Source organism: Bos taurus, chromosome 25 (assembly GCF_002263795.3).
Source record: "Bos taurus isolate L1 Dominette 01449 registration number 42190680 breed Hereford chromosome 25, ARS-UCD2.0, whole genome shotgun sequence".
Lineage (NCBI taxonomy): Eukaryota > Metazoa > Chordata > Mammalia > Artiodactyla > Bovidae > Bos > Bos taurus.
Genome location: NC_037352.1, coordinates 36,450,641 through 36,576,663, shown reverse-complemented (window position 1 = coordinate 36,576,663; position 126,023 = coordinate 36,450,641). Strand labels below are relative to the sequence as shown.

Sequence of the window (126,023 nt, the reverse complement as noted above, 5' to 3'; positions counted from 1 at the left end):
TATACTGCAGCACGCCAGGCTTCCCTATCCCTCCCTGCCTTCCAAAGTCTGCTCAAACTCATGTCCATTGAGTCAATGATGCCATCCAACCATCTCATCCTCTGCTGCCCCCTTCTCCTTTTGCCTTCAATATTTCCCAGCATCAGGATCTTTTCCAGTGAGTTGGCTCTTTGTATCAGGTGGCCAAAGTACTGGAGCTTCAGCTTCAGCATCAGACCTTCCAATGAATATTCAGGGTTGATTTCCTTTAGGATTAGCTGGTTTGATCTCCTTGCTGCCCAAGGAATTAGAACATGACACTGCCTAAACTTCAGTCCTCAACAATAACTAGCCTGTTACCACTGGGATAGACTCCAACCAGCTGGACCAGGCCCTGAGGTAAACAGAGCAGCATATGGTCCTATTTGGGTTAGTGAGAAAAGTCATCGTAACTGAGAATGTGTTTTGGGGAAGATGAAGGCATATAGATTCCACAATGATTTTGTTTCCAGAAGAATAAGAAAGGCTTTTAGTTTAATTGAGTCAATTAAGTTGTCAGTACTTATCAGATGACACCCCAGCATGCCATGTTGAGTGTATTTTGTGTGCCTCTCAGTCGAGGACATGGAGAGGTGGATCCTCATGACCTGCACCTGTCCTGTCCCTGCTGCAATGAGATGGAGTCCCTGGTTCTCAAGACCCATTGGGGAGCACCTGGGCAGGGGTAGTCATGGAGGTAGGAGCCAGAATTTTAACCAGTTTCCATTGCAGCCTGGGGTCTCACTATTACACATCGTGACCCTCATCATGAGACAGCAAACCTTGAATATTGGCATTTTAGAGCAGCAGTAGACTTGCCAATCTTTCTCTACATTAGTTTCTTTACAACATATTTTGATTGAAAGTTTTGTGGAAACCACTTGCAGTCACTGGGCCTCAGTTTCTACATGTGTAAACTGGAGATTAAGTCTTGACCCTACTTAACAGACCCAAAAAAGGCAACAGAAGAAGGAAGTAATGTATCAGAATTCCTGGGACTTTTGACCCTACCTTTCCTGAGGATCATCTTCCAGCTTCCCATGACTATCCTTTGTTGGTACTAAGCTTGCATCCATTTCTCTCCTTTGCTACCTGTCTGTAGGGGTCCATTATCCCAGAGATTCCAAAGGTATGCCCCATACTGAGGTTGCTTGTGTGTCTCACTTCCTCCTCTGGGAGGCTTCCCCCAAGGGAGGGGACTATAAAGGTTTCTGGCCCACAGTCCAGCACAATATCTGCATCTGACATTCACACACTTGGCCTTGCATCAGTGAATGGATGAATAGATATATTCAGGTATTGTATTTCCAGTGGTAGCTACAGATTTTAACAGGGGCCTCCGGGAAAAAGTTGATAAGCTATGATGGTAGAAACATCATGCTGCATGACAAGGTCCCATGGAAATCCAAAGGGCAGGTACCATAGTTTGGACTTACTGCAATTTACCAGTGAGACATCCACCTACTCAGGCCAGTGTTGGGCAGCCTGGGGACTTTCAGGCCAGAAGGATGTAAAGTATTGGTGAGAGTTGAATATCACTTTCTCCAAAAGGACTGAAAATGAGAAAAGATGAAGGGAGAAAGAAGTGTACAAACACAGGTGAAATGTTCTTTGTTTCTATTGAATTTTAAGAACTTTTGAAGTTTTTTTTTTTTTAAACTTTACAATATTGTATTAGTTTTGCCAAATATCGAAATGAATCCACCACAGGTATACCTGTGTTCCCCATCCTGAACCCTCCTCCTTCCTCCCTCCCCATACCCTCCCTCTGGGTCGTCCCAGTGCACCAGCTCCAAGCATCCAGTATCGTGCATCGAACCTGGACTGGCGACTCGTTTCATACATGGTATTATACATGTTTCAATGTCATTCTCCCAAATCTCCCCACCCTCTCCCTCTCCCACAGAGTCCATAAGACTGATCTATACATCAGTGTCTCTTTTGCTGTCTTGTACACAGGGTTATTGTTACTATCTTTCTAAATTCCATATATATGCGTTAGTATACTGTATTGGTGTTTTTCTTTCAGGCTTACTTCACTCTGTATAATAGGTTCCAGTTTCATCCACCTCATTAGAACTGATTCAAATGTATTCTTTTTAATGGCTGAGTAATACTCCATTGTGTATATGTACCACAGCTTTCTTATCCATTCATCTACTGATGGGCATCTAGGTTGCTTCCATGTCCTGGCTATTATAAACAGTGCTGCGATGAACACTGGGGTACACGTGTCTCTTTCCCTTCTGGTTTCCTCAGTGTGTATGCCCAGCAGTGGGATTGCTGGATCATAAGGCAGTTCTATTTCCAGTTTTTTAAGGAATCTCCACACTGTTCTCCATAGTGGCTGTACTAGTTTGCATTCCCACCAACAGTGTAAGAGGGTTCCCTTTTCTCCACACCCTCTCCAGCATTTATTGCTTGTACTTTTGGATCGCAGCCATTCTGACTGGTGTGAAATGGTACCTCATAGTGGTTTTGATTTGCATTTCTCTGATAATGAGTGATGTTGAGCATCTTTTCATGTGTTTGTTAGCCATCTGTATGTCTTCTTTGGAGAAATGTCTATTTAGTTCTTTGGCCCATTTTTTGATTAGGTCATTTATTTTTCTGGAGTTGAGCTGGAGGAGTTGCTTGCATATTTTTGAGATTAGTTGTTTGTCAGTTGCTTCATTTGCTATTATTTTCTCCCATTCTGAAGGCTGCCTTTTCACCTTGCTAATAGTTTCCTTTGTTGTGCAGAAGCTTTTGAGTTTAATTAGGTCCCATTTGTTTATTTTTGCTTTTATTTCCAATATTCTGGGAGGTGGGTCATAGAGGATCCTGCTGTGATGTATGTCGGAGAGTGTTTTGCCTATGTTCTCCTCTAGGAGTTTTATTTTATTTTTTTTTTTAATTTATTTTTTTTTCCTCTAGGAGTTTTATAGTTTCTGGTCTTATGTTGAGATCTTTAATCCATTTTGAGTTTATTTTTGTGTATGGTGTTAGAAAGTGCTCTAGTTTCATTCTTTTACAAGTGGTTGACCAGTTTTCCCAGCACCACTTGTTAAAGAGATTGTCTTTAATCCATTGTATATTCTTGCCTCCTTTGTCAAAGATAAAGTGTCCATATGTGCATGGATTTATCTCTGGGCTTTCTATTTTGTTCCATTGATCTATATTTCTGTCTTTGTGCCAGTACCATACTGTCTTGATCACTGTGGCTTTGTAGTAGAGCCTGAAGTCAGGCAGGTTGATTCCTCCAGTTCCATTCTTCTTTCTCAAGATAGCTTTGGCTATTCGAGGTTTTTTGTATCTCCATACAAATTGTGAAATTGTTTGTTCTAGCTCTGTGAAGAATACCGTTGGTAGCTTGATAGGGATTGCATTGAATCTATAAATTGCTTTGGGTAGTATACTCATTTTCACTATATTGATTCTTCCAATCCATGAACATGGTATATTTCTCCATCTATTAGTGTCCTCTTTGATTTCTTTCACCAGTGTTTTATAGTTTTCTATATATAGGTCTTTAGTTTCTTTAGGTAGATATATTCCTAAGTATTTTATTCTTTCCGTTGCAATGGTGAATGGAATTGTTTCCTTAATTTCTCTTTCTGTTTTCTCATTATTAGTGTATAGGAATGCAAGGGATTTCTGTGTGTTGATTTTATATCCTGCAACTTTACTATATTCATTGATTAGTTCTAGTAATTTTCTGGTGGAGTCTTTAGGGTTTTCTATGTAGAGGATCCTGTCATCTGCAAACAGTGAGAGTTTTACTTCTTCTTTTCCAATTTGGATTCCTTTTATTTCTTTTTCTGCTCTGATTGCTGTGGCCAAAACTTCCAAAACTATGTTGAATAGTAATGGTGAAAGTGGTCACCCTTGTCTTGTTCCTGACTTTAGAGGAAATGCTTTCAATTTTTCACCATTGAGGATAATGTTTGCTGTGGGTTTGTCATATATAGCTTTTATTATGTTGAGGTATGTTCCTTCTATTCCTGCTTTCTGGAGAGTTTTTTATCATAAATGGATGTTGAATTTTGTCAAAGGCTTTCTCTGCATCTATTGAGATAATCATATGGTTTTTATTTTTCAATTTATTAATGTGGTGTATTACATTGATTGATTAGCAGATATTGAAGAATCCTTGCATCCCTGGGATAAAGTCCACTTGGTCATGGTGTATGATCTTTTTAATGTGTTGTTGGATTCTGATTGCTAAAATTTTGTTAAGGATTTTTGCATCTATGTTCATCAGTGATATTGGCCTGTAGTTTTCTTTTTTTGTGGCATCTTTGTCAGGTTTTGGTATTAGGGTGATGGTGGCCTCGTAGAATGAGTTTGGAAGTTTACCTTCCTCTGCAATTTTCTGGAAGAGTTTGAGTAGGATAGGTATTAGCTCTTCTCTAAATTTTTGGTAGAATTCAGCTGTGAAGCCATCTGGACCTGGGCTTTTGTTTGCTGGAAGATTTCTGATTACGGTTTCAATTTCCGTGCTTGTGATGGGTCTGTTAAGATTTTCTATTTCTTCCTGGTCCAGTTTTGGAAAGTTGTACTTCTCTAAGAATTTGTCCATTTCTTCCATGTTGTCCATTTTATTGGCATATAATTGCTGATAGTAGTCTCTTATGATCCTTTGTGTTTCTGTATTGTCTGTTGTGATCTCTCCATTTTCATTTCTAATTTTATGGATTTGATTTTTCTCCCTTTGTTTCTTGATGAGTCTGGCTAATGGTTTGTCAATTTTATTTATCCTTTCAAAGAACCAGCTTTTGGCTTTGTTGATTTTTGCTATGGTTTCTTTTGTTTCTTTTGCATTTATTTCTGCCCTAATTTTTAAGATTTCTTTCCTTCTACTAACCCTGGGGTTCTTCATTTCTTCCTTTTCTAGTTGCTTTAGGTGTAGGGTTAGGTTATTTATTTGACTTTTTTCTTGTTTCTTGAGGTATGCCTGTATTGCTATGAATTTTCCCCTTAGGACTGCTTTTAAAGTGTCCCATAGGTTTTGGGTTGTTGTGTTTTCATTTTCATTCTTTTCTATGCAAATTTTGATTTCTTTTTTTATTTCTTCTGTGATTTGTTGGTTATTCAGCAGCATGTTGTTCAGCCTCCATATGTTGGAATTTTGAATAGTTTTTCTCCTGTAATTGAGATCTAATCTTACTGCATTGTGGTCAGAAAAGATGCTTGGAATTATTTCTATTTTATTGAGTTTACCAAGGCTAGATTTATGGCCCAGGATGTGATCTATCCTGGAGAAGGTTCCGTGTGCGCTTGAGAAAAAGGTGAAATTCATTGTTTTGGGATGAAATGTCCTATAGATATCAATTAGGTCTAGCTGGTCTATTGTATCGTTTAAAGTTTGTGTTTCCTTGTTAATTTTCTGTTTAGTTGATCTATCCATAGGTGTGAGTGGGGTATTAAAGTCTCCCACCATTATTGTGTTATTGTTAATTTCTCCTTTCATACTTGTTAGCATTTGTCTTACGTATTGTGGCCCTCCCGTGTTGGGTGCATGTATATTTATAATTGTTATATCTTCTTCTTGGATTGATCCTTTGATCATTATGTAGTGACCTTCTTTGTCTCTTTTCACAGCCTTTGTTTTAAAGTCTATTTTATCTGATATGAGTATTGCTACTCCTGCTTTCTTTTGGTCCCTATTTACATGGAAAATCTTTTTCCAGCCCTTCACTTTCAGTCTGTATGTGTCCCCCGTTTTGAGGTGGGTCTCTTGTAGACAACATATGTAGGGGTCTTGTTTTTGTATCCATTCAGCCAGTCTTTGTCTTTTGTTTGGGGCATTCAACCCATTTATGTTTAAGGTAATTACTGATAAGTATGATCCCATTGCCATTTACTTTATCGTTTTGGGTTCGATTTTATACACCATTTTTGTGTTTCCTGTCTAGAGAATATCCTTTAGTATTTGTTGGAAAGCTGGTTTGGTGGTGCTGAATTCTCTCAGCTTTTGCTTGTCTGAAAAGCTTTTGATTTCTCCTTCATATTTGAATGAGATCCTTGCTGGGTAGAATAATCTGGGCTGTAGGTTATTTTCTTTCATCACTTTAAGTATGTCTTGCCATTCCCTCCTGGCTTGAAGAGTTTCTATTGAAAGATCAGCTGTTATCCTTATGGGAATTCCCTTGTGTGTTATTTGTTGTTTTTCCCTTGCTGTCTAATTCAGAGCTTCTCAGGCCAAAGGGATACAGGATTTGATCAGAGTGAAGACAATGGACCAGTGTATATTTCAGATCCCCAGTCCAATTGTTTCTCCCATTAGAATGGGTGGGGTCACAGATGCCACTGACATCTACTCTGGCCCTCCTCCTTACTAACTCTTTGCTTCCCATTAATAATTTTCAATCTAATCAATGAAAGGTAAGCAACTGCTCTGACCACCCCCTTTGCCCTGTAGAAAACCATCATGTCATCTTTATGGACTCCTATGTGTTTATATGCCACATCCCTAGTGGATAAGGAGGTTGGAGGTCCACTTGGTCATTGGCTGCTTTCTCCACTTCACTCTCCTCATACCCATTGATCTTGGACTTGTGGCCTTTCCAGGGAGAGGGGGTCATTCTTTGGTCAGGAATCTGTGTAACTGCTGTACACTGAAGACCCTGAATTGATGCCATCGGTGCAGCCATCACCATATGGTCCATGTCCTGCCTCTCCTCCTGGGGCCCTCTTGTCAACAGCATCCTGATGGATCCACTTGAATGTGCAGGGATGCTGGCCAAGGCCAGCCAGCTCCTCTTGTTGGGTTACTGATCCTGGGAGATGATGTGGTCACCAAACAGCCACAGAAAACAGATACACAGAGACCCAGGGTTCTTACTGCTGCTGCTGCTGCTGCTAAGTCACTTCAGTAGTGTCCGACTCTGTGCGACCCCATAAACGGCAGCCCACCAGGCTCCCCTGTCCCTGGGATTCTCCAGGCAAGAACACTGGAGTGGGTTGCCATTTCCTTCTCCAGTGCATGAAAGTGAAAAGTCAAAGTGAAGTCGCTCAGTCATGTCCGACTCTTAGCAACCCTATGGACTGCAGCCTACACCAACTCAAGTCCACCAATTTTCTGACTCTCACTCTGCAGGAAACACTCTGCTACCAACCAGGAACACATGGTGACATTTACTCAGGCTATAACCAAGGTTTCAGTACGTTAAGAGGAATAGATGTGGAAATCAACAGTGGTTCTGGAGAATATTAGAACCATAATAGAATTGTGTGCAGGGGATACAGTTGCCCAGAAGAGGAAGTGGTTATTCCTGTTTAAGGAGGTTAGTTAGCAGAGTCTCAAAACCACATTCTTTCTGAGCTGGAATTTGAAGGATGAGTCGATGCCTTATAGGGAAACAAGGATATCAAGTTTGAGGAAGGTGTTTGGGTAAAGATTTGTAGACATAGCTTGTTTGAATGATTTCAAGTATTAAAGTTCAGGCAGTTACAGAGATAAGGAGAGTTTAGAGGATATTTATCGCCAGTGGTTTTATTTGAGTTTTCCTAACCTTTGAACTTACTGATAGCACAGATTGAGTTGTTATTGAATTCCCAGAGAATATGAACACAAGGGAGGTCAAAGTGTAATGTCCATAATGCTTTCTCAACTATCAAGGCAGAAAGGGGCCTGCAGGTGGAGCCCAGGTATTCCTTCACTGGCTGAAGCTCCAGCTCCACCCACTTCCCAGCACATAAACATTTCATTGCTGCATTGAATCATCACAGAGTGTGAAAGGAAGCAAGTGAAGAGTAGCACACAGAGCTGACAAGAAACTCAGAGGAGGGAATCACAGCAGAAAGGGGCCATGGAACTGATCCCAAGCTTTTCCATGGAAACCTGGGTTCTCCTAGCTACCAGCCTGGTGCTCCTCTATATGTGAGTAACTGTAAAGTCTGATCTCCTCTGCAACCTTGGACTTGCATGGTAATGAGGTCCCACTTTCCCTTTAGTGTTTTGAGGATTAGTTTATGGAGCAAAAGTAGCTTAAGTATGGGTGCTACAGACACCAATGGGGTTATTATGGATCTTAACTCAGTCTGTGAAGGAGCAGGCAACCAACCCTCGGCCCCAGCCCTGGCAGTTACCGTTACAGTCTTTTCTATGACTACAAAGACTCAGCCACAATGGAGCAACTAAGCATTCATGCAGAGAGTTTAGTGATTTTATTTGTTCCCAGGGATGATAGACTACTAATTTTCATAGACCCAGACTAATCAACCAGAATCCACCAGGGGAAGATTTAAAGAAACTAGTCCCTGTGCATTGGGGTACTCTCCCCTTCTCTAGTTCTGGGGATCCTGGAGACATAAAGTAACTTGGGATTTGTCTATTTTCACCTTCTTGGTTCAGTATCTGCTGTAAAGAGTGTTGAAGGAATGGCCCCTGTGTCACTCAAGGAGTTCCTGCTCCCTTCCTTCCCTCCCCAGATGTCATTTACACAAGGCACGTGGTCACCCAGAGCTGGAGATTGATCACCCTTCAGATCAGCTCTTCCCCTTTTTATATGCCCTTCCTGTGGCACTCCCTGCCAAGACTCAATTCCCTCAACCTGTACTATGCAGAACTACCTACCCCCAAGTGAGAAATCTTTAGTGGAGAGGAGACTTGGCAGAAACCTTGAAATTATATTCATTTCTTTCAGCTCTTCCTCCCCTCTCTGAGAGCTTTAACATCAGCATAAATTTGAGAGTTTATGTAACACATTGAAAGTGCAGAAGGAAAATTGATTTGCTCTTGTTGTGATGGCAAAGGAAGGAACTGGGGTGGGAATAGCTCATCATCCCCATTTGGAGAGTAAGTGTCCGCACCTCCACCACCTGCCCTGGAGGACAGATCCAAACATCCAGGTGGGCTTGGCCAAGGCGCATCTGCTGCACCTTCAAGCACAGTTTCCTTCAGGCAATTTTGGGTTTACTTTATCACATTTATTACCACATTATCATATCAGATCTGGTGGATTTGAACAGAATATTTGGAACTGGTAAGCCCTTAAATGGTAAACTTCATAGAAGAAATTAAACATTCTGGAATATTTTCTGTTTATTTATTCTGTGTTGCACAATACCTCTTTTCTTCACTGCAGGAAAGTACCTGAAGTTTGGAAGGCCCACTTTTAGCTAAAAGTGCTTGGAGGGGAATGTTGAACCATTTATACACAGCACAATTTTCAGTCATACCTTTCTAATTTGCCTCTACAGAGTTAGCCTGGGAGGCCTAGCAAACTTGAACATTAAAACCATTTCAGCAACTTTTCCCCTCAACCCCTCTTGTCCTCCACTCTGCCAGTTCTCAGAAACACCAGATTGAGAAGACCTGCAAGATTTCACACCCCATGTTGTGAGATTCCACACAGGACACGTGAAGATGAGTTTCAGCTATACCAGCCATAGAAAGCGCCAGGCTTTATGGCTTTTTGAGAGTTGATGCACAGAGAAGGTAAACAAACCAATCTGTGATTGAGCATCTCAAAACAAAAGCCCCCCAGAAAAGAGTGTGCCTTGCACTGAAGTTTATAGGTGAGTGTCACAGGTTGGAGGGCCAGATACCATTTGAGTAAGAATGGTCTGGAAATGGATCCTTTATTCATTGTTTCACTTGTACAGTTCTATTCAGTGACAGTAAAGTCAGTCAGCCTTGTCTGTAGGGCATGTCCACCAAATTGCCTGACAATAGAGACTTGAGCACAGCTGAAAGTTGCTTATATTTCCATGATGCCAATGGAAGTCTTGACAAGTTTGTCCTTTTTTAAAAAATAAGACAGTAGGATTTGTTGATGGGTATGAATAAGGAGGGGACAGCACAAAGACTCTGATGAGTGCAGGGCCTGTCGTTTATCCAGAGGGCCAGGATTAGGGATGTGTTTGACCTCACAGCCATCTTGGATGAACTGCTTTTCTGCTACCATATTTTCATATTCATCTGTAGTTAACTTAGGGAAAAAAACCCACTTCTTGGAGATCTGGATCTTCTGGTGACCAGTGAACTTGAATTTGGCCCTGCGGAGGGCCTCAATCACATGCTCCTTGCCCTGCAGCTTGGTGTGTATGGGCACTATGACTCGGCCAATGTGAACCCTTGCCACCGTGCCCTGGGGCTTTCCAAGACACGATGCATACCTGTCTGGAGCTTAGACTGGGGCCAGCATGTCAGTCATGAAATGTCCACTGGAAAAGTCTGGCTCCAAGGTCCCTTAGGGCAACCAGGCTGGTACACTCCCAAGGAAGCCACTGTTTACAGCCATTGCACAGGCACAGTTTGTATTTTACAGAAATAAGAACACTGTTATTCTCTAAGACTTGATTGTGAAGATAGATTTAAGAAGAATTGAATCCTAAAATGTGGTCAGGACATAGGGGGAAAGAAAAGCATAAAAATCTCCATGCAAATTTTAAGAACGATGCCACAATGGGCTCACAGTAAGTGTGATGTTGTGGATGAATTTAAGCAAAATCTCATTATTGAAATGCATAAATTTCCACTTCCTACCTAGAATGAAACTCTGCAAATCATCTAAAAGTCAAGTTACTAAATTTATCAAGTATCCACTCTAGGATTAGAACCATGAAGACTTCAGCTGCTTTTAGCTAATCACCATTACCGTTTACAGGTTGTAAGAAGTGGTGGGCGAGGATAAGAGGAGTGAAAGTAATATCACTTTTGGAGTTGCTGATATTATTATCACCTACATGCTACCTCCCTATTTCGACGATTCCAGTTCTCAGTCAGTGACTGACCAGCTCCAGGACTTATTCCACAATTCCTGTGATCTGGTTTTCTTTTTCCCTTTATAGATATGGGACTTATTCATATGGACTTTTTAAGAAGCTGGGGATTCCTGGGCCAAGACCTGTGCCCTATTTTGGAAGTACTATGGCTTACCACAAGGTACGTGTTATTTAAACTCCCTCTTTTGACTCTCGTGGCTGCAAACTCAGCTGAGTTCCATAGTAACACTGTCCCTCCTCAGAAGGAAGTTTTGAGGCTTTATACTTTCCAGAAGTGATATCATGTGCCCCACCTAGCACATGGCCAAGTGTACCACACACCTCTCTTTTTAGCCATCAGGATCCTCATATTTTGTCTCAGTCAGATAGACAGGTTCTTCGGCTGATTCAGCAGAGGACCCTATGTTCCATCTTATGCAGACTGTGAAGAGTTTGCATCCTGCCAGGTGAGGTTTCCCATTAGGACGCAGGCTTCATTGTATCAGGAGGAGGGCTTGAACAAGGTGCCCAGGCATGACTCATTAGGCTGCATGCACTAGAGTCAGAACTTTCCTAGTGGTCGCAGAAGCTCTGGGTTGCATTTTTTTTCTTCCTCCTCGATTGTTTGGTAACTTCAGTTTTTCGGGCAACCTGTGTATTCAGTGGGGCTTCTCTGGTGGCTCTGATGGTAAAAAAAAAAAAAAAAAATTCATTAGCAGGTAATTTGCACATACTTGAATTATCTGGTAATTCCTGCAGTTATCTCCCTGGCTCTCCTCCACTTTTGCTAGCCCTGATGTCTTCTGCAGTTAGAGGAATGTAACAAGAGCTTTTTGCTTTACCTCTGTGTATCCAAAGGAAGCACTTTTGGGGTATATCTGAGCCATGAGTAGGTTTAACAGAGACAAGATGGTGGTTTTCTAGTTACTTCAGATATTTAACCACGAAATATATTATGGAGTTTTGTGGGTTTTTTTTTTTTTTTTGAAAAAAAAAAAAGACAGAATCACATATATAAAATCACTAGAAAGTATATGACTTGACAAAATTATTGAAATTTAGTTTAACTCAATGGAATATACTAGGTAGTACATGGATTGTGAATTCTAACTGAGCCTTGATATTAACTGAAGGTCGTGAGCTATGTACAGATGTCCAGGGGCAGAGCTCTGTTGCAGGCTATTCTCTGCCTCAGATTTACTTTCCTGCAGACAAGAGGCTTGTTTCTCAGATACTGATTCTCCAAACAGAGGCCTTCATTGTCTCATTACTGCCTAAGAAGTCTTGAACTTTTCTCCTTCTAAAAAAGCAATAATTTATATTCTTTCCCAATGACTCCTTAGTAGATGTACTCCATACCCAATGTTTCTGAAATCTTCATTTCCATAGTTAAACCATCAAACATCACAGCAGAAACTTAATGACAGAAAGGTGGCTTTTTTTTTAGTTGCAGAAGGGAAAATTCAGGGCAGGTTGTTTCGTTGGTGTTGTCATTTTTGTAACTGTGACCTCTCCCCATCTTTTCTGTGTTAGCTGGAAACTAGAAGGCAAGTCCACTTGTCATTTGTTCATTCGCACACTTATTTTCTCACTCAACACACATGCCTTAGAGTTATTTAAATGTGCTGCATGAAAAAGGTTACTGGTGTCTTTAACGTGTAATTCTGCCAAAACTCTAGAGAGGGCTCATGAGATAAATGAAAAGTATGCTTAACTAGGAGATGCAAGTGTGTACAGGCCACTCTAACTTTCCCTCAGCTTCAGTTTTCTCACTAAAGACAAGGAAGTACTTAGTATTCACAGGCAAGTTAAGCAATTAGTATCTATAGTAGTTAGAGAAGATGCAAGAGTTATTTTGATTTCTGTTTCCAATATCCACTCTATTTCCTCTGAGACATCTCTGAATAAGAACTTCCCTCCAACTACCCATGAAAACAGTAAGCCTTATTAAATGTTTCAAACATTTTTATCCCCTAAGAGGTAGGTTTCAGTACATTTAGATTAATAATCAAATTTTGTTTCTTTTTGCAGGGTATTCCAGAGTTTGACAATCAGTGTTTTAAAAAGTATGGGAAAATGTGGGGGTGAGTTTTCTGGAAGCTTCCATTGAATAAACTTGTTAAATGAGGCACCTCGTGTGGTGTGGGGGAGAGGCTCAGTCCCGAGCCTCTTGGGATAAATTCATTTATTTTAAAGCTTTTGGAGGTTTGTTCTACCAGGGATCCCAGATGTCACCAGGTCCAAAGGCTGAATCAGGTCTGGAGAATCACAGGTCATCACTTTTCTCCAGACTTTGAGGCCCAGAGACTCCTAGCAGCACTTTCTGTCCAGTATCTCACTCTTCTCCCCTTTTATATTTTCCTTTCTAATGTGACCTTTAATTGCATAATATGCATTATTCCAGAACATTCTAATATATGTCCATAGATGCATTTTATAACCCTTTTCTTTAGGATTCACTTTAAATTGAAATTCACTTTAAATTGAAAGACAGAATCTTTTTTTTTAATTTTGGATTTAATATGTTCGCTTGGGAAAAGAGCTGGAGGTTACAGGTAATAAGAACGGGAAGCCATTTCTGCTCGTCTTTTTCCTTTCTGTACAAGTATGGAGGGTATTTTTGTTTTGTTTTTAATTTTCAGCCAAGACGTTCCAATAGAATTGCAGTTATTGTTTTATCTAGTATTTTTCTCTGACTTTGAAGAGATGTGGGGTATATCTAAGCCAGAGTGTGTCACATGGGCTGACATACTTTAGGATCTGTTGGAGGTTTGGTGAGAGCAGCAGGAGAGGTGTCATTGGTGCTTCTCTGCCAAAAGCAAGTTGGAAGGCCCTCCCTCTCTGGACCTCTTCATCTTCTCTGATCAGGTCCTCAGAAACCATAGGGCCCTACTGAGTTGCCATGACGCCGAAGGGTAATGTGATTGAATGAGAAGAATACATAGCACTGGATCACCACAGTTGCCCCTTCAACATTTACTGCCTGTGAGCTCCGGGTGGAGTCACTTTTTCATGGTAGATCCCAGTTCTCTCTTTAGAAAAATTGTTCTCATGCTTGGATTTAAATGAGGACCACCTGGGAGAGCTTGTTATAAATACAGACTTTGACCCCCATCATCAGTACACCAAATCAATACGATCTGGGGTGGGGCCCAGGAATCTGAGCTGTAACTGGTAGTGAAAGAAATACTAAGGCTGGAGTGACAACATGAATATAAAGGGTCACCCAAAACACTAGCCCTTCTCCACCCAGGTGTTGTTTAAAAAGCATGATGGGAAGAAGGGAATCATCCAAGTAATATGGTCACTCAGGTGGAAGAGCTGATTAAGTGCCTCCTCAGTCCCTCCTGTCACTGCTTCAGCACTAAATGCTCTTAACACCCACTTAGACCCTCTGGGTTTTAGAATGGTTTTGGGAAATGGGCAGAAAAAAGTGCAGTGGTTCTCAGAGATTTTTACATGTGATCACAAAACCATTTGAAATTCATCTGTGAAGTCAAGGGAGGAATAGGAGACTTGTAGAAAATCTTCCAATTTGTTCTAGCCATTGCAAATGATTGATAGTGGGGGGAAAATGCCAGAAGATAGTGTAAATAACTCAGAGTAAACCTCATGCCAGTGGCCCATTCCCATGAACAGGCATCCTGACAGTCAGGAGATCAGGCCAAATTGGGACGTGTCATATCTGAGGAGTCAGCTTTGTGTGGTAGGTGGGTCAAACGTGGGCCTGCCGAGCTGCTGATAGGTATCACCTACATGGAGCCTGAGGCCCACGGGACCCATGCAGAAGAATAAATATAAGTACTGAGAAGAAAATTTTTTATTTTTTTAAATTAATTAAAAATTAATAATTTCCTTTAAAGTAAACTATAAAGTAGCAAATTTTAGAGAATAGAAAAATCTTTTACAATTCTATTATCACCTGTGGAGCATTCCAAATCTTTCTGTTTGCAGACAATTGTCACATATTTATGGTCAGTGTATCTACAAGTTTCATGTGCCTTTTTCATGCTTTTGATATATCTTCAAAAGTTAGTGGGTAGGCTCTCCCTAATTAATTGTTTTTTCATTCTTAGACAATTTTCTTGGCTTATTTACTAAGCTAACTTCCTCATTGATACTGAAATATTTTAAACCTAGAAAAGTTATGAGAAGAGTATAGGAAACACCCACGTACATAACACTTAGACCAAACAAATGTTCTAATGTTATTTCTAACCACAATTTCTAGGAGTAAGGACTATCTATAATAATATCAGAATGATAGTCTGGACTTACAGTGTGGCTCCAGTTGGGGAATCTGTATCAGTAAATTTAATTAGATCTCCTTTCCTTACACAGGTTTTATGAAGGTCGACAACCTATGTTGGCTATCACAGATCCTGATATAATCAAAACAGTACTAGTGAAAGAATGTTATTCTGTCTTCACAAACCGGAGGGTAAGCATCCATTTCTTTAAATTTTGTTTGCTTATTAAATGCTTATTCTGTAATAATTTTAAGTATACAAGATGCTGTCAAGAGAAAAAATACAGGAAGGTGCTATGCTCTATATCCTTCATCCTGTTTCCCTCGATGGTTAGTACTTGCATAATTAGAGTACATCAGAGCAGGAAGTTGACACTGATACTATCCACCGTGCTTATGCAGATTTCATCAGTTTTATGTGAATTCATTTGATGTGAGGGAGGGTGTCTGTGTGTGTGTTGCTCTATGGAAATTTATCATAGAGGCAGATTTGTGTAACCACCACCACAATAAATGTACAGAAGCCTTCCATCCCCATAAGCTCCCTCCGTGTGTATGTGTGTGCTCGGTTCTGTCCGACTCTTTGTGACCCCAGGGGCTGTGGGCCTCGGAATAGAATCTTCCCGGCAAAAGTACTGGAGTGAGCTGTCATTTCCTCCTGCAGGGGTTCTTCCTGACCCAGTAATTGAACCCTCGTCTCTTATGTCTCCTGCATTCTCAGGCAGATTCTATACTATGCCACGTGAGAATCCCCAGGTTCCCTCTTTAACTATTCATTTATAGCCACAGTGAGTGGCTTGTCTTTTTCCTCTTATCAGGGTCTTAGAAGAGCAAAAAATTTTATTTTCATGAGGTCAATGTATTCCTTTATTTATTTATTCTGTTTTTCTCTTTGTTTGAGTCTGCTGTTGTAACTGTTGCATTTTTTAGTTCATTTATCATTATATTCTAAAGTTTCAAATTTTCTACATTTTACATTTAATATCTCTTTGGTGAACATCTCATTTCATTTTTGTACTTGGAAAATGTGGGTATATAGTTATCCTTTGGGCTTCCCGGGTGGCGCTAGTGATACAGAACCTACCTGCCAATACAGAAGACATAAGAGGCAGGGGTTCGATCCCTGGTTCGGGAAGATTCTCTGGAAGAGAGCCTGGAAACCCACTCCAGTATTCTTGCCTAGAGAATCCCATGGACAGAGGAGCCTGGCAGGCTAAAGCCTATAGGGTCTCAAACAGTCAGACATGACCGAAGCGACTCAGCACACATAGCACACGTGTTGTGTTTCCTGTAACTCTGAATTTCTTTAGAACAATTATTTTGAATTCCTTTTCAGGCAATTCGTAGATGTTCATTTCTTTGGGATGACTTACTGGACAGTTATTATCTTCCTTTGGTTGTATCGTGTTTCCTTGATTCTTGGTGATCCCTTATCTTTCAATGGTGTCTATGTCTTTGGAGAAGCAGTTACTCTTTCTAGGCTTAATCAACTCAGTTTGATAAGGAAGACCTTTACTCTTGATGGGACACACTGAAGTGTGCTGAAGCCATCAGTCTAGTGGCTTTGGGTGCCAAGTGTGGGGGGTGGGGGGTGGTGGGTCCAATTCCAAGGGAAAATGATTGGCTCTGGCAGCTGGGTCCAGAACACCACCAACTACATGATATTTGACACCAATAACTGGAGAGTCCTAGGTGGCTCTGGGATGGTTGAGGTCTTCAGCAGCACACCCAAGTCCAATGTTAAGGCACCAGGGCAAGCAGAGTGGTAGCCAGAATTGGGGGGCATGCTCATCTGTGTGAGCTGACTACAGGCACATGCCCAGCATGAGGACTGGGGTCAGTGGCTGGGACTGGGTCAAGTGTGGGTACAGAAGCAGCTTCGAGTGCTGAGCAGTCAGTGTGCACTCATGTAGCCGCAGGGACGAGCTACACGCACATGTGGCTTTGTCGGCCAGTGACAGGAGTCAAGACTGGCTCCAGGCACCTGAGCAGCTATTCACTTGTTGGTGTGGGTCCTGGATCTCAGGACATCACTGGCTGGAGCAGCTCTGTTGGGGGCGGAGGGATAAGACAGGACTCAGGCCATTGGAGTCTGCTAATGTAGAACCTTGGGGAGCGATCAGCAGCAAAATTGTCAGTGGTCTTCAGTGACTGTGCTGGCAGTTGGTTTCCTCATAGTAAAGGTTCTGGGGTTTTTTTTGCAGAGCAGGATACAGAGAACCCCAGTCTCTCCTGCTGTGTGGTTGGCATTGACAGCCCCTACCCTTCTTTCTTTGCTCCTAGTTGTCTCTGGATATCTCAGCTTTGCTAGTCTCTGGGTGGGGTGAATCCAAAGCAGGTCATTTGTGCAGTGTTCTGAAAGGCTGAGGAAACTAATAACTCACCCTGCTGTCCTCTTTCCAGTAAGGAGAACTGTTTCAGGCTGGGGAGGTTCCTTTTGGCACTGAGCAGTCTGGCCTGGGGGACAGGATGATGCAGGCAAAATGAAGCAATTTTCTTTACCAGTTTGTGGGTTATTCTCAAGTTTTTTTCACTGCTATGTTGCTGAAGCTTCTGGACTCCTGAGGTCTCTTAGACCTGTTTTCATTTATTTAGCACTGTTATTTGTGGGGTGAGAGAAACTGGAGTCTCCTCTGCCATCTTGGTGACATCACTCCAGATTTCATCATTGATGTGCTTTTAGCTATAGGATTTTTGTGTGTGTGTAGAATGCTCTTTATCATGTTGTGTAAGTTTTCTTCTCTACCTAGTTTATGAATTTCTATCATGAATGGGTGTTGGAAGTGTCAATTTTAAAACAGAGTATTTGGAATACAGAAAAATGTCTCAAGCAATTTGGCTTGATAAGCTTGTCCCAAGCTGAGAAACAGAATTATATCTTTCCTTTTCCTTCTATTCCTGGGGGGAAAACAGAAGAAAAAAGTATTTTCGTACAATTGTAACATTTCTTCAGAATAGCAAATAAACTCCTTATTTTTGATGTATTCTATTTTTTTTTATTTTTTAACTTTACAATATTGTATTGGTTTTGCCATATATAAAAATGAATCCACCACAGGTATACATGTGTTCCCCATCCTGAACCCTCCTCCTTCCTCCCTCCCCCTACCATCCCTCTGGGTCGTCCCATTGCACCAGCCCCAACCATCCAGTATCGTGCATCGAACCTGGACTGGTGACTCATTTCATATATGATATTATACATGTTTCAATGCCATTCTCCCAAATCTCCCCACCCTCTCCCTCTCCCACAGAGTCCCAAAGACTTTTCTATATATCAGTGTCTCTTTTGCTGTCTCATATACAGGGTTATTTTTACTATCTTTCTAAATTCCATATATGTGCATTAGTATACTGTATTGGTGTTTTTCTTTCTGGCTTACTTCACTCTGTATAATAGGCTCCAGTTTCATCCACCTCGTTAGAACTGATTCAAATGTATTCTTTTTAATGGCTGAGTAATACTCTATTGTGTATATGTACCACAGCTTTCTTATCCATTCATCTGCTGATGGATATCTAGGTTGCTTCCACGTCCTGGCTATTATAAACAGTGCTGCGATGAACATTGGGGTACACATGTCTCTTTCAATTCTGGTTTCCTCCGTGTGTATGCCCAGCAGTGGGATTGCTGGATCATATGGCAGTTCTATTTCCAGTTTTTTAAGGAATCTCCACACTGTTCTCCATAGTGGCTGTACTAGTTTGCATTCCCACCAACAGTGTAAGAGGGTTCCCTTTTCTCCACATCCTCTCCAGCATTTATTGCTTGTACTTTTGGATCGCAGCCATTCTGACTGGTGTGAAATGGTACCTCATAGTGGTTTTGATTTGCATTTCTCTGATAATGAGTGATGTTGAGCATCTTTTCATGTGTTTGTTAGCCATCTGTATGTCTTCTTTGGAGAAATGTCTATTTAGTTCTTTGGCCCATTTTTTGATTGGGTCATTTATTTTTCTGGAATTGAGCTGTAGGAGTTGCTTGTATATTTTTGAGATTAGTTGTTTGTCAGTTTCTTCATTTGCTATTATTTTCTCCCATTCTGAAGTCTGTCTTTTCACCTCGCTTATAGTTTCCTTTGATGTGCAGAAGCTTTTAAGTTTAATTAGGTCCCATTTGTCTATTTTTGCTTTTACTTCCAATATTCTGGGAGGTGGGTCATAGAGGATCCTGCTGTGATGTATGTCGGAGAGTGTTTTGCCTATGTTCTCCTCTAGGAGTTTTATAGTTTCTGGTCTTACGTTTAGATCTTTAATCCATTTTGAGTTTATTTTTGTGTATGGTGTTAGAAAGTGTTCTAGTTTCATTCTTTTGCAAGTGGTTGACCAGTTTTCCCAGCACCACTTGTTAAAGAGATTGTCTTTAATCCATTGTATATTCTTGCCTCCTTTGTCAAAGATAAGGTGTCCATATGTGCGTGGATTTATCTCTGGGCTTTCTATTTTGTTCCATTGATCTATATTTCTGTCTTTGTGCCAGTACCATACTGTCTTGATGACTGTGGCTTTGTAGTAGAGCCTGAAGTCAGGCAGATTAATTCCTCCAGTTCCATTTTTCTTCCTCAAAATAGCTTTGGCTATTCGAGGTTTTTTGTATTTCCATACAAACTGTGAAATTATTTGTTCTAGCTCTGTGAAGAATACCATTGGTAGCTTGATAGGGATTGCATTGAATCTATAAATTGCTTTGGGTAGTATACTCATTTTCACTATATTGATTCTTCCAATCCATGAACATGCTATATTTCTCCATCTATTAGTGTCCTCTTTGATTTCTTTCACCAGTGTTTTATACTTTTCTATATATAGGTCTTTAGTTTCTTTAGGTAGATATATTCCTAAGTATTTTTTTCTTTCCGTTGCAATGGTGAATGGAATTGTTTCCTTAATTTCTCTTTCTGTTTTCTCATTATTAGTGTATAGGAATGCAAGAGATTTCTGTGTGTTGATTTTATATCCTGCAACTTTACTATATTCATTGATTAGTTCTAGTAATTTTCTGGTGAAGTCTTTAGGGTTTTGTATGTAGAGGATCCTGTCATCTGCGAACAGTGAGAGTTTTACTTCTTCTTTTCCAATTTGGATTCCTTTTATTTCTTTTTCTGCTCTGATTGCTGTGGCCAAAACTTCCAAAACTATGTTGAATAGTAATGGTGAAAGTGGTCACCCTTGTCTTGTTCCTGACTTTAGAGGAAATGCTTTCAATTTTTCACCATTGAGGATAATGTTTGCTGTGGGTTTGTCATATATAGCTTTTATTATGTTGAGGTATGTTCCTTCTATTCCTGCTTTCTGGAGAGTTTTTTTATCATAAATGGATATTGAATTTTGTCAAAGGCTTTCTCTGCATCTATAGAGATAATCATATGGTTTTTATTTTTCAATTTGTTAATATGGTGTATTACATTGATTGATTTGCAGATATTGAAGAATCCTTGCATCCCTGGGATAAAGCCCACTTGGTCAATGTGTATGATCTTTTTAATGTGTTGTTGGATTCTGATTGCTAAAATTTTGTTAAGGATTTTTGCATCTATGTTCATCAGTGATATTGGCCTGTAGTTTTCTTTTTTTGTGGCATCTTTGTCAGGTTTTGGTATTAGGGTGATGGTGGCCTCGTAGAATGAGTTTGGAAGTTTACCTTCCTCTGCAATTTTCTGGAAGAGTTTGAGTAGAATAGGTATTAGCTCTTCTCTAAATTTTTGGTAGAATTCAGCTGTGAAGCCGTCTGGACCTGGGCTTTTGTTTGCTGGAAGATTTTTGATTACAGTTTCAATTTCCGTGCTTGTGATGGGTCTGTTAAGATTTTCTATTTCTTCCTGGTCCAGTTTTGGAAAGTTGTACTTTTCTAAGAATTTGTCCATTTCTTCCACGTTGTCCATTTTATTGGCATATAATTGCTGATAGTAGTCTCTTATGATCCTTTGTATTTCTGTGTTGTCTGTTGTGATCTCTCCATTTTCATTTCTAATTTTATTGATTTGATTTTTCTCCCTTTGTTTCTTGATGAGTCTGGCTAATGGTTTGTCAGTTTTATTTATCCTTTCAAAGAACCAGCTTTTGGCTTTGTTGATTTTTGCTATGGTCTCTTTTGTTTCTTTTGCATTTATTTCTGCCCTAATTTTTAAGATTTCTTTCCTTCTACTAACCCTGGGATTCTTCATTTCTTCCTTTTCTAGTTGCTTTAGGTGTAGAGTTAGGTTATTTATTTGACTTTTTTCTTGTTTCTTGAGGTATGCCTGTATTGCTATGAACTTTCCCCTTAGGACTGCTTTTACAGTGTCCCATAGGTTTTGGGTTGTTGTGTTTTCATTTTCATTCGTTTCTATGCAAATTTTGATTTCTTTTTTGATTTCTTCTGTGATTTGTTGGTTATTCAGCAGCGTGTTGTTCAGCCTCCATATGTTGGCATTTTGAATAGTTTTTCTCCTGTAATTGAGATCTAATCTTACTGCATTGTGGTCAGAAAAGACGCTTGGAATGATTTCAATTTTTTTGAATTTACCAAGGCAAGATTTATGGCCCAGGATGTGATCTATCCTGGAGAAGGTTCCGTGTGCACTTGAGGAAAAGGTGAAATTCATTGTTTTTGGATGAAATGTGCTATAGATATCAATTAGGTCTAGCTGGTCTATTTTATCGTTTAAGGTTTGTGTTTCCTTGTTAATTTTCTGTTTAGTTGATCTATCCATAGGTGTGAGTGGGGTATTAAAGCCTCCCACTATTATTATGTTATTGTTAATTTCTCCTTTCATACTTGTTAGCATTTGTCTTATATATTGCGGTGCTCCTATGTTGGGTGCATATATATTTACAATTGTTATATCTTCTTCTTGGATTGATCCTTTGATCATTACGTAGTGACCTTCTTTGTCTCTTTTCACAGCCTTTGTTTTAAAGTCTATTTTATCTGATATGAGTATTGCTAATCCTGCTTTCTTTTGGTCTCTATTTGCATGGAAAATCTTTTTCCAGCCCTTCACTTTCAGTCTGTATGTGTCCCCCGTTTTGAGGTGGGTCTCTTGTAGACAACATATGTAGGGGTCTTGTTTTTGTATCCATTCAGCCAGTCTTTGTCTTTTGGCTGGGGCATTCAACCCATTTATGTTTAAGGTAATTATTGATAAGTATGATCCCGTTGCCATTTACGTTATTGTTTTGGGTTCGAATTTATACACCCTTTTTGTGTTTCCTGTCTAGAGAATATCCTTTAGTATTTGTTGGAGAGCTGGTTTGGTGGTACTGAATTCTCTCAGCTTTTGCTTGTCTGTAAAGCTTTTGATTTCTCCTTCATATTTGAATGAGATCTTTGCTGGGTAGAATAATCTGGGCTGTAGGTTATTTTCTTTCATCACTTTAAGTATGTCTTGCCATTCCCTCCTGGCTTGAAGAGTTTCTATTGAAAGATCAGCTGTTATCCTTATGGGAATTCCCTTGTGTGTTATTTGTTGTTTTTCCCTTGCTGCTTTTAATATTTGTTCTTTGTGTTTGATCTTTGTTAATTTGATTAATACGTGTCTTGGGGTGTTTTGCCTTAGGTTTATCCTGTTTGGGACTCTCTGGGTTTCTTGGACTTGAGTGATTATTTCCTTCCCCATTTTAGGGAAGTTTTCAACTATTATCTCCTCCAGTATTTTCTCATGGTCTTTCTTTTTGTCTTCTTCTTCTGGGACTCCTATGATTCGAATGTTGGGGTGTTTAATATTGTCCTGGAGGTCTCTGAGATTGTCCTCATTTCTTTTAATTCATTTTTCTTTTTTCCTCTCTGATTCATTTATTTCTGCCATTCTATCTTCTAATTCACTAATCCTATCTTCTGCCTCTGTTATTCTACTATTTGTTGCCTCCAGAGTATTTTTTATCTCATTTATTGCATTATTCATGATATATTGACTCTTTTTTTATTTCTTCTACGTCCTTGTTAGGGCTAGGGCACCCCACTACAGTACTCTTGTCTGGAAAATCCCATGGATGGAGGAGCCTCGTAGGCTGCAGTCCATGGGGTCGCTAAGAGTCGGATACGACTGAGCGACTTCACTTTCCCTTTTCACTTTCATGCATTGGAGAAGGAAATGGCAACCCACTCCAGTGTTCTTGCCTGGAGAATCCAAGGGACTGGGGAGCCTGGTGGGCTGCCGTCTACGGGGTCGCACAGAGTCGGACACGACTGAAGCGACTTAGCAGCAGCAGGTCCTTGTTAAACCTTTCTTGCATCTTCTCAATCCTTGTCTCCAGGCTATTTATCTGTGATTCCATTTTGATTTCAAGATTTTGGATCAATTTCACTATCATTATTCAGAATTCTTTATCAGGTAGATTCTCTATCTCTTCCTCTTTTGTTTGGTTTGGTGGGCATTTATCCTGTTCCTTTACCTGCTGGGTATTCCTCTGTCTCTTCATCTTGTTTATATTGCTGAGTTTGGGGTGTCCTTTCTGTATTCTGGCAGTTTGTGGAGTTCTTTTTATTGTGGAGCTTCCTCGCTGTGTATGGGTTTGTACAGGTGGCTTGTCTTGGTTAGTGAAACTTGTGTCGGTGTTCTGGTGGGTGGAGCTGGATTTCTTCTCTCTGGAGTGCAGTGAAGTGTCCAGTAATGAGTTATGAGATGTCTATGGTTTTGTAGTAACTTTGGGCAGCCTGTATATTGGAGCTCAAGGCTGTGTTCCTGTGTTGCTGGAGAATTTGCTTGGTATATCTTGACCTGGAACTTGTTGGCCCTTGGGTGTTTGGTTTCAGTGTAGGTATGGAGGCATTTGATAAGCTCCTGTCAATTAATGTTCCATGGAGTCAGGAGTTCCCTGGAGTCAGGGTTTGGACTTAAGCCTCCTGCTCCCAGTTATCAGTCTTATTTTTACAGTAGTCTCAAAACAGCACCATCGATAAAACATCTAGGTTAAAGGTGAAAAGTTTCTCCACCATGAGGGTCACCCAGAGAGGTTCACAGCGTTACATGGAGGAGAGAAGAGGGAGGAGGGAGTTAGAGGTGACCCGAATGAGATGAGGTGGAATCAATAGAGGAGAGAGCGGGCTAGCCAGTAATCACTTCCTTATGTGCACTCCACAATTGGACCGCTCAGAGATGTTCACGGAGCTATACAGAGAAGAGAAGAGGGAGGAAGGAGACAGAGGTGGCCAGGAGGATAAAAGGGGGGGATGAAAAGAAGAGAGACAGATCCAGCCAGTAATCAGTTCCCTAAGTGTTCTCCACCGTCTGGAACACACAGAAATTCACAGAGTTGGGTAGAGTAGAGAGGGGTTAGGGGGGAGACACAGGCGACCTGGTGGAGAAAAAGGAGACTCCAAAGGGGGAGACAGGAGGCAAGCCAGTAATCTCGCTCCCAAGTAAAAAATGGGTACTGAAAATTGGGTTCTTAAAGGTACAAAATTGGTAACAAATACCTAAAAGCAAAAATTAAAAATCTAGGGTAGAGTTTGGCATTTCAAAAATACATTGTTAAAGAAAAGAAGAAGGAAAAGAAAGAGAGAGAGAGAGAAAAAAAAAACAAAGTCACAAAAATTATAAAGAAAATATAGGTACAAAATTGATAACAAATACCAAAAAGCAAAAGTTAAAAATCTGGAGTAGAGTTTGGAATTTCAAAAATACAGTGTTAAAGAAAAGAAGAAGAAAAAGAAAGAGGAAAACAAACAAACAAACAAAAACAAAGTCACAAAAATTATAAAGAAAATATACGTACAAAATTGATAACAAATACCAAAAAGTATAAATTAAAAATCTAGAGTAGAGTTTGGAATTTCAGAAATACAATGTTAAAGAAAAGAAGAAGAGAAAGAGGGAAAAAAAAAGTCACAAAAATTATTAAAAAAATATATAGGTACAAAATTGATAACAAATACCAAAAAGCTAAAATTAAAAATCTAGAGTAGAGTTTGGAATTTCAAAAATACAATGTTAAAGAAAAGAAAAAAAGAAGAAAGAAGGGGGGAAAAAAGGTCACAAAAATTATAAAATATATATATATGAAGTTTGCTTTAAAAAAATAGGGTCTTTTTTTTTTTTTTGCAAAGTAATAGTAGGTTATAAAAGTGAAAATTAAAGGAGTAATAGAGGTCTTAAAATTTTTTTTAATTAAAAAGAAAGAAAGAATGATCGTAAAAATAGTAAAAATATATCTAGGACTTTCTCTGGTATTATTGTGGGTATTGTGGGGTCAGTTCATTTTCAGCTAGTTCCTTGGTCCGGCTTCTATTTCTCAAGATCTATAGGCCCCTTCCTATGTAGTCGGTACTAACAACAGGGTTTTAATCTATTGCCTGTCGCTTCCAAGGTGGTTCTCTCTGTTATAGCTTCTTCTGTTTGCTGGTCTCTTCAGTGTCTGATTTCCGCCCTGACACAAAGGGAGCGGTGGTGGACACTTTTTTTTTTTTAGGCTCACTTGTTCAGTCGCGCTGTGGGGAGGGAAGGACGCTGCAAATAACATTGGCGTGTGCTCGCAGTGCCTCAGCCACACTGGGCCTGCCCCCACTCACGGCGCGTGTAGCCTCCCTGCCCACGCTGCTCAGGCTCTAGGTTGCTCCGCTGGGATCCATCCGCAGTCAGCCCTGGGCTGCTTGCACCTCCCAGGTCTAAGCCGCTCAGGTTCAGGCACTCGGGTAGTCCTCAGAGGTCCGAGCAGCTCAGGTGATGAGGTGTTTGGCGAGTGCAGCTGCTGCGACTTACCGCCTCCCGGCCGGTCGGTTTTCTGGGTGTACAACTGGTGCACCTTCTCAGGCGGATGTTGACTGTCCAGAGCCCCAAGAAGTCTTAGTTAGCAAAGAAGCCTGCTTACAGTTTTGTAGTCTCTCTGGGGCTGCGATTGCCCCCTTCCGGCTCTGGCTGCCTGTCACCAGAGGGAGATGGTCTGCAGCCGGCTATCTCTGTCCAGTCCTTTGTTCTGTGCGCGGGCCTGGCGGTGTCTTAGGTTACGGCTGGCTTTCCGCATGGTAGCTATCCAACAGTCTGGTTTGCTAGCCCAAATTAGTTCGCTCAGATAGCGCTGGGGGCATTCAGGCCAGATCCTTACTCTAAGCGATGCAGCCCGCGCCTCCCTGCCCAGCCCCCGCTTGCTAGTGGCAGGTGCCAGTGTCTGCGCTGCTTCTCCACTGGGGGAGTTACCGTTGGGCTCGTAATCTGTGGGTTTTAATTGTTCATTTATTTTTCCTCCCTGTTATGTTGCCCTCTGTGCTTCCAAGGCTCGGCACAGACTCGGCAGTGAGAGTGTTTCTTGGAGTTTGGAAACTTCTCTCTTTTTAAGACTTCCTTCCCAGGACGGAGCTCCGTCCCTCCCTCTTTTGTCTCTTTTTTTGTCTTTTATATTTTTTCCTACCTCCTTTCAAAGACAACGGGTTGCTTTTCTGGGTGCCTGATGTCCTCTGCCGGCATTCAGAAGTTGTTTTGTGGAATTTACTCGGCGTAAACGTTCATCAAACATTCATCAAATGTTCTTTTGATGAATTTGTGGGGGAGAAAGTGGTCTCCCCGTCCTGTTCCTCCGCCATCTTAGCTCCTCCTCTATTTTTATTTTTAAAAAGTCTCATATCAAGAAATGTTTTGAATCCACATGCTGTAGACATGTAAAGAAAGAACTGGTCTGAGACAACATATGTTTGTCAAAGCTATCAGCTTTCTGTCACTAGTTAGTTCCCTTGTACTCTTCACAGACCAGGAGGATGACCTAGGTCTTATTCCTGCCTATTCCCTTGGGAAAACCCTTTCTATACTACATGGGTCATTTGCACTTAATAGGATACTGAAACATGAAATTTGGAAACCACATCAAGTGGCTGGGTGTCTCTCCTCCACACCCACAGAAACCTAGATATTTTGGATAAATATTCATTAAGCGTTTAGCATAGGGTCTGCTACTAAGTAGACAGTCACTAAATATTAGCTGAATAATTGGTCCTTATTTAAGAAATCTTAAACAACTGTTGAGACTTCTAAAACTTATACAGGATAAATATGTTTTGCTTTTGACTAGATTTTTGGTCCAATGGGAATTATGAAATATGCCATCTCTCTGGCTTGGGATGAACAATGGAAGAGAATACGGACATTGCTGTCTCCAGCCTTCACCAGCGGAAAGCTCAAGGAGGTAAGAAAAGAAGAGGACTTTCAATTAGACTTACGGAATGACTCTAGGGACAGGTAAAAACCGAGATCATAGTCTCTTTTCAAAGAGGAGTCTGCTGAGTTTGAGTTTTTTAACGTTGGTCTTTTGTCTTTACATCCTAGAGAGACATTTTTAAGATTTTTATAAAATGTCAGTTACTACTCCATGCTTAGGAAAGCCAGGTCCTTCTAGGACTTGAGTCTCCACATTTAACTTCATGTGATGATATATTTAATGTCCAGATGTTCCCCATCATTGGCCAGTATGGAGATATGTTGGTGAGGAACCTGAGGAAGGAAGCAGAGAAAGGCAATCCCGTCAACATGAAAGAGTAAGTAGGGGTGAAGCTGCTGGTGCTCTGAGCTCCACTGAGAGCTTCTCGCTGCCTACCATGGAGTCAAGTTCCAACTGCTGTGTCGATCTAGAGAACAGACAGAAGTAGGTCGTGTTACAAACCTGATGGGCCGCTCCAGAACGAGTGGCGTCGTCAAAGAAAGCCGGGCAGCCAGGAGAGAAGGTGTCTATTGTGTACATGAGCCATAAAGAGCTTATCTTCTTAACTATGACTTTATGGATATTCCAGAAGACTAAAATAAACAGTTTTGAAAGGAGAACATTATCATGCCAAAGTATTGAGTGTAGAGGGTGTGAAACAGTGGCAGAGGAAGGCTCTTGGTATATATTGGCAGGTAGCGCATTGGGCAGTAAAGTTACAGTATTGAACTTGAAACAACTTAAATCTCTTCACACTTTTCCTACAGAAAATACTAAATATTAATTATTAATCACTATTTGTTCTTCTTTCATCCTGAAAAGAGAGAATGCCCTGTCCAGGCTATGGGTGGCATAACCATGGTTTTGTTGTCTAAACTGGGTTTTTTTTAAAAAAACAACTATACTATAATAGCAGATATAAAGGAAGACTGTCCCAGGGAAGCTGAGGACATACGCTCACTGAGCCATGGGATTCCCTAAGTCAATTTGAAAGGATTTTTGTTAAACTCAGAACATTTTTAGTTCTTATAGTTCACAGAAATGACTCTTCCCTCAGAGCAACCACAGAACACTGGGGTTGAGGAAGACAGGTCTTCCAGGAGCCTTAGCAGTAGTGTAAACAAGGAGGGGTGATGTTCCTGGCAACTCAGAACAGGGCACTGCTGTTATGTAATGTGCTAAAGGGAAATCAGCTCTGAGTACAGGTTTTATGGTGAAGCAAGACCCAGGTCAATGTCCCTTCTCTTGACTCCCCAGGAAAAGTTAATTATTCCACACTTTGTCTTACTCAAACACAGTCCTTACACACTCTTTATTGTCCATAGTCAAAACACATTACTGTACTTCCTGTCTGATTGTGCGTGTCTTTCTCTATGACAAGATCCCTGAATTCAGGGGGTGGGGGTCTAGGTTGCCTTAATGTCCCCACCTCCCTAATGTAGGGCCAGTTGCATCACTCACATGTCATATACACCTCAGGAGTGAGTGATAGTAGCAGAGATTCTTCTATGATCCAGCAGGTGGTTCTGAGAGAAGGTGGCTCTTTTCCTGTCTGCCTGGGCATCGGATTTTATGTATATTTCTTGTTGCACATGTTGGACAAGGATAAAGAGGTGTTGATTTTAACTGAACATGTTTTTCTCTCTCTACTAAGCATGTTTGGAGCCTACAGCATGGATGTGATTACTGGCACAGCATTTGGAGTGAATATTGATTCCCTCAACAACCCACACGATCCCTTTGTGGAACATAGCAAGAACCTCTTAAGATTTAGACCCTTCGATCCATTCATTCTTTCAATAAGTATGTGAACTACTTTATTTCTTATTCTTTATTCTTCTTTCATCCCTCCTTTCCTCCCTCCCTCCCTTCCTTCTTTCAATCCTTCCTTCATCTATCTTTTTTAAAATAATAGGTGTAATAAGATGCAATTCACATACCACATAATACACCAGTGTGAAATGTATAATTCATTCATTTTTACATCCTACCTATCCATCAACAAATGAAATGGACATGGAAGTTATATACAACATTCAGTATACACATTGAATATTATATCTGTGTGTGTGTATTCACAGAATTTAATATTATTCAACCAGGAGAGGAAGAAAATCCTGCCATTTGCAACAGGGTGGAAGGACCTTGAGGGTATTATGTTATGTGAAATAAGTCAAACAGAGAAAGGTGAATACTTATATAGAATTAAATTAAAAAAAAAAAAAACCCTGGGTCTTCCCTGGTAGTCCAGTGGTGAAGAATCTGCTTCCAATTCAGGTAACAAGTTCAATCACTGGTCAGGGAACTAAGATCCCACATGCCACAGAGAAAACTGAGCCCACAGGCTGCAGCAAAAACCCAGTCAACCAAAATTTTTAAAAATAAATTAATTTTAAAAATCCAAAACTAAAAAACAACAAGAAGGAAACCAAACTCATATAAAAGCAAGATCAGATTTCTTTTGTTAGGAGAGGAGTGGCTTGGATTGGTGGGAAATTGAATAAAGGTATTCAAAAGATGTGATTTTTCAGCAACAGCATAAAAGTACTGGCAGAATAATGTACAATATGAGTCCACTTAACACTACTGTGATTTACTGTATTTGTGATTTACTAAGAAAGTAGATCCTAAAGGTCCTCATCACAAGGGAAAAAAAAAAAAAAAACTGTAACTATATCAGGTGAGGAATGTTAACTAAGCTAATGGGGCTAATTTTAAAATACATGTGTGTTAAGTCATTCATTAGTCATTGCGCTGTGCCCAAATTAATACAGTGCTGTATCTCAACTATAACACAGCACAACTGAAAAAGAAAGGTTTTTAGTGCTCTCAGAGATATATGCACAACCATCACCGCTGTCAATTTTTGTCAACTCTCACACCCTGTACCTATCACCTTCCACTCCCCCTTAGCTTTAAGCTATCCCTTGGGCTTCCCTGGTGGCTCAGCTGGTAAAGAATCTGCCTGCAATCCGGGAGACCTGGGTTCAATCCCTGGGTTGGGAAGATCCTCTGGAGAAGGGAGCGGCTACCTACTCCAGTAATCTGGCCTGGAGAATTCCATGGACAGTCCATGGGGTTGCAAAGAGTCGGACACAACTGAGCGACTTTCACTTTCTCAATCTATGTTCTGTCACTTCAAATTTGCTTATTGTAGACACTAGATATGAGGGAATCATATACTATGTGGTCTTTTGTGGCTGACTTCTTTCATTTATCACGAGTAGTCTAAAATTGTAGCACGTATCAGTACTTCATTTCTTTGTATGCCAAATAGTATTTCATTATATGGGCATTCCGCATTCTGTTTACCCATTCATCAGCTGATGAACATTTGGGTCATTCACCATTAAGTATGGTGTTAGCTTAGTTTTTCATAGACGACTTTCATCAAGTTGAGGAAATTCCCTTCTGTTCCGGTTTGTTGAGTGTTTTTATCACAAGGGAATGGTAGGTTTTGTCACATGCTTATTATGCAAGTGTTAGATGATCGCATTGTTTTTTTAATTCCTTTGGTATGGTTTATTGTGCAACTTGGCATTCCTGGGATAACCCCACTTGGTCATGGTGTGTATCACCTTTTATGTGTTGCTAGACTCAGTTTGCTAGTATTCTGTTGAGGATCTGTGCATCCATGGGATAAGGTGTGTTGGTCTGTGCCTTCTTGTGCTATTTTTGTCTGGTTCTAGTATCAAACGCAAACACATTGGAAGTGCTCCAATGCCTTCAATTTTTTTGGAAGAGTTTGTTTAAAAATGGGGCTAATCCTTTAAATATTTGGTAGTATTCACCATTGAAACCACCTCTACCTGAGCCTTTCTTTGCCAAGCTGTGGGCTGTTTCTTGATAACTAACTCAAACTTTGTCCATTTTAATAGGTATATCAGATTGTCTGTTTCTTTTTGGATCACTTTCTGCAGTTTGTGTCTTTCTGAGAATCTGTCCATTTTATCTAAATGATCTAATTTATTGTCATACTGTTGTTCATAGATTACTTTTTTATTGAAGTAAAGTTGATTTACAATGTTGCGTTAGATTACAGCAAAGTAATTCAGCTATGTACACACAAACACATATTCTTTTCCAAGTTCTTCCCCAGTATAGGTTATTATAAGATATTGAGTATATAAAGATTTCATTATAGTCCCTGTACTTTTTAAAATGTCATTTGTAATCTCCCTTCTTTTACTTTCAATGCTAGCAATTTGAGTATTTTCTTTTTTTTTTTTTTTGGCCAGTCTAGCTAAAAAAATCTTTCAAAGCATCAACTTTTAGTTTCACTGATTCTCTCCACTGTTTTTTAATCTCCTACTCATTATAGTTTCTTCACTTCTCTTTACCATTTTCTGCCTTCTACTCACTTTAAGTTTTGTTTGTGCCCCTCCTTTCAGAGTGTGAAGGTGGAAATTTAGGTTCTTGACTTAGGATCTTTGTTCTTTTAATATCTAAATGTACAGCCACAAATATCTCCCTGAACACTGCTTTTGCTACATCCCATCAGATTTGATATAGTGTGTCTTCATTTTTAGTCATTTAAAAGCAATTTTTGATTGCCCTTTTTATGTCTTCTACAACCCATTGGTTATTTAGAAGTGTGTTATTTAATTTCCACATATTTGTGTATCTCTTAATTGTCTTTCTGTTATTGATTTCTAATTCTATTCCATTGTAGTAGAAAGACACATACTGTATTATTTTGATCGTGACAATTTTTTTTTAACTGCACAATTAATTGAAGTAACAGATTTTGGTCTGGTTTATCCAAAGAGATGCTAGTCCAAGAATTAAAGGCCATGAGGTGCCAGAATGTAATCCTGTTCTTTGGTCAGTCCAAAGATGCAGAGGGAACCACTGATCTCACTACTATAGTGATGGGCCCCAGATGTGGACTTGGCTTCAATCAGTCATTGACTTGGAAGTCTGAGCAAAGGTCTAGAGGCAATGGGTCATGACTGAGTATCCTGGTGGTTTTACTCTTTTGATTGGTAGAGCAAATTAAATCTGCTAAAGGTAACTATATTTGCTAAATGCAAAGTAAAATTTGCATTTTCACCGAGCTTACTTTTATCTTTTTCTCTGCAGTATTATTTCCATTTCTCAACCCAGTTTTTGAAATATTAAACATTACTCTGTTTCCAAAAAGTACTGTGGACTTTTTCACAAAATCTGTAAAGAAGATTAAAGAAAGTCGCCTCACAGATAAACAAATGGTAAAGTCTGGTGGTGTTTACAAGTGGGTGTGCACTTTTTGATAATTTATTGAGCTGTGTACATATGACTTATATGCATCTTTGCATTTTTGAAACATAGGTAGAAAACTATAGAGTATAGAATATGATGGTTCTAAAATTTGGGGGGCAATGGAAGAGCATAAGAATGGGGAAGAAAATAAGATTATGAGCCAGAGAGTTCTTCTCTGGTTCTTTTACTGAACCAGAGAAGCATGCTAATTAGTATATGAGGGATAAGAGTTACTGATTAAAAATAATTTTACTGATATTTTACCAAATATTAACTTGGTAAAGAATTACTTCAATGCCAAGCCTCATATTTTATAGGTTGTCTGATGAAATACTCCATCGGATGCCTGATACATTGCAGTCTTTTAAAAAGTTGAGCCCTGTCATGGTCTGAAGTGAGCAGGCGTCTTCTCTGGCCAGTGAAGCCACAAGTGGGTTAACCCAGTTTGGCCTTCATGATGCCATGAGGCCAGCACAAGGTTGTCTGCAGGTTAGGAGAGATGGGCTGGTTACAGGATGTCACTAAAGAATGTGTAGAGTCCTGGGAGGGTCAAGAGTTTGTAGATGCTTCTGCAAAATCTGCTGGCGACCTATGCAATGTGAGGGAGTTGATTTGTGTGTCCATTCATTAAGAGTTAAAGTTGAAGGGGAAAAAAGGATTGAAGCCATGGACCTGTTCCTGAGCAAACAGGTGTGACAGGAGAGACAGCAGATAACTATCTGGTTAAGAAGCTGTTTCAAAAGTCAAAGAAACCAAAGATCAGAGAGAGTGAGGGCAAAAAACCAGTGGGACGTGATGGCTGGGTTTCTCTCAGGGAAGCATCATGGTCTCTAAGATTTGTAGGTGGGTGGTTTTGTTCACTGAGGACTCAGGCAATATTAGTTAGACTCTTGCTCTTTAAGGGGCCATATTTTCAGGAAAGAAGTTAAATATACACTCCTGATTTATTTCTATCTTCAGAAGTAATTTCTAAAATTGATTTCTCTTTCTGTTTCCAGAATCGAGTGGATTTACTTCAGCTAATGATTAATTCTCAGAATTCCAAAGAAATTGACAACCATAAAGGTAACCATGGAGAGCTTCGTGGGGGCCGCTATGGGAAGGCGCATAGGTAGGGTGCGGTTCTCAAAATGTGCAAGAAGTTTTCCAGGCATGTGAGAATTTCTGCCAAATGGAAGAAAGACACTTGTGCAGAAAGAGTAGACTATGGTACTTCCTGGAAGTTTCCAGGCACAGCTTTGTTCAGAGCTCAAAAGGGCAAGTGTGGCAAGGATGTCAGGCCCGGAAGTGAGTCATGGTCAGTGGATCACCTACAGCTGAACCTCTGGGGAGCTTTGTTCTAATATCAATTCTCAGGCTCCTCCAGATCCACAGTGTCCCACTGTTGGTGCCCTTAACTTGGAACTCTTGGATAAGGTTGTATTTACAAGCTTACTCTACTCTAGATATTATTTTTTCCCTTTTGTAATTAATAAATGACTTGTGAGAGAAGCCTGTGAGACTGGAAATACACTGTTTCTCTTCAAATTGTCACCTACTTATTTTATCATTCATGGGTGGTTTCTGACTGAAACCATCGTTACCATGATGGTTATAACACGATGACTTTCTGATCCCATCATTCTTCTGTATTTATGAGTTGATGTTCTTTTGTAGGGAAGCTCTCCATTCTCTCTTGTTGGCTTACTTGTTCATCTATATTTATATAGCATGATCTCATGTACTCTCTTACATCACTTTTCATTTTGATTCTCAAATTCTTTCTGGTTTGTCCACTGGAGCTTTTTCAAGTAGGACCTTACATTCTTTTTTCTTTTCTCCTTTCTTCACTTTAAATCTTTTTTTAATGGACTATTTTTAGAATAGTTAGTTTTATAAGAAAATTGAGTGCAAAGTATAGAGATTTCCAATATACATCCTGCCCCAACTACACACAGTCTTCCCCCCACTATCAAAAGACCACACCAGAGTTGTGCATTTGTTAGAATCAATGAACCTACATTAATGCATCATTATCATCCAAAGTGTATAGCTGACCTTAGGGTTCATTCTTAGTATTATACATTCCATGGGTTTTGGCAAATGTGTAAGGATGCACCATCAGTGCATACAGAGTTTCCATTGTCCTTTAAAGTATCTTTTTCTAAGAACTTCCTCACTTTCTGATGTAAGACAATCCAGGTTTCTCTTACCCCTGAGTAGCCCTGGAATCAGCTGTTTTTTCAAAGGAGCTCTGGTTCCCTTTATTGAAAAATGGTATTTATAAATCACAATCTAGGATCTTAGGAATGCTTATTGCCTCTAGGGATTCATTGCCTCTAGGGATTCTTTGCTTCTAGATCTTTCCAGTGGACAAAGCTAAGAACATAAAATATATTTACACAAGACAGTAAGCATAAGTAGTTCCATATCTGCCCTTACCATGATCACTCCCACATGTTAAATTTTAAGCTATCAGTCATTTGACGACCATGTCACAAAATTCTTGAATTTTAAAAATTTTATTCTGAAAAAAATAAAAAAATAAAAAATAAATAAAAATTTTATTCTGGAGCAACACCAGGGTCCAGCCCGGCTGATCCAGGGAGTTCGAAGCGGGGACGGCGTCAGTGAGGATCAGGATACAATAGCTTCAATTTGATATTAATTAGAGATGTAAAGAGTAATAGAATGAGGATAGCTCAGTAGGAAAATTCAGTGGAGAAAAGAGGCTGAGTAGCTTGGTTTACGCGGGAGACCAATAAAACTTCAAGACAAGAAGTTTGTACCACTTACATAGGCCTCAGGCGTCCTTCCATTCTCCCGAAGGAGAGGAGACACTGAGGCCTCCCTGGTCGGATCTTAGAAGCCCAGGCATAATTAGTAAGCATGGCGGGTTCCGCGCTCCAGATGGAGACTCAGCCAGAGTTTGAGAGGGAGAGAGACATGGGGAGACCAGTCTTTCGAGGAACTGATCCCAATTCTTTATTTTCCATGGTCTACTTTTATACACTGAGATGTTATGCAAAAGTCATGCGGGGTCAGCAGTCCTGACTTTTATCAAAGTCAGGTGCTTCATACAAATGTATACAGAGGTCTTAGGGGTGTTACATCATCTTCTGGCCAGGGGGCCTGCTGACAATTTATGACCCTCTCCTTGTGACAGCGGTCAGTCAACCAGGACACTTATTTCTCCAGGGGTGATTATTCTTAAAACAGACGCCACCTTCTGAAGGTACCAGATAAAGTTACATTCCTATAGGGTGAGGGTGTAGTGGGTTTTAATCAAGGAAAGAATTTACTTAGCCTAAGGTCCAACGTGATTAATATCAAAGGTTAATACTTATTTCTTCTATATATTCATTAACGTGTATAAAGGCAGGGGATGTGGAGACTTAGCAGTAAACATTGGCTCAAAAAATGAAAAACCCTTCACCAATACAATTTCTAATCAGCCCACTATACTTATACTAATAGTTTTCTAACTTCTCTAAAGAACCTGTTTTTAGAAGGTTTAAAGCAACTCGTGCCTCTCACGGTTGGGAGGCTGTGAGCAATCACATGTGGCCGGACAAGCCTGTCAGGCAGGCTAGAGAACCTTCAGAGGAGTTTGTAGGTTGAAACACTCTTGTCACACCCAGGAGTTTTTATTAACTGGAGCTCTAAGTTAACTCCTTCTCTGAAAGAGGTGGTGGGGGACAGCCCCCCATAAAGTCAGAGGTGTAGGTGAGAGCACAAAGTAGTAAAGTAGGCAGGCTCTGGTTATGGGGGTAGATGCTCGAGGATTTCCAGGGGGACTCCTGAGACTCGATCAAGCAAGAATGAGCTGACGCCAGCACACCACTATAAATATATCTAAAACTATGTTTAAATCTACTTCAATCTATAATATCTATCTAGATATGTAAGTACATGGTTCAATACATCTTTCTGTGAAGAAGGAGTATTCTATGTTCGCATTGTTTAATATAGTAACCACTTGACATATGTGGCTATTGAGCACTTAACATGTGGTTATTGCCATTGAAGTATAGCATTTAATTGTGATTAAAATTTAAATAGCCACGTATTAGTACAGCTTTAAACCTTCTGGAGTATCATGGGTTTATGCTCACTGGGGGAAAGAATTTGATAGTTGAATTTACCCACAATAGAATCGCAGAAATCATCATGGGGCAATCAGAACCTTGTCGATCTCTCTTCCACTCATTCTCTATTGTTTTTGTTGTCACTCGCTTGGCTGGGGCAGGTACTACATTGACTTGAGTGCTCTAAGTAACGAAGGTCCTACTTCAGTCCCATCAAATAGCTGAGAGACTGACCATGGTTGGTCTCTCAGGAGAAATTGAAAAGAGAGACATATTTATAATTACAAGGGTTTTTTTGCTGAGCATAAAGGAGAGTAAACAGTGGGCATGTACTGAGGAAGAAGACCTTCAGGCCAGGATTGAATCAGCATTGCTAATTCCCCTCCCTGGACCTCATTTTTCTATGGTGCACACTGACCAGTGTCCTTCCACAGACACATCCTTCCTTCTGGTATTTTAATGCCATTGATTAGACTAGGCTCACTCACAGCTCTTCTGGCTTTTAGTCCGTCTCTGTAGTTTTTGTGCCTATCTGAGATCACCCTGAGAAGACTTGTGCCTCAGGTCTTCTGTTGCCTGATGCCTGTCAATTGTATAATCCATGCTTCTTAGCCAAGTATTACACACTAATCACCACATCTTATGAAAAGCCAGACTCTGACTCCATTGTTCTAGTTTGGAATTGAGTCTCTGATATTCTAATAAGTTCCCAGATGTTGGTGATGCTGCTGGTCCATGAACACACTTTGACTAGAAAGAGCCTTCTATTGTTCTCTTCAGTTCAGTTCAGTTGAGTCACTCAGTCGTGTCCAACTCTTTTCGACCCCATGAATCGCAGCACGCCAGGCCTCCCTGTCCATCACCAACTCCCAGAGTTCACTCAGACTCACATCCATCAAGTCGGTGATGCCATCCAGCCATCTCATCCTCTGTCATCCCCTTCTCCTCCTGCCCCCAATCCCTCCCAGCATCAGAGTCTTTTCCAATGAGTCAACTCTTCACATGAGGTGACCTTGGAGTTTCAGCTTCAACATCAGTCCTTCCAAAGAACACCCAGGGCTGATCTCCTTCAGAATGGACTGGTTGGATCTCCTTGCAGTCCAAGGGACTCTCAAGAGTCTTCTCCAACACCACAGTTCAAAAGCATCAATTCTTTGGCGCTCAGCCTTCTTCACAGTCCAACTCTCACATCCACACATGACCACAGGAAAAACCATAGCCTTGACTAGACGCACCTTTGTTGGCAAAGTAATATCTCTGCTTTTGAATATGCTATCTAGGTTGGTCATAACTTTCCTTCCAAGGAGTAAGCGTCTTTTAATTTTACTGCTGCAATCACCATCTGCAGTGATTTTGGAGTTCCTACAAACATATTTAGATAAAAGATAGTTTAATTTCTCCCATAATGTGGCCTTACCCTTGTACAATTTATCCAAGAATCAAGTTATACTTTAACTAGAGTAATTTAAATTATTCTGGAAGAGAATATGGCCCCATATTACTTATAACTAAAGTGCTTTAAGGTTTCTCCAAGGGACACACTGATCACACTGTGTTTGTTAGACAAAAATGCTGTCTCTTGAAATTACCAAACTCTGTTGCTGGGGAGGCAGCATAGTCAGGAGCAGGGAGCCAAGAATAGTATTAGTCCAGTGCAGTGGCTCAGTTGTGTCTGACTCTTTGTGACCCCATGGACTGCAGCACACCAGGCTTCCCTGTCCATCACCAACTCCTGAAGCTTGCTCAAACTCATGTCCATTGAGTCAGTGATGCCATCCAACCATCTCATCCTCTGTCATCCCCTTCTCCTCCTGCCTTCAATCTTTCCCAGCATCAGGGTCTTTTCTAAAGAATCAGTTCTTTGCATCAGGTGGCTAGAGTATTGGAGCTTCAGCTTCAGCATCAGTCCTTCCAATGAATAATCAGGACTGGTTTCATTTAGGATTGACTGATTTGATCTCCTTGCAGTCCAAGGGACTCTCAAGAGTCTTCTCCAACACCACAGTTCAAAAGCATCAATTCTTTGGCTCTCAGCTTTCTTTATGGTCCAACTCTCACATCCACACATGACTATTGGAAAAACCAAGCTTTGAGTATTCGGACCTTTGTCGACAAAGTGATATCTCTGTTTTTAATATGTTGTCTAAGTTTGTCATAGCTTTTCTTCCGAGGAACAAATGTCTTTTAATTTCATGGCTGCAGTTACCATCTGCAGGGATTATGGACAGTGAGAAAACTGGATTAAAACAATTTCTGCCTTTTTCTTGTTTTTTTAATGTATTTATTTATTTTTAATTAGAGAATAATTTTTTTACAATATTGTTGGGTTCTGCCATACAACAACATGAATCAGCCAGAGGTATACATATTTCCCCTCCCTCAGAAGACTGAGAATACAAAACACTCCCAGTTTGACTCTAATTGCTTTTACATTTTCCCCATAGGGATTTGGCAGTTTCATTTGATTTCTCATCATCTAAACTGTGATGTTTAATATTGATGTGTTTCATATAATATAAAATGTCTCTTGTCTCCCTTTAGCTCTGTCTGACATAGAACTCGTGGCCCAAAGTACTATCTTTATTTTTGGTGGCTATGAGACCACTAGCAGTACTCTTTCCTTCATTATATATGAATTGACCACTCACCCTCATGTCCAGCAGAAGGTGCAGGAGGAAATTGATGCAACTTTCCCTAATAAGGTGAGTGATGATACCTGGAGAGAGAAGAGAAGTTGAAGCCTTAGCAAAAATGCCTTCTTGCTGCTTCTTGAACATATTTGCAGAAAGCATAAGCCTCAAATCTTTTACCTGTGCTATTTAAGAAGGATATACATATACAAAACAAAGGGGAAACATAGATAATGCCTTGCACACACAGGAATGTAGGTACTGTGGGAAAAAATGCTGGTCTTGGCATATCATATATTACCGTATGCCATGTTAAAAACTCACAAAATCTTGGTGGCATCTAACAGTCAACATCTATTACTCTAGTGTCTGCATGCATGCATGCTGCATGCTAAGTTGCTTCAGTCATGTCTAACTCTTTGCAACCCTGTGGACTGTAGCCTGCCAGGCTCCTCTCTCCATGGGATTCTCCAGGCAAGAACACTGGAGTGGGTTGCCAAGACCTCCTCCAGGGGATCTTCCCAACCCAGGAATTGACCCTGTGTCTCCTGCAGCTCCTGCATGGCAGGCAGATTCTTTACTACTACAGCTGGACTTGCTGTGGTCTGGGTGTTGGCTGATCTGGGCTAGCCATGGCTAACTAGCTGGCTGACTCAGCTCCTTACATGTTCTACACGTGTCTCGTATTCCACATGTCTGCAGCACAAGGCAATGGTAGGTGTCAGGATCAAGAAGCCCCATCTTGTGGGTGACTTTCACACAGGCTGCTCACAGCACAGTAGCCACCTTTCCACTAATTCAAGGTGAGCCACCTGAATGAGAATGGGAGGGAACCACAGAGTTAGCTACAAGATAAGGACAGACAGTAGTGCCCACCTAAATTACAGATGATGTGTCTTCTCTGGTAAATCTTATTTGGGGATTATTTTGGTGCAATAAGATGAAAAAGTCACTAAGAGACAGAGAGTAGTTAAAGCATTGTGTTCTCCTCTTTTTATAATAATACTTACAATAACAACACCACTATTGGCTAATATTTACTTCTTACTATCTATGTTTATCTAAACACTTTCCATTTATGAATGAATCTAACCTTCATAAAATTCAGTCTTAGTCAGGAGAGTCTAGGTTATGCCTCAGTAACAGATTAGCCTAAAAATCTCAGGGGCTTTCATAGCAAAGGTTTACTTTTAACCCACATCTACACATCCAACATGGATTGTTAGTGGAGGAATTAGTACACAGTTCTGCTCCACAGAGTCACTTGGGGATACAGGCTGAGGCTCCACCTTCTTGTAACTGCCTTATCTGAAACATTCTTGTTATCTGGGGAACAGGAACCTGAGAGTTGCTCACTGACTTTTCAAATATTTTGTCTCTGAACTGCCATAACCACCTCAGTTCACAGCCCATTGGCAAAGTTGGTTTCCCATAACTTCAGATGGCCTGGGAAATATGGGGACTACACGGGATGCTGGGTGAGCAGTGTGTCTCTGCCACACAACCCTATGGAGGGTCAGCTCCATCTGTCTCCATGTAACCTATGAGATACCTGAGTGACAGGGAGATGAAATACTTCCAGACACTAGTCGTGTACCTGGTGGTGATCAAGCCAAGCTGTGATCCAGGGTGTTGGCTCTTGAGCCACTCCTATCCTCCACAATGTTGCCCCTTAAATATAACCCCATGTGACAGCCACATACCACCCTCACTAGTCTCAGATATCTGCAAAAACTGGAGTTCTTTGTGGTATGAGGAGAGCTGGCCCCTGGGGCTGGAGTGGCTTATTTAGACCTTCAAACCTTCTGGTCACACCTGCAGGGACAATAGAGGACTCTTCCAGCAACAGAGGGTGGAGTTGAGGATTCTGATTCCCTTGTAATTTCCTCTAGAACTGAAACTGTTGCTAGTAGCACTCAGTCTTATTCTTTATTTGCGGATTTGGTTTAGAAAGGAATTCATTTCTCTCCAAATCATTTACAGAGTTTTCATTTAATGTAGTATTTCCAAACTGTATACATATAACGAAAAGAATGAGCAGTCAGGAGCCTTCAACTGAGAACCTTCATGTTGAATAGGGGATTTGCTCTTTTACACATTCTCTTTCCTTGGTACTTACATGTGGCCTCACTTTCAAAAAGAAACAGTGATTTTTGCCTATTTCACTTAAGAGTAAGGGTTTTAGCCTATTGCTCACATTTGTTCTCCTGAGAAAGAAATACACTGCATGATAATGTGCAGGATTTCAGACCCTGGTTAGGGCACTGTCCCAACATCTTCCAAGTCCTCACTATTCTACATCTCAATGGGCCCGTGAGAGATCAAAGGACATGATAGATACTAAAATGTCCATAAATGTCCTTGATCAATTTAAATTATTCCCTAGAGCACCTAACATTTCAATAGGACTGCATTGATGGAGTTGAAGGTTGATCCAAAATCTTAATTTATCAAAATCTGTTTTTCTTTTCCGAGGCCCCTCCCACCTACGATGCCCTGGTGCAGATGGAGTATCTTGACATGGTGGTGAATGAGACTCTGAGAATGTTTCCAATTGCTGGGAGACTTGAGAGGGTCTGTAAGAAGGATGTGGAAATCCACGGGGTGACCATTCCCAAAGGGACAACCGTGCTGGTGCCACTCTTCGTTCTTCACAACAACCCAGAGCTCTGGCCAGAGCCCGAGGAGTTCCGTCCCGAAAGGTACAAGACCCTGGAGAAGAGACGCCCACCTCATCCTTTTTGGTGCTTGCAAGTTCTGACAACTCTTATTATAGGTGTCAAACGGGTGACCGTGCAACCGTTTACCTGTATATCTTTTTATTGTTTAAAAGATTTTTCTCTTTAACTGGGTTCATTCTTTGAGTTGAATTATTCAAACTAGATTAGAAAAAATAAAATTATTAGCTGTCTTTATTCCTAATACAGTACGATAGGCCTCATTAATAATGTATGTCCTTGTGGACAGTTTTCTACGCATATATAGATTTTTGAAACTTTGAGTGGTATTCTTATATATTATTTAGTTCTAAATGGCTTGATTTATTTAACAATAAACTATAAACAATATTCTATGTGCATATGTTTGTATGCACATTCCATAAGTTACCTTACTACTGTCTTATTTCAGGTGTATAGGCTTTTTGTTTCCTTTAAGCCTTTCTCTCTATTCTCTCCTAGCTCTCTGAATTCACACATGTCCCACATTCCTTATTTTTAGACACGGCTGCTGTTTGCTCTTACTATTGTGGGAGCACAGGCTGGAGACCAGAGGTCTCATCCCTGTGGTTCAAGCAGCCTCACTGAGGATGGAGGAGCACCCAGGGGCCCTGGTTCTGTCTTGGGTGCAGACCTGGGCCAGCTCCCTTCTGTCTCAGTATTTGGTGACTTTCCAAAGAGAAGTCCTCTGCTCTCTAGACATCTAGATTTCCTCCTTGGAGAGCTGTTGAGTATCCTTTTCAGGAATTAGGAGCAAAGGTCTGGTTTGGGCACAGTTTGAACTCTGGATAGAGTTGATTCTCTCCCATTTAGTGTGCAGGGATCAAGGTTTGGAATGAACTTTTCAGGCACTGCCTGGGATCTGGACTTTCATTTCACCTTGACTACGGGTTGTCATTTCATCTCACCCTGATGGCCAACGGTTGTCTTGTTTGCCCCGATGTCCAAGTTCTACCATAGTGGTGACACACAATACTTGTTGATAGAAGAGTCAGAGTCCACCAAGTCCCCTGTTCTAGACCAGGGACACTCTGTTTCTCCCTCAAGCTCAGCAGCTCCCCCTCCTGCAGCATCCGGAAACTAAAAATGGAGACCACTCACCGTACTTCCCTTTCATTCATTCAGCCGTCAAGCAGAGATTTAGTGCTTACCTGTGTATGTCAGGGACTGGGCCACGGAGCGGGAAACCAAATATTTACAAAGGCCTATTATGGAGAATTTTACAAACATACACAAGTGTGGGTGTATTTGAAACATATACAGGTATACTCTATAGGCACAAGCCTATGAAATACATTTTTATTGTGGTATATTGCGAGTTGTGTTCGTTTCTGCTGTACAATGTATATCTGTGTGTGTCTATTCCCTGCTTAAGAAGCGTCAACCCATGTTTGCACATTCACGTGACACTGCTGTCCTTCCATCTCCATATTATTTTGTCACATTGTCTGTAAATTTACATAATGTTTTACAAAATAAGGACTCTTTTAAATATATGTAACCACAATGCTATTATCACTTTCCCCAAATATGCATTTTTCCTTGACATATTAAAATACCGAGGAGTCAAATTTTTATAACACAGAGGTCTAACCATCAGGGAATTTATAGGCTAGTGGAACAGATAGACAAAGAAATCAGTGATTATCTGGAGTAGCCTGGCATCCCATGCTGACAGAATTCTACTGACCTAAGCATTCTGTGTGTGGCAGAGAGAGGTAGAGAGATAATGACACATGGAGGTTGGAAGGGAAACGAGGGAAAGCAGTTGAAATATAACAATTTAAATACTCAGAGGTGTTTCTCCTGCTTCCTTCCCCCATGAGCACACGAGTGACGTAAGTGTGCTTGGAGATGGAACCCATGTTTTCTTCAATCAGATTCATTTCCTAACTGCCTTTCAGAGAGTGAACATGTCACCACCCTGAATGTAAATTTAGAGTTTAAGGATACATTTTCTTTAAATAACCATTACCTCAACTTAACAGGAGTGAAAGCTTCTGTAGGGTGCAGGGAGTGGAACTTATCTTTCTCACCACAGCAGTGTGCAGTCACCAGCCCACAGAAATCTCCTTATGCTACAGGTCCAAGAGTTAAGTTAAAACCTCAGACCTGCAGCTCTTCTGGTTTTTCTGTTTCATTCACTTGTTTCCTCTACTGTTGTGGATCCAGGTTCAGTAAGAATAACAAGGACAGCATAAATCCTTACGTCTACCTGCCTTTTGGAACTGGACCCCGAAACTGCCTTGGCATGAGGTTTGCCATCATGAACATAAAACTTGCTCTTGTCAGAATCCTGCAGAACTTCTCCTTCAAACCTTGTAAAGAAACACAGGTCAGCAATTCACTTTCTGCATTAATAACGTTTTATTGGGAGTTGTTTTTTAACTGATGCTGCTGCTGCTGCTGCTAAGTCGCTTCAGTCGTGTCCGACTCTGTGAGACCCCATAGATGGCAGCCCAGGCTCCCCTGTCCCTGGGATTCTCCAGGCAAGAACATTGGAGTGGGTTGCCATTTCCTTCTCCATTTTTAACAGATGGATCTCTATATATCTAGGTATGTTATCAATTCAAAGGATAACTTATTCTATCAGCCAGAGAATCTCTTTGGAATCACCTGAAACCTTTACTTGTCAATCATCCCTGGAGGGCTAAGTCAGCAGCTTCATAAAGACCCAACTATAAAAGGTTGTCTGGAGTCAATGCAGTTAGTGTGGCAGGACTGCACACCATGCATTGAATGGAAGAAAGATTTTAAATTTGGTTTCAAATTCACTGGAAGGAAGTGTGTGCACAATCATGAGAGCAGTGACTTTTCATCATGACTTTTCAGTGATGCTCTTCCCCACCAGAACTTAGAGAGGCTCTTCTGACAGCAGGTCTCAGCCACTGCTTGTATAGTAAAATTGATGGAAAAATTTTGCCATAACGCCTAAGAATCTGGTACATTTTAAATACTTGGTATTTTTACTTAAAATTTAAATCAATAAAGAACACAGGCCAACCTGACTTTGTATCAAGCCTGGTACAGAATAGGTGCTCAAATAGGTATTTTGTGGAATGAATGAGGGATGAATGTTATCACTTTCCCTCTTGACACAGCTCAGAATAAATATAAAGAATCAAAGATAGGCAGGCAAAATTGAACGAAGGTGGTCAAAAACTGCAAACTTTCAGTTACAAATGAGTACTAGGGCTGTCATCAGAGAAGGTGATGGCACCCCACTCCAGTACTCTTGCCTGGAAAATCCCATGGATGGAGGAGCCTGGTAGGCTGCAGTCCATGGGGTTGTGAAGAGTCGGACATGACTGAGTGACTTCACTTGCACTTTTCACTTTCATGCACTGGAGAAGGAAATGGCAACCCACTCCAGTGTTCTTGCCTGGAAAATCCCAGGGACGGGGGAGCCTGGTGGGCTGACGTCTATGGGGTCGCACAGAGTCGGACATGACTTACCAGACTTAGCAGCAGCAGCAGCAGCAGCAGGGCTGTCATGCAAAGCACAGTGACTGTTGTTACCATTTCTGTATGATGTCAGTGAGTGCACCCTAAGACTTCTCTCACAGGGGAAACAATATTTATTTCTTTTTCTTTTCTTCCTATATGCGATGATGAGTGTTAACAAAACTTACCGTGGTAATAACTTTATGACCTCTATAAATAAATCATTATGCTGTATACCTTAAATATAGGCACTGCTATAAATCAATTATATCTCCATAAAAGTGGAAGTTAAATTCTGATAGGACATGATAAGGGAATACTGTGAGCAACTTTCTTCCCACATGTTTTATAAATATGTTAAATAAACCGACTCTCTCGAAGACGTAAACTATTAAAATTCATTTAAGGAAATACAGACAGCTTAGCTGTCCCCTTATCTGCCCTTGTATCTACTAAACATATTGAACTGGTAGTTTAAAAAAATCCAATACATATCATGCTAAAAGCTTTGTTGTTGTTGTTTTTGTCGCTAAGTCATGCCTGACATTTGTAAAGCAGTATCTTGTCTACTTTGCTTTTTTTGTTTGTTTGTTAGCGGGGCTTCATTAATCGCTTCTCATGTGCTTGTTTAACTGTCACAGATCCCCCTGAAATTATACACTCAAGGACTCACGCAGCCAGAACAACCTGTTATTCTGAAGGTTGTGCCCAGAGGCCTGGGACCACAGGTGGAGCCTGACTTTCTCTAAGGATTTGCACTTCGGTTTTGAAGGAAGCTGCATCTCAGAACACCAGAGACGTGGTCTACTTTGATAAAGCCAATAAATAAAGATGGGCTTCACCTACTGTACTTGCTGGTGAGTAGGGTTCTGCATAATCATTTAGCTTTCTCGCTGCCTACCTGGATTATTAGATACTACGTACCATACAAAGGAGGTGATTAGCAAGTGCCAGATACTCAACTTCACAGGTTCTCATAGGACACTCTCCATCCACCCCAGTTAGTACTATCTACTCCTCCTGAGCACTGATCAGAATGAAGATCTCTCAACAATCTTATCGACAGACTTTAATGAAAATAAGAATTAAAATGGGGATGGGAATGATATTTATATCACAAATTTTATCTTGAATATGCTAAATAAAACATATTGAGCAAGACAATAAACATCTGCTTACAAGAGTACTACCTGATGCCTTTGTGCATGCTAGGGTGGAGGTGTACAACCCAGTCTGGGGATGCAGTGACCAAATACTTTTTGACTATCACAGTTGCTGGTGGGTGGGGCCATTTTCAAAACTCCACCTTAACATATTAAATAGGTAAGAGTTAATTGACTATGACTTTGCCTGGTGTTTAGAAATCTGCCTTTTAAATCTACCCTTTTAGTTTAAATCTACCTTTTTTTGGAGCACATATTTTCCATACCTCTTTGTATTCCACCCTCAACTCACAACCATCTTAACACAGTAAACACGGAATAAAAGATGGTTGACTGGGGAGAAAGGCTACACACACTGGTCAGTTTCAGTGGGGTCAGAAGCTGCACACGGCCCTTCCTTTCCCTGTCCTGCCCCTTCCCTCCCCTCTCCTTCCCCTGCCTGCCATCTCTTCCCTTTCCTGCCCCTTCCCTCCCCTCTCCTTCCCCTGCCTGCCATCTCTTCCCTTTCCTGCCCCTTCCCTCCCCTCTCCTTCCCCTGCCTGCCATCTCTTCCTGGACAATCCAGTCCTAAACCCGAAGGTGGGCCACAGAAGGTGGGCAGCCTCACACGTCAAGGTGGGGCCAGAGAAGGAGGACAGTGGCTCTAAGTCAGAGACCGAGTAGGGAGGGGAGGGTGTCCACAGGGATGGCAGCTGGGCACAGGTGAGGGAACCCAAAATGCTCACTTGTGGGGGTGGCCCATAGGGTGAGGGGGCATTGTCAGTGGAAAGGGATGGATCATGGATTGGGGTCATAAAGGAGAATTGATCAAGTGGTAAATATGAGAGATGGTGGAGGCCAACATTCTCACTGTTGGAGAAGGAGTCCCTGGTTCAGGGATGGAGAAGCTAGAAGAAACCCTGTTGGTCAGGGATTGAAACTGAATTATCAGGTAAATACATGCTTTTCCATTCAGATAGATGACAGACAGATACACATAGAGACAAATAGGTATGTGTTTATGTTTGTGTAGCTATGAAACACATAATACCTACTGCTTTTCACTACTGTGTGTTAGAAACAGAGACACCTTCTTAGCCACAAGCACACCTTGTGCCCAGACCTTGGATTATAAATATCATTTTCCACTGAAATGAACCAGGGATCCTTAGAGAAAAGGCTGATTCCAGGGTTGGGAAAGTATGTGATGACGATGGACCATCTTGGGCTAGAAAGCAGGGAAATGTAAACATTGAGGGGGACGTGTTGAAAGGACACTGGGCCAAGCTGAGGGGGCTGTGTATGTACATGTGTATATGTATGTATGTATATATTGCAATTCCTTCATGAGGAAACGCATAGCTTCAAAGTACTGCTGCTCCAAATGCCCACTAATTATAGAGGGAAAGGGGAGCATCAGAGCAGAGAAACCTGGCAGACACCCCTTTCATCAAGGGATCAGATAGCAGCATCAGGAACAGGATAAATTGCTGGTGCTTCACCTGATGGGACACAGTGAGAAGAACTCACTTCACCTGTGTGATAATCCTGCCAAGGAGGCAGGAAATCTGAAGAGTCAGACAAACCCAAGTGGGGGAGCATTCTCCTCCTGGTTTGTAACTGGTTTGGAATCTTTGAAAGAGGCAACATCATGAAAACCAGAGATGGACTGAACATGTAGCAGATGAAGGAGACTTCAAAGAGGTGACATCCTAATGTAGCTCAGGAGCTGGGTCCTTCTGCTACAAGGACATGGTTGGGCAGGTGGGGGTCTGGGGGCTCTGAGGTTAGCTGGTAGTGATGTGCATTAACCTCCTGACTTGGAGGTCATATTGTGGTCACATAGGAGATGTTGTTGTTTGTGGGTGATACGGGGGTGTAAATTATCAGGTTGGCAATTTACTCTGAGATGAATAAGAAAAACAGATCTTTCAACAGACTCTTCCATAAGTTTGTGATTATTGTTGAGGCTGGTGGTCACAAGGGCACCTTTTGGCTTATATAGCTCTCCCCATCCCTCACCTTGGTCTTCTTTGTCTTACTTTATTATAAGGAGGCAGCACCACACTCTAACTGAGAGATGGGTGCCTCTGAAGCTGGAGCTCCTAAGTTTAAAATCCCAGCACTGTCCAGGACTGAGTCTAGACTCATCAGCGGCTTTGGGCAAATGAGGACTAGTGGCTTTGGGTAAATGTGGTCTTTGCATTGCTTAGACCACAGAGTTTGGGCTGAATTTCAACACCTCGATGCCCCTTGGCTGAATGGCACTGTACACACATTAGCTTGGACTCGGTCACTGTCTTAGGTTGGGTTCCTTAAAAGCAGAACCTGATATGGGGGTTCTGGCACAAATACTGAGAGAGTGATCTCAAGTAAAGGGATGCAGGGACCTGAGTGGGGCAGAAGGGAAAGCTGAGTTGAAGATGTGGTTTCTGTGGAGCCCAATCCCACAGGGAACCTGAGACAGATTTGTAATCCGAGTGGATCCCAGTTGGGAGCAGAACCAGCCTTCTGCACCCCATCATATAGACTGGCCCTCCTACCTCCCAGGATGTACAAACTCCCAGGTGAATAAGCTTTAGTTTGGCCCAGGGAGATCATCCAGAGTTTGGGTGGCCTGTAATGAGCAGCATCCAGTATTCCCAGTGACTCGGGGTGGGAATGAGTGACTCAGCCCAGGAAAATGAATCTGGTAACTGCCTGGAAGTCCTGACTGAATCTTATAAATACGCTGTGTCTGTAAGAAGGGAATGTGCTCTTCTTACTCCTGGTTGTTCCTTTGGGATTTTATCTTTTCCTTACCAACAGTGGACTCAAGTTTGGGACCTTTCTAGAAACAATTGCTCCCCCAAGCCAGGAGGAGGAAAGTGTGAAGGATTTCAACCCAGGGGGGCTTTGGCACCTATAGGGTTGGCGAACGTGGGGCTGGAGGTCCCACTCAGGGCCCTGAACTCACACAGCAGGACAGACACCCCAATCCCAATTAGAATCCAGGAAATAATGTCCTAAACATTTTTGATTCAGTATCTCCATACACAGCAGGTGGTAAAATGAACTATTTAAACACAACCAATAAGGAGTGAAAAAATGAGCTCACACTCAGCAAACTCCTAATAATTTTAAATATTTTTCACTGTAATTTGCTGACAAAAGATACATTCGATAGTTTGTGTTTACTCTAGAAGTCTTGATACTAGTTAACTGTTTATGAACTCATATGAATGCACATTTCTAGAGGGTCTGCTAAGGGTCAGGTATCTGATGGGTGAAGTCACATGTTCTCTTTAGTCAAAGCTACCAGGAGGCCAACTTGGAGATCCAGGACCCAAGCACTTCAGGTCATGGATCAGGACTTGTTTGGTATGCACTCCTTTAGGAGGAAAGCTGTTAACTCTCATTATATAGTTTAGGCAACTGAGGCTGAGAAGGTTTAAATAACTCACCCAGGGCCTTCATATCAGTCATGTTCTGTGGATCCCTACTAGCCAACTGTCTATATAGCAGAGAGCATAGGTGTCCCTGGAGCACATAGAAGGCTCAGGGGCCTCCTGAAGCAGGATCCCTCCACACTCTTTCCTCTCCTTGCTCTCCCTCTATCTCTGGCAATCAAACCAGTCGATCCTAAAGGAAATCAACCCTGAATATTCATTGGAAGGACTGATGCTAAAGCTGAAGCTCCAATACTTTGGCCATCTGATGCAAAGAGCCACACACTGGAAAAGACCCTGATGTTGGCAAAGATTAAAGGCAGGAGGAAAATGGGATGACAGAGGATGAGATGGTTGGATGGCATCACCGACTCAATGGACATGATTTTGAGCAAACTCTATGAAACGGCGAAGGACAGGGGAGCCTGGTGTGCTGCAGTCCATGGGGTTGCAAAGAGTTGGACATGACTGAGCAACAGAACAACAACAATCTCTGGCAAATTCTTATAGATTCTTAACCATTTGGATTTTTTATTTTAGTTACAGAAAATCAAAGTTTCAGAAATCTTATTGCACCACAAGCACTACGATGGTTATAAATAAAAAAGGTAAAAAGCAAGTGTTGGTGAGAATGTGTACAAATTGGGTGGCTCATTCATGCTGGTGGGATTGTAAAGTAGTACAACCATCAGGGAAAATGTTTGGCAGCTCCTCTGCAAGGTCGGCATAGAATTACCACATGACTCAAGAATTGCACTCTTGGATAGATGTCTAAGAGAACTGAAAACAGTTTCTCAAATACATGTATCTTCATATCCATTGCAATGCTATTCCCCAAAGCAAAAGGGTGGGAACAAAATCAGTGGATGAATGGATAAACAAATTGTTGTGTGTCCATACAGGACTTATTTTTAAGGCACAACAAAAAAAGGTTTTCTTTTTTTTTAAATTGGGGTGTAGTTGCTTTACAATGCTGTGTTAGTTTCCGCTGTAGAGTGAAGTGAGCTAGCTGCATGTATACATATATCCCCTCCCTCTTGGGCCTCCCTCCCACCCCCAATCCCGCCCATCAAGGTGACCACAGAGCACTGAGCTGAGCTCCCTGCGCTGAACATAATGTGACAAAGAAACTAGATCCTGATTTTAAAGAATAAAAGGGTTGAACAAAAAAGGTTGACAACAAAAAAAAAAAGAAAGAAAAAATTGTGACACATAAAATTCCTTTTGAACATTTGGGCCACCCTCTCCCTTTAGGGTACCTTGTGAACATGCATTAACCAGCCCTCTTAGAAGACATCAGAATGCCTGCTTCATGTCAAGAGCACTTTTCCCTGGTGCCAGCAAGATGACTCCTTAGAGACAGCAATCCCTTTAATCTTCTAAGGGTGCAGATCTGGGTTGCATAAACTGTCGATATGTCATTTGATATACAACCTTTTCACTCAAAAACTTACCTAACTTTGCTTTGACCTCAAATGTTCGGAACAGTCCTCAGAGCTTTCTGAAAGATTGTCTCTTGGGTTATAATCCTCAGATTGGCTCAAAGAAAGTGTTCTGTTTCTTTCTTAGATGGACTGTTAATTTTTTCATCCACAGATAGAATAGTTATTCAGCCATTGAAAGAGTGACGTACTGAATGCATGGTGCAAGAGGAATGAACCTTGAAAACCTAAATGAAAGAATCCAGACACAAAAGGCCACATATTACCTGAATCCATTTATATGAAACATCAGAAATAGACAAATCTATGAAGAGAGAACTTACATTGGTGGTTATCAGGGCCTGGGGCGAGGAGAGAGTGGGGAGAAAGTGTTTGATGGGCACAAATTTTATTTTGGTATAAGGGAAATGTTTTGGAGCAAGATAGAGCTGTTGGTAGCACAACTTTGTGAATGTGGTAAGTGATACTGAATTATTCACTTTAAAATGGTTGATTTTGTGTCATATGAATTTTACCTCAACTAAAATGTTCAAATCCCAGTGATGTACCCTAACAAGTATAAGGTAGGTCACGATGGTGCCTGCAAAGCCCAGTGGCTTTTTCCAGAGGCCCTGCGCACTGGCCAGCCCCCTGTTGACCAGACCAGGGTGAAACCTTGACCTTACAAGAAGAGGGACCCTAGTTGGGTCTGGGATTCAATCATTTCTTTATTATTAATAGCAGTAAAAAGTTGGCTTGATTTAGACCCTGTGTTTTGCAACTAAGAAATGAGAAGCACACTCAACAATGATGACGATGGATAAGATCAGCCGTTCTCACAGCGTGAAATGCCCTCTCTCCTGTTCTCCCTCTGGCCAAATGCATGATGAGATGGGTCAAGACAAGTTGAAGAAGCCACCCTTAGCCAGATGAGGAAGAGTCTTGAGATTCTACCCTGAGGCACTAAGATTTTATCTTGGGGATGAAGGTGGTTGTAAGGATTTGAACCACAGAGGAATGTTACAAGATCCATGTATTAGCAGGCTCTGTCGTGGTTTAAGAAAAGAATCACCAGGAGGGAGGTGGGAGGGGGGTCGGGACAGGGGGACACATGCACGCTTGTGGCTGGTTCATGTCAATGTATGGCAAAAAAAAAAAAAAAAACAATATTGTAAAGTAATTAGCCTCCAATTATAATAAATAAATTAATTTCTTAGAAAAAGAGAATCACCTGGGTGAGGCCAGCATAGAGTCAAGCAAAACTTGTTAGGTAGTCACTGAAGCAATGAGGAGAGGCCAGTGCCTTGCCTTTCTTCTGCAATGTACCCCAGGACACTTGTTTTTTCCCTTCATCTCACACTTCCTGTTTCATTAATTCCCTTCTATATGATTGTCTGATATTTCCCTCTCTTCTCTGATTCCTCTTTTACTCCTTTTCATCACTTTCTGCTCTTCTGGAAACCCAAATGATTCTGATAGTAACATGTTTGAACCATCTGCAACATCCCCTAATATCTGACACCATAAGTTCGGTGAATACCCAACATAGTCATGGGTAGAAGGAAGTACATATCATCTTTGTGGTCACAACTGGCTTTGCAGCATTTGGAACAAGAGTGGGAACGTGATGGGAAGTGTGGAAGGAAATATTTATCCCACAGGAAGATGACACAACCTGCAGAGAAAGCCCCTTGAATCTAAGCAAACAGGCAGAATTTGGAATCCCAAGTTCTGGCTCTGTGTTCTGGATTCATAGTTTAACTGCTTGGGCAGGACTCTTCTCCAGCCTGTCAAGTGGGAATTAAATAACCCCAATACTGTTTATGGGAGAAGGCAATGGCACCCCACTCCAGTACTCTTGCCTGGCAAATCCCATGGATGGAGGAGCCTGGTGGGCTGCAGTCCATGGGGTCACTAGGAGTTGGACACGAAAGAGCAGCTTCACTTTCACTTTTCACTTTCATGCATTGGAGAAGGAAATGGCAACCCACACCAGTGTTCTTGCCTGGAGAATCCCAGGGACGGGGGAGCCTGGTGGGCTGCCGTCTCTGGGGTCACACAGAGTCGGACACAACTGAAGCGACTTAGCAGCAGCAATACTGTTTTGTTTTTTTTTTTTTTTGCAATACTGTTTATCTCAAAGAGTTTTCACAAGAATCAGTTAAGAGAGACATGAAGGAACTTTATATGGTGTGGTTGAGATGATGTTTAGTTGCTAAAATGTGTCCAATTCTTTGCAACCCCATGGACTATATGCTGCCAGGCTCCTCTGTCCATAGAATTTCCCTAGTAAGAATACTGGAAAAGTGAAAGAAAGAAAGTGAAGTTGCTCAGTCGTGTCCAACTCCTTGGGACCCAATGGTCTGTAGCCTACCAGGCTCCTAAGTCCATGGGATTTTCCAGGCAAGAATACTGGAGTGGGTTGCCATTTCCTTCTCCAGGGGATCTTCCCGACCCAGGGATCAAACCTGGGTCTCCAGCATTGCAGATAGACGCTCTACCCTCTGAGCCACCAAGGAAACTCAAGAATACTGGAGTAGGTTTCTATTTCCTTCTGCAGAGGATCTTCCTGACCCCAGGGGAAGATCTCCTGCATTGGCAGGCAGATTCTTTACCACTGAGTCACCAGGGAAGCCCTTGGTAGAGATGTTAGCGGTTAGTTTATCAGAAAAGAGATTCTGGGATAGAGTAGAGAGCGAGCAAATGCTAAGGAAGTCCTCCTCCTCCTCTTTGCTGTAAAGTCTATAAAAGTGCCTCTGCTTCTGGGAGGGGGAGGGGATTTCTCTATGGGGCAATGTGTGTGGGTCTGAAAAAGCATTCTCCTACTTCAACCCAGCCATCTCGTCTCTGGTTTGGGTGCCTACCCTCTCAAAAGATCCAGGCTTTAGTGATAGTCCCACCCCCTCTACCCCCCACACCCCACCTCCTCCCCTCCCCCAACACACACGCACTATATTCCTGGGCGAGGCTGAGCCTGGTTGAAGTTAACACCTTGGGCTCTAAAGCTAGATGATCTAAATTTGAATCCCAACTGCTTGAGTAGTTAGGGATGCATACTTGAGTGGTCACTTCACCTTTATGTGTCCCTTCTTGCTAATTTGTAGAAGAGGGGTCATAACAACACTTAGCTCATAGGGTTATGGGGTAAATTGAATATCTTAATGCAGGCCAAGTGCTCAGAACAGGAATTATTAGCTTTCCTTGCCTGAGGATAGGTCTCTCGGGGAGCAGGGGTAGGGGGCAGCGGTAGATGGTATGCCCCTGTCTCTGCAATCTCAGTTGAGAACCTGAAGCAAAGCAGGTCTATATAGTCCTTGCCACCCCTCCATGTCCTCAGCCTGCCTTTTCTCTGTGGAAAAACTTTAGCTAAAGAATAAGCTTAATCAGAGAACTGAGAAAATGCAGAAACAAAGGAAATCAGTGAAAGGAAACCAAACAATAATAGTGTGGTTATTATGCATTGTCTTTTCATACTGTTCATGGGGTTCTCAAGGCAAGGATACTGAAGTGGTTTGCCATTCCCTTCTCCAATGGACCATGTTTTGTCAGAACTCTCCTCCATGACCTGTCCAGCTTGGGTGGCCCTACATGGCATGGCTCATAGTTTCATTGAACTACACAAGGCTGATGATGTGATCACTCACCTAGAGCCAGACATCCTGGAATGTGAAGTCAAATGGGCCTTAGGAAGCATCACTATGAACAAAGCTAGTGGAGGTGATGGAATTCCAGTTGAGCTATTTCAAATTCTGAAAGATAATGCTGTGAAAGTGCTGCACTCAATATGCCAGCAAATTTGGAAAACTCAGCAGTGGCCACAGGACTGGAAAAGATCACTTTTCATTCCAATCCCAAAGAAAGGCAATGTCAAAAAATGGTCAAACTGCTACACACACTAGCCCTCATCTCACACACTAGCAAAGCAATGTTCAAAATTCCCCAAGCCAGGCTTCAACAGTACGTGAACTGTGAACTTCCAAATGTTCAAGCTGGATTTAAGAAAGGCAGAGGAATCAGAGATCAAATTGCCAACATCCACTGGATCATCGAAAAAGCAAGAGAGTTCCAGAAAAATGTCTACTTCTGCTTTATTGACTACACCAAAGCCTTAGACTGTGTGGATCACAACAAAGTGTGGAAAATTCTGAAAGAGATGGGAATACCAGACCACCTGACCTGCCTCCTGAGAAATCTGTATGCAGGTCAAGAAGCAACAGTTAGAACTGGACACAGAACAACAGACTGGTTCCAAATCGGGAAAGGAGTATGTCAAGGCTGTGTATTGTCACCCTGCTTATTTAACTTATATGCAGAGTACATCATGAGAAATGCCAGGCTGGATGAAGCACAAGCTGGAATCAAGATTGCCTGGAGAAATATCATATACACAGATGACACCACCCTTATGGCAGAAAGCTGGAATCAAGATTGCCTGGAGAAATATCATATACACAGATGACACCACCCTTATGGCAGAAAGCAAAGAAGAACTAAAGAGCCTCTTGATGAAAGTGAAAGAGGACAGTGAAAAAAAGCTGGCTTAAAACTCAACATTCAGAAAACTAAGATCATGGCATCTGGTCCCATCACTTCATGGCAAATAGATGGGGAAACAATGGAAACAGTGTCAGACTTTATTTTTCTGGGCTTCAAAATCACTACAGATGGTGACTGCAGCCATGAAATTAAAAGATGCTTACTCCTTGGAAGGAAAGTTATGACCAACCTAGATAGCATATTCAAAAGCAGAGACATTACTTTGCCAACAAAGGTCCATCTAGTCAAGGCTATGGTTTTTCCTGTGGTCATGTATGGATGTGAGAGTTGGACAATAAAGAAAACTGAGCACCGAAGAACTGATGCTTTTGAACTGTGGTGTTGGAGAAGACTCTTGAGAGTCCCTTGGACTGCAAGGAGATCCAACCAGTCCATCCTAAAGGAAATCAGTCCTGAATACTCACTGGAAGGACTGATGCTGAGGCTGAAGCTCCAATTATTTGACCACATGATGCGAAGAACCGAATCATTGGAAAAGACCTGATGCTGGGAAAGATTGAAGGCGGAAGGAAAAGGGGATGACAGAGGATGAGATGGTTGGATGAAATCACTGACGCAATGGACATGAGTTTGAGTAAGCTCCAGGAGTTGGTGATGGACAGAAAAGCCTGGCGTGCTGTGGTCCATGGAGTTGCAAAGAGTAGGACATGACTGAGTGACTGACCTGAACTGATTATGCATTGTCAAGGACCTTTAGTTCCTTTTCAAGGACTATAGATAAAATTCTGAGCCATATCTTGTGAGCTGTCTTGTAGATACTGAAACCCCACCAGGTGGAAGAATTTAAGTACATGATGACTATGATGGAGCCACAACATAAGCTGCCACAATTCTGAGAGCTGGTCTCAAAGAAATGGAAACAAACAGACCCTGGATCTGAAGAGTAACTATATTTAAAACAATCAAGATGGAACTTCTCTGGTGGTCCCATGGTTAAGAATCTGTCTTGCAATGCTAGGGATATGGGTCCAGTCTCTGGTAGGGAACTAAGAACCTACATGCTGTGGAGCAACTAAGCCCGAACACAACTACTGAGGCTGAGAGCCACAACTAGAGAGTCCATGCACTGCAAGGAAAGATCACACATGAGGCAACAAAATCCTACATGCTGTAACTAAGACCCCCACACACAAAAAAAATCAAGATGACATTGATCAGACCAGACCACCAATGATTAATTCAAGATGACTGTCAGAGCCAACTGTGCTGTTTCTGCAGGTAAAGCTTTTGCACCCTGATTGTCCAGAGGTTGGGGGCGAGAGGAAGGAGTCAGCCTTTGGACAGGCATCTGCCTTCCCCCCACCCCCAGTTACCGGCATCCAAAATAAAGCAAGGCATACTTCCCATCAGCCTGGCCTCTTTATTGGATTGGAGAAGGCGATGGCACCCACTCCAGTACTCATGCCTGGAAAATCCCACGGACAGAGGAGCCTGGTAGGCTACAGTCCATGGGGTCTCGAAGAGTCCGACAGGACTGACCAACTTCACTTTCACTTTCCACTTTCATGCGTTGGAAAAGGAAATGGCAACCCACTCCGGTGTTCTTGCCTGGAGAATCCCAGGGACAGGGGAGCCTGGTGGGCTGCCGTCTATGGGATCGCACAGAGTCGGACATGACTGAAGCAGCCGCAGCAGCTTTATTGAATTTTGAGTAGCTAGCAGCTGGACTCCACTTTCAGTAACAAGGAGACCCAGAAGGTTTGTCTATTTCCATCTCCCAGCCACCAAAACTTAGCTATCACCTATTACCTCCAATGGCAAGATCAAGTTTTGCTGTCCTGAGAGAAATGAGGATATGGGAGCAGAGATATAACACAAGTACATGATCTTGCTTTCATTGTTTGCACACTCCAGAGTGTAACCTGTGAAATTTGAGTCTAACACATAAATCACTCCAGACCAACACTGCCTCTCATATTGCGGGCGATTCGCTCAGCCAGCGGAAGTCAGGACTGACTTCCCAGAAGAGGAACCAACTGGGCTAACAAAATAGAAGGATGGGAATAGCAGACTGATGGGGCCTCTTGTATTGCCGAGTCTTCCCTGAGTGTGTTTTTTTTTCCTGAGTGTTATTTGATTTTCAACTTTGACTGATTGCTGACTTGTGAGAAAGAAGATAATCCACCTAGAGTTGGTGAGGATACTGTGTTCTCATGCCTGTGCAGTAAGTCTACCTTGGCTACTGTAACTGCCTGTTTATTTGTCTCTGAATAATGTCCGGATCTTAGTCACATCTGCTCCCTAAGCATTGAGAACAGAGCTTTGAAAGTACATGCCGAGGCCATTGGTACACAAGTGACTACACGAGAGGGTGCTCTTCACGCACACACGTCCTTCCTCACAGTCAGAACGGGAGTCTCTTCCCTTAGGTCTTACCAGCGGTGGAATGAAGGAGCACAAAGATCATGCCTTCTATTATTTCCCCTTGCAGAGCAAGGCCATTTGCCTTTGCTAGGATGTGGCTCTGGCCACGTTTTATTCCCAGGAAACGACTAGTCTACCTCTGTTGGGTTAGACTCCAACCAACTAGACTGGCCCTGAGGCGAAGAGGGCAGGTGATGGTTGTATAAGGCTTAGTGAGAAAGTCATCATAGCTGAGTATACGCTTTGTAGGAAGATAAAAGCGTATACTTCCTACAAGAGTTTTATTCTCAAGAAGAAGAAAGGCTGTGGGTTAGTTGAGTGTATTAAGTTGTCAGTAGTTATCAGATATCACCCTGGTTGTCCCTGTGGGATGTAGTTTGTGTACCTCTCAGTCAGGAACATAGAGGGGTGGGTCCTCATGACTTGCACCTGTCCTTGTTCCTGCTGAGGTGAGATGGAGTCCTTGGTTTTTGAGACCCATGGGGGAGCCCCTGGGCAGGGGTAGCCATGGAGATAGAGGCCAGAATTTTATGCAATTTGCAGTTGTAGCCTTGGGTGTCACTATTTCCCAAACTGACCTTCATCACAAAACAGCAAACATTAAATACTGGCATTACAGAGCAAATGACTTGCCACTTCCTCAAGAATATTGAAGTGAACATTGTGTGTGTTATTCAGTGAGTAGCCATTCCCTTCTCCAGGGGATCTTCCCAACCCAGCCATCAAACCCAGGTCTTCTGCATTGCAGGCAGATTCTTTACCACTGAGCCACCAGGGAAACCATTTCTCATATTAGCTTATTTATAACATGTTGTTTTGATCAATAGATGTTGGGAAGGCATTTGCAGTCACTGAGCCTCAGTTTCTACATCTATAACTGGGAATATTAGCATTAAGCTACTTAACAGTGCCCAGAGAAGGCACCAAGAGGTGGCAAAAACACATCAGAATTCTTGGGACTTTCTATCCTACTTTTCCTGAGGATCATCTTCCAGCTTCCCAGGTCTGTCCTTTGTTGATACTCAGGCTTGCTTCCATTTCTCTCCTTTGCTACCTCTCTGTAGGGCTCCATTTTCCCAGAAATTTCAGAGGTATGCCCCACACTGACCTTGGCTATGTGTCTCACTCCCTCCACTGGGAGGCCGCTTCCAAGGGAGGGGACTATGTGGATTTCTAGCCCACGGCCCAACACAGTATCCATACCTAATATTCACCTACTTGGCCTTGAGTCAATGGACAAACGAATAGATATATTCAGGCATTGTTTTACAGTGGCAGCTGTGGATTATAACAGGTGCGGAGTTGGTGAGGGACAGGGAGGCCTGGCGTGCTGCGATTCATGGGGTCGCAAAGAGTCGGACACAGCTGAGCGACTGATCTGATCTGATCTGGGAGAAAGTCTGAACCAAAAGTTGACAGGCTATGATGGTAGAAATTTCATGCTGCGTGATAAGTTCCCAAGTAAATGAAAGAGGGCAGGAGACATAGTTGGGACGTACTGCAATTTACCAGCGAAATATCCACACACTCAGGTTGTCATCCAACAGCCCTGCAAACTCTCAGGCCAGAATGAGGGAAAGAGTAGGTGAAAGGTGAGTGCTACCTTCTGCAGATGAACTGAAAGTGAGAAAGGATAAACAGAGAGAGAAGTGCACAAACACAGCTTAAATGTCTTGTGTGTCTGTTAAGTTTAAGAATCTTTTAGATTTAGTTTTTCACATAATTCATGATTTCCCAGTCCAAGAAGTCCCAGGACATATGGGGTCAGAGTAATGAAAATAAGGCCATGTAGTTTCCAGACCCTCAATCCTTGGGCTTCTCTCATCAGGAATGGAGTGAAGGCTGACAGATTACCGACTTCTAATATAATCCTCCTCCTTGCCATGTCCTTATGCCCCATTATATGGTCCCTATTTGTCACAAAGCAGGAAGCCATCTGCTCTGACCCTGCTTTGCCCCGTAGAAAAGCTTCATGTCATCTTTCTGGAGTCCTGTATGTGCCACATCACTTGTGGATAGAGAGGTGGAGTCCACGTGATGATCAGGCTGCTTTCTCCTCTTTACACCCATTGATCTTGGACTTGCAGCCTTTTCAGAGAGAGAGGCAACCGTTATTTGGTCTAGAATCCGTGTAACATGCTGTCTACTGCAGACCCCTCTGAGGGCAGGACAGAAATCAGCCTGAATTGATACCACTGGTGCCGCCATCACCATCTCCTCCGTGTCCTGTGTCTCCTTCAGGAGCCCTCTCATCAACGGAATCCTGATGGATCCTCCTAAATGTACAGGGACAGTGACCAAAGGCCCAGCCAGGCCCTCTGATTGTGTTAACAATTCAAGAAGATGGTGTGGTCACCAAAGAACCACTTGAAAAGGACATGCAGCCACCCAGTGGTCTTACCTCCACCAACTCAAGTCCAACAACCTTTCTCATTCCCCCTTGGCAGGAAGCACTCTCTTGGTGCCAGAAGCACTCTCTTGGTGCCAGGGACAAGTGTGTCGTGTTAGTCCCTCAGTCATGTGACTGAGTAGCTCACCAGGCTCCTCTGTCCATGGAATGCTCCGGGCAAGAATACTGGAGTGGGTTGCCATTTCCTACTCCAAGGTATCTTTCCCAACCCAGGGATCAAGCCTGGGTCTCCTGCATTGTGGGTAGATTCTTTGCCATCTTAGCCACCAGGGAAACCCATGGACACGATGGTGACAAATACCTACACTCTGTCCATTATATAAATGTGGCAGGGGAACTAGGTGAGGAATCCAGCAATGGTGCTGGAGATAATAGAATTGTGTGCAGAGGACAGCAGTTTGCCAGGAGAGGAAGGGGTTATATCTGTTCAGTGGAGTTGGTCAGGAAAATCTAAAACACGGGATTCTGTCTGCACTGGGATTTGAAGGATGAGCAGGGGACTTATGAAAAAGGGGAGGCATTTCTAGGAAGGGGGAGCTGCATGAGCAAAGATCTTTAGACCTAGCTCACTGGAAGAATTTCAAGTATTTTAAAGCATGAGCACAGGGTAACTGAGCACAAATTATGAACATAAGAATAATTTAGAGGAGACATGGCCAACAGTTTTATGAGAGTTTCTGTAATGGTTGGGCTTACTGATGACACTGATTGAGTTGTTATTGAATTCCCACAGAACACAAAGTCAAATGAGTGTCTGTGATGCTCCGCCACCTGTCAAAGCAGAGAGGGTTCCTGCAGGTGGAGCCCAGGTGGCCCTTCTACTGGCTGCAGCTCCAGCCCCACCCCCTTCTCAGCGCTTAAACCTCCCAGCTTCACTGAGTCTCCGCTATCCAGGAAAGGAAGCTCCACATTCAAAGGCCTGCAAAGAATAGCACACACAGCTGAAAGGAAACTCAGAGGAGAGGATCTCAGCAAGAAGTTGCCATGGACCTAATCCCATACTTTTCCACGGAATCCTGGGTTCTCCTGGTTACCAGTCTGGTGCTCCTCTATTTGTGAGTAACTGTTCAGACTCCTCTCCTCTGTAATCTTGGACTTGGGGTGGTAATCAGGCCTCCCTTTCCCTGTCTGTTATGAAGATCAAAGTTAACAGATAGGATGTTATTAAAGCTTTAGAAACTACCAAAAATATTTCCCCTTTCTACCTAGAATGAGAATCTCAAAATCATGAGTCAAGTAATACATGTTGTTGTTCAATCTCTAAGTCGTGTCTGACTCTTTGCAACCCCATGAACTGCAGCACGCCAGGCTTCCCTGTCCTTCACTATCTGAGTTTGCTCAAACTCATGTCCAATGAGTCAGTGATGCCATCCAACCGTTTCATCCTTTCTCCCTCTTCTCCTCCTTCCCTCAATCTTTCCCACCATGAGAGTCTTTTCCAATGAGTCAACTCTTACCATCACGTGGCCAAACTATTGGAGCTTCAGCTTCAACATCAGTCCTTCCAATGAATATTCAGGGTTGATTTCTTTTAGGATTGACTGGTTTGATCTCCTTGCTGTCCAAGGGACTCTCAAGAGTCTTCTCCAACACCACAGTTCGAAAGCATCAGTTCTTTGGCACTCGGCTTCTTTATGGTCCAAGTCTCACATCCATACATGACTACTGGAAAAACCATAGCTTTGACTACATGGACTTTTATTGGCAAAGTGATGTCTCAAGTGCGTGCACGCTTAGTCACTCAGTCATGTCTGACTCTGAAACCCCGTGGACTGCAGCCCGCCAGGCTCTTCTGTCCATAGGGATTCTCCAGGCAAGAATCCTGGAGTGGGTTGCCATGCCCTGGGCCAACAGATCCTCCCAACCCATGGATCAAACCCAGGTCTCCCACATGGCAGGCGGATTCTTTACTCATAAACATGAGTAATTCCCTGGAAGGATTCCTGCCTGAACCTCTCAGGACCACTCAAATTGGAAACATTTATCAAGTATCCATTTTAGGATTGGTCCCATGAAGACTTCAGCTGCTTTTAACTAATCATCATCACTTTCTGTGAGTCTCACAGTAGAGGTGGGAAAGGAGGTGATGAGTGAATGTAATATCAGTTTTGGAGTTGCTGATCTTATTTATTGCCTACATGTTACCTCCCTAAGTTGACAGTTCCAGTTCTGAATCAGCGACTGGCAGCTCCAGCACCAATAGTCCACAATTCCTGTGACCTGGTTTTCTGTTTCACTTTATAGATGCTGGACTTATTCACATGGATTTTTTAAGAAGCTGGGGATTCCTGGACCAAAACCTCTGCCTTATTTTGGAAATATTCTGTCCTACAAAAAGGTGCGTGCTATTTGAGCTCCAGCTTTGCTTCTTATGGTTGCAAATCTCAGGTGAGTTCCATAATAAAAATTCCCCTTCTTAAGAAGAAGGTATGAGGTTTCAAGCTCTCTAGAAATGGCATCATAGGCTCTACTCAACACGTGGCCAAGGTTATCCCATGGCCCCACTGCCAACTGCTAAGCACTTCAGGTTTGCCTCCCCAGACAGCTGAGTTCTCTGATTCAGCACAGAACTTGATTTCCATCTTGTGAGTGTTGTGAAGAGGGTTTTCTTTCTGCCAGATTCAGATTCTCAGGAAGGCACAATCCCCCTTAGGAGAAAAGAATGAGGGGGGTGCCCAGTCATGACTCGTTAAGCTGAGTACACTGGAGTCAGACTTTTCTGTTGCCAGCATATGCTGTGGGTTCCCCTTTTTAAAAATTCCTTCTGGATTGATTGGAAACTTCACTTTCTAAGACAACCCTCATACTCACCCTTGAGTAATTGGCACATACGTGTATTCCCTCAAGAACTGCTAACACCAGCAGTTATTTCCATACACTTCTTGTAACTGGTGACCACTGAGGGGATTTGAGAGCTGAAACAAGAACTTCCTGCTGTACTTCTGTGCCTTCAAAGCAGACTCCTCTTGTGTGGGTCTTTGCAGAGTGAGTGAGTGAGCATCTAACAGAGACAAGATGATGGCTGTCTTCGACTTCAGATATTTATCTACTAAATAAATTGGTTTTAAAAAATAAGGCAGAATCACTTATATAAAATCACTAGAAAGGACGTGATTTGGCAAAATTATTAAAATTTTAACTGAAAGGAATGTACCAGGTGGCAAATGGACTGTGAATTCTAACCAAGCCTTGATATTCATCCAGCTCTGATGCCTCCCCCAGGGCCCAGCCCCTGAACTGAAGGTTGTGAGCTGTGTCCAGATGTTCAGAGGCAGAGCCCTGTGTGCAGGCTGCTCTCTGTCTCAGATTTCCTGTCCCACAGACACAAGGCCTATTTCTCAGATCCTGATTCTCCCAACTGAGCTCTTCACTGTCTCATTACTGCCTCAGAACTTCCTGAACCTTCTTTCCCTCTGAAGAAGTCATAATTTCCTCTCCACCTTTCCCAGACAAACTTCTTTAGTAGATGCACCCCAAACCCACATTTCTGAAACTTTTTTTTTTGCATAGTTAAACCATCAGATATCACAGCATAAACTTAGCTACAGGAAGTTTTGTTTTGGGTTTTTTTTTTTTTTTTTCACTTTCTACTTTATATTTTTGATTCTTTTAAATATAAATTTATTTATTTTAATTGGAGGCTAATTACTTTACAATATTGTAGTGGTTTTGCCGTACATTGACATGAATCCTCCACGGTGTACATGTGTTCCCCATCCTGGACGCCCCCCACCTCCCTCTCCGTCCCATCCCTCTGGGTCATCCCAGTGCACCAGCCCCGAGCACCCTGTCTCATGCACCGAACCTGGACTGGTGATCCGTTTCACATATGATAATATACATGTTTCAATGCCATTCTCCCAAATCATCCCACCCTCGCCCTCTCCCACAGAGTCCAAAAGACTGTTCTATACAATAGACTCCAGTTTCATCCACCTCATTAGAACTGATTCAAATGTATTCTTTTTAATGACTGAGTAATATTCCAATGTGTATATGCACCACAGCTTTCTTATCCATTCGTCTACTGATGGACATCTAGGCTGCTCACAGAAGTGAGAACTCAGGGCATGTGTTTTCATTGCACTGTCCTTTGTCCTTTGTCCTGTGTGTGGTTGTGGCATCTCCCCATCTTTTCCACGTTGAGCTGGAAAACTAGAAAGCGAGTCCACTTTGAAATTCATTCATTCACTCTCTCTCTTGAACTGACAGCATATGTTGAGTGATAAAGAGAGAGAGTGAATGAATGAATTTCAAAGTGGACTCGCTTTCTAGTTTTCCAGCTCAACATGGAAAAGATGGGGAGATGCCACAACCACACACAGGACAAAGGACAAAGGACAGTGCAATGAAAACACGTGCCCTGAGTTCTCACTTCTGTAAGCAACCTAGATGTCCATCGACTCAACATATGCTCTGCTGCTGCTGCTGCTAAGTCACTTCAGTCATGTCTGACTCTGTGCGACCCCATAGACGGCAGCCCACCAGGCTCCCCCACGCCCGGGATTCTCCAGGCAAGAACACTGGAGTGGGTTGCCATTTCCTTCTCCAATGCATGAAAATGAAAAGTGAAAGTGAAGTTGCTGAGTCTTGTCTGACTCTTAGCGACCCCAGGGACTGCGGCCCACCAGGCTCTTCGGTCCATGGGATTTTCCAGGCAAGACTGCTGGAGGGAGGTGCCGTTGCCGTCTCCGAAACATACGCTCTAGATGCTTTTAAATCTGCTAGACACTAGAGATTATTGGCACTTTATCTTACTAATTCTGCTAGAATTCTAGAAAGGACTCATTAGATAAATGAAAAGGCTGCTTAGCTTGGAGATGAAAGTGTGTATAGGAAACTCTTCCCTCAGCTTCAGTTTTCTCACATGTCCATGGAGAATTAGAGGGTTATGAACTTGTGTACAAGAAAAAGCCTTCAGAAAGACAAGCAGTAATTAGTATTCATTGACAAGGGTAGGTGGTTAGTATCTACACTACTCACAGAAAATTTGAGTGATTTTTAAATTCTCTGTTTCAAATATCTCCTCTATTTTTGTCTCCTCTACCCTAAGATATCTCTTAGGAATAAGAGTTTCCTTGCATTTGCCAGTGGAAAATAGTAAGCCTGATTTCACGGGATTCAAGTCATTTTTATCCCAATTTGTGGTAGTGTTCAGTACATTTGGAGAAGGCAATGGCACCCCACTCCAGTACTCTTGCCTGGAAAATCCCATGGACGGAAGAGCCTGGTAGGCTGCAGTCCATGGGATGGATAAGAGTCGGACACGACTGAGCGACTTCACTTCACTTCACTTCACTTCAGTACGTTTAAACTAATAACCTAATTTTTTTCTCTTTCAGGATATTTGGGATTTTGACAATCAATGTTTTAAAAAGTATGGGAAAACAAGGGGGTAAGTATTCTGGAAATTTCCATTGGATAGACTTGTTATGATGAGGATCCTGTCCTTCTGTGGCATGGAGGACAATCTCAGTCCATAGCTCTTGAGATAAAGCCATCTGTTGCAAAGCTTTGGAAGCTTATTCTTTCTATGAGGAAGATGTCACCAGGTATCCAGCTCTGTAGTCTGAGTCAGGCCTGGGGAGCTTCAGGTCATCACTTTGCTCCAGGCTTTGAGGCCCAGAGACTCCTAGCATCACTTTATGCCCAGTATCTTGCTTTCTCCCCTTCTCCATTTTTCCTTCCTTGGGGAACCTATAATTGCATAAAATGCATTATTCTAGAACATTCTAATATGTGCTTACAAGTGCATTTTTTACCCTTTCCCACATTATTCACTTTTAACTGAAAGCCAAAATTCCTTTATATAAACTTTGGATTTAATATATCCTTTTCAAAGAAGGACTAGGGGTAATGCATGACAAGAAAAGGAAACCATTTCTGATCAGCTTTTAAAACATTTCTCTGGTTTTTGTTGTTTTTAAGTCAAAACTTTTCAATCTAAGTGTATAGAAGTATTGCTTTAACAACTCTATCCTTCTGACTTTGAAGAGATGTGGGATATTTCTAACCCAGAGTGTTTCCAGTGGGCTGATAGACTTGATTTTATAGAGTGGCCCCAGCTGATTGCAGTGGCTGGTCCCTTTTACAGCTGATGGAGGTTTGGTGAGAGCAGAAGAGAGTTACCATGGAGAAGGCAATGGCACCCCACTCCAGCACTCTTGCCTGGAAAATCCCATGGATGGAGGAGCCTGGTAGGCTGCAGTCCATGGGGTCGCTAAGAGTCGGACACGACTGAGTGACTTCACTTTCATTTTTCACTTTCATGCATTGGAGAAGGAAATGGCAACCCACTCCAGTGTTCTTGCCTGGAGAATCCCAGGGACAGGGGAGCCTGGTGGGCTGCCGTCTATGGGGTCGCACAGAATCAGACACAACTGAAGCGACTTAGCAGCAGCAGCAGCAAGGTAGAGAAAATAGTGTAAAGATTCTTTCTGCTCAAGATAACTTAACTCTTTCCTAATGTATTGGCAGCATTCTTTAATACAATGCTTAGTGGTAGCAGTAATTGTGAGCTTTGTATCTTTAGTTTTGGAAATGTTTCTAATGTGTTTTTTTTTTCCCATTAAAATGTATGTTTGTGGTAGGTTTGAGGATTATACCTTTCATGTTGATGTATGGCAAAACCAATACAATATTGTAAAGTAAAAAATATATATATATCGTTTTCAAAAAAAAAAATCATTAATGATGAGAGTACCCTGTATTCAATCCAGGCTTGAATACAGGGTACAGTTCAATCCAATTATGTAAAAAGTTTTTACATAATTTTTTTAAATTGAGATAAAATACCCATAACATAAAACTTACCATGTTTACTATTTCAAAATATATAGTTCAGTAGTATTAAGTACTTTCATATTGTGTGCAACAAATCTCCAAAACTCTTTTTATCTTCCCAAACTACACCTCTACACCTGTGAAACTATTTCCCATCACCAGGCATTCGTCATTTTAGGTTCCATCTCTGAACTTGACTCTTCTAGGCGTTTGTATTTTAATGAATGGCTTAGTTCTCATAGAATAATGTCCTCAAGTTTCATCCATACTGTAGTACGTGTCAGAATTTCCTTCCTCTTCAAGGATGAATAAGATTCCGTTGTATATATATTTGCCACATTTGTTAATCCATTCATTCATCAAGGAACCCTTGAATTGCTTCCACTTTGGGGCTCTTGTGAATTATGCTGCTGTGAACCAGGGTGTACAAATACTACCTTGAGATCCTGCTTTCAGTTCTTTTGACCACACACCCAGAAAAAGAATTGCTGTAACTGTCTTTCTTTTTTTAATCTTTTATTGAGTGGCTGCACCATTTTATGTTCCGCCAACAACGCACAAGCTCTCCAGTTTCTCCACGTGTTTGCCAACAGTTGCTCGTCTCTGCTGTTTTAGTAGTAGCCATCTTAATGAGCATGATGTGGTGTCTCATCATGGCTTTTGTTAGTTTTTATTAAAGAGTGAGACTCATTTCTCCTACTGCTGTTAAGATGTGAATGACATTTGACATTGTGTTAGTTCAAGGTGTACAAGACAATGATTCAATGTATGTATATATTCCAAAATGATTACCAAAATGAGTTTTGTTAATTTACCTCAAGTAGTTATAGCTTTTTCTTTTACTGAACTTTTATTTTAATTTAGTCCTTTTATAAGAAAAAGATGTAATCTCTTGGCAACTTTCAAATATACAATTCATACTGTTAACTGTAGTCACCATGTTGTATATTATACCCTTCAAACTAATTTATCTTACTACTGGAAATTTTTACATTTTGATCACCTTTTCCTGTTTCCCCCACCCCTAGCCCCAGCTCTGGCAATCACTAATCCGTTTTCTGTATCTAAAAGTGGAGGGTTTTTTGATCCTACACACAAGTGATATCGTAGAGTATTTGTCTTTCTCTGACTTATTTCACTTAGCACAATGCCCTCAAGGTCCAGCCACGTTGTCACAAATGACAAGAATTCTTTATTTTTTATAGAACTAATATTCCATTGTATACATGCCACCTTTTCTTTATCCATTCATTCATAGACAGACTTTGAGGTTGTTTCCATATCTTGACTACTATTAATAATACTGCAGTGAACAGGAGGGGAAGATAACTTTTCAAGACAGAGATTTCATGTACTTGAATTTCTACCCAGAACTGGAATTCCTAGATCATAATATGGTTCTGTTTTTAATTATTGAGGAACCTGAATTTTTTTCAATAGTAACTCTACCAATTTACATTCCCAAGATCCTGATGCTGGGAAAGATTGAGGGCAGGAGGAGAAGGAGGCAGCAGAGGAAGAGATGGTTGGATGGCATCACCAACTCAATGGACATGAGTTTGAGCAAACTCCAGGGGATAGGGAAGCCTGGCATGTTGCAGTCCATGGGGTTGAAAGAGTCAGATTCAACTTAGTGACTAAACAACAACAATAACAGGGCACAAGGATTCTCTTTTTTCCAAATCCTCTTCAGCAATTATCTGTGTTCTTTTTGAGAAAAGCCATTCTCACAGGTGTGAGGTGATACCACACTGTGGTTTTGACTTGCATTTCCCTGATGATTAGGGATATTGAGCACATTTTCATATTCCTGTTGGCCATTTGTGTGTCTTCTTTGGAAAAAGTCTTTTCAATTCTTCAGCCTATTTTTTTTTTAAGTTTCTTAGATTTTTATTTTTTTTAATTTTTTTATTATTACTATTTGGAGAAGGCAATGGCACCCCACTCCAGTACTCTTGCCTGGAAAACCTCATGGAGTCATGGGGTCGCTGAGGGTCAGGCACGACTGAGCGACTTCACTTTCACTTTTCACTTTCTTGCATTGGAGAAGGAAATGGCAACCCACTCCAGTGTTCTTGCCTGGAGAATCCCAGGGACGGGGGAGCCTGGTGGGCTGGCATCTATGGGGTTGCGTAGAGTCAGACACGACTGAAGTGACTTAGCAGCAGCATTATTACTATTATTTTTTTTACTTTACAGTATTGTATTGGTTTTGCCATACATCAACATGCATCTGCCACGGGTGTACACGTGTTCCCCATCCTGAACCCCCCTCACACCTCCCTCCCCATACCATCCCTCTAGGTCATCCCAGTGCACCAGCCCCAAGCTTCCTGTATCCTGCATTGAACCTGGACTGGTGATTCATTTCTTATATGGTATTATACATGTGTGTGTGTTTTGGCTATTGAGTTGTGTGGGTTTCTGATATATTTTGGATATTAAGCCCATATCAGGTAAATGATTTGTAAATATTTCCCCCATTATCTAGGTTGACTTTACATTTTTTGATGATTTCCCTTTCTGTGAAGGGCTTCCCTGATAGCTCAGTTGGTAAAGAATCTGCCTGCAATGTAGGAAACCCCAGTTCAATTCCTGGGTTGGAAAGATCTGCTGGAGAAGGGACAGGCTACCCACACCTATATTCTTGGACCTCCCTTGTGGCTCAGCTGGTAAAGAATCCACCTGCAATGTGGGAGACCTGGGTTCGATCCCTGGGTTGGGAAGATCCCCTGGAGAAGGGAAAGGCTACCCACTCCAGTATGGCCTGGAGAATTCCATGGACTATGGGGTCGCAAAGAGTTAGACATGACTGAGCGACTTTCACTTCACTTCACTTCACTTGCTGTGAAAATCTTTTGCTTTTTAGTTTAACATGGTCCCACTTGTTTCTTTTTGCTCTCGTTCTTTTTGCTTTTGGTGCCATATCTAAAAAATATTGTCAAGACTGATGTCAAGGAGCTTGTCCCTTATGTTTTCTTCCAGGAGTTTTGTGGTTTCAGGTCTTACTTTCAAGCCATTAATCCTGTTTGAGATGATTTTCATAAATTATACATCAAATGATCTGTGAGGCTGAGCATCCTTTCATGTACTTGTTGACCATTTGTACAACTTGTTTGGAAAAATTTCTTTTCAAGTCCTTTGCCCATGATTAGGTTATTGTGATTGTCTTTGAATTGTAGTCATTTTTGTGTATTCTGGATGTTAACCTCTTATCATGAAGCTTTCCCCTTATGTTTTCTTCTAAGAAGAAAATAATAGTTTAATAGTTTTAGTTCTTACATTTGGATATTTGATACATTTTCACTTAATGCTTTGTATAGTGTAAGGGTCTAGCTTTATGCTTTTGCTTGTGGATAACCAGTTTTCACAGCACAGTTATTGAAAAGATTGTCCTTTTCCCATTGAATGATCTTAGTATCCTCAATGATAATAATCTCATTGTATATACGAGGGTCTTTTTCTGAGGTGTCTATTCCATTCCATTGGTCTATACATCCCTATATATGGTAGTATCACACTTTTTTGATTACTATAAATTTGTAGTAAGTTTTGAAATCAGTAAGTGTGAGTTTTCTAATTTTAGTCTTTTCCAGGATTGTATTGGCTATTTGAGGTCCCTTGATTCCATATAAATTTTAGGATATTTCTTTTTTTGAAGACAAAATGCCATCGAGATTTTGGTAGGTTTTGCCTTGGCTCTGTAGATCAGTTTGGGTAATAAAGAAGTCTTAACAATTTAAATATTTCCAATTCATAAACATAGGATATCTTTCCATTTATTTACATACCTTTACCTTCTTTCAGCAGTGTTTGATAGTTTTCAGTGTATAGATCTTTCACTTTCTTGGATAAGTTAATTCCTAAGTATTTTATTCTATTTGATTTCTATAGTAAGTGGAAAAAAGTTGGACCCTTACCTTACACCATTTTCAAAATTTAACTGGAAATATATCAAAAACCTAATGTAAAAGCTAAAACTACAAAACTCTTAGAAGAAAGCACAGAGAGAAAATTTCATGACATTGCATTTACAGTGTTTTCTTGGATATGACACAGAAATCCCAGGCAACAAAAATAAAAATGAATAAATGGGAATATATCAAAATTTTAAAACATGTCCATCAAATGACACAATCAACAGAGTAAAAGGCAACCAATGGAATGACAGAGGTATTTGTAAGCCCTGTATAAGACAAAGGGTTAATATCTAGAATATATCAAGAATAATTACAATTATAGAGTTAGGTGGCATCATCAACTCAATGGACATGAGTCTGAGCAAACTCCAGGAGATGTGAAGGACAGGGAAGCCTGGCGTGCTGCAGTCTGTGGGGTCGCAAAGAGCTGGACACGACTAAGCAAACTGAACAACAGTGAACAACAGTAACTCTTCTCAAGGTGGGGTCATAACGCACTATACTATTTACCTTTGGCAGATGTTAGCATTACATGAATAACCATCCATCAACTTAGCTCAGATTGTTTCATTCCCAGATAAGCCTATAGCATTCTGGACAAGGTCGTAGTTGTACGTGTATGTGTGTAGAGAGTGGGGGTGGGCGTAGCAGAAGAACAGCCACTCTCTGTAACTAGGATTGTGAGCTAGCTGCTTATATCAGACCCTTGTGCCTTCAGGAATAACCCAGGCATCATTCCTCTGAAAATTCTCTCTACTTGATATTGGAGTGTTACAACACAAATCCAGCCTTAGGGCTTTGTGTATAACATAGCACTCTACTCATGATGGGCAGCTCATCTTATTATAGAATGCTGAAAAGCTGTTTCTCAAAGAGAAAATACTTAGCGTCAAAGAAAGCATAACTTTGCTCTCAAGTGTTAAGTACTTTTCTTCTGAAGATGGTCCCGGGACTGAATAACTAGTAGGAAAAGCAAGATCTAGGTATTTGGCTGTGGCTTTGGCATCCCTCAGCCCACTAGACTTCAGGAAAGTTCACTGAGATGTCAAGTCTCTGCATCTACATGGGATTAATATGTGGCTATCTTTCATGTCACGTGAGCTAGTAAGACAATCTAGGTCCCTTTCATTTATTAACCCATAAACAAGTAGTTATTGAGTACTTATTTCATGTCAGACTCTTTTCTTGGCATTGGTGAGACAACAGAAAACAAAGTAAAACTCCTTACCCTCTTGAAAATTTCACTCTAGGAAGCAGACAGTAAGAATAGAATGTTATGCAATATCAGGGAAGTATGATCATAAGGTAGATCAGGGGACAAAGAGTGAAGAGGCTGCTTTAAATAGGCTCATCAGGGGGGCATGTTTGGGCAAGATTCCATTTGAAAAGAGATCAAAAGGAAATGAAAGCGTGTCTAGCACTGTGAAGACTTGATCTTTGTACGTCTCAGCCTCCGAAACTGTGAGAAGTAATGTCTGTTGTCTAAGTCACCAAGCCTTGGTACTGCTGTTATAGCAGCCCAAATGGACTAAGATGGTACTGTATGGGGCTTCGATGCCTGAGAGCAAGTGAGAATACTGGAAATGTTTGTTAACCACTTCAATTTTGCAGTAGTCATCATGGCTCCGGACCCTTGAAAAAATCATTACAGTTTACAGAAAACAATTTAAGGAGCTGATGAGAATTCCACTAATGTACTCAGGACAACTGCACTTGCAATCTTTTAATGATACAGTCTCTCCCCAGAACCCTCCTCAGAGCCTTAGCTACATCCTTATTCCGGAGAGTATAAATCAGTGGATTCAATGTGGGAGTGATGATGCTGTAGAACACAGAACCGACTTTGTCTTGCAGTGGAGTGCGCTGGGACCTGGGCCTCATATATGAGAAGATGGAAGCACCAAACCAGAGGGTAACCACAGTGAGGTGAGAGCTGCAAGTGGCGAAGGCGTTTCTCTTACTCCCACGCATCTGAATGACACTGTGGAGGATGAAGACATAGGATGTAGAAATCAGGACGATGGGGAGGAGGAGGAGGAGGAGGGTGCTGATGTACACTGTGGCCTCGTACACAGAGATGTCTCCACATACCAACTTCACAACAGCTGGAAACTCACAGTAGAAGTGGTGGATTTGTCGAGGCCCACAGAAAGGGAAGTGCATCAAGACTGCCGTGTAAATTAGGGAATTCAGGGACGCTCCCAACCAAGACATGGCAGCCATCATTAGCGTCACCTTTCTGTTCATGAGAACAGTGTAGCGCAGTGGATGACAGATGGCAACGTAGCGGTCATAGGACATGAAAGCTAGGAGAAGACACTCCACACCGCCCAGAGTCAGATAGAGGAAGTGCTGGGTCGCACAGCCCACAAAGGAGATGGACTTCTGGCCAGAGAGGTAGTTGGTCGCCATCTTGGGGATGGTGGTGGAGACATGCATCAGCTCCATGAGCGAGAGCTGGCTGAGGAGGAGGTACATGGATGTGTGGAGCCGGGGGTCAGCACAGATGAGGAGAAGAGTGAGGCTGTTGCCACTCACAGCAATAAGGAAGACCACCATGGTCAAGGAGAAAAGGAAAAGGTGGGCAAGAGAGTCATCAAAGAGCCCTTCTAGGACGAAGTCTGCCAGAGAGGACTGATTCCTCTGCCACGTCTCCCCGTCCTCAGCCCCTGGGAAACAGGAAGTGGAGATGAAATGTGATGTCAGGAATACTGGGGTTCATCCAACCTGACGATAAGCCTCTTCTGATCCACAGAAGAATTTTGAAGAATAATATTTTTCTAGTTCTAATTATTCTACAGCTCTGATTATTGAAATTTCTCTTTTTAAAAATAAGAGAACTTCAGATCTCTGCTCACAAATATGATCCCTCTGAAATTTCAAAATACCTAGACTCTGTTAGTGCTAGACTTCTAAACAAGTCTCTCCTCATTAAGGAAGATATATATACATTTATATGTGTATATATACATATGTTCTTTTTTAAGTATATATACTTTATAGATACACTCTAAATTTTATATATGATATAAAAAAATATATACAGATCTTTTCTTACATCAGTCAGGGTTTAACCAGAAAAGCTGAACTACCAAGAGATTTATACATACATATACATTTAATGGATTGTATAGAAATTTGGCCTTACTTGACTGTGAAAGCTGGTTAAGCAGTCTATGTAAAGCTGTCACCTTTCTATCTGATTCTAGAACTTGAACTCCATGAGGCAAGCAGTCAGGAAGGGAAGATGGGTATAAAAGTGTGGTAGCTCAAGGTCAGACTGGAACCCACAAACGTGACATAAATCCCACAAGGGCAGACTGAGACCCATGTCATTATTGCTGCCTCTGGAATTGGTGGCATGGTTTCTCTTGCACAAGCTGGAGGCCTGCTTAACAAGGCTAAATGCACAGTCCTAGCCGTGGAGTCGGAGAAGCTAGAGGAAGATCCAGGGGAAGGCAGAGTAACTGCCGGTCCACGGCTGCCTCACACCAGTGAGGGGAGTCAGCACATCAGCAGCAACAGACGCTTCCCCCTGCCCTCTAAATCTTCCCGAGAATCTCTCGGGTGGCCCACCTTAACCAGAAACTCACAGCAACGGGAATTCTAGTAAATGTAGTTCATCCTAGCTAAGATGACACATTAAAAAACTCCAGAGTTCGTCTTCAGTATATTTGGCAAACATATACTTAACACGTCTCCTTAAATGACACATCATCCCCAATAAACACAACAAAGCCATCCTTCTGCCTCCTGTAACTGTCCTGCACACCATCAAAAGTATGCAGATATTCACAGCAAAACAAGGAAGAAAGATCCACTGCTGTGGCCCACAAAATGAGTCATCCTTTCAACGGCTAACCTCTTCTGTGGCTGCCGGCCTTCTTTCTCACTCGGTGCTGTTCATGCCAATGGACTCCCAGGTTTGCTATAGCAGCACGGATAGAGCTCTACATGGGCTCAACAACATGGACTTGCAGTCACCACGGCCAGCCTAGCCACCACTGAGCGCCCATCTGCCAGCAGAGACCCCGCTCTGAGCCCCTGATATGACGTCATCCCATAGTGATATCAGACACTTGGCGATAGGCTGATTATACTGGATAGCTTCCATTATTGAAGGGACTTTACTTTTTTCTTATTGGAGTTGACACTTTACATATGGATTTGCCTCCCTTTCTTACAGCGCTGCTGTCAAAAGATACCACCTATGGATATATACAATGCTCTGTTCACCATAATGTTATTCCATGAAGTAATGTTATTACTGCCAAATAAAGAGTTCATTTCACAGCAAATGAAATGTGGGGATGGGCCCATGTTGAAGGAATCCATTGGTCTATTCCATACTCTCCAGCATCCTGAGACAGCTGCCCAAACAGACTTCTGAAGCCTCAGTAACAGCAACTGGTAGTTGACAACACCTCATATTGCTGGGGCATTGTCCTCTAAGATGTGGTATATGTTCTAAATTTCTATATCAATTTATGGTGCTGTTTCTCCTATTGCAACAGTTTGTGGGACCAGAAATCAAGAGGTGGAAGTGGGAGTGAGTCCCCTACTGGTACATTTATAACTGGGATCCACTGCCAAATTTTTTACTCTCACACATTTAGGCTCTGCGAGTTACAAAGGAAGGAATTCCTTCATCAGGCAACACAATTTCGTTTACTGAGAGCTGAGACTGCCACCCTGCCACTTCGGACTCTTCTTATCACTGAGTCAACAAGCAAAGAAAGTTACTCTGCTAGAGGTTGTGATAGATCCTGACTAGCAAGGGAAAACCGAGGTGCTACTACATGGGAATAAGGAGGAACAAGTCTGGAATTCAGATTTTCTAGGGTGCACTCTGTACTCAAATGTCCAGTGATGAAAATCAGTGGAAAATCACAACAACCCAATTCAGACAAGACTGCTAATGGCCCAGATCCTTCAGGAGTGAAGGTTAGGGATGCTCTCCCACCCAACAAGTAACCGTAATCCACTGAAGACAAAGGGAATATGGAATGGGTAGTGAAAGAAGGTATTTAGAAAAACCAGCCATGACTGTGTGAGCAGCTGCAGAATGAAAACTTGAAATATATAGGCATTTCTTACTTATTGATATGTGAATATTTTATGTATAGATATATTTACTAAATATTTCTGTTTATTTCACTCAGTCATCCCTTTGTCTAACATAAGATATATTAATATGGTTAGCTTCATATCTCAGTATTTAAATTACAGGACATAAAAGGAGAGTATGAATTAGGAGTAAAATTAATTTCACCTTTTTTATGGATAAAAGGTTAGTGTGTTTTATATATTCTTCTTGGGAGAGGGTTACATGTTTTTTGGTTGTACATGGGCTAGTTGTATCCAGGTAGGTGGAAGGGTACATTGATATTGTCTTTATTTGAAGATTGCTAAGTCACTTCAGTCGTGTCTGATTCTGTGCGACCCCATAGACGGCAGCCCACCAGGCTCCCCCACCCCTGGGATTCTCCAGGCAAGAACACTGGAGTGGGTTGCCATTTCCTTCTCCAATGCATGAAAGTGAAAAGTGAAAGTGAAGTCACTCGGTCATGTCCGACCCTCAGCGACCCCATGGACTGCAGCCCTCCAGGCTCCTCTATCCATGGGATTTTCCAGGCAAGAGTACTGGAGTGGGGTGCCATTGCCTTCTTCAATTGAAGATTAAGTATAGTTTAAAGAGAGGTGCATGGGTGCCAAGGTGACACATAACAACTCACCATAATTATGTATTTGAAAACAGGAAAGATATGACCTAGGAAGACCTGAGAGCATGAAAATTACAAATCAGGCTGATAAAGCTAGGATCACAACATTTAATCAGCCAGATTTCCCAATCAGCCCTTTACCTAATTCTCATATGAATACTGATCAGAGTAAGAGCTCAATCTCCACAGTGAAAGTGAACTTTAAAAAAAATACTCTAAATTGATCCCCAAATACCCACCCTCTCCCTCTTTGTGTTTTTCCCTCTAAGCATCTTCCTGGATCTTCATGTATTCCAGATTACTTACTTTTCAGAGTGAAGAACTCGGGATTGAATGTATTCTTCCGGGTGTAATTTGACCAGTAATCTCTCTCCATTTCATGCAGCAGAGGAGTATCTTTAGGGCTGTTGCCTTACACTGTTATTTCCAAACTCAGCTTCCTGTGGTCTGAGAGCCCAGTGTTCCCCACATTCCCGCTGGTCATTCTCAGCCCCATCAGCACATCCATACATTTCCCTTTACTTAGGGATCCATATGCTTCCCTCTTTCCTCATTAGTTTCTATCTTTCTCTGTAAATCTCCATAGCATAATAAATTTCCCCATTGTCTGGTTCATGCCTCTCTTCCTCCCATAGGAACTTCACTAATAGTTTCCCTAGTCTGATTTATGTCCCTCAAGAGACTTTCCTCTGCCTTCTCAGGCTGCTTTCCTCATGGAATCACCAATCGTCAGCCTGTAACTTGAGGGTTCCAGTAATATGCTGACGATGCCAGAGGATGCCTTAGTTTCAAGTAAAAGTTCCTTGTGGGGAACACAAGTACAGTAGTGAAATAGAGGGTGCAGAATACTTCCACACTGACACACACGTTAGCTACTGAACATCCAAACAGGTCCTTTCTGAGACGTTCATCAGATTCCCATCATAACTCTCAAAACTGCCATTTACAGAGGAATAGATAGAGGATATCGTCTACACAGTCTTTGCTGTTTACACTAAATCTCTGAATGACAGAGCATCAGCAGGAGCACGACAGTATGTAATTCTGGAACGCTCTTGCAAAATGTGTTCAGATTTTGAACTCCATCATCATGCATCAGCACAAATTAAGTAACTAAACTTTTCTTTAATCTGTTAGTTGAGCCTTTGAGTCATGCATATGCTTTCTCTGCCCCCAAACATTTGAGCCACCTCTCCATCCAAAGACAGCAATGAGCACTTGAATCATAACCATTTACATTAATGTTTCCTGGTTAAGAAGCTATACATAATACCAGTGTCATCATCAGTGAGTCCAAAGTCAAAAGAAAAATCTATTTTGGATTTCATGTTCTATTGATCATTCAAGCACTCTCTTCTTAGCTTTACACCTCCTTTCCCACTTAATGAAGTAAGAATCTGGCCTTTAGCACCAGTGTTTTGAGAATAAGCCCCTTCCTGACGACATGACGTTTCCTCAGCAGGAATCATAACAGCTAGAAGGAGGAAAGACTTGGCCTGACATGAGCCAATCATGAAGAAAGAGAAGCATCATCTGTGAGAAATAAAACTTCCCTAAACCCAGAGGATCTATGTCAGCAGAGGCAAATGGGGGACATGGCAATCAGGGATTCCCACCCAAAGGACACACCCTAAATCTCCTCTGGAAACCATTACTCAGGGTGCCAATTAGGCTTGCATCGTGCATGAGATCAGCATTCCCGAAGGGCTTTGCTTGAAGTTTGTTTGTAGGCATCAGGGGACTGGCATATTTTGAGGACTGTGGCTCAGAAGATAACATGGGAATTTCATCTCCAAGGGCCAGTTAACCGTGGAGAGAAACAGTTCCTAGAGTCCCTGGTTTATTTTACCATCTTGAAACTCGACTCTCTTGCCCCTTTCCATCCAGCCCTTTGGAGAAGACAATGTGAGGAAGACCTAGTCCCTGTTGCCCACAGGACCCAGTGGAGGGTTTCCCCATGTGTCATACCATGGGAGAAAAGGTAAGGAATGGAGAGTGTGATTACCAGTAGCACTTCCCATCCTTGCTGTTGGTCATTCTCCAGTTTTTTAGACTACATCAGTATAACATGTGGAAAGACTTCAGATACAGAATTTTTAAAAGTGGTGTAGCTATACATCTCCTCCTCATTTACTGGTATCTCAGTTATGCCCTTCTCTTCCTCTCCATTACCGTTACCATTAGAGGTAAAGGATCTATTGAGATATCCTTTGCTTCTCTTTCTCAACTCAGACACTGAAATGTCTTATTTCACGGAGTTTATTTTGCTTATTCTTTGAGTAGATTCACTGTATCACCACTTTCTTTGAAACTTCTGTCTAAGGATTTACTTGGTGCTCTCATTCTTACGAGCATTTAATATCCTTCCAGTTAAAGTAGTTATAGCATTTATGTATTGATTTATTGACCAATATTTGATGATAATCTGCTAGGTCCCAAGCACTGCATTGCGCACAGTGAGAAACAGGCAAGCATGCTCCCTTCCCCCATGAAATCGAGAGAAAGTAAATAAATATATCATGCTGGGTTAACAGTTTGTATTAATTCACATTCTTCAATTGCCAGTGACATTAAACAAAACTTACACTATCTTAAGGGAAGGTTGTGGGATCACAGCAGTGAATGGGGTAGAACTAATCTCTGCATCAGCTAGAGCCAATTACTTGAATCACGTCAATGCCTTCTTTTTCCACCTTTCATCTTGGCTTGGGTCTCTGATCTCATTCTCTCAGACATTTTTAGATGGAGAGTACCCATACAGCTGGAAGCTCTCATGCCATACTTTTAGCTTGAAATCCAATACTCCTCCACCTCCAAGAAAACTCCAGGGAAGAAATCCGTTCAACAGTTTAGCCCTGTGGTCACCCCCTTGGAGCAATCGCTCTGTGTCAGAGCCTGCAGTAAAAGGACAGACCTCCCTGGCACAGGTGCCTATCTCTTGCAGCGGTTGGAGAGGTAGGGTGGTGACAGAACAAGGAAAACGGAGATTTGGAATGGAGTACTATTACACAGAAAGTGTGGTTGTGAAGGAGTGGCGTTAGAAGTAGGGAAGGAGAGCGTGAGAAACAAAACAATGCATATCCACTGCTAAATGATGATAAAGAAGACTTTACTGTGTACATTAAAACAGGGAGACCACTGTCGCAACCTGGGTCACAGGGAAAGCCTCTTTTTAAAATGCCGTCTAAGCTGAGGTCTCTAAATTGAGATAAGGATTATCCAGAACATTGAAGGCAAAAAGAGATCCAGATAAAGTCAAAGATGTACAAAATCCTTAAGTTGAAAAAAAAATCTTGATGTAATTAAGGAGCTGAAAAGAAGCCAGTATGACAGTAGATGTAATTGCAGAGCAAAGTAGGAGATGCCAGGATAGATATAAGCATGAGGGGAAGGGGAAGAAAGAGAGGGTGGGGAGAAAGGGAGGGAGGGAGAGGTAAGGAAGGAAGGAAGCTAGAAAAACCAAAGACATGGAGGGGGAGGAAGGAGGAAGGAAGAAGAAGGAGAAAGGAAGGAAAAAACCAAAGTCCAATAAATTTTATTCAAAGAAAAATGTGAGTTCTTAGAAAGTTTTAAAATAAGGAAGCATCAAGATACAACCACTCAAAGCTGGGGAAAGAACTGCCTTGACCTGGACCTAATCCAGGCCAGTAATAGTGCCTATTCCCACCAGCCAAACTGGAAAACCAGTTTGGAGTACTGGGTGTAATCCTCAGAAGAGCCTTGCCTCAATGGTGAGGAATAATTCTACCTAGACTAAACCCTGTTGTGGTTCTACTTAACAAATCCCAAAAGCAAAACCCAAAAGGATCAGATTCCCAATAACTGCATTCCAAAAAAAAAGCTCAAGAATATTTTTAGGAATACAAAAATATCTAACACACAAGATAAATTTTACAATGTCTAGCATTCAATAAAAAAAAATAATAACCAGGCTTGCAATTAAACAAAATAAATATAAAAATCAGTGACTTGAAGTCTACTCAGAACTGATACTCAATAGACAATTTGAAGTATTCTATTGACTATATTGATTAGATCAGACAGAACCCTGGTGGTCTAGTGGTTAGGATTCTAGGCTTTCACTGCTGTGGCCCCAAGTTCAATCCCTGGTTAGGGAACTGAGATCCTGCAGGCCACAGGACACAGCCAAAATAAAAAAAAAAAGACAAACACATTAAATAATTTATTACAACATATTCCATACATTCAAAATGATAAAGATTAAATATGTTAATAAAGACATATTTTAAAGAAGATAAAACAGAAGCGCACGTGCACACACGAGTTTCTAGAGGTGATGGCTACAATGTCAGAAATGAAAAGCACACCAGAGGATCAGCAGCAGACAGGACATTGCAAAAGGAAATATTGATGCATAAAGACTTAGCAATAGAAACTACAAGAAATGAAATAAGATAGGAAAAAAATTTAAAAATTAATGAACAGAGTATCTGTGAGCTTTAGGACAACCTCAAATGGCCTAATAAATATATATATAATTGGAGTATTGAAAGAGAGGAGAAAGGACAGAGAAAATATTTGAAGAAATAATAGACACTATTCACTAGCTAGACCTAATTGAGGACATCCCATTCAACAAAGAATAATACACATCTTTCCAGTGCATATGAAACATTTATCAAGTTACATCCTGTCACAAATGGCAGGATTTCCTGTAAGGCTGAATAATATTTCATTGTATGTACATGCCACACTTTCTTTATCCATCTGCCTGATAATGGACATTTGGGTTGCTCCCATGTCTCAGCCGGAGAATGCGATGGCACCCCACTCCAGTACTCTTGCCTGGAAAATTCCATGGATGGAGGAGCCTGGTAGGCTGCAGTCCACGGGGTCGCTAAGAGTTGGACACGACTGAGCGACTTCACTTTCACTTTTCATTTTCATGCACTGGAGAAGGAAATGGCAACCCATTCCAGTGTTCTTGCCTGGAGAATCCCAGGGACGGCGGAGCCTGGTGGGCTGCCGTCCATGGGGTCACACAGAGTCGGAAACGACTGAAGTGACTTAGCAGCAGCAGTAGCATGTCTCAGCTATTGTAAATAATGCTACAGTGAGCATGTGAATGCAGGTATATCTTTGAGGTACTGATTTCAGGTCCTTTGGACATAGAGTCGGAAGTGGAATCGCTAGATCATATGGTAGTCCTATTTTTACTTTTTTGAGGAACCTCTGTTTGTCATAATCATTTATTCTCTTGACAATAGCCATCCAAACAAGTGTGAGTTTTGTGGTTTTGATGTGCATTTCCCTGATGATTGTTCATGTTCAGCATCTTTTCTTGTAAACGGTTTTTGGGAAAATGTCTTCTTCAGAAAAATGTCTCTTCAGATCTTTTGCCCATCCTTCACAAGATCATTTAATTTTGGATATTGAGTTGTAGGGATCCCTTATATATTTTGATATTACCTGGCAGGCTACAGTCTATGGGGTCACAAAGAATTGGACATGACTGAGTGACTGAGCACAATCCTTTATCAGATTGTGGTTTAAAAATATTCTTTGGAAAAATGTCTCTTCAGATCTTTTGCCGATCCTTAATAAGGTCATTTATTAATCTTGTTTTTGAGTTGTAGGAATTTCTTATATATTTTGGTTATTAATCCTTTATCAGATTATGGTTCAAAAACATTTTCTCTCACTCTGGAGGCTGCCTTTTCATTGTGTTGATTAATTCCTTTGCTGTGCAGCTTTTTAGTTTGATATAATCTTTCTTATTTTTGCTCTTGTTGCCTGTGCTTTTGGGGTCATATTCAAGAAGTCATTGCCAAAGCCAATTTCAAGCTTTTTCTCTATTCTTCTAGAATTTTTATCTTTGGGATCTTACATTTAACTACTTAAGCCATTTTCAGTTGACTTTTGTGTGTGGTCTATGATAAGGACTTGATTTCTTCTTTTTTATGTGTATATCCAGTTTTCTAAAAACCACTTATTGAAAAGGCTTATAATTTTCTCCACTGTATTGAAAAGTAGTTAACCAAAGTATCAAATTTAAAATTAATTTTAAACTAGGTATAGCTCTTTAAAGATCCAATAACTGAAATAAAGTATAACTTTAAAATATTTTATTAAACCAAAAGAAGGCAGGAAAATAGTAATAAAGAAAAAAAACAGAAAGGAAAAACTTGTTTTTAATTTTTATTTTTGGCTGCCCTGCACAGCATGTAGGATCTTAGTTTCCCAGCCAAGGACTGAACCCATGCCCCCTGCATTGGGAGCACAGAGTCTTAACCACTGAGCCACCAGGGAAGTTCTGGGGGGGGGGTGGGGAATTGAAGCAAATTCAAAAATATCAATTTTCATTGAGTGAAGACTAAAAAGCCTTCCAGTACCCACAAAGTGACATGTTGTTTGAAAGTAGACTCAGACCAAAAGCCAGAGATTTTTACAATGGATAAAGAAGCACAACTTGAAAGTGTGTGCATCATGCTGAATGAGAAACCAAAAATGAGATGACCTGTCTATAAGCATTCTGTAGGTCTACACCATGACACCAGTTAACGGCAAAACTGTGAGGAAGAACAGGTTTATTCAAAGGACCATGGTCCCTCTGACTCAGGAAGTCTCCCACTTCAGAATCACCCATGTCCTGCATTCTTTCTTTCAGCCCTGAAAGCAGCCCAGGTCACCAAGAATTAAGGGCTGGACTCCCAGCAACCAGACTCCAGAGGAGCTCCGATTTTCTCTTTCCTGAGAGTCTCTATTGGTTTCCTGAATACCGATCCCTTCTAGGTCATCAGTATGGATATTCCATGACAAACACCTTTCCAAAATTTCTTATGATTCTTCAGTTACCTGGATTTCTTCATTGTCTCTCTTTTCTACTCCTTTTGGTCATTTCATACCACCTTAACATTTTTCAGCACACCCAAGAAAGATGTTTAAAGCAAGTGTTTAAAGCATTAATGGTAACAATGTATTGGGTGGTTACTGCATACCTAAGAGTGAAACTATGAGGAAATGGAACAAGGACTGGGAATCGAGGTGACACTGTTTTCAAATCTTTCACCTCACATGAAATAATACTATTGGAAGGTAGATTCAGATTTTTCAAAATGTACACTGTAAACTCTATGGCATGACTCAAAGTTTTCAAAAGAAGTACAAAAAATAAGTGAGATAAAATCAACTTTATTTTTTAAATAATAAAACTAGAGAAGGCAGAAAAGGGAAAAAAGAAATAGAAGAAATGAAACTAATAGAAAACAGCTAGCAAAATGGTATATTTTAATCCAACTATACATAGTAACTTTAAAGGTGAGTGGACTAAAAGGAACAGTTAAGAATTGACAGACTGTTTAGAAAAAAAAGCAGGACTCAACTATATGAGGATGTATTAGTCATGGTTCTTCAGTAAAACAGAACTAATATTGGCCACTCCTGTGCTCGTGGAGGACAAAAAGTTCCACAATCTGCTGAGAGCTAAAAACACAGGAAAGCTGGTGGTTTAATTCTGTCCACGTCCAAAAGCCTGAGAACCAGGACAGTTGATGGCATAAGCTCCAGTTGAGGTCCAGAGGCCCAAGAATCAGACGGCTGATGATGTAAGTCCCAGTCCACGTCTGAAGGTCTGGGAACCAGGAGCACTGATGTCCAAGAGCAAAAGAAGATGAACGTCCCAGCTTAAAACAGAGAATAAATTGGCCCTTCCTCTGACTTTTTGTTCAGGTCCCAACTGACTGGGCGATGCCTACCTGCAGTGGTGACTGCAATCTTCTTCACTCAGTCTGTGGATTCAAATGTTAATCTCTTCTGGAAACACCCTCACAGCTGCACCAAGAAATGTTTTACCAGCTCTCTGGGTGTCCTTAACTCAGGTAGGCTGACACATAAAACTAACCATTACAGTGCTCTACGAGCCACCTATTTTAATAATTATAAAAGAATACTTCCAGTTTCAGCTCCAACATGTAAAGAATTTGGAAGTCATAACACATCATTATGACGTGAAAAAGATGAAAAGACTGAAAATCATTGACTTTTTGGGGGCCAATTAGAGAACTGAGGTTGCACGGCAAACTTGCACCCCAAAATCTGGAAAGACAGACAAATCCGCAGACTCGAAACTGAGATCTGCTTAACAGAGTGCCGAGGTCCAGCCCCGGCTGATCCAGGGTATTCAAAGGAGAGACGGCGTTGGCGACTACTTATTTATTTATTCACCAAAGATATAAAGAATAATAGAATGAGGATAGCTCAGTAGGAAAATTCAGTGGAGAAAAGAAGCTGAGTAGCTTGGTTTACGCGAAAAATCAATATAACCCGTGACACCAGGTTAGCTCTGACCATGGAGGCCGCAGGCGCCCTCTCGAATAGTGGAAGGTGCCCCACCTTAGACACCTTCTCAAGTGGGTCTTAGAAGCCCAGGCAAATAAATGGTCGCAGAGGATATCCACGCTCCAGATGGAGACTCAGCTGGAAGTTAAGGGGAAGAATGACATGGGGAGACCAAGCTTTGGTGAGCAAGGCCCATAGCTTTATTTTCAACAGGGGCTTATATACCCTAAGTTACACATAGAGGATAATAGGGGATGCAAAGTCAGCAGTCTTTGATCCTTATCAAAAACCAGGGTTTCTTTCCTGCAAATTTATCATATACAAATGGTTTAGGTGATTTACATCATCTTCTGGCCAGAAGGCCTATTAACATTTTATGACTCTTGACAAAGACTTATCAACAAAGACTTATTTTCTCTAGGAGTAATTATTTTAAGGTTTGGCGCTATCTTCCGAAGATAAAATTGCATTCCTATAGGGCAGATGTGTAATGGGTTTACAACAAAGGAAAGAATTTATTACCTTAAGGGTCTAAAGTTACTAACACCAAGGCCACTACTTATTTTTTCTACATACCAACTATATTAATACACATTCAAGGATACAATTCAGGGGATGTGGAAACTTGGCAACAAACATTGGCTCATCAATGAAATCTTTTACTAGTTTTATACTGGCAGTTTTAAACTCTCCGAGAGGCTCTAAGCTATTTGAATATCTTAAGCTTCCCGTGCCCCTCGAGGCTGGGAGACTGTAAACAATTGTATGCATAGCTGCAGGAGTCCGGGTAAACTTGTCAGGTGAGTTAGAGAGCCATCTGAGGGGTTTGGATTTAAACACTCCTAGTTGCCCAGGAACTTTATTAATTGGAGCTGTAAGTTAACTCTTTGACAGAGAGAGTGAGATGGTGGTAGGGGACAGCCCCCAGTAAAGTCAGAAGTGAGAGCACAAAGCAATAAAGTAGGCAGACTCTGGTTTTTTGGGGGTAGATGCTCAAGAATATCCGGGGGGACTCCTGAGGCTCGATCCCGCCTTTGCGTATGCCGAGCCTCCTTCCTCATGACCTTTGTCACGAGTGGATGTCTCTCGCCGGCTCCCGGCAACAGAGAACCAAAATCTACTGGAGCCATAACCTAGTGGGCATACTTAATGACAGTTTTGACAAATTGCTGGTGGGTGAGTGTGGGGAGCTTTGGGGGAGCTGCAGTATTGGGAGAGCTGCCTATTTTCCTGGGTTTTGCCTCCAGGAACCCCACCAGATTCTCCGAGTGAAAAGCTGAGAACGATCCCCTCCTGGCTTTAGGCAGGGGAGGAGGAGTAGAAATCCCAGGAGATCTGTGCACAGTGCTTTCCACAACAAAGGCTGGCCTCCAGAGGAGAAGACTTTGGCAGAACTTTATCCAGGGCCACACAGAGTGGGCAGCTTACACACCAGTGCATGTACCCACCGATTCTGGGGGCAGGGGAAAAGGCTCGGTTAACATCGGAGATGGTCAGCAGCACCTCAAGGGAGTTCCCTGGCAGTCCAGTGGTTAGGACTCCATTCTCTCACTGCCAAGGGCCTGGCTTCAATCCCTGGTTGGGGAACTAAGATCCCACAAGCTGAGAGCACAGCCAGAAAAAAAAAGTCACTTTGAGAAGGCGCAGGATAAACAGTGGTTGCCAAACTGTCTTCTGGGGGCTTCACTGCCGCTCCCAGAGCTACAGTTTCCCTGGCGAAGAGCTGAGTTTACCGTCTTACAATCCTGGAGGCTAGAAGTCTGGGATCGAGGTGCTGGCAGGGCCAACTCCCTCAGAAGCTTCAAGGCGAGGATTCTGCTTTGCCTTTCCCAGTTTCTAGCAGCCCTAGGCATTCCCCGGCCTGGGGCAGCATGACTCCAGCCTCTTCCATGGCCATCTTCCCTCTGTCCTCATGTGGCATTTTCGCGTGTGAGCGTCTATGTTTACGAGGTTCCCTCTAAAGATATCAGTCATATTGGATTAGGACCCACCCTAACGGCCTCATCTTTTTAACTAATTTTTATTGGAGTATAGTTGCTTTACAGTGTTGTGTGAGTTTCTGCTGGACAACAAAGGCAATCAGCTATATGTATACATATGTCCCCTCTCTTTTGGATTTCCTTCCCATTCAGGCCATCACGCTAATGGCCTCATCTTAATTTCCAAATAAGGTCACACTCACAGCTAGGACTTCAACATATCCTTTTCTTTGGAGGACAGAAATCAACTCATAAGAGCAAGTATCTTAGAGAGTTAAGGAGAACTCAGCAGAGATCACTGAATGAGGAGGACTGCTCAGGTTGAAAAAGGAGACAAGCCAGGATGGGCAGGGACATAGCAGAGGAGACGGGTTAGGGAGGGGGCTGGACGTTTTGTAAGAAGCCGTGTTAAATTATTGCCAGAACATCTATTCAAAGTCGAGGCGGAAACACATTACAATGGTTAGCAGTGGTGGTTATCAGCAATAATTTTAATTTTCCATCTCTGCTGTGGAAGTCACATGGGGCATTACATGAAGAGGCTAGCCCAGCGCAAATACTTAACAAGTATTTCCCAGCGTTTGCCAGGTGATGTTAATAACCCTGCGCACACAGTATACGGATCCGACAAGGGGAAAGCACAGTGAACACTCAAAGCAGAGGCGTGGCCGGGTGAGAGGAACAGCACGAGCAGAGCAGGGCACACTGCCCCAGCCTTCCCATCCAGAAGGAGCAATACTGGTACTTACTGGAAAGAAAAGGAAGCACATGACTGAACAGGAAGAGAGTCTATAAATCTGTCAAATTTTGGCAAAAAAGTGAGAGAAACCTACACTGTGGGATGTCCGCGCCGTGTGACAACAGCACCGGTTAGGACGCGTCAGCCTGCAAATGACCAAAACGCAACCAAAACCGCCTCACATAATGAGCAACAATCTCATATAACAAGAAACTCAGGATTAGGGAGATTCCAACCGTTTCATGAAGCCAACAAAGACCACGTTTCTCCTTCCTACTCCACAGTTACCATGCTCCTCTCACTCCAGTACAGCTGCTGACGTCAGAAGACGAGCTATGTCTTCCCAAACATCTCTTTCTAAAAGCTAAAGAACTTTCCCCAGAAGCACCCTGGAGGATTTCCCACCCGACCTCACTGGCCAGGACTCCCTCCCATGGGCCTGCCTCTCCTGAAGCACGTGGAGTACACATCCCGAACAGTTCAATTAGGAAGAGGCAGAAGAGAGGGAGGAAAAAGTGCTCCAAGTGGCTACCGGAAAGGTACCCCACAGGGGCTTCCACATCTGCCTACACACAGGGCATGCAGGGGCCTGAACAGAACATGAGGCTGGAATCTGAATGAACCACCCAGGATGGAAACGCATTAAGTCAAAAATAAGGGCCAAGCAATGGGTATCCCCGGCCTGCGGTACAAGGTGAAGAGAATCACCTCATTTCCCACCAGTCACTGGGGGGATGACTACAGATGCCAATGGACTCAACCAGAAAAACGGCCGGAGGCGCAAGCTGGAAGAGCAGGGGAGCGTGTGCAGGTGCTCCCCGTCCACGGCATTGTAGAAGGAGACCTCCCCAGCCCCGTGATCCAGGAAAACTCCCACCCGCTGAAGAGCTGGCTCTCGCTTGGTAGGACTCACGGAGGTGCCTGTCAGGGGCCAAAAGCCAGCAGAGCTCCAGCCAACTGCCCAGATTCCCGCCTTGGGGCACATTGTCGAGCCACCAGGGATCCCCATGATGTCCTCCCGACACACCCCTGCAGCCACCTCCAGGCTGCCTCGGTTCTCAACTTCCCAGTAATGTTTCCCTGAAGTGAAAACATTTTTCCCCAAAACACAGGGTAAATGCTGAAATCGCTCCACAAAGCCTGTGGTCCTCTGCGGATTTCTCCATCCGGTAGCGTAGCTCCATGCTGTAAAAAACAGTGGCCAAGAACTGGCTGATGCTCCGTTTTTCACGTATCTCCCTTCCTGGGAGAAGACAAGTTTGGAATGAGCGGTGTCCTCAGCTAGATTTACAGCCACTGCAGAGAAAATGAGAGCTGAGATCAGTGATGAAGAGCTGACCACTAACCCTGCTCCAGAAATGCCCATCTGTCCCAGCTTCAGTTCCATCCTTCTCCTCCTATCAAGTACTGTTAGGGACGAGACACCTCACTGCCCCTCAACTGCTCCTCAGCTGGACTAGCAAGGTGCAGTTTGCATTAGCAACCTGAAGTCTTCACTTCCCTTAAGCTCTCAAAGACTACAGCCTAGAAAATGGGAGCTTATTATTCCACGGCCCCAAGTCTTCACCATCAGCATAAAATTTGAAGAAACAATAATAAATACCAATGTGCTGAATCCGTACCAGCACCAAGGCTGTCACCTGGCTGGTTCTTTGTACAGGAACACACAGGTGTCCTCCCAGGTCTCTCTACTGTTTCTCGTGGCTCGCTGGGCATCTCCACAAGCCCCCAGCAGGTAACTCAAGCCAAATTCAGAGCCTCGAAGGCCCCTCCCTTCTCTTGAGACTAATCCCCCGTCACAAGCACACATCTTGTTTTCTCTGCTCTCTAAGGCTTAAGGACATGACCGTCACCCAAATGCTCATACTTGGAAATCTTAACCTTATTTGATTCTTCTTCCCCTCTGACCCTCGTTGGCTAATGAATCACCAAGTCCTATCAGTTCTACCTCTGAGATGATCCCTCGGGTTCTTCCTTCCTCTCCCATCACCATTGTCTACATTCAGACCTTCAGCAAATGTGTCTATAACTTCCTCCCTGGCCTGCCTCCTAATTCTCTTCCCTCCCAAACCCTCCATGTCTCTTCAGTTTGCTGAGAGCTGTGTTTTGTTTTTTCTTAATTGACATAGATGTTAGATTTTGACAAAGGTTTCTTTTTCCTGCATCTACTGAGGTGATCAAATTTATCTTTTTTAAAGTGCTAATGTGGTGAATTACACTGATTTGCAAATATTAAACCAAACCTGCTTTTCTTCGATAAATCCCATTTAATTGTGATGTATTATACATTATTGAATTCAACTTGCTAAAATTTTCTTTCAAATTCTTCTGTGTCATGAGGGACATTGATCTATAGTTCGCTTTACTTGTAATGTCTTTGATTTTAGTATCACGGTAATGACTGGTTCCAAATAGGAAAAGGAGTACGTCAAGGCTATATATTGTCACCCTGCTTATTTAACTTATATGCAGAGTACATCATGAGAAACGCTGGACTGGAAGAAGCACAAGCTGGAATCAAGATTGCTGGGAGAAATATCAATAACCTCAGATATGCAGATGACACCACCCTTATGGCAGAAAGTGAAGAGGAACTAAAAACCCTCTTGATGAAAGTGAAAGAGGAGAGTGAAAAAGTTGGCTTAAAGCTCAACATTCAGAAAATGAAGATCATGGCATCCGGTCCCATCACTTCATGGGAAATAGATGGGGAAACAGTGCAAACAGTGTCAGACTTTATTTTGGGGGGCTCGAAAATCACTGCCGATGGTGACTGCAGCCATGAAATTAAAAGACACTTGCTCCTTGGCAAGTGTCTTTTAATTTCATGGCTGCAGTCACCATCGGCAGTGATTTTATGGACTCTGTGGGAGAGGGAGAGGGTGGGGAGATTTGGGAGAATGGCATTGAAACATGTATAATATCATGTATGAAACGAGTCGCCAGCCCAGGTTCGATGCACGATACTGGATGCTTGGGGCTGGTGCACTGGGACGACTCAGAGGGAGGGTATGGGGAGGGAGGAGGGAGGAGGGCTCAGGATGGGGAACACAGGTATACCTGTGGCGGATTCATTTCGATATTTGGCAAAACTAATACAATATTGTAAAGTTTAAAAATAAAATAAAATTTAAAAAAATAAAATAAAATAAAAGACACTTGCTCCTTGGAAGGAAAGTTATGAACAACCTAGATAGCATATTCAAAAGCAGAGACATTACTTTGCCAACAAAGGTCCGTCTAGTCAACGCTATGGTTTTTCCTGTGGTCATGTATGGATGTGAGAGTTGGACTGTGAAGAAGGCTGAGCACTGAAGAATTGATGCTTTTGAACTGTGGTGTTGGAGAAGACTCTTGAGTGTCCCTTGGACCGCAAGGAGATCCAACCAGTCCATTCTGAAGATTAGCCCTGGGATTTCTTTGGAAGGAATGATGCTAAAGCTGAAACTCTAGTACTTCGGCCACCTCATGCGAAGAGTTGACTCATTGGAAAAGACTCTGATGCTGGGAGGGATTGGGGGCAGGAGGAGAAGGGGACGACAGAGGATGAGATGGCTGGATGGCATCACTGACTCGATGGACATGAGTCTGGGTGAACTCCGGGAGTTGGTGATGGACAGGGAGGCTTGGCGTGCTGCGATTCATGGGGTCACAAAGAGTCAGACACAACTGTGCGACTGAACTGAACTGAATGCAGGTCTTATAGAACAAGTTGGGAATAGTCTCTTCAATTTTTTGTTAAGAGTTTGTATAGAATAAATATTTCTTAAATGTTTGGTGAAATCACCAGTGAAGCCATTTTGGGAGGTTTCTAACTATAACATGAATAAAACTATTCCAGTTATCTATTTTTTCTTGAGTCAGCTTTGGTCATTCGAGTCTTTTAAGGACTTTGTCCATTTCATTCATGCTGTCAGATTTATCAGCATAAAGTTGCTCGTAATATTTCCTTATTATCCTTTTAGCATCTACAGAAGCTGTAGTAATGATGCCTCTCTCATTCTTGATACTAATAATATGTCTTTTTTTCTTCCAGTCATTCTGCTTAAAATACATTTCAATAAAATTTAAATTCTCAAAGAGACAACTTTTGGTTCCACTAATTTTCTGTTGTTTTTCTGTATTCTGTTGCAATAATTCCTGCTCTGATTTTTAATTGTTTCCATCCTTCTGTTTCTTTAGGGCTTTATTTGCTCTTCTTTTTCTAACGTCTTATGGTAGAAACTGGTATCACTGGTTTAAGAAATTCCTTTGTATTACATGTGGTTAGTGCTATAAATTTCCCCTTAAGTATTGCTTTAGCTGTATCCCACAAATTCCTTTTCATTCAGTTCAAAGTACTTCCTAGTTTCCCTTTTGATTCACCTTTAGCTCATGGATTATTGAGAAGTGTGTTATTTAGCTTCCTAACATTTGGGGACTTATCAAAGCTTTTTGTTTTTTTTTTTTTTACTGATTTCAAAACGCACTGTAGTCAAAGAACATATTATGCATGGCCTGAATCCTTTTGAATACTGTAGCCCACAGGCTCCTCTGTCAATGGGGATTCTCCAGGCAAGAATTCTGGTGTGGGTTACATGCCCTCCTCCAAGGGATCCTCCCAACCCAGGAACTGAACCCAGGTCTCCCACATTGCAGGGAGACCTGCATCTTTACCATCTGAAACCCCAAGGAAGCCCTTTGAATACTGATGTCTTATGGCCCACCTTGTTCTACCCTGGAAAATGTTCCATGTACACACAAAAAGAATGTGTATTCTGCTGTTGTTTGGGGCAGTATTCTATAAATAACAGGGTGGTCAAGATGACGGATAGTTTTATTCAGTCTGTCTTTGATGATTTTCTGTCTACTTGTTCTAAAATTTATTTTTAAAAGGTATTGAAAATTCCAACTGCAATTGTGAATGTGTCTATTTCTCCTTGCAGCTCTATTAGCTTTTGCTTAATATATTTTGAAGCTCTGTTGTTAACTGTGTAAATGTTTAGAACTGTTATATCCTCCTGATAAACTGACCCATTTATCATTAGGAAATGACTTTCTTCATCTCTGGTAATATTCCTTGCTCTGAAATCTATTTGATAATAACATAACCATTAGATTTTTGACTAATGTTAGCATGATGTATCTCCACTGTTTTTGCCTGGAGAATCCCAGGGACAAGGGAGCCTGGTGGGCTGCCATCTATGGGGTCACACAGAGTCGGACACGACTGAAGTGACTTAGCAGCAGCAGCATGATGTATCTTTTCTCATAACATGTATGGGTCTTTGTATTTAATGTGTGTTTCTAGCAGCATATAGTTAGTGGGGTCTTGCATTTTTTTATCCAGTCCAATCAGTCTCTGCCTTTTAATCAGGATATCCAGACCATTTATGTTTAATATGATGAGGTTTGTACCTATCATCTTGCTGTATTTTCTACCTGTCCTTCTTTCCTCTTTTTTGCCTTCTTTCTGATTAACCAAGTGTTTTTATAATAATGATTCCACTTTATCTACTTTGTTGACTTATTAGCTATAACTTTGTTTCCAGCGGTTGCCATAAAGTTTACAAAGGTACACCTTTCACTTAACAACCTACCTTCAAGTGATATTATACCACTTCACATGTAAGAATGTATAACAGTATACCTTCATTTCTCCCCTCCCAACATTCATGTTCTTGTTGTTATAAAATAAAAGAATATATTATTTTCTGTTTGTTTAAACAACCACTGTATTTGTCAAGCTTCTCCACAGAAATAGAGCCAATAGGATGTGTGCGTACTTGTAGAGATTAGAAGGAACTGGCCCATGTGATCATGGTGACTGGCAAGTCCAAATCCATGGTGTGTAACAGCAGCAAGACCCAGGGAAAATTAATGTTCCAGTTCCTTCCGCAAGGCAGGAAGAACCAAAGCTGCAGACGGAGTCTGAAGGCAGTCTGCTGTAAAAGTCCCTTGTTCACGGGGGAAAGGCAGCCCTTTTGTTCTATTCAGGCCTTTAACTGACTAGATTAGGCTTGCCAACATTATGGAAAGCAATCTGCTTTCCTCAAGTTTCCTGATTTATATGTTCAGTTCAGTTCAGTTCAGTCACTCAGTCGTGTCTGACTCTTTGCGACCCCATGAATCACAGCACACCAGGCCTCCCTGTCCATCACCAACTCCCGGAGTTCACCCAGACTCACCTCCATCGAGTCAGTGATGCCATCCAGCCATCTCATCCTCTGTCGTCCCCTTCTCCTCCTGCCCCCAATCCCTCCCAGCAGCAGAGTCTTTTCCAATGAGTCAACTCTTCGCATGAGGTGGCCAAAGTACTGGAGTTTCAGCTTTAGCATCATTCCTTCCAAAGAAATCCCAGGGCTGATCTCCTTCAGAATGGACTGGTGGGATCTCCTTGCAGTCCAAGGGACACTCAAGAGTCTTCTCCAACACCACAGTTCAAAAGCATCAATTCTTTGGCGCTCAGCTTCTTCACAGTCCACCTCTCACATCCATACATGACCACTGGAAAAACCATAGCGTTGACTAGACGGACCTTTGTTGGCAAAGTAATGTCTCTGCTTTTGAATATGCCATCTAGGTTGGTCATAACTTTCCTTCCAAGGAGTAAGCGTCTTTTAATTTCATGGCTGCAGTCACCATCTGCAGTGATTTTGGAGCCCCGAAAAATAAAGTCTGACACTGTTTCCACTGTTTCCCCATCTATTTCCCATGAAGTGATGGGACCGGATGCCATGATCTTCGTTTTCTGAATGTTGAGCTTTAAGCCAACTTTTTCACTCTCCTCTTTCACTTTCATCAAGAGGCTTTTGAGTTCCTCTTCCCTTTCTGCCATAAGGGTGGTGTCATCTGCATATCTGAAGTTATTGATATTTCTCCCGGCAATCTTGATTCCAGTATATGTTAACCTCATCTAAAAACACTAACAGCAATACCCAAAACAATGTTTGACCAAATATCTGAGTACCTTATACCCCAATCAAATTACCACAGGCATTAGCCACCCCTATCACCTTTAATGAGACTTAAATAATGACAAAAATAGATATTTCTTTACATTACCATTTTGGAAGATCTTTTATTCCTTTGTATAGATCTGACTTCTATCCAGTATCATTTTCCTTCTGCTTGAAGGACTTCTGCTAACATTTCTTACAGTGCTGGTGTGATAAACTCCTTCAGTTTTTGTACATCTGCAAACATCTTTATCTCACCTTTGTTTCTGAAGTCTATTTTTGCCAGGAATAAAATTCTAGGTAAACAGTCTTTTTCTTTCAGTCTTTTAAAGTTCTTGCTCACTAGCACTGCTTCCAATGAGCCCTGGGATGTCATCTTTATCTTTGTTCCATAGTATGTAACGTGTCCTTTTCCAGTTGTTGCATCTAAAATTTCCTCTGTATCACTGGTTTTGGTGTGGTTTTCATCATCTTTCTCATTTAGAACTTACTGAACTTCTTAGACGTGTGTGCTTACAGTTTTCATCCAATTTGGAAAGTTGAGTCACTGTTTCTCCAGCTGATTTTCTGTCTCACCCCATCCTTCTGCTCTCCCTGAGGGATCCATTACCAGACATAAGGCTGCATGAAGGTGACCCACAGCTCACTGAGCTGGCTTTCATTTTTTTTAAGTTTTTTTCCTCTGTTTCATTTTGCATAGTTTTCACTGCTCCATCTTTTCAAGTTCGTGTCCAATCACCTATTAGCCCCAACCAGCTTATTCTTCATCTCACAGTTTTCATCTCCAGAATATCTCCCATGTCCACAATATACATCTTTACAAAATAGTTGCAGTAACTGCATTAATGTCCTTCTATGTTTATGCTACCATCTTGGTCAATCTTGAGTCAATTTCAATTGATTATTCTCATCACATCATGTTTCCTACCTTTTTGTCTGCCTGGTAATTTCTGATGGGATGCCACATTGTGACTGTACATTGTTGGGGACTCATTTTTAAAATACCTATCCATCTTCTTGAGCTTTGTCCGGGATGCAGTTACTTGGATAAATTTCATCCTTTTGGGTCTTGCTTTCCTGACATGTAAAGTGGGTCCAAAGTAGTGCTCAGTGGAGGGTTAATTATCCCCACTGATGAGGCAAGATTTTCCTGAGTACTCTACCCAGTGCCCCATGAATTAAGAGCTTTCCAGGGGCTGATAGGAACAGACGTTGCTCCTGGCCCTGTGCGAGCACCAGGAACTGTTCCTTCTAACCAATTTGAAAATTCCCTTAACCTCAGGTAGCTCTTCACAAGCACGTGCTGATCAGTGCCCCGCTGAATGTTCACAGGACGTCTCTGTAAACCATCAGGGTTCTGCCTGTCCAGCTCTCTCCTCTCCAGCACTCTGTAAACTCCCACTGCTTTGTTCTGACTCTCAGCACCACTCCTCAACTGAGGCAGTCCACCTGGCTCCCCCTGTGTTACCTTCCCTGAGGTGGCCTGGAAACCCTCAAGGCTGGAGGCTGGGGCCATCGTAGGACTCCGCTCATTCGGTTCACATTCCCGTGTATCACTGTCCTTCACTGCCTGATGTTCAGTGTTTTAAAAACTGTTGTTTCATGTATTGCCTATTTTGGGTGTCTTTGGTCAACTGCATCTCAAGAGTAAGTCCAGTCCCCTGTCACTTCGCTTTATCTGGAAGTGGACATCTACAACATGGCTCCTGATCAGGGATGTGCTCTTGAGAATGCAGCTCATGTCATGTCAGGCCTTGGTACTTCTCTGGAGATCCAGTCCGTTTACCTCCAGTCGTTCTTACACTCATCTTCTCAAGCTTATTCCTGCCTTTCCCCGTCCGCACCTTGCACTGAGTCATATCAAACACCCTCCCCTCTATCTTCTCCACATCTCAGCTCATGCTGCCACCTCTGCTTGGAAGCCGCCTCTCATTTTCCACTTGGCAAACTCCTACTTATCCTTCAAAGTCCCAAACAACTGACACCTGTGCTGTGAAAACCTCCTCACCTTGCCCCAGCAGAGAGCCTGCACTTCTGTGATATTTCACTCATTACCACTGGTAAACACTGGGCCCCACGGTACTTCACTAAGTGATGTGTCTGTCTCTCCAACTTGCTCATGCGTTCTTAGAAAGAATAGGTCCTTTTCTTTTTGTGTAACTAGTACCTTTAACATCCTAATGTCCTTTACCTTTAAACGGATGGTTCTTCAGTGAAGCGTATATCCATTTATCCCTAAGTAGTTATTTACCATTTTCTTGACCCTCCTGTTGGCTGCATGCTCTGCTTTCTCCTTCCTTTTCAGACTCCTCTCAATGTTCATTCTCTGAGCTCCAACTCCCTGAAATTCTGCTCACCTTGGAATCGCTTCAGCATTTCCTTCATCATTGGTAGCCGGCACACAGTCTTCACCGTTAGGTCTTCAAAGGAATAATTCACATCCTGATTCTCACACCTAGGAAAAGCACAGAAGGCTGCTCTTCTTAGGAGACAAACAGGACGGCCAAGACCCTCAACTCCACCACAGGTTCCAAGCCCAGAGTTCAGACTACTGTCCCACTCCTCCCAGTGCAAGCAAGCAGGATTCCTCCCCCTCAGCCCCCTCACATCAGTGTCCAGACTGATCCGTGGGGCCCAGGCCTCCTTACCCCTCTGCTTGGCCTGTATCTTTACAATCTACTCAACCACCCATAAGCAGGAAAGAGCTCATACCTGGTCAACACCTCTGCTGGATTCTGTGAAGAGAAGAAAGAAAGAAGTTATGTACCCTCGCCGTGAGATCTGTTACTCAACTTGGTGAGCAGCTACTTTTCTGTCAGTTGCTTTTGTGAGCATCACACATGATCTCCTGCTGCCAAGCCCAACAGGGTTAACACAGGGCAGTCTTTTTCGTGTGAGCCCTCTGCCGTATTTAACAACGTTGACCCATCCTTTCCTCGAAACCCTCCTCTTCCTCCTTTGGCACTATGACATGAGCTGTCTCCTGGCTCTCCGTCTACTTCTCCATCTACACTCTTTCAATCACAGACAAGTGTTAATGAGGATGTGGTGGGAATATAAAATGGTTCAGCCACTTTGGAAAAAGGCAGTTTCTTAAAAAGTTAAATATAAATATACCATCAGTTCAGTTCAGTTCAGTCGCTCAGTCGTGTCTGACTCTTTGTGACCCCATGAATCGCAGCACGTCAGGCCTCCCTGTCCATCACCACCTCCCGGAGTTCACTCAGACTCACATCCATCGAGTCAGTGATGCCATCCAGCCATCTCATCCTCTATCATCCCCTTCTCCTCCTGCCCCCAATCCCTCCCAGCATCAGTCTTTTCCAATGAGTCAACTCTTCGCATGAGGTGGCCAAAGTACTGGAGTTTCAGCTTTAGCATCATTCCTTCCAAAGAAATCCCAGGGCTGATCTCCTTCAGAATGGACTGGTTGGATCTCCTTGCAGTCCAAGGGATATACCATATAGCCTAGCAATTCTGCTCCTACTACTTAACCAAGAGAAATGAAAACATATGTCCACACAAAGAATGGCAGACAAATATTAAGGTAGAACCCTTTATAGTAACATTTGGGTTATGTCCATCAACTGGTGAACAGGTATACAAAATGAGGTATATTCTGCAGTGGAATACTGTTCAGGAATAAAAAGGGAATGCAAATATGATACGATGCTTCAACATAAATGAACCTCAAAATCATCATCCTAAATGAAAGAATTCATATACAAAAAAAATGTGTTATTTCAAAGATTCTGCTATAATATATGTTTGAATATGGAATTGGAACTTCGCTGCTCAAGCAAGTTGTAAACGTTCTAGACAGTTCTTGGAATTTAAGTATCTCATATTACCTGAGCTCATCAAACCTAAACTTCACATTAATTTCCCTTGGAAAGTAAATCTTTGACTCTTTAATTACATAATAAAAATAGTAACACAATTAGCAAAAGAAAAAAACATGTCTTCTACTAAACCCACTTACCAGGAAGGACACTCAGCTCTAAAGACAAGAGGGAGATGAGTTAGTGATGTTAACAATTCGATAAAGATAGAGACTATGCCCTTCCCTGCTGGTCTCACCTGGAGCAGCTCCAGGGTGGAGCTCTGGCTCTTCTCCTTCACCTCTAGGATGAGCTTCTTCAAAGAAGTGATCATTTGATTGAGCCTAGATATGTTCTCACTTTGCTTCTTCTTTGTCTCTTCTTCTTCCTGCCTCAGTCCCTGAAGAAACAATTGCTCTTCTTCATTCAGGAGGACATGCAGCTTTGCAAACTCCGCAATGACTCTCATTCGCTGATTCTTCATCTTCTCCTGCAGTCACAAGAGACTAGCTCAGTCCTCTCTCTGCCTGGTCCTTCCTCCTAAATTCCCTGCATGGGACTCCCCAATAGTCCACAATCCTTTCATTCAAATCACCTCCTCCAGAAAAGCTCCTGCTCACCCCCTACAAATGTCCTCTACTCCTTTCTCTATGCCTGCTTGATATCTTCATACTATAGTATTAACTCGTTCTTCGTAGTATCTGAGTTTCTACTACTGATTGTCATGCTTTGTTCGTATAGTTTTCAAACTAAAATGCACTTTCACACCTGTTATTTAATTTAGCCCTCAGAACACCTAGTGTGTAGTTGTGGTAAATCTCAGACATACAGGTGCATACCCACATCATACCTCCCAACTGGACAACAGCTCTGGGGGGAAAGTTCATTTGCTTTCCACAATGCCATAGACCCAAATCAACACCCACCTCAGAAGCCAACCCAGGAGGACTACAGGAAGGAAAGGGGCACCACCCTTGAGGTCTGAGGATGAAGGGTGTGGAACGCGTGTGGTCCAAAGCCACGGTAGAGATCAATTCTTCCTTTTCTGTCAGCCTGACAACTGATAAGACCCTGTGAGCTCTTCCCAGCCAAAGCCCTTGAGCAGCCTCAGGCTGAAAGGACAAAGGGCAAGAAATACCCAGCTCCTTCTGCTATTACCTTCCACTCTGCAGCATTCTTCACTTCCGTGTCCTGAAAATGTATGACTTTCTTCATCTTGGCTGTCAGACTAGACTGAGTCTTCAGAAGTTTTTCCTGCCAGCAGAAGAAACACGCCTAAGTAGGAAATCATCTCTTCCAGCATCTTCCTTGTTCAAGAGCTAAAAGTCACCTCGGCCAAACATGAGACTGAGAAGATGCTGAAGATGACCACAGGTTAATGCACGAGAACTAGTCTGCTCTCAGGTCATCAAAACACTACATAAAGTTTGCTCATTAAGTAGACAAAAATTAATAAATACCCAGTACTGGCAAGGGAGAAGACCTCTGGCACCATAATGGTAGGAAAACAAAAAGATCCCATCTAGTAAAGTGATTATCCTACAATTAAAATAAATAAATAAAAATGTTTTTTAAAGTTCCCACCTTTTTGAAGGGCAACTGGCAAGATTTAACAGTATTTAAAATATGCAATAATCCTATTTCTAATAAGAATATCCAATAAAACACTAGTAAAAATTATATATATAGGAATGTTTATTGCAGCATTCTTCATTATCCATCAGTGGGGAATTATTAAATTATGATACACTGATACTCTACATCAATTTCAGCTCTCACTATAATTCTGTTTTGAAAAGAACAAATATACATGTGTCTGTGTAACTGTGTATGTTTATAATTGAATAGAAAATAATCTGGAAAGATATATAACTAGGTATTATTAACAGTGCTTATTTCTAGGGAATAGGAATGGTGGAGGGAGTCAGAGGGAGAACTAGAAATTTAATAAACTTGTTTTGTTTGGATTTCTACAAGAAGCATATATCCTTTTGTAATTTAAAACACCCAAATCAGCTATTAAAAAATCAAGCCAATTAGAATTAACAGAGTAAAGCTGCAGAGGGTGAGCAGCTAGTAGCAGAATGTCAGGCAGGACCTTAGAGGCAGAGGCAGACAGGTTAGAGACGGCACACATCAGGGTCAAACCTCACGTGCGTGTGAAGCCTCTAATGAGATAAACAGCTCCTCTGAATGTGACTAAGAAATTTTTTTCAAGTTTTCACTTTTGTTTGCTAAGAAGATTCCATTTTTAAAAGCCCTTAGCGATTCCAGTATGCATGAATTATGCTGCCCCCTTACCCAAGACGCTACCTATGCATTTCTGTATCCTGGCAGCTAAAGAGGTCCCCTGGGCAAACCCTTTGGGGAGATTAGAAAACTTCTTCCCTGCAGTAACAGAAATTGCCACAAGGTGGCGGGAGGGCAACACCGAGCATTTCAAAGCTGGGTAGACCCACAAGTTCAAAAAAATCACTTTTTCTTCATTTAACTTCAGACTTTTGTGTTTATACAGAACTACAACAAAAGAACATCCATTTTATAGAATGAAGACATTTTCTGACTTGTAATCATGTAGTTTAAACGACACGAAACTTCAAATCAGATCTGAGTTTCAGTCTAGACCTTCGTCAACTAGCTATAGATCTGTGGTTAAGTCAGTCTCACACATTTCCTAGGCTGCAGCTTCCTTACCTAGAAGATGAAGGCAACCACGATAGATGTTCTTTTCTTAAACACCAGGCCAGCTCTGAGGTTTTGTGAATTTCAATCATTGTAACCTCTGCATCCAATCCAGGCAAATAGGTCTTACCTCCAAAATACAGGTCAAATCTGCCCATCTGCCTATTTGCCACCCCCAGCCACCTCCTTGTTCAAACCACCTCTTGTCTAGACAGCTGTCAATACAACAGCCTCATGACCGGTCTCCCTATTTCCAATCTTGTTCGTCTCTCAGCCAATGTCCTCGGGGCAGCCAGAATCATCTTCTAAGACCAGTCCCGTCACATCAGTCCCCTGCTGAGCTTCTCCAAGGGCTTCCCTCATCACTGAGGAAATTCAGCCACCCCGCGGTCCGACAGAACGCCGTTCTTGCCTGCATCTCCCAACTCATCTCGCGCTACTTTTCCCCTTGCTGATCATGCTTCGGGAGCACCGCTCTTCTTTCAGTGTCATGGGGTGTCCCGCTCTTCCCAGCCTCAGGGTCTGAATTTGCTGTCCACTGCCTGGGATGTTCTCCCCACAGTTCCTCTGATAGTTCCATCAAGCCTCAGCTGAAATGTCATCTCTTTAGAGAAGACTGCCTGCGCCCTTCTTAGAGCCCTCGTCCCTTCTCTGGCGTGGCACACTATGTCTTTCATAGCACATATTATCATCTGTGATTATTTCTTTGTCTACTGTTTACCTCCTACCCCCACCCCAGCCAGACTACAGTAAGCTCCATGGTCTTTTCATCACTGTACTCCTTTTCTGGGTCTGGCACTATAGGACAGCATCTGACACAAAACGGGTGGTTCAACAAATATTTCTTAAATGAGTTAATAGCAGAGTCAACAGACTAAATATTGGCTTGAAGTAAAGAGGTGCTGGGCTTGGAAGCCTTTTCCAAAAAAACACTTTGCTCCCTGAAGTTTATGAAGTTATTTCTCTCTGTGTGTTCTCTCGTTCTCTCCCACCAACGACGACTCCATTAAAGGCAACTTCTGCTCTGAATACTCTCCTCAGTGAAGGCACTAAGATGTAGGCCCAAGGTCCTCTATCCTGTCTGTGTATCAGAATGTCTTAAAAGTGCTTCCAGGTGGCTCTAATGTGGATCCTGAGCCACTGCTGTGGCCTAAGAGAGCAAGCAGAGTGGGCTAGGAATTCATCAAAGCAGGTTTCCTGGACGCGGTGCTCAGGTGTCAGATCCTAAGAGAAAGCGTCCAGCACACTGTTTGCAGAGCGCAGGTGTGGGCACAGACGGGGGGATTTTCCACAGACTTAGCGAACGCCAGCACTTATGACACAGTGCACGTGCCGAGAATGGGATGGTGGAAACAGGGGAGCTTTACCCAAGAGCAAGCCAATGTTTTTCAAGTTAACTCGGGGCGGGGATGTGTATGTGCTAAGTCACTGCAGTCGTGTCTGACTCTTTGAGACCCTACTGACTGTAGCCCACAGGCTCCTCTGTCCATGGGATACTCCAGGCAAGAATACTGGAGTGTGTTGTCATGCTCTCCTCCAGGGGCTCTTCTCCACCCAGGGATACAGCTCGTATCTCTTCCGTCTCCTGCATTGGCAGGCAGGTTCTTTACCACAAGCACCAGCTGGGGTGGGGATGGAGGTGGGTAAACAGAGCAGTGATTACACAGAAGAGGGTGCAGAAAAGGACCAATCCTGGGGATTTCCCTGGTGGTCCAGTGGCTAAGACTCTGTGCTCACAATGCAGGGGGCCCGGGTTCAATCCCTGGTCAGGGAACTAGATCCAACATGCCACAACCAAGATCAAGGATCCCAGGTGCCAGAGCTAAGACCTGGCACAGCCAATTAAACAACAATAAATAAAAAAATTTTTAAAGCAAAAGCTTCTAAATATATAATCTAATATATATAGAGAGAATCTAAAACAAAATAATCTAAGGGAAAAAAAAAAAGGATAGACTGATAATTCTAAAATGCTGTGTTTCTAGTCTCCTATGCCCCCTGCCTCCTGTCCCTTCTCCCTGGACTTCATGTCACAGTTACTTCACTCTCACCGTGTCCCCAGTGAGCACCAGACATCCAGACTTCGGTCCTGGACTCCTCTCTCTTCCCGACCCATCATTACAATTAGTCACAATGTTACTCAGTTAACCCACACCCGCCTCTTCTCCAGGACCCCTGTCCTGCACTGATTCAGGCCCTACGGCCTCCTGCTTCAAATGGTGCACCGACAGCCTAACTGCTCTTCTGCATTCATCCCCCGTGGACGTCACGATGAACATGGTAAAACAAAGAGCTGAGAGCCAATCATGGCTTCCCTTGCCTTCAAGTCCTTCAATGATCCCGATTTGCTGGAAGAGAAAACTCAGGCTTTTCAGTGTAGTGAACAAGATCCTCCACAACGCAGACCCTGTCTCTTTCTTCAGCTTCAGCTCCCACCAACCTCCCTCGCATGTGCCCCCCTCCCAAGGCAAAGAACAACCTCATCCATCAAGAGCGGGCTCATGTTTCAGTCCCCTGTAAAGGTGATCCTCACTCCTGTCTGATGCCTCTAATCTCAGACCTTCTGTATGTTGATAACTCACATACACTGAAATTACCGGTCTATATGCTTACATCCCCTACAAAACAAGACCCACGTCTTCCTCATCTATTTATGTCCAGAGTCTAGAACAATGTCTAGCATACAGGAAGTACCAATAAAGGCTACTGAATAAAGAAATGAATATATACTTTCTAGTCTAACTTTGGAGAAGGCAATGGCACCCCACTCCAGTACTCTTGCCTGGAAAATCCCATGGAGGGAGGAGCCTGGTCGGCTGAAGTCCATGGGGTCACTGAGGGTCAGGCACGACTGAGCGACTTCACTTTCACTTTTCACTTTCATGCACTGGAGAAGGAAATGGCAACCCACTCCAGTGTTCTTGCCTGGAGAATCCCAGGGACAGGGGAGCCTGGTGGGCTGCCGTCTATGGGGTCGCACAGAGTCAGACACGACTGAAGCGACTTAGCAGCAGCAGTAGCAGTCTAACTTTGCATGTTTCCTGTTTATAGTCAGCTGATAAAAATGAACAGCATTTGACAGTTTACAATACACTTTAACTTGTATCATTACATTCATGCTTTTAATGAGTACTTACTAGATACCAATTCAGATGGAGACCACTGGAGTGACACCTTCAGTAATGGAAGGGGGTGGGGCTAGTCTGGAAAGGATGATCAAGGAAGGTCTTCAAGCTAAAATCTAAAAGGATCTAAAGGACAGAAGGTATGGGTAGAGAGAGAGAACAGGCTTGAAATAAAAGCAGGAAGGCCAGTGTGGCTGGAACAGAGTATGATAAACTAATTTATTTAACTGAAGCTTCTTAACCCATAAGATAAGTAGAACAGAGAATCTCCAAATTCAAACATTAAGTGATTTTCCCAACTGATGAAGCTAGTAACAAAATCTAGGCTTATCCCTCCAAGCCAGGCTTTTCCCAAATCATCAGCTGTTGATGACATCTGTAGGCAAAAACCTGTACTGTCCAATACAGCATCCGTTAGCCATGTGAGTTCCTGATACATGGAGAGCCCAAACTGATGTGTGTAAATGTGAAGCACACACATATTCAAAGGCCTGTCATGAAAAAATTAAAATATCTCATTGATAATTTTCATATCGATGTTGGATATTTTGGACAAATGAGTTATTAAAATTAGCATCACCTGTTTCAACACTAGAAAAACTTTGAATAACAGATGTGCCTGGTTCCTTTTGTTTCTATTGGACAGCACCGGTGTATAACCCCTCAGGATGACCCAGCTGCCGGGAGGCCAGTCCCTGGAAAGTTCTGCGATGATGACTGAGCCTCCACTGCCCTCCCAATTCCAGTTTTAAACTCCAGCTCTGATCTGTGAGTCTCTTCACTTTTTTGAGCCTGTCAGGGGTGGGGGTGAGGGTAGGTTTATGCCTCCAGTGCATACACTAAAGGTTCCCAGGGCATATACCGGCAGCCCAGCCCCGTAAACGGCCGGCTCACCCGGTAGCTCCTGCAGGCCTCGTCGGCTGGGGACATGGTGTGGGCCTGGTGCTCCTGCGACTCTCTGCACACCAAGCACACGAGCCGCTGATCATCCTCGCAGAAAAGCCGCAGCGGCTCCCAGTGGCGGCCGCACAGGCCCGCGGGCACGGGGCCCAGGCGCCGGCGCCGCATCCTCTCGGTCAGCCGGGCCAGGGCCCAGTTGGGCCTCATCGAGGCGGGCGCCGACGGCCGCCGACACTCGGGGCAGCGGACGGGGCTGCCGCCCGGCGCCCACGTGCGGCACAGGCAGCCGCGGCAGAAGTTGTGGCCGCACTCGATGGACACCGGGTCCTCGAAATAGTCCAGGCAGATGGCGCAGGTCAGCTCCTCCTGGAAGTCCTCGGCCTCCATGCCGCCCCTCTGTCCCGGATGAGTCGCCTGCGGGCGGCGGGCGGTGGCCTTCGGACCCGGGGCCGCCGAACTCCTCTGCGGTTCGCGATCCAGCGGGGGCGCGGGGTTGGGGGGCGCTGCGGCCCTTTCCGCCCGCTCCGGAGCGTGCGAACCGCCGGTTTCCGCGCGAAGAAGGCCCGTAGGAAGTGACAGAACGGCGGGCTGCGACGGGACCAACAATAACGATGCGGAAGTCCCCCGGGAAGCCTAGAGAGGCTTCGAGGCGCGCGTCGGTTTGCGGGGCGCGCGGGAGTATGGTGGTGCTACCGCAGCTGCAGCGGCTGCTGGTGGAACCAAACAGGGAGGTGCTAATGAACTTGTCCTTCCGGTTTGCCGGCTGCTCCCGGAAGATTTAGGGTCTAGAATTCTAGGCTTGCTGCTGCCCAGAAAGGCATTCCGGGCGAGGTACACCCTAGCGGCGTGGAGGGCCAGGCGGAGAACCTGGGGCTGGGGGCGTCTGTGCAGCCCCGCTGCAAGCGGGGCTAAGGAGGCGCCTTGCCCCACAGGCTGGCTTTTTCTGAAGTTGTCCTTTTTTGTTCAGCTTCATTCTGTCAGTACAAAGGCAGACGTACAGATACACAGACACAGGAAAGGAACCCGTTCTTGACCTCCAACCCCGAGGTCTAGTTGAGATGCTCAAAAGGCAGGATTTCTTGCTGCTCCCACAAAACCCACCCACTCAAAGCTCAACTCTCCTGGAGTCTCCTGGGCCGACTGGAGAGCCAGCTTTCTGGGAGGCGAGCAGGAAAGGGAGTGTTTAGCCCCCACGACCTAGTGGGGAGCCATCTGATCACCCTACCACCCTGATTTCTCTTTCTTCCCCAGCACAGGGGACACACCAGGAAGAGGAAGCCCAACCTCAGGGCATGGGGCACACTCAGCCAGTGCAGATAGTGGTTCTAATAATTAAGGTAGGGGGAAGAACCTAGGGTTAGATGGTTTCCCCCAGGTTTGAGACTTCCCACCAGTATTTTAGGTGGTTCGATGCAGAGGAAGTCTGTAGGCTGAGGATGTTCTGTGTCAGCTTTTGGGTGATCTGTGAGCCGCTGTTGTCTAAGATGCTAGGAAGGAGCAGCTGCTGGTGCTAGAGCTGTTCCTGACCCTCCCACCCGAGACGGTCAAGACCAGGGTGTGAAAGCGGCACCTGGGGAGTGGAGCTGAAGCTGTAGCTGTTGTGAGGATGTTGCGAAAGGCCAATGGGACCAGGAGAGTGGAAAGAAATCAGGTGTTTTCGATGGGAGTGCTTAAGATTCCGAAGCGTGGGGGGCTTCCCTGGTGGCTCAGTGGTAAAGAATCCGCCTGCCAATGCAGGAATCACGGGTTTGATCCCCGGTCTGGGAAGATCCCACATGCCGCAGAGCCACTAAGTCCGTGCGCCACAGTTGTGCTCTAGAGCCGGAGGGCCACAACTGCTGAGCACACCCACAGCAACTGCCGAAGCTGGCACTCTAGGGCCCGTGCTCTGTAATAAGAGAAGCCACCACACTGAGAAGCCTGGGCACCAGGACTAGAGGGTATTCCCCGCTCTCCTCACCTAGAGAAAAGCCCACGCAGCAGCCGAGACCTAGCACAGCCAAAAATGAAATGAATGATTAAAAAAAAAGATTCAGAAGCACAAATGAATTGACTTTTGGTACCCAACTTGAAGACAACAACCATTTTGCTCTCCAAAGGAGCATCCATTGAGGCTTTCAACACGCAAGATGCTTGCCTGTCTCGGGGAACCATTTGTTTCTCTTCAATGGAGCTTTGATCTTGTGTTTCTGAGGTGCTCAGTTGTGTATTCTTCCCACTCTATTCCTTTTCTTATGAAAGAAATGTTTCATTCTTCTTGTGTCCCAAAATCAGATACTGCCTTTCCTGTAATATGCTCCATAACTGGTTACTAACGGTATGATCAGATGATTTGGAAAGGGGGTTCCTGTGGTCACTGTTTTGGGGTTTTGATGGAAGTTCTATACAATGTCTTAAATGTTTAAATTAGAAAACTGATAGCTGCATTTTCTTTGTGAATTGGAATACCATATTGAGAAGGAATCTGCGGGCATTCCCTGTGGCCCAGTGGTTAGGACTCTGTGCTGCACTGTGGAGCCCAATTCCATTCCTGGTCCCCGGTGGGGGGACTAAGACCCTGAGTCCCACAGGCTGCACAGTGCCGCCAAGCAGAGGAGAAAAAATAGAGAGAAGGAATCTGAGTCTTAAATATGAGCCAAGCAAGAAGAGGGGCTCTCATCTGTTACTGATGCAAACATGAGTATCTGTGGTGTCTGTGTATCTGTATGTCTGCCTTTGTTTTGAACTGTATCTCTTTAATGTCTCTGTGTCTTCAATCCTGCCATACTTCCGAAATGAGCATCCTTCTTTACTGAAAATATTGAGGCTCCCTAATTTACAATTTTATTCATATGGAATTTCAGGGGATCTCAATTGGCTAAACAATCTTAACAAAGAAGAACAAAGCAGGAAGATGGACACTTCCCAATTTCAAACATTATTACAAAGCTACAGTAATTAAAACGTGGTACTGCCATAAGAATAGATACATAGATCAATGGAATCAAATTGAGAATACAGAAACGATGCCATACATCACCAAGCAATTGATTTTCAACAATGGTGCCAAAAACTATTATATGTAGGGAAAATAAACTTTTCGACAAATAATGCTGGGACAGCTGGATATCTACATGGAGAAGAATGAAGCTGGACCCTGTCTCATAACATATACAAAAATTAATTCAAAATCAAAGACCTAAATGTAAAGCTAAAACTATAAAACTTTTAGAAGGAAAGTTAGATGTAAGCTTCATAGTCATGGACTAGGCAATAGTTTCTTAGCTATAACACCAAAATCATAAGCAACAAAAGAAAAAAATTGATAAACTGGATTTCATCAAAATTAAAAACCTGTGCATCAAAGGATGCTGTGAGTTAAATGAAAGACCACCCACTGAATGGAGAGAATATTTGGAATCATACTTGTGATGAGGATCACACAAGAAGAACTCAACAACAAAATTACAAACAACCCAATTTTTTTTAAATGGGCAAAGGATTTAAATAAACGTTCCTCCAAAGCAGCTGTACAAATGGCCAATAAGCACATGAAAAGATACTCAACATCACTAGTCATTAGGAAAATGCAAATCAAAACCACAATGAAATATCATTTCACCCACTAGGATGGCTAGAATTTAAAAATCAAACAGGGAAAAAAGATAATACGAAATGTTAGCAAGGATGTGGATAAACTGGAACCCATTTATACATTGCTACTAGGAGTGTAAAACAGTAACTGGTACAGCTGCTGTGGAAAAAAGTTAGACAGTCCCTTCACAGGTTAAACAACGTTACCATGTGCCCCAGTACCTTCACTCCCAGGTATCTACCAAAGAGACCAGAAAGTATGTGTTCACACAGAAATTCGCACATGAATGTTCATGGCACCATTTTTCATAATAGCCCCAAAGTGGAAACAACCCAAATGTCCACAGCCTCTAAAATGAATAAATAAAATGTGGTATAGCCATACAATGAAATAACACTCAGTCATAAAAGGAATGAAGTGCATGATGCTAAGGGAAAGATGCCAGGCACGAAAGACCACACACTGCATGGGTCCATTTGTAGGTAAAGCCCACCCTAAGAAAATCTGTAGAGACAGAACATAGATTAGTGATTGCTTATGTCTGAACGGGTATGGGGATTTGGGGATAAAAGCTAAGTATTTTAGAGTTTCTTTTTGAGTTGATGAAATGTTCTTAAACTGTTGGTATTATGGATACACAGCTCTGTGACTATACTAAAAGTCATTGAATTGTATACTTCAAATGGGTGAATTATATGGTATGTAACCTACATCTCAATAATGCTATTTAAAAAGGGACACCATCAAGGAGAAATTCAGAATTATGCCAGTTGCTTTTTTCTTGGCTGGGCTCTGGTTATAACTAAATACCAGATTCTTTATGAAACACTGTGTAGCAGAAAGAAAACATTATTATTTTGATAGCTGTTGCCAGAGTGTCTTTGGGGAACCAGATGTCTTTCCTTCGGAATAAACCTTCCTAATTTACTGGAGGATCCTTTGAGATTCCATTTGCAAACCTGGAAACCGCTCTTTGTTGAGAATTTGAGGGCAAGGAAGAGCTGAGAAAGGAGATGTTTCTGCAAAAAGGTGGAAGGCTGGAAAGCTTTTGGACCGAAATGACTGAGAGACTCAATAAAAAAGCAGCCTGATACTCAGCATTAGATTACCTACTGAATCATACTGTGATATAAATGTTCCTTACTATTAGCCCTGAATCAGCAGTAATGATTTCTGTGTTATATTGAGGACTATGAATTTTAAAAAGTAGTCATAGTAATCTTCCAAAAGAGTGTAGCCAAGTGTTTGAATACATCAAATCTACATAAAGGACCCTGGGTTATATATGAGTGAAAAGCCAGGGTTTCTTAATAAGACCTATGCTGCGGGACTGGGCGCATTTTTGGTTACAGGACTTCGAAGGTGGGGGAGCAGAGGACGTGGACAGCTGGAAAGAGGAGGAGACCCATTGAGACAGGAAAGAGGATTGTCCTCAGCAACAGGAATGCCAGCTCGGTGGTCAGGATTTATTGTGCAGGACAGGGAAAGGTGCTGTTTTATGGAGGCTTCTGCTGGCCAACTCTGGAAACAAGCCTGTGAAAGCTGTGATGCTGACACCGGGGAATTCTGGTGAGAAGGCACGACAGGACTCTCCAAGGAAAAGCTTCGGACACCAGGTCTCACCCCCCACCCCACCATGGCTCTTGGATTCGCAGCCACAGCCTTTAATTTGCCATGGAGCTACACCCCCACTCACTGGATGTCTGGACCAAGAGCTGATCACGGGGTTTCCTTCACAGGGGAGCCAGGTGTCTTCATAACTCTGCAGAAGCTGAGACTTTTTCTAAGTGGGAAGAGACCTAAACGGAAGGGCAGGAGGTAAAATGCCTGAGTACTCTGGCCCTGATTCATTGGAAGGAACCATCCAGCTGTTGGGTGGTCAGGACACATTTGCTGAGAACCTGCTTTTCTACTTTATAGCTTATGGGGGCGTTGTGCTCCCCAGAGGGTGAGGGACCCACCCTGGGGGACCTTCAGGATCCATACATCAGGGGCGGGCAGAAAGAGGGACCTCAGAGCCCCTCTCGCCTGCTTCTCCGGGCCGTTCTCTTATTTCCACCACTGGGAAGTTATCCGTGGGTGCCTTGCATCTTTTGGCACTCTGTGAAGTTGGGGAGTAATTAGAAGAGGGGGATTTGTGCCTCCAGATCCTCCACCATCTCCCCAGGCCCAGGAGGACAAGCTCCAAAAGCGTGAACAAGAGACAGAGCCCCGTGACCCCAAACATGGTCTTCAAGAAGATGCTCTTCTCAGAGGGGCGAGAGAGGTAACAGTTGGTACTGCCAAGGCAGGGCTCTAGACGACACACAAAGGAGCTGGGCATCCTGAACCCATACAGGTGGTACTGCCCCCCCAAGGCTGCCCCCTCAAGGGCCAGTCGCACCCCGAGCTGTGCCACGTAGGCCCAGAGCAGCCTGGAGCTGCCAGCCCTCGAGGCCTCTCCGCCCTTCTCCCCTTGGCTCAGCGTCTCTTCTTCCGTCTTCACCTTTTCCGATGCCTCCCAGTGCCAGATGACGTGATACAGAATGAAACCCATGTAGAGGGCGCTGGGCACAGCCACCAGCGTGACCTGGAAGGCCCAGAAGCGCAGCGGGGAGAGGGGGTGGAAGGCATCGTAGCACACGGCCTTGCAGCCCGCCTGCTGAGTGTGACACACGAACTCGCTCTGCTCCTCGCCGCCGCCGAAGACCCCCGTCCCGCCGGCGGCCAGCAGCACCAGGCGGAGCCCCAGGAGCGCGGGAAGCAGGAGGCGGCCCACGGGGGTGGGGTGCCGGCTTTCCTCCGCTGCCACCCGCCTCAGGAAGCTGCCGCACATCCTGTTAGGAAGCAGAGGACAGCGGTGAGCCTCGGTGCGCTGCGCGCCGGGCCCCAGGAGAAGCGCCGGGCCGCTCTTCACTCCCGATCCAAGGATGGGTAGGGCAGGCTTGCTTGCTCCTCCCCGAGAACCTGGTTGATCAGATACCACGACCTGACTGTACCTCTTTGTAGTTATGGAGTCATCTCTCTAAAATACTAATTGTGAATGAGTGTGGCTGTGACTTTCTTTTCTTGCCCCTTCCAGTGCTGCTGGGAATTCTGGTGAGAAGGCATGACAGGACTCCAAGGAAAAGCTTCGGAGGCCAGTACCCCCCCATCCACCCACTCACCACGGCTCTTAAATTTGCAACCACAGCCTTTAATTTGCCATGGAGATAAGCCCCCACTCACTGGATGTCTGGACCAAGAGCTGATCACAGGGTTTCCTTCACAGGGGAGCCAGGTATCCATAATTCTGCAGAAGCTGAGACTTTCTAAGTGGGAAGAGACCTAAATGGAAGGGCTGGATGGGAGGGAGCAGAGACAGGCTCTGCTCTCCACCTGCAGGGAGAGCAGAGCCTGTCTTTGTCTTTCTCTTTCCCTCCCTTCCTCTCTCGCTTCCCAAAGGCTGAATAGTCAGAGTCCTCTGAAAACCGCTGCCTCCCCAGACCCCGGTGCTCACAGGCTGCCTGTCTGGCCTCTGCTCCCCTCACAGTGGGGAGACTGAGAAGAGGTTAGGTCAGGGGGGGTCAGTGGGGGTCCAGTGAACAGAGCGAGTGTTGAGGCTTGTCTGGTCTGATGTTCCAAGCAGCTTAGGAAAGAACACTTGGAAGAAGACCCAGCAGAATCTACTAGTTAAATGTCACGGGGTTTGGGCCAAAGCCAGAGCTGACTGGACAAAATTCGAAAACTCGACCCTGCTTTGTCATTGCTCTTTGGGCTTGTATTTCCCTCGTGGTGAGACGTGACTGGAGTCGAGGACAGGCTGCAGAACTCCTTCACTTCTCGGGACAGAATGCCATCACACCGTGAGGCCAGTTTGCCACTTTTCATCTCCTCTCAGCAGCCCTCAACATCCAACTGCTCTTCTAACTCTCCTCCATCAGCCCAAACGCTCACACACCTGGTTCCCCTGACTTACAGAAGAGAAAATAGAGACTATAATGTGAAACCCTGCAGCTACTTCTTTTATCTTCACAGTCACATCCTGATGTAGCATCTTCGAGAAACAAGTGTCTTTCCACTTGTCCAAGGCAACCCTCCCTTTCAAATCTATGTCCCTGGGGCACTCCTTCCAGCTACTTTGAGGATTTGACCCCCAAATTACCTTTCCTGTAATTCCGACCATCCTTGTTTCCTCTCCGACATTGAACTGGCTTCAGTTTCTTCCAGTTAAGTCTAATATTAGTAACCTGAATTTCTAAGTTAATATGGCAGCAAGTGCAACATGCCTAATTGCTCTCTTATCAGCTATTATAATACCCAGGGAGATGCACAAAACAATCTTAAATGATTATTAGTGTTATAAAGTATAGATAAGAACGGGCCATATGCCAGAACTTAGGGAGAATGGTCACTTCTGTGCAATCAAAAGAGATATTGAGATGCCTCCAAGAGACAGTTCTGAGGGCTTCAATTGACCAAAGAATTATGTCACCATCCACCAACTGTGTGAAGCCATATTTTGAGCCACTCAGAATCCGAGTTTGAACCTCTGCCTGCCCCCTCAGTCCCTCTCTTCCTTCTTTGTCACAGACTGTGAAAACTCCAAGCGTATCAGGCTGCTGAAAATTCTTTTCAGTAAAATTGGGTTAAAATTTTAAAAGAAATTTATTCCAGTCTCTAGAAAGATGCAAAACTGGTCCCATGACTAAAGATGGCAGATTGAAGATAAAAGGTTATCCCCTCTCATCCCTAACACTCCTCGAAAATGAGAGTAAATGGATCTTTATGAGTGCACCCACTACAAAGAGAGCAGAAGAGCATCGGAATGATCCCTGAAGGCAATAGAAAAGGTTCTGGAGAAAACTCAGTCAGCATGCTAGAAAGCACACTGGATAATTCTTTCAGAATTCAAAGGAAGAAGATGAATAAAAATAATAAAAGGTAAATAGATATGGATCAAAAGCAACAGTTAGAACTGGACATGGAACAACAGACTGGTTCCAAATAGGAAAAGGAGTACGTCAAGGCTGTATATTGTCACCCTGCTTATTTAACTTATATGCAGAGTACATCATGAGAAACGCTGGGCTGGAGGAAGCACAAGCTGGAATCAAGATTGCCGGGAGAAATATCAATAACCTCAGATATGCAGATGACACCACCCTTATGGCAGAAAGTGAAGAGGAACTAAAAAGCCTCTTGATGAAAGTGAAAGAGGAGAGTGAAAAAGTTGGCTTAAAGCTTAACATTCAGAAAACAAAGATCATGGCATCCGGTGCCATCATTTCATGGCAGATAGATGGGGAAACAGTGGAAAGAGTGGCTGACTTTATTTTTCTGGGCTCCAAAATCACTGCAGATGGTGACTGCAGCCATGAAATTAAAAGATGCTTACTCCTTGGAAGGAAAGTTATGACCAACCTAGACAGCATATTAAAAAGCAGAGACATTACTTTGCCAACAAAGGTCCGTCTAGTCAAGGCTATGGTTTTTCCAGTGGTCGTGTATGGATGTGAAAGTTGGACTGAAAAAAAGCTGAGTGCCGAAGAATTGATGCTTTTGAACTGTGGTGTTGGAGAAGACTGTTGAGAGTCCCTTGGACTGCAAGGAGATCCATCCAGTCCATCCTAAAGGAGATCAGTCCTGGGTGTTCATTGGAAGGACTGATGTTGAAGCTGAAACTCCAATACTTTGGCCACTTGATGCGAAGAGCTGACTCATTGGAAAAGACCCTGATGCTGGGAAAGATTGAGGGCAGGAGGAGAAGGGGACGACAGAGGATGAGATGGTTGGATGGCATCATCGACTCGATGGACATGGGTTTGGGTGGACTCCGGGAATTGGTGATGGACAGGGAGGTCTGGTGTGCTGCAGTTCATGGGGTCGCAAAGAGTTGGACATGACTGAGCAACTGAACTGAAAATCTGTTTATAATTTGGAAATCAAGACAACAATAAAGTCGCTAGATGTATTAGATGGGAAAGCTTAGCGAAAGCTTTCCTTAGAAAGGAGTGATTTTTCCATAAATGTTTCAGTTTTGTTTGGTGACTGAGGTCCACAGCGAACCAAAAGAGAGGTCAAGTTTCAAGGCTGGTCCTGGGTTTCTCAGCCTCAGCACTGTTGACATTTGGGGCCTGTGTCTTTAGTGTGGGGCCTGTCAGAGGAGAGCTGGCCCATGAGCTGTAAGACCTTTAGCAGCGCCCCTGGCCTCTGTCCACTAGATGCCAGCAGTGCACACAACCCCCACAACGGTCTCCAATCAATGCTAAGCGTCCCCTGGGGCGCAGATCGCTCCAGGCTGAGAACCGCTGCTTTCGGGTAGCACTGATCCATCACCTGTCCACTCTTGGCTTCAGGTACCAGCTCGTAAAGCAAGACATCTGTACCAGAGCATCTCCAAGGGCTTTTGCAGGGCAGATCATCGGCCCATTTCCAGGTCGGTCGTACACCCTCCCGTGATGATGCCTCCAGCCCCGCCACTGCTGAGTTCAAAGGGTCCCAGCACTTGTGGGGGTGGGCAGCACTGAGCTCTGAGGGTTTCTGCCTCAGCTCTCCCGTCAAGTCACCAGACTAAATGCTAATTTAGTAAACTCTCACCCTCATCTCATTTCAAAGTGCAGCTCCAAACACACATCTCCCCAGCAGACCTGGGATTTAACAGAGAGCGGAGAAGGCAATGGCACCCCACTCCAGTACTCTTGCCTGGAAAATCCCAAGGACGGGGAAGCCTGGTGGGCTGCAGTCCGTGGGGTCGCGAAGAGTCGGACACAACTGAGTGATTTCACTTTCACTTTTCACTTTCATGCATTGGAGAAGGAAATGGCAACCCACTCCAGCGTTTTTGCCTGGAGAATCCCAGGGACGGGGGAGCCTGGTAGGCTGCCATCTATGGGGTTGCACAGAGTCGGACACGACTAAAGCGACTTAGCAGCAGCAGCAGCAGGCCCAGCATGTTCCAAGTGTCAGGAGTTTGAGTGGTTTCCAGAAGCCCTGTCTCTGTTCTTCTCTCTTGCCCATGCCCACCCCAGACCTGTAGCCAAACACCCAGATGTTCTCTGGGAGGCTCTCAGAACTGAGCTGAGGTCTCCAGGTTTCCCCACAGAGGGAGAGAACAGGAAAAAGCAGGACAAGAGGACTTGCTTGAGAACCCCTGGTTTGGAGCACCCTTCCGTGTCCTTTACGCCACGGCTGTTACCACCAGCACAGGGCTTATTCCACACACATTCCAGGGCCTAGAGTGTGTAGGCAGTAAATATCCTGCCCCATCTTCCCAAGTCTGCAGACCAGGGGAAGTTTCTGATAAACTAAAGCCCAAATATAGCCACCCCTCCTCCCCTGCTTTCCTGGGACCCCCTGCTTTCCCCATCTATTCCAGCCATCCCCTGCCCACCCTTCTCGTTCTCTGAGACCCTCTCCCTCCTCCCAGAAACATATCTTTGCCCACAGTGGGTCAGAGACCCCAGGCCAAACTATGGGACCCAGAGAGCTGAGAGCTCAGCATTGTTGAGAAAGCTCGAGAGACCTCTCTGTTTCTGGAAGGGGAGAAATAGTTGGCAAATCAATTTATTCAAGAGGGGGTTGGCAGGACCTAAACTCTGTCAAGATATTAGAAGCAGTTCCTATGAGTTCAAGAATTGGGAGAACGAGGAAAGCCCAGAGTTGGAGGAGATTTTCAAATATATAAACATATTTTTTTAATTCCATCATGATTTTGTTAAGAATTTTTCTGAGCATCTCTTTTTTGGGGGGGAGAAAAATTCCAGGATTCCATAGGTGGCAGAAGCCACCTCTGGAGAGAGTTAAGACTCAACATGGCCATGAAGGAAGGGTGTCCACTGAGGCCAGTGCTGGGCCCAGCCCCTGCCTCCAGCTCACCCCACCTGGCCTTGAAAGCATTCTAAATCTTTTGCTAAAGGGTGGTTAAGGGTGCAGCGGCCCTGGCATCCCCAGGTGTGCAGAACCGCAGGCCATATCCCAGGCTTAGTGAGTCAAGACTGAATGTTAATGTTACCCCATCGTGGGCGGTGGGCGTGAGCATTAGAATTGCAACTGAGCAGCCCAGAGCCCGGGGTGGCCCCCTCCGCTACCCCAGGCCCTGGGCCGGGCCAGCCCAGCCTTGAGCTGCCCCAGCACTCACCTGGCAGCTTCGAGCCAAAGCACCCGCAGCAGAGGAAAGAGGCAGACAGAAAAGTCCTCAGGCCGGAGCCTGCAGGGTCCTCGCTCTCCCCCAGGCCCTGCCTCCCTCCACCACCCACTCCTTCCCCCACCCCTTGTCATTCCTGGCAGCCTTATGCAGGGTCAAAGAAATGCAGCCAGAGAGGCAGGCAGCCCAGCTGCTAAAGAATGGACTCCGGAGAACAACCGTCTGTTGTCGAGGGTCAGGGGTACATCATCTACATGAACTGAAATGGGGAGAGCATCCGAAAGGAGGCAGAGGCTTTGGCGTCTTTTCAGTGTGGGGGCTGGCAGGCAACAACAGAGAGCATTCCCTACAGTTGTCTTGGCTGGGAGAAATAACGCGGGCCTCCCCCATAGCCCGATGGGCGTCTGCCTGCTCCTTGTCCTCTCAGCAGCTCAGGGAGCCCAAACCCTGGGAGAATTCCAACACTTGAGTTCCAGATACCGCCCCTGTGCAGATGCGGGGCATCGTGCCACTATTTTCTAGCATTTAATATTTTTACAGAGAACTTCAAGTCCAGCTTGGTAATCTTCACCTTTTAAGCCATTTGATCTTTTTACAGTTTGCCAGATGAATTTTTTTTTTTGGGGGGGGGGGGGGGGGTGGGGGGGGTGGGCGGTGCCCACACTGCATGGTTTTCGGGATCTCAGTTCCCCGACCAGGGATTGAACCCTCTGCAGTGAGAGCATGGCGCCCTAACCACTGGACGGCCAGAGAATTCTCAAATGAACGTTTTACCTTGGAAGCCTGTTCACTCCTCCAGGGGATACTATTCAGCAGGACTTCAGAAACCTCTCACTGGCTCTCTTCTGTTCACATCTGGTCCACAGGAAATACTGATGCATCTCTAGGCCAAAAAACTCTGGGCACGTAGGCCATATCCAGCGCAACCACACCGCCTTCCGTTCATCTGCTGGATATCCTATCTCTTGCCTCTCTGATTTATCAGTCCAGGGCCCACCCATTGGACTCTTTCTGGGCATGAGATGCAGGCAGAAGGCAGCATCCTCTTCCAGACCTTTCCATTGGGAAGAACTAAAAGCACATCTCTTTCCCAAGTAGCTTCCCTCCAGGGTCTTCCCTGGTGACCCAGTGGTTATGACTCCGTGCTTCTACTGCAGGGGGTGCAGGTTCAATCCCTGGCTGGGGAACTACTAAGATCCCACATGCCTCGCAGCATGGCCAAAATAAAAATTCAAACTGAAGATAACAACAACACCAAGAAAAAAGCAAAGTAGCTTCTCTCCAGAGTTAGCCCTCTTTGCCTTTAATTTCCAACAATTCAGCATAGATGTGGGCATAGAGTTTGAGTGTCATAATTGCTGTTCATTTGGTTTTCCTTTGAAATACTGCATCTCAGACTAGCAGCCACTTTAGAATGTCCTACGTATTGTATTTTCCAAAACATTGCATCTTGAAATCCCAGTCCGAATTGCCAATATCTTCTTACACCAACATTTATTCAGTGCATATAAGTGATGGATATAAGTGCTAAATGGTTATTAACTCATACTTCATAACAACCTTATGAAGTACATACTATTACTACCCTCTTATAGGGGAGAGAAATAAAGAACTGAGAAGTTGAGTAACTTATAAAAGGTCAACCAACTAGTGAATGGAGAAGCTGGGATTTGGATAAGCAATCTGGCTGTAGATAGCAAACCCTTAAACACTACTATGCTGCTAGCCTGCTCATATTTCAAATTACCAGCCTTTAAAGACCTATTAATGGTAAATCCACTATAATTTCATACCCTCATGAAAATAAAAACCCTCTGCTTACATTTTCCACATCTTAATGACTAATTCTGCCATCCACCCTGGATCCCAACCAAAACCTATGATGTCATCACTGACAGCTTCTCCTTCATTGAGCACATCTTAAGAGTCTACCAGTTGTGGAGATTCTGTCCCTTGAATTAAGAAGACGCCTTAGTTCAAGACTGAATTACTGAAACAGCTTCTGTTTCTAGATTTCTCTACCCCTCATCCATTCTCAGCATTGCAGACAGAATATTTAACTCAATTCTTATTTAAATTTAACAACATCTTTACCAGTTTCTTTGCTCTGGTTGCTTCTTGAATGTCATACCTTCCTTCTGGATTAAATCTTATTCTCCTTTTCCGTGTGTGTGTGTTCATCTTAACTATTTTGTGTTCAGTTCAATCGTGTGAAATATATTCACATTTTGGTTCAGTGGATTTCCAACTCTTTCATCTCGTAAAACTGGAATTCTGTCCCCATTTCACCCTCTTGACACCATTCCGTTTTCTATTCCTATGAATTTGACTACTTTAGACTCTTTACATCAGTAGAATCATACAGCATTTGTGACTGGCTTATTTTCAGTTCAGTTTAGTCACTCAGTCACATCCGACTCTTTGCGACCCCATGAACTGCAGCATGCCAGGCCTCTCTGTCCATCACCAACTCCCAGAGTCCACCCAAACCCATGTCCATTGAGTTGGTGATGCCATCCAACCATCTCATCTTCTGTCGTCCCCTTCTCCTCCTGCCCTCAATCTTTCCCAGCATCAGGGTCTTTTCAAATGAGGCAGCTCTTCGTATCAGGTAGCCAAAGTATTGGAGTTTCAGCTTCAACATCAGTCCTTCCAGTGAACACTCAGGACTGATCTCCTTTAGGATGGACTGGTTGGATCTCCTTGCAGTCAAAGGGACTCTCAAGATTCTTCTCCAACACCACAGTTCAAAAGCATCAATTCTTTGGTGCTCAGCATTCTTTATAGTCCAACTCTCTGTCTTCAAGGTTCATTCATGTTGTAACATCTATCAGAACTTCAGTCCTTTCTAAGGTTGAATAGTATTCCACTGCATGTATGTATGTGCAACATTTTGTTTATTCATTCATCCATTGATGAATTGTTAGGTTGTTTCCACCTCTTGGTTATTGTGAGTAATGCTGCTATGAACATGCTGCTGCTGCTGCTAAGTCACTTCAGTCGTGTTCGACTCTGTGCGACCCCATAGATGGCAGCCCACCAGGCTCCACCATCCCTGGGATTCTCCAGGCAAGAACACTGGAGTGGGTTGCCATTTCCTTCTCCAATGCATGAAAGTGAAAAGTGAAAGTGAAGTCGCTCAGTCGTGTCCGACTCTTGGTGGCACCATGGACTGCAGCCAACCAGGCTCCTCCGTCCATGGGATTTTCCAGGCATGAGTACTGGAGTGGGGTGCCATTGCCTTCTCTGGCTATGAACATAGGTGTGCTAAATTTTTTTCTTCTTGAAGCACAACCTTTGGTAGTTCTACCAGGGAACTGTTTAAGGTTAAACTCTTTGTTTTCTTCCTTTTTTTATTGACGTATAGTTGCTATACATTATTATATGTTTCAGGTGTATAACATAGGGGCCATGAAGCCAGGAATTCAAGAGTTCCCTCCTTTTCCAGACTTTATAGACTGACTTTGGTAAGTCTATAGATTTCCTTTATAGACTTCACCTGTGGCGAGATCATGGCAGAGTATGCTGTGACCCCATGTTGCATACAGGCCAGGAGGAGAACAATCGGAGTATGTTTTGTAAGATTCTTATACTGCGTGTGATGGTCTGATATCCCTTGCAGGTAAACTGCAATAAGATGAAAATGTAAAATGTACAGTATTATACAGTCAAGAAAGGATTGTAGCTAATGGGCAACCAAGGAGACAAAATAGAATTATAAACATATGATCAGTTCATCCAAAAGAAGGCAGAAGAGGAAAGAAAGGGAACAAATAAAGCGTATGAGACAAATAGCAACATGGGAAGTTTGAATTTAACCATGTGAATAACCACACGAGGTGTAAATGGTCACGCCACTTCAATTTACAGGCAGAGAGACAGACTGAGTAAAGCAAGACCTACTCATATGCTAAGTACAAATAACCCACGTTTTAACTTTCTTTCTCTATTTGTGGCCGTGCTGGGTCTTCGTTGCTATGCAGGCTTTTCTCCAGTTCAGCAAGTGGGGCTGTTCTCAAGTTGCGGTGCTCCGGTCTCTCACTGCAGTGGCTCCTCTTGTGGTGGTGCACAGGCTGAGCTGCTCCGCGGCATGTGAGAACGTCCTGGATCAGGGATTGAACCCGGGTCTCCTGCACTGGCAGGCAGATTCTTTACCTCTGAGCCACGAGGGAAGTCCTTAACCCACTTTCTAATTTCACATGTGGACCAGAAGTAAAAGGATGGAAACATATACTATGCTGACACAAAGCAAAAGAAATCCTGAGGGGCATTATTAATATCAATTAATATTAATGGTAACAGCAAAAATATTACCAGGGATAAAGAGGTCATTCCATTATTATAAAGGGACCAATTCATCAAACCCTGAACATTTACACTCCTAATAACAGAGTTAGGTGACTAGCAAGGAAACCAAGGTCCAGACAGTTTGAATCACTTGTGAAGGTCACTCAGGCAGCAAGTGGAAGAGGCAGGGTGGGAACCAAGGGTGGCTCTAGAGTCTGACGTCCCCCTCCGCTAAGCCACGGAGGAGCCACCGCGTCAGGGGCCTTCAGCTCGTCTCTGCTGATGGCATGCGGTCACCTCCTTGGAAAATCAGAACTGGGAGCCCACCTTTCGGGGCCTCGCAGATGGTCCAGACCCAGTGGCCAAAGTCCTTGTCTAACTGAAGAGGGGGTGGAAGGTGGGGAGAAACACAGGACTCGGGGAACAGGCACACTTTTCAAAGTCGCCTGGATTTCTCCCGATTCCTCAATGGCTCCATTTATAAATGTCCACAGTGCCCTGGGCAGCGTGGGTATCAGGGGAGGAGGTTAAGGTTGGTGCTGGAGGTTGGGGGAGGGGGCTTCTGCCCAATTCTTTCTAAGCTTCTGACAGGACCCTAAAGCACCAAGACAAACTTCTCTTTCACAGTAAGTTCTGAGGATTGGTGCCAGGAAGGGAGGCCCCAGGGGTACCGAGAAGTCATCCCATTTCTTTATTCCACCAGACAAGGCCTTCTTTGTCTCCCTCCTCCCACCAGATGAGACCGGCCTCCTCCCACAGCTGTATGCTGACGAAACGTGCCAAGCCCTGGAGCAGCAGCATGCCCGGGGTGCAGGGGTCACCCAAGGGTGGGGGCAGAAGGAGGCCTGGCCTCTCCCTCCCTCTCTCCACAGCTGGATGGATCTGTCTGCGTGGGGGGACAGTGAGAGACCACCAGGAACGAGGGTGGGGGAGGAGTCAGGAGAAGGAAAGAATCGCATTGCACGGCACTGGGCCTGGGAGACCACGTGACCTAGAGAGAAGGCAGATACGCTGGTCCTGGGAAGGTGTATATGACCTCTGGGACATAGAAGGGACCACACAGGTAAGAGATGGAGTTCCCAGGGTGACGAGGATGAAGGGAGATCCCAGGTGCCGAGAGCAACCTGTCAAACCCAAGATTCCTGAATGTCTTGTGATGAAATTCAAATGACTGGTGAGGCAGTTGAATAAGAACATAGAAAAGTAATAACCATCAGCTCCATTAAAAATAAAAAGTTGTGTGAGAAAGTAAAATGATTATAGCTCACTACACAGCAGAGCTGTGAATGTATTACAGTCATAATAATGAAAATAATGAAGACCTAGCCTAAGTTCTCATATAAGGTATTTTATTGGGAAGATGGATCATGGGAAATGGACGTGTATACTGAAGGCTAGGAAAGGATGAAGGAAAATCATCATTTTCCAGGATGTTGACTTAATAATGAAACGTCAAGAAAGCATTGAGAGACAAGGAGGTAAATGTCTTCAAAGTAACCAGCTGGAAGATACGAAAAATCACTGCATGAAAAATAAGGAGAAAATATTCTTAAAAACCATATGACTTTGCATAAACCAAACACTGAAAAAAAATACTTATGGTCTCAAGCAAAGAATTTTGACTGAAAAATAATTAACGGGAAAAGGGAAGAATTGCAAAAAGATCATGTACTTGGAAGTAACAGTGTGGAAGTTTATTTAAAACAAAAAATGTGCAGGAATTCCCCAGCGGTCCAGTGATTAGAAGCCCGTGCTCTCCCGCCGTGGGCACAGGCTCAATCCCCGATCGGAGAACTAAGATCCCACACGCCAAGGAGCAACTAAGCCCGCACAGAGCTACTGAGCCCCTGTGCCACAACTAGGGAGTCCGTGCGCCGCAACGAAAGATCTCGGGTGCCACGAATAAGACCCGACTCAGCCGAATAAATAAATATTTTTTAAAAAGAAGAAGAAGGCCTACATCTGGATTTGGTCCTTGTCCTGAGCGCCCCAGGGAAACACTGGCCTGGATAAATGCCACGGTCCTGTAGGTCTGTCTCATAGCGGTGTTTATTCTCACCCCATACTCAATAGACAACACATGGAAATGCCATCCTTAATCATTAGTCATGGGGGTTCCCTGGTGGTCCAGTGGTAAGACTCCGTGCTCCCAACGCAGGGGGCCTGAGTTCAACCCCCCGTTAGGGATCTAGATCCCACATGCCGCAACTAAGGGTTTGCACACAGAGACTAAAGATCCCACGTGCTGCATGCAGGCCCAATGCAGCCAAATAAAGAAATTTTTTTAATTTATTTATTTTAATTGGAGGCTACTTACTTTACAATATTGTAGTGATTTTGCCATACATTGAAACATGTATATTATCATATGTGAAACAGACCTTCAGTCCAGGTTCATTGCATGAGACAGGGTGCTCAGGGCTGGTGCACTGAGAAATGTTTAAATAATAATAATTAGTCATGGAAGAGGAACCAAGTAACTCAGAAAGAAATAACACAGCGAGTGATAGTTCAAAGCAACATTTGTTCTGACCTTTGAACAAACAAAGTATAACTTGACAGGAGGAAATTTGTGGACCAGTGAGAAGATCCAGGGCCCCCGTGAACAGGCCAGGGCTGAGGCCAATTGGAATGTGAGACCCACACCACCTATACGACAGGAGATGCGGGCCGGGGTGGGCAAGAGGAGGAAACCTCAGAATACCTGAGTCCTGGCCAGGGGTGGGGACAAGGAAAGGGCACACAGCCACTCAGACAGCCAGAGAAACTTCCTGGAGGGGTTTGGATTTCAGGGGAAGCCTAAGACAGCTTGCCAAGATGAGGCAAAAGATTGTTCCTGACCAGCCAACTGTGAGACAGCCGAGATATGAGGGCAGCAAGATGCTGACAAAGGAAGCAACCCGAGGGCAGGGCAGGACCATCGGCAGTGACTGGGCACTGCAGGGAGGAAGGAGGGGTCCAGAGAGCCGAGTGTGGTCCTGCCTCGGCCACCTCCTGTCCACCCAGCAAAGACCCACCAGTGGATTCTCCAGCAGGTGGGACCATCGTCAAGTGCAGTTGAGAATGCCCCACCCCAGGAGGGGCTCGTTGCCACAAATTACCTCCTTCTCAATAGTTCCTCAGCCATTTTAGAAGAGCGTGTTGCTCTGTATTTGAGGGACCCCACTGCAGACAGCCCATCAACTCCCAGGAGTGCATGGAAAAACCTGCATTTGCATGTGATGGGCTTTCTCTGTATCCTATGTTTTATTTTATGCATTAAACATTATCTTGCGAATTCTCTGGCGGTCCAGTGGTTAGGGCTCTGCGCTCTCGCTGCTGAGAACTCAGGTTCAATCCCTGGTTGGGGAATTAAGATCTGCATGGAGCAGCCAAAAAAAAACTTACCTTGAAGGAAATTTTTTAATTTATTTTATCAGTCAGTAGAGTCGCTCAGTCACGTCCGACTCTTTGTGACCCCATGGACTGCAGCACACCAAGTTTCCCTGTCCATCACCAACTCCCAGAGTTTGCTCAAACTCATGTCCATCAAGTGGTGATACCATCCAACCATGTCATCCTCTGTCATCCCCTTCTCCTCCTGCCTTAAGTCTTTCCCAGCATCAGGGTCTTTTCGCATCAGGTGGCCAAAGTATTGGAGTTTCAGCTTTAGCATCATAAAATTTCTTTTATAAATAAATAAAATTTTAACATTAAAAAATAATAATTATCTTGAGAATAACTAGCAAGGGAGTAGCTCGCTGTGCTGTGCTGTGCTTTGTCACTCAGTCATGTCCAACTCATGTCTCAGAACTGTAGCCCACCAGGCTCCTCTGTCCACGGGGATAGGACTAGGCAAGAATACTGGAGTGGGTTGCCATGCCCTCCTCCAGGGGAATCTTCCCAACCCAGGAATCAAACCCAGGTCTCCCGTGTTGTGTGTGGATTCTTTACCATCTGAGCCACCAGGGAAGCCTGAGTAGATGGCATAAAAGGCTAAGAACTGCTAACCGAGAGGGATGGGTGTGCAGAGAATACAGACTGGGACTGAAAAGACACGATCAAGGAAAGTGCCTCGTTCCTTGGACACTGGGCGCCCATAGGATTGTGGCCCCAAAACTCTGACTCAAGCCTCCCTTTTGCATTTACCATCCTACCACCCAACTGCTCGATCCGTTTCCACCAAGTCGGCCTCAGTGCCCCTCAAGTAGGTCTGGTGCCATCTCTTTTTGTCTTTGCTTGCGGATCCATTGATCTGTTTTTCTAAATGTTCATTGATTGTCTTCTTGCTGCCAGGCACTGCACCATGCAACTGGTCCTGGGTACACCTGTGCCGCCACCAGATGCCACAGGGGACGCTGGACGCCCCCGGGGCTACTGCTGCCCCACTGCCTCCAGGAGCCACCAAGACCCCCAGGATGGGTCGTCTGCTGCAGCTGCTTCTCTGATTCACTGACCCCTGAGTCGGTGTCCAGGGAGAGAGCGGCTGCTCCCCTGAGCCCGGGCCACGTGCGCCTGTTCTGCTGCTGGGGGCGCCACACAAGGGGCCTCTGGCTGTGCCCGCTTCCCTGATGGAAATGCTGGGCCAGGAGGCAGAGCTCTGGCAGAGCAGCGGGGGTGGGTGGGGTGGGGAGGGGGTCACACCCGGGCTGGGGTCTACCCAGGCCCAGGCTTTGCCAGCGGGGA

At 43.2% G+C, this 126,023-nt stretch overlaps 4 protein-coding genes, 1 long non-coding RNA gene, 1 other non-coding gene and 1 pseudogene across 6 annotated transcripts; 3 read left to right on the top strand and 4 right to left on the bottom strand.

Annotated features, from left to right (window-relative positions):
* The first annotated feature begins 7,727 nt into the window (after positions 1-7,727).
* On the top strand, positions 7,728-46,331 carry CYP3A28 (cytochrome P450 family 3 subfamily A member 28). The gene is made up of 13 exons (NM_174531.3): positions 7,728-7,882; positions 10,798-10,891; positions 12,742-12,794; positions 15,052-15,151; positions 26,939-27,052; positions 27,313-27,401; positions 28,719-28,867; positions 32,147-32,274; positions 33,304-33,370; positions 38,914-39,074; positions 41,478-41,704; positions 43,892-44,054; positions 45,805-46,331. The coding sequence occupies exons 1-13, from the start codon at positions 7,812-7,814 to the stop codon at positions 45,910-45,912; spliced, it is 1,524 nt and encodes a 507-aa protein (NP_776956.2). The 5' UTR covers positions 7,728-7,811; the 3' UTR covers positions 45,913-46,331.
* Positions 10,179-10,274, bottom strand: LOC112444381 (uncharacterized; annotated as a pseudogene).
* Positions 46,332-61,164: 14,833 nt separating the features above from the next.
* Positions 61,165-66,384, top strand: LOC101904303 (uncharacterized). The gene is made up of 3 exons (XR_240092.5): positions 61,165-61,540; positions 62,730-62,823; positions 65,828-66,384. It is a non-coding gene; the product is annotated as an uncharacterized lncRNA (long non-coding RNA).
* Positions 66,385-72,886: 6,502 nt separating this feature from the next.
* On the bottom strand, positions 72,887-73,747 carry OR2AE1 (olfactory receptor family 2 subfamily AE member 1). Its single transcript, NM_001389951.1, has one exon. The coding sequence runs from the start codon at positions 73,745-73,747 to the stop codon at positions 72,887-72,889; it is 861 nt and encodes a 286-aa protein (NP_001376880.1).
* An 11,639-nt stretch (positions 73,748-85,386) lies between these two features.
* On the bottom strand, positions 85,387-106,138 carry TRIM4 (tripartite motif containing 4). Its single transcript, XM_005225267.5, has 6 exons — positions 105,388-106,138; positions 99,845-99,940; positions 98,946-99,176; positions 97,578-97,600; positions 97,223-97,320; positions 85,387-89,223 (listed from the first exon to the last, which is right to left on the bottom strand). Exons 1-6 carry the CDS (start codon positions 105,778-105,780, stop codon positions 88,637-88,639), a joined length of 1,428 nt encoding a protein of 475 aa, XP_005225324.2. The 5' UTR covers positions 105,781-106,138; the 3' UTR covers positions 85,387-88,636.
* Positions 103,070-103,142, top strand: TRNAV-CAC (transfer RNA valine (anticodon CAC)). Its single transcript has one exon. It is a non-coding gene; the product is annotated as a tRNA-Val (tRNA).
* A 4,281-nt stretch (positions 106,139-110,419) lies between the features above and the next one.
* On the bottom strand, positions 110,420-117,106 carry GJC3 (gap junction protein gamma 3). The gene is made up of 2 exons (NM_001083493.1): positions 117,066-117,106; positions 110,420-111,783 (listed from the first exon to the last, which is right to left on the bottom strand). The coding sequence occupies exon 2, from the start codon at positions 111,780-111,782 to the stop codon at positions 110,955-110,957; it is 828 nt and encodes a 275-aa protein (NP_001076962.1). The 5' UTR covers position 111,783; positions 117,066-117,106; the 3' UTR covers positions 110,420-110,954.
* Between the last annotated feature and the right edge of the window lie 8,917 nt (positions 117,107-126,023).

What these genes read in the sequence shown, in the direction of transcription:
- OR2AE1 (NM_001389951.1), bottom strand. Translation starts at nt 73,747, where the DNA reads ATGGTGGTCTTCCTTATTGCTGTGAGTGGCAACAGCCTCACTCTTCTC.
- TRIM4 (XM_005225267.5), bottom strand. Translation starts at nt 105,780, where the DNA reads ATGGAGGCCGAGGACTTCCAGGAGGAGCTGACCTGCGCCATCTGCCTG. An exon ending in AGAATGCTGCAGAGTGGAAG is followed by an intron (nt 99,177 to 99,844) that starts GTAATAGCAGAA and finishes TTGTGACTGCAG; the next exon opens with GAGAAGATGAAGAATCAGCG. An exon ending in CCAGCAGAGGTGTTGACCAG is followed by an intron (nt 97,321 to 97,577) that starts GTATGAGCTCTT and finishes TGCTTTTCCTAG; the next exon opens with GTGTGAGAATCAGGATGTGA.
- GJC3 (NM_001083493.1), bottom strand. Translation starts at nt 111,782, where the DNA reads ATGTGCGGCAGCTTCCTGAGGCGGGTGGCAGCGGAGGAAAGCCGGCAC.
- CYP3A28 (NM_174531.3), top strand. Translation starts at nt 7,812, where the DNA reads ATGGAACTGATCCCAAGCTTTTCCATGGAAACCTGGGTTCTCCTAGCT. An exon ending in AGCCTGGTGCTCCTCTATAT is followed by an intron (nt 7,883 to 10,797) that starts GTGAGTAACTGT and finishes TTCCCTTTATAG; the next exon opens with ATATGGGACTTATTCATATG. An exon ending in GCCTCACAGATAAACAAATG is followed by an intron (nt 32,275 to 33,303) that starts GTAAAGTCTGGT and finishes TTCTGTTTCCAG; the next exon opens with AATCGAGTGGATTTACTTCA.